The sequence below is a fragment of the Pseudophryne corroboree genome, chromosome 7 (genome assembly GCF_028390025.1).
Source record: "Pseudophryne corroboree isolate aPseCor3 chromosome 7, aPseCor3.hap2, whole genome shotgun sequence".
Classification (NCBI taxonomy): Eukaryota; Metazoa; Chordata; class Amphibia; order Anura; family Myobatrachidae; genus Pseudophryne; species Pseudophryne corroboree.
In genome coordinates this window covers 498,711,156-498,840,443 of record NC_086450.1, presented here as the reverse complement: position 1 = coordinate 498,840,443, position 129,288 = coordinate 498,711,156, and the positions used below count along the sequence as shown (strand labels likewise).

The window sequence follows — 129,288 nt, the reverse complement described above, 5'->3', positions numbered from 1 at the left end:
ACATATATATATATATATATATGTATGCATGTTTAATATGCTATGTGTATATGTGTATATATACATATATATATAGTATATATATGTGTAGATATGTATATGTGTGTAGATATGTATATGTAGATTACACTGGTTGTGACTTGAAGCTATTGTAGCTACTGGTAAGTTTACACACGCATATGAAATTGTGGTAGACCTGTGTATTTGAACTTGTTATCCAAATCCCTGAATCATAAGGTCGCATACTTATATGAACTTGCGTTCAGGCCTATGCATTTGAACTTGTTATTCAAGCACTTAACCATAAGGCTTAATCTAACTTTCACCTGTGTACCCCACCGGTGTGTAGTTTTTTCAAGTATCCAGAATACGTAATTGCCATTTCATTGATGCACTAACAGTATTTATCAAGCACTAGAGACATACCCCTGATGAAGTCTCAGAGTAAGACGAAACGCGTCGGGTTATTTGTTCATAAACATCAAATCTCCGAATTGTCAAAGGAGAAGGAGGAATCTATCAAAGTTATTTCAACTGGTCCTCTGTACTATATGGTGTTATCTGCAAGAAGAGATACTATACCGTTTTGTATCATTACTTTTATGTTGTAATACATTTTTACATGGAACATGTTAAATGTGGTTTTATGCTCACGAATTAGGAGTAAATATCTTAGGGAGACTGCTGTTTTCCCCCATTGAATATTGGGTGGAAAACAACCCAAGTGCGCCCATTCCTCTACTGGCACATATGTGTATATATATATATATCTATACACACACACTAGTTTTACGGACCCAGGATATACTGGGTCACCTCAGTCCCCACCCCCGTGCTTGGCTCCACCCAATTCTGTAAACCCCCCCCCCCCCCCCCCCCAAGGCAAATCCTGCTTTTGCTGCTGACAGGCGCCACATTCCAGCATGGAACAATCTATTGCGCTACCGTTATCACAGAATAAAAGCTGTTTAATAAACCGCACCCATCAGGCCTGATTCTAATAGTAGGGTTCAATCAGGTGCGAGTTTGGACCCGCGAGCCGAATTTACGGCAAATTCGCATTGCGTATTACTTTTGCAATTCGATTCCAAACTCGCACTGCTATCCCACAGTAAATTTGGCAGTTTCTGTCGGCACCCCCTGGGCAGGTGAAAAGGTAGGGAGAATCTTTACTTTAAGATGAAAATGTCAGTACTCCCCTAATAACTAATTAGGCATTTGGAAGTTTTCAATTTAGCTTAATTAGGTCAATAAATACATGTCATTATTGTGGTTAAAAAAAAAGTAATGGCCTCAAATTACCCCAAGATCAACTTTTTTTGTTGGTTTATGTACCCCAGATTTATACCCCTTTCACATCGCACAAATAACCCGGTACCGACACGGCATATTGCCGTGTCGAACCGGGTCAGTGTGCGATGTGAAAGCACACTGGGCGATTTAGCGGGTCGCCTGACCCGGTAAATCAACCCGGTAAAAAAGAAGGGTTTTACCCGGGTTGATTACCGGGTCAGGTGCGGTGTGAATGGGAGCCGTGTCGATGCGACACGGTTCCCATTCACAAGATAGGGAGAGGCGGCGCTGGAGATGAGCTCATCTCCCGACGCCGCCTCCACCCCCGCCCCTGCTGCGGCCTCCGTTGTCATGGCAACCGACCCGGTATATTGCCGGGTCGGGAAGCCTGCAACGGAGCGCAAATGCCGGATCCCACCCGGTAAGTACACGTTTGTCTTACCGGGTAGGACCCGGCATTTGCGGTGTGAATGCAGCATTACTTAAAGCATTTATTTCAATGAAAAATAATTGCTATTTATCATTTTCTTTTTTTTTAAATTAAATTAAATGGCCTCAAATTACCCCCAAATCACCTTTTATTTTATTTTTATCCTTTTTTAAATTTTTTTTTTTGCATTTTTACTTTTGTAATTAAACTAAGGGCTTTATTCAGACCTGGACGCAAAGAGTCCACGCATCGCAGCGGCTACAGTGCACGTGTGCTACCATTCACCGTGGATCACATCCCAGAAGGATGGTGATTGACAGGCATCCGGGGGCGGCGATGTGGTGTTGGAGGGAGGAGGGCAGGAAATGCAGACGTGTCATGGCAGTTTTCAGGATTCCCTATGCGTTTCCTGCGATAGGAAGCATGCAGCCATGCAATTGAATTGCGATCGCATTGCGGGACGGTGCCACACATGCTAGGCAGCCTTGCCTTGTGCTGGGTGGCCCCCAGCATGTGAGTAGGACATTAGAATTAACTTTTTGAATTGACCTTTTTTGGCTTGTCCGCCAGTCAAAAGAAGACACTTGCGTTACCTCAGATTCATTGAAAAATGATTCCTGGAACTTCACTATTAATGGTAGGAGAAAACCTGACTCATACTTTGAGCTTGCAAAATCAAGTCCCAATTTCTTCTCGTCTTCACTTAGTTGAAGTTCAGATTTGCTTTGGATCAAGCATGTAAGCAAGAAGATGGTTTTGAATTGAAGTAACCGTGGAGAGCAAAGCATGAGGAGTTCTGCCTGTTTAATGTATTGATGTTGTTAACTCTTTAAGATGAATAATGTAATGCCCTCTACCTTGGTCTCCCAGCAAAAGAATTGCAACGCTTACAGCTGGTGCAAAACACAGCTGCCAGGCTGTTAACCGACCAGCCCCGTTCTAGCCACATAACACCCATCCTCTACTCCCTTCACTGGCTGCCTGTAAGATGGCGAATCATCTTCCAGATTGGCTTACTGAGTTTCAAAGCATTACATGACCAGGGCCCAAGGTACCTGAAGCAGCTTCTGACCCCATACTGCCACTCGATTACTGCGATCTGCAGATGAAGGACTTTTAGCAGTACCTAGAATCTCCCGTAATTCATCTGGGGGTCGAGCTTTTAGTCATGTGGCTCCGACTCTATGGAACTCACTTCCCCGCACAGTGCGAGAGGCCCCAACTATAGAATCCTTCAAAAGTAGACTCAAGACTTTCCTGTTTACTCAAGTATTTCCATAATGTCCGTTTTAGTATCTTCATGCTTCTGTATTTTATGAAAATGTACTTCATTATTTTCTGTACTATATTATGCTATGTATCTGTTAAGCGCCTTGAGTCCTATTGGAGAAAGAGCGCTATATAAATAAAATTATTATTATTATTATAACTGTGTTTTTTTCCTGTCCTATGTGAATGTTGGGGGAGAAGCTTGATGCTAGGCAGATTTCGCAAATCTCTTACCTGGTTCACCTCCCTATATCTTTGTTGTGTGTGTAATTTATGGCATTGGTTCAGCTTACTTAAATGAAGACCACAAGCAACAAGAATGTGGAATAATACCAGGGATTCCCTTACAATAGGCTTTTTATAAGAGGTCACGGTGTTGTGCCTGTAGTCACAGCAAACCAAAAAAAAAAAAACCCAGTGTTTAAAAAAGAAAAATGTTTTTGTTTATACCAGCCAACCCTGATGGTCGCGATAGCAAAATCTGCGACCAACTCTGAATAACCCCCTAAATCGGTAAGCTTTTTACATTATTTTTTTAAATGCACAAATCAGCCATTAGACACCTTTTAAAAGTGCCCAGTACTTTCCTAAAAGCCCACTAACAGCCCTGTGTATTGTCCTGCTATCGATTGGGGTCCAGGAAGGGCTCCCCACTTTTTCATGCTCTTTTACTAGTTTGCTTTTTGGACACAACTTGCGCACCCCCCCTGCGAGTAGTAGGAATTGCATTATGACAATCTTGGGTGCGCGCATGAAGTGCAACTAGGCGAGTCGGCCTTCTGCAGCCTCGCACCTGACTGAATTCCCTGTGTTGTCGGGTGCAGCGGCATTCCGTGTTTGCCAGTTTTGCTGGTCACATGTCTGCTACACAGACGTGTGGATGCTGACGCCTACTATATTTTTAAAGCGGCAATTATTTACAAGGCAAAACCAGGCTGGTTTTGTCTTACAAGTTACAAGTGATTGCTGCTTTAAAAATACGCCCATTCGTAGCTGACATCCGCACCTCTGGCAAACTTGGCGCCACACATCTTCCTTACAGTCAATCCAGACTGAACCCGATATGGATGCACCCTTGTTACATAGGGGGACTATTTATCACTAATCGCATACTCAGTGCCATCTGGGCATATTAACACCCAGAATCACGTTGCACTGTGCGATTTTATCGGGCAAATGTATTGGAGCTTTTGGAGGCCCTGTCTCTGTGGGTGCTTGGAGGTCTAGCAGGACCCCTGCGCTTGCACACGGCCATAGCTGGGGTAGGGGAACCCACTGCCGGCTAATAAAGTGATGTGCGGCCCATAAGCTACAGCAGGCTTCCACTATCGGAGGTGGCAACGCTCGTGAATGCTTCGTTTTCCGGATCTTGGTAAATCTAGCTGCATCTCATTCCCTATAGAAACCTATGGGGGCTGCGGCTACCTGCGGGAATTTGCGAGATCACAGCAGTTGTCGGAGATATCTGCTGCAGTCCAGCTGTCATACATTAAGGTGATACAAATATTTATTTTCTGTGTTTTCGGGGAAGCTGCAAATATTTAATGATAAATGGACCCTTTAGATATATCCATATCTCACTGATCTCTCCCATCTAATCTCTATTCTGTTTCTTTCCACACACAGAGACACTACTAATCCTAAAAACACCTGTAAGTATAATAGTCTACCTCGGATATCCATTTCTATTCATATACCTGATCCACATTCTTCCTATGTACATCACTATTCCATGTAAACCTCATTCTTACTCCTAACTCTGACTGATCACAGGATCAGGCTATAAGAAGCCATATTACCATGTTATTTGGTGCCTTTTGTTTCTCCCTTGAGAAAACTTGATGGACTGGTGGCAAACGTTGCTGTGACCGGTTAACACAATTAGCAGCCACGAGCAGAGCAGGTACCTTAACCCGCACATTGGTTATTTATTCATATAGAAAAATCATATAAAGACCCCTACATAGTAGGTCAAAATCAATCCTTGTACCTGCTGTAACATATACATTTCATTATGATAAGATCAGCAGTATTAACTCTTCTTCTAATTGAGGTAATTAATCAACACCCATAAAATATGCAGAATTTCATGTCTATACACAACTTTCAGACACGGGCTGGCCCATCAGGGAAAGAAAGAGTAAATCCCTGATATGCCCTGACCATACAGTTTTTATGTTGTTAAACTATCTGCTACAATGTTACCAGCTACAGTAACACACCAGCGAGAGAGCCATGCACCCAAAGCGCTTATAGTGGGATTTCACCTAGCAATCAGTGCTAGGTGATTGTCCTGTGCACCTATTGTACTCTGAACTGACCTTGTTCTGCTCAAATCTTTTGCCTTTGATATATACAGCTTTTGATATTACTGTGTACTGCCTTCTGACCACACTTTGTACATCTCCATTTGCATCCTATAGAGTGTCAGCTTGCGTGCAGGGCCTTCCTACCTTTAGGACTGTTATTTCCCAGTTTTGTTTTATCACTGTTGTTCCAATTGTAAAGCGTAACGGAATTTGCTGCGCTATATCATTTTTAGAAACAGTTAATAGACAGATAAATAATATCGCTTTGGACTCACATTGTTATATCTCTTGCACAATGTTCCCCATAAACGGGGTACCAATTGCTGAACTGTTGTTATCAGTCTGTGACAGCATGAATACTATAATAGAGATGAGTATATATTAATATGGTTGCTCACCATATATTGCCATATTTCTAAGTGTCCTTGCAATCAGAATTCTCTTTAGTAAAAAACAAACAAACCATGATTGCCTATACCACCCAGGGACTAACTACACTACTAAATATCCCGCACCTGTCAGCACAGATTAGCCCCTCTGACATACAGACCAGGGCAAATGACTAAATGTAGAGGAGGCCTATTTATTAAATGTAGGTGTTACTGATATAATGTCGGGAGGTATGTCCCATGTAACCTATTTCAGCCATCAGCTGGTACACTGATGGTGTGTCCTGTGACGGAATGGCCAGAGTGCTGCATTGCCCTATACAGCTCCTGCTCCATGATGTGGACAGTCTGCTTAGAGTGATGTCATCAGTGGATGTCATCGGCGCATTTCGCAGAGTTCCTTCTCCCATAAGGGCAGCAGATGTAAGAGCTACTCTGTAGGCTAGAGCCCTCACCCACCGCAGCAGATGGGAACCATTGGAGTGTTGGGAGGGGGTACGAAGGGGGGGGGGGATTGGGTTACACGTTACAAGTGGAGAACGATGATCAGGAAACATATGATAAGGAGAGAGTAGAGAGATCTTATATCCTACATGGTCTTTCCTCTCTCCCAATGCCACTTAAGGTCCTGCACCAATTACATCTGGTCACAAATTAAGCAGTTTGGGGAAGGGGGGCATCAAATTCCCACTAAACTCATATCTTGCCACTGCCCCAGTTTACTGCAGACTGTAGATACATGATCCAGTTTCCGCAAGGCATCCATGTTGTTGCTATATCAAGTATACAGTGCATCCGGAAAGTATTCACAGCGCTTCACTTTTTCCACATTTTGTTATGTTACAGCCTTATTCCAAAATGGAATAAATTCATTGTTTCCCTCAACATTCTACACACAATACCCCATAATGACAACGTGAAAAAAGGTGTGCCAAGCTTGTGGCATTATATTCAAAAAGACTTGGGGCTGTAATTGCTGCCAAAGGTGCATCAACAAAGTATTGAGTAAAGGATGTGAATACTTATGTACATGTGATTTCTTACTTTTTTTTATTTTTTCATAAATTTTAAAAAATCTCAAAAACACTTTTTTTCACGTTGTCATTATGGGGTATTGTGTGCAGAATTTTGAGGGACACAATGAATTTATTGTGGAAAAAGTGAAGCGCTGTGAATACTTTCCGGATGCACTGTACATAAACTGCAGTGGAACTACATGTCTCAGCATGCCTGGGTAGTGGCTGTTGGAAAAGACATTTCAACTAGTTTTGGCTTCTGCGGACGATTTTCAGGAGCCTCACGGCCGATCCGGGACAGCAGGCGAGTGTGCGATGCGCCCACCCGCGGGTCGCTAGCGTCAGCCTCAGATCTTTTGTACATGCAAGAAGATATGGGGCTGTCGCTAGCGATGACATGCTGCCATATGCTCGTCGCTGCCGCCATTGGCAAGTGTGTATGCACTTGCTGATGCCGGGTCCCTTCGCTAACTATGTCACGCTGGGTACACATCGTCACGTGTGTACACATATTAACCATCAAAAACAGAATAAAAAGAAAAATGTATTTATTGTGTTTTTTCCATACATAGTGAATATAGGCCCTCATTCCGAGTTGTTCGCTCGGTAAAAATCTTCGCATCGCAGCGATTTTCCGCTTAATGCGCATGCGCAATGTCCGCACTGCGACTGCGCCAAGTAAATTTGCTATGCACTTAGTAATTTTACTCACGGCTTTTTCATCGGTCTGGCGATCGTAATGTGATTGACAGGAAATGGGTGTTACTGGGCGGAAATAGGCCGTTTTATGGGCGTGTGGGAAAAAACGCTACCGTTTCCGGAAAAAACGCAGGAGTGGCCGGAGAAACGGAGGAGTGTCTGGGCGAACGCTGGGAGTGTTTGTGACGTCAAACCAGGAACGACAAGCACTGAACTGATCGCAGATGCCGAGTAAGTCTGAAGCTACTCAGAAACTGCTACGAGGTGTGTAATCGCAATATTGCGAATACTTCGTTCGCAATTTTAAGATGCTAAGATTCACTCCCAGTAGGCGGCGGCTTAGCGTGAGCAACTCTGCTAAAATCGCCTTGCGAGCGACCAACTCGGAATGACCTCCATAAGCCTACACGGGTACACAGGTGTCATCACAACAGTACAAAGTCCACCCAGAACGTGTGTATGTGTATGACACTTTATGACAAGAGATAAACATTTTTTAAATGAACTTGAGAATTCCTGGAAATGATTTCAACAGAAGGGAGGAGCCAGTTGTTACAGTTGCTTTCACTATCCATGGTATGCAGCATTATAACTCATACTGTGTATGACAACGCAACTATCTTTTATCTTCCTGTAAATAAGACAGTTTCTGAGCACCAGGCGGCTTTATACGAATGCAGAACACAGAGAGGGAAAACCATATACAGGACATCCGACAAGTGTACGTGCACAACAGCTCTCAGCTGGAATATGAAACTTAACACCATATGTATGTTTATTTAGTAGTATCTGTCTGTCTTGTAGGAAAGTTCTGCAGAGCAACCGGAGACTAAGCAAGGGCTGCCAGCAGGCTATAACCCAGGAGGCCGTGCCAACTTGCTAAGGTGAAGTATAGGAAGAAGAGATGGTGAGGACAGCCCGGGACGCCCTAGTGACCGCCCTGGAAAACTTGGAGAAGAAGGGACTAAAGAAGTTCAGGAACAAGCTGAATGACTGGCCAATCAAAGATGGATTTAGCAAGATCCCAAGAGGCCAGCTAGAGGACAAATGCCCTGATGACGTTGCTAATAAGATCAGGGACTTCTACACGTTTCCCTATGGGATCCAGGTGGCCTTGGCTGTTCTAGAAGCTATAGACGAGAAGGAAGTGGCGTTGGGACTTTGTGCAGACCTGAGAAATGGTGAGAGACCAACCAACAAGACATGGGAGAATAGTAACAGTAGTAACGGCTTTGGGGATATAACACTCAGCAATGGCCGCAAAGTGCCCTCGTTCCAGCCGCTTCTGCGGCACCAACGTGGCAGATTTTTCCACGTAGCCATAGAGGTGCGCAGGAAAGTCTGTAATGTTGGGGTACAGTAATTATCAGTGATGTGGGTACTCTGACATCACAACCGCACTTCACCAATAAATGAATACCCACCATATGTTTAATTTCTGCAGATGTGACTAGACTTACAGTATTTTTACAACCTATGTAATACATAACATGAAGGGGGAAGTAAACGCTGATATAAATAATGGTAATTGTGCTGGCAGTGCAGACCTTATGGGCTGATTAGAGCTATTGAGTTATATTTGCTCTGTGGGGAGGAAAGGAAGTTTCCTTGTGTGATAATAACAACAGCTTGCAGCAGGAGAAAGAGAGAAGTTAGACAGTGTGCGTGACAAACTGCTGCAGATGAGGAGGGGAGCCCCCGGCTTGCAGAAATTCCTGTAGAACCAGAGGAAAACGCATTGTTGTCTTTAAAATCAGCTGAGAACTCACCAATCTCTGATATTACATGCTCTCACAAGTCCAATACTATGTGTGCATGATCATTGCAAAGGCTTTTCGAACAGTGTTATATGTTGCATACAAATACCTGTTACATGCAAGTACTCCCCAAGCAATAGCAGCTATTAGACATACGGGGTTCATGTGACTTACTGTAAGTTGTGAGGTCTTGGTACATACTTGCCTGCTCTCCTGGAATGCCCGGGAGGCTCCTGAAAATTGGGTAGCCCTCCCGGCCGCCCGGAAGAGTGGCCAAGTCCGCCGGATCCGGCCTCCACCTGCTTCCCAGCTGCCCACTTGCTGAGTGAGTCCCCCCCCACGATCCGATAATGCCCCAGACTCCCAGATTTGTGTACGCGGACATAGGAAAGTGAAAAAAAAAATCAGTGAGTCCGCAATTTCTCTCATGGACTCATGAGGGCCGAGCCTAATTTAATCGGCATCCGGTTGTCTTATAGCTGTTTGGGGATTTCTTGCCTTTAACCACTTGCCAGCTGATGCGACCACGCCAAGCTAGGCTTTCCCTGACACGGTCGCATTTGATAGGACCATATCAGATCACCCATCGTCTGCCGCTGGAAGGTAATCTTCTGACAGCCGCCGTGCTCAGCACACCCTGCCGGCCCCTTTTCCCTCTTAGGTCTCACCCCCCCCAGTCTCCTCATCCCAGCCTAGGCGTAGAGTGGCGATTCCATGAAGACTATCTTCCAGAACCCCAAGTTCAGGGCAGCTGCTGCCCCCATCCTTCTTTTCCCCTGGCAGGGGCAACAGTCGCCGGCTATGATTGGTGATACAACCAGGATCTCTGCCTCCCAGCCTCTCCCCCCTCGTCCAGGCAGCAGTGATGGGCGATCCTAACAGTATCTCTGTGCCCAGCCTCTCCCCTTCGTCCAGGCAATAGTGATGGGTGATGATCAGGAGCTCAGTAAACTCTAAAGTCATCCGCCGTGTGCAGCACAGACAGCATCTAGACGGGCTGAACTGTCACTATAGACACACATCTAGTAGCCCCCAGGTACATTGTGACGGTGAGCTGCTCCACTGTAGTGTGTCAGTCGGCCCTCACGCACCTTCGTAGTCGACATTCACCTCTCACATCAATGACACGTGGTGCTCCGCAGTTTCCACGTCGGTTATTCTCAATGGTGCCATTTGTCCAGTCACGGTGCACATTCACCGCAGCAGCACGCAGACAGGGCACACACTGCGCTGTCAGAAATACCACCACCTGTGGCCCAAAAAGCCGATAATCATCCGTTTCTGCAACTCGGAAAAAATCGCCCATTTTACTAATGACAGCAACGAGTGATATGTGTGCAGACGGCCTATCACACACCTTATATACCCACCAAGCCAGCGCACAACACGTGACGTACTTCATGGGCTACGCAATGCCGACGTCACATGTAGGAGGTGGTCATAATAATGTGACTCCACCGTGTAATATCTATTTAAACCTGATTCAGTATAATTTTATTACCAAATATGCAGGTTTATATAGCTAATGTTTACATCATTTGATAATCCTAAACATTTTACAATTTTGGGCACTTTTTGCGTGCAGGTTGGACCCAGGCAGAAAAACATAGAAATAATCATGTTAAACTTCAAACTGAATTGTTTAGATTTATTGCAGCATTGGCCAGGAGGGGGAGACCTTGGTGCAGATGATTTGCTTACCCAGTATTGCCCGCTTGTATCACAGAGGGGGTCAGTCCGAGTTGTTCGCTAGCAGATTTCGGTCGCTGCATAGCGATCAGACAAAAAATCGGCACTTCTGCGCATGCGGTGCAATGCGCACGCGCGTCATATTATTAGTTTTACACAAGCACTAGCGAAGATTTTCAGTCGCATTGCTGGCCGCAGAGTGATTGACAGGAAGTGGGCGTTTTTGGGTTTCAACTGACCGTTTTCAGGGAGTGTGTGGAAAAACGCAGGCGTGCCTGAAAAAACTCAGGCGTGGCTGGGGAAACGTAGACGTGGCTGGCCGAACGCAGGCCGTGTTTTTGACGTCAAAACAGGAACTGAACAGTCTGAAGTGAACGCAATCTAGGAGTAGGTCTGGAGCTACTCTGGAACTGCAAAAAATTATTTTGTAGCCGCTCTGCAATCCCTTCGTTCGCACTTCTGCTAAGCTAAAATATACTCCCAGTGGGAAGCGGCATAGCGTTGCACGGCTGCTAAAAGCAGCTAGCGAGCGAACAACTCGGAATGACCACCAGAGTACAGCCTGCAGTGGATAGAACAGCAGTGATAATGTGTATTTGCAGAGGGTCAAATTCTAATACTTACCTGGGAAATTAGGTGATTGCGTAACTCTTGAAGGATCACTATTCACAAGAGTATTTTTAACTAATTAAGCCAAATAAAGTGTAAAATATCCAGAAACATCTCAGGGATAACGGGTACACGTCAGGATCACTCAGGCAGAGCGCGCGCCTTACACCGTCCTTATTCTCACCAAGGGGCATATGTTAAATATTAAGCATCCCCATGATTTGAGGAGGGACTGCAGACACAGCATCCTTCATTGACTGCTGTGTTCTTAAATGCACGTTCTAGAGCCTGGCTCCGGCAGCTAGCGCCTGCTGATCGGTGCCGGAGCTGATGTCAGACACCCTCCCTGAAAATGCTTGGACACGCCTGCGTTTTGCCGGACACTCCCTGAAAATGGTCAGTTGCCACCCACAAACGGCCTCTTCCTGTCAATCACATTGCGAATGCCCATGCTAATGGATTCTTTGCACCATCCTGTTGCTTTCTGACGCGCCTGCGCATTGCGATGCATACGCATGCGCAGTTTGGACTTGATCGCCCGCTGTGCGAAAACGCAGCCTAGCGATCAGATCTGAATGACCCCTGATACCACTTTTACCTGCCAGGTGGAGCTGGGTTTTTCCATCATTGCGTTGTGATGTAGATTATATCAATATTTATAATCGCAGTCTCAGGGTGTGTACACACGGTGAGATCCTTGCTATGCCCGATTTTCACTTGCGATTTCCCTTGAACTCCCCAGAGCCCAGATAGCACAGATTTTGACTAACTTTTCTTGAGAAGGGTATTCAATTATCCGCAAATTCGCTGCAATTTTTCACCCGAAATTTTTTTTGCGACAATCGGCCGAAAATGGCTGCAAAAACGCTCCGTTTTTCTAACTATTTAATTCCAAACGCGTTTCACATGGAAATTCTTGCAGTGAAAAGTGCAGGTGAAAATGGCCTCTACCCCAAAAAATGGTAAACTAACATAGGAAAACAGAAGAGAAGTGTGTTAGAGATCACATTAGAGAGTTTTTGGGGACATAAATTGTGTGAAATGGCTGTTATATGCATTTTTTTAAAAATGTAAAAAAATGATAGAAAGCAAGTTTTTTCGAGCAAAATAAATGCTCTCATTAAATTTGGGGTACATGAAAATGGGTATAAGTATATATTTGGGTCATTTTAGGGTACTTTAAAAAAAAAAAGTGGAAACAGACCGATTACTCCCATCTGCAAGCCTAAAAACACCTGTCCCACTCATAAAGCACCCCAATATACCTGTCCCATACATTGAACCCCAATTTCCATAACTTTGTACTTTTTCACCCCAAAAATGACATGTCATTATTGGCCAATTAAAAATTATTAAAAACTTCAACGTGCCTAATTAGTCATTAAGGGGGGTGTCCTAGGAGTTCTGTTCCATATCCAAACATTTTTACCTTAAAATAGTGACTTTTCCCAACTTTTCACCTGCTTCAGAGTAGGTGAAGTGAAATTAGTGAAAAAATTATCACCGATAAATTTTCCTGGAAAATTGAATAGGCTGTAATTGTGTTTCGCGGGAAAAGTCCGGTTTTTCGTTATCACTGCTAATTGAATATACCCCTATGTGTGCTTACGATTTTGGCTTATGTGAGATTTTGGCTTATGTGAGATGTCATTGACATGTGAGATGAACTAGATAGTACACCGATCTAGCAAGGATTGACTTCCCTGCACAGATTATCTTTTCTTGTGATGCCGACCTGGCAGGACCGCGCATCGGGATCGAATCAGGATCGCTAGGTGACTTTCACCTTGCGATCTGCACTTACTTTTCTTGCGAGTTTGACTATATAGGCAAAATCGAAAGAAAATATCTCACCATGTGTACACCGTGTGTCAGCATGCTCACATATGTACAAAGCCATGTCTGACTGCTCCCTAGACACCAGGATAAAACAGAAGCATTTGCCGTGTGGACTAACTTTACATTTCTGCCTTTTAGTGGATGGCTTTGTGTTTGAACAGCAGCGCGAGGGAACTGATCCTGGAGCGACCTGTAAAGGTGAGCAGAGTCTAGGCTTCCTCTCTTATGTCTCAATGACAGGTCCATCATGCTAATTGTATACTATATAAAGGCAATCGGAAGACGCAAAAGGGACTTCTTCTGAGTCACAAGTGGCCGAAGTTGCAGGCAGGCGCGGAAGCCATATTACCTGCTAATGCCGCCCACTGATATTACCATAATGCCAAACCATCCTAATGTTGGCAGGACAGACCCACTTTTCGCACACTGTTCCGCTCACGGACCGCAGTGTTGACACTTAGTTGGCCACGCACAAGTCAGAGCGATCAGGTCGCCCAGTTCCCACCACAAAGCTCTTTTATTTCACAGAAAGTCACATCTGGGCAAGTTGCATCTGAATCAGAATAGGACAGACAGATTCTCCTCTGCACTCTGCATTCGCCATCTGCGTCTGAATCAGCCCCAAAATGTTAGTCACAGAGAGAGGATGGACAAAGCGCATAACTATAAAAATGACGGTGTGTGAATGGTATAAAGAGAAGGAAAACAAGAGAACGATGTGACAGAAGGATGTGTGGAGGGAAGATTGGGTAAAGGAATACATATATATATATAATAAGATTTTACTTACCGATAAATCTATTTCTCGTAGTCCGTAGTGGATGCTGGGGACTCCGTCAGGACCATGGGGATTAGCGGCTCCGCAGGAGACAGGGCACAAAACTAAAGCTTTAGGATCAGGTGGTGTGTACTGGCTCCTCCCCCTATGACCCTCCTCCAAGCCTCAGTTAGGATACTGTGCCCGGACGAGCGTACACAATAAGGAAGGATATTGAATCCCGGGTAAGACTCATACCAGCCACACCAATCACACCGTATAACTTGTGATCTAAACCCAGTTAACAGTATGACAAACGTAGGAGCCTCTGAACAGACGGCTCACAACAAATAACAACCCGATTTTTTTTTTTTTTGTAACAATAACTATGTACAAGTATTGCAGACAATCCGCACTTGGGATGGGCGCCCAGCATCCACTACGGACTACGAGAAATAGATTTATCGGTAAGTAAAATCTTATTTTCTCTGACGTCCTAAGTGGATGCTGGGGACTCCGTCAGGACCATGAGGATTATACCAAAGCTCCCAAACGGGCGGGAGAGTGCGGATGACTCTGCAGCACCGAATGAGAGAACTCCAGGTCCTCTTTAGCCAGGGTATCAAATTTGTAGAATTTTACAAACGTGTTCTCCCCCGACCACGTAGCTGCTCGGCAGAGTTGTAATGCCGAGACCCCTCGGGCAGCCGCCCAGGATGAGCCCACCTTCCTTGTGGAATGGGCCTTGACAGATTTAGGCTGTGGCAGGCCTGCCACAGAATGTGCAAGTTGAATTGTGCTACAAATCCAACGAGCAATCGTCTGCTTAGAAGCAGGAGCACCCAGCTTGTTGGGTGCATACAGTATAAACAGCGAGTCAGATTTTCTGACTCCAGCCGTCCTTGAAATGTATATTTTCAATGCCCTGACAACGTCCAGCAACTTGGAATCTTCCAAATCGCTAGTAGCCGCAGGCACCACAATAGGCTGGTTCAGGTGAAACGCTGACACCACCTTAGGCAGAAACTGAGGACGCGTCCGCAGTTCTGCACTGTCCGAATGGAAAATCAGATATGGGCTCTTATACGATAAAGCCGCCAATTCTGATACTCTCCTGGCTGAAGCCAGGGCCAGTAGCATGGTTACTTTCCATGTAAGATATTTCAAATCCACCGATTTGAGTGGCTCAAACCAATGGGATTTGAGAAAATCCAAAACTACATTCAGGTCCCACGGAGCCACTGGGGGCACAACCGGGGGCTGTACATGTAGTACTCCTTTTACAAAAGTCTGGACTTCAGGAACTGAAGCCAATTCTTTCTGGAAGAAAATCGACAGGGCCGAAATTTGAACCTTAATGGACCCCAATTTGAGGCCCATAGACAATCCTGTTTGCAGGAAATGTAGGAATCGACCCAGTTGAAATTCCTCCGTGGGGGCCTTCCTGGCCTCACACCACGCAACATATTTTCTCCAAATGCGGTGATAATGTTGTGCAGTCACCTCCTTCCTGGCTTTAACCAGTGTAGGAATGACCTCTTCTGGAATGCCTTTTTCCTTTAGAATTCGGCGTTCAACCGCCATGCCGTCAAACGCAGCCGCGGTAAGTCTTGGAATAGACACGGTCCCTGCTGAATCAGGTCCCGTCTTAGAGGTAGAGGCCACGGATTTTCCGTGAGCATCTCCTGAAGTTCCGGGTACCAAGTTCTTCTTGGCCAATCCGGAGCCACGAGTATCGTTCTTACTCCCCTTTGCCGTATAATTCTCAGTACTTTGGGTATGAGAGGCAGAGGAGGAAACACATACACTGATTGGTACACCCACGGTGTTACCAGAGCGTCCACAGCTATTGCCTGAGGGTCTCTTGACCTGGCGCAATACCTGTCCAGTTTTTTGTTGAGGCGAGACGCCATCATATCCACCTTTGGTTTTTCCCAACGGTTCACAATCATGTGGAAGACTTCTGGATGAAGTCCCCACTCTCCCGGGTGTAGATCGTGTCTGCTGACGAAGTCTGCTTCCCAGTTGTCTACTCCCGGAATGAACACTGCTGACAGTGCTATCACATGATCTTCCGCCCAGCGAAGAATCCTTGCAGCTTCTGCCATTGCTCTCCTGCTTCTTGTGCCGCCCTGTCTGTTTACGTGGGCGACTGCCGTGATGTTGTCCGACTGGATCAACACCGGCTGACCCTGAAGCAGGGGTTTTGCCAGGCTTAGAGCATTGTAAATTGCTCTTAGCTCCAGTATATTTATATGAAGAGACATCTCCAGGCTTGACCATACTCCCTGGAAGTTTCTTCCCTGTGTGACCGCTCCCCAGCCTCTCAGACTGGCATCCGTGGTCACCAGGACCCAGTCCTGTATGCCGAATCTGCGGCCCTCTAACAGATGAGCACTCTGCAACCACCACAGAAGAGACACCCTTGTCCGTGGCGATAAGGTTATCCGCTGATGCATCTGCAGATGCGATCCGGACCATTTGTCCAGCAGATCCCACTGAAAAGTTCGTGCGTGGAATCTGCCGAATGGAATTGCTTCGTAAGAAGCCACCATCTTTCCCAGGACTCTTGTGCATTGATGCACAGACACTTTTCCTGGTTTTAGGAGGTTCCTGACAAGTTCGGATAACTCCTTGGCTTTCTCCTCCGGAAGAAACACCTTTTTCTGAACCGTGTCCAGAATCATTCCCAGGAACAGCAGACGTGTTGTCGGGGTCAACTGAGATTTTGGAAAATTCAGAATCCACCCGTGTTGTTGCGGCACTACTTGGGTTAGTGCTACTCCGTCCTCCAGCTGTTCTCTGGACCTTGCCCTTATCAGGAGATCGTCCAAGTAAGGGATAATTAATACGCCTCTTCTTCGCAGAAGAATCATCATTTCGGCCATTACCTTGGTAAAGACCCGAGGTGCCGTGGACAATCCAAACGGCAGCGTCTGAAACTGATAATGACAGTTTTGCAGCACGAACCTGAGGTACCCTTGATGTGAAGGGCAAATTGGGACATGCAGGTAAGCATCCTTTATGTCCAGGGACACCATAAAGTCCCCTTCTTCCAGATTCGCTATCACTGCTCTGAGTGATTCTATCTTGAACTTGAATTTTTGTATGTACAGGTTCAAAGATTTCAGATTTAGAATAGGTCTTACCGAGCCGTCCGGCTTCGGTACCACAAATAGCGTGGAGTAATACCCCTTTCCCTGTTGTAGGAGGGGTACCTTGACTATCACCTGCTGAGAAAACAGCTTGTGAATGGCTTCCAATACCGTCGCCCTGTCTGAGGGAGACGTTGGCAAAGCAGACTTTAGGAACCGGCGAGGGGGAGACTTCTCGAATTCCAACCTGTAACCCTGAGATACTACCTGCAGGATCCAAGGGTCCACCTGTGAGCAAGCCCACTGTGCGCTGAAATTCCTGAGTCGACCCCCCACCGCTCCTGAGTCCGCTTGTACAGCCCCAGCGTCATGCTGAGGGCTTTGCAGAACCCTGGGAGGGCTTCTGTTCCTGGGCAGGGGCTGCTTGCTGCCCTCTCTTACCCCTTCCTCTGCCCCGGGGCAGATATGACTGTCCTTTTACCCTCTTGTTCTTATAGGACCGAAAGGACTGCGGCTGAAAAGACGGTGTCTTTTTCTGTTGGGAGGGGGTCTGAGGTAAAAAGGTGGATTTTCCGGCAGTTGCCGTGGCCACCAGATCCGATAGACCTACGCCAAATAATTCCTCCCCTTTATACGGCAATACTTCCATATGTGTCGTTTGGAATCCGCATCACCTGACCACTGTCGCGTCCATAAACTTCTTCTGGCAGATATGGACATTGCACTTACTCTCGATGCCAGAGTGCAAATATCCCTCTGAGCATCTCGCATATAAAGAAAAGCATCCTTTAATTGCTCTATAGTCAATAAAATACTGTCCCTATCCAGGGTATCAATATTTTCAGTCAGGGAATCCGACCTGACCACCCCAGCACTGCACATCCAGGCTGAGGCGATGGCTGGTCGCAGTATAACACCAGAATGTGTGTATATACTCTTTAGGGTAGTTTCCAGCCTCCTATCAGCTGGATCCTTGAGGGCGGCCGTATCAGGAGACGGTAACACCACTTGTTTTGATAAGCGTGTGAGCGCCTTATCCACCCTAGGGGGTGTTTCCCAGCGCGCCCTAACCTCTGGCGGGAAAGGGTATAATGCCAATAACTTTTTTGAAATTAGCACTTTTCTATCTGGGTTAACCCACGCTTCATCACATACATCATTCAATTCCTCTGATTCAGGAAAAACTACAGGTAGTTTTTTCACCCCCCACATAATACCCCTTTTTGTGGTACTTGCAGTATCAGAGATATGCAAAGCCTCCTTCATTGCCGTGATCATATAACGTGTGGCTCTACTTGAAAATACGTTTGTTTCTTCACCGTCGACACTAGATTCAGTGTCCGTGTCTGGGTCTGTGTCGACTGACTGAGGTAAAGGGCGTTTTACAGCCCCTGACGGTGTCTGAGACGCCTGGGCAGGTACCAACTGGTTTTCCGGCCGTCTCATGTCGTCAACTGATTTTTGTAATGTGCTGACATTATCACGTAATTCCATAAACAAAGCCATCCATTCCGGTGTCGACTCCCTGGGGGGTGACATCACCATTACCGGCAATTGCTCTGCCTCCACACCAACATCGTCCTCATACATGTCGACACACACGTACCGACACACAGCAGACACACAGGGAATGCTCTTATCGAAGACAGGACCCCACTAGCCCTTTGGGGAGACAGAGGGAGAGTTTGCCAGCACACACCCAAGCGCTATAATATATATGGGAACAACCTTATATAAGTGTTGTATCCTTATAGCAGCTTAAATATATAAAATATCGCCAAAAAAGTGCCCCCCCTCTCTGTTTTACCCTGTTTCTGTAGTGCAGTGCAGGGGAGAGTCCTGGGAGCCTTCCTCACAGCGGAGCTGAGCAGGAAAATGGCGCTGTGTGCTGAGGAGAATAAGCCCCGCCCCCTATTCCGGCGGGCTTTTCTCCCGTAGTTTGTAATATCTGGCAGGGGTTAAATACATCCATACAGCCTCAAGGGCTATATGTGATGTATTTTTTAGCCATAAAAGGTATTTACATTGCTGCCCAGGGCGCCCCCAGCAGCGCCCTGCACCCTCCGTGACCGTTGGTGAGAAGTGTGTGACAAACAATGGCGCACAGCTGCAGTGCTGTGCGCTACCTTCAAGAAGACTGAAGAGCCTTCTGCCGCCGGTTTCTGGACCTTCAATCTTCAGCATCTGCAAGGGGGGTCGGCGGCGCGGCTCCGGGACGAACCCCAGGGTGAGACCTGTGTTCCGACTCCCTCTGGAGCTAATGGTGTCCAGTAGCCTAAGAAGTCAATCCATCCTGCACGCAGGTGAGTTGAACTTCTCTCCCCTAAGTCCCTCGATGCAGTGAGCCTGTTGCCAGCAGGACTCACTGAAAATAAAAAACCTAAAAACTTTTTCTAAGCAGCTCCTTAAGAGAGCCACCTAGATTGCACCCTGCTCGGACGGGCACAAAAACCTAACTGAGGCTTGGAGGAGGGTCATAGGGGGAGGAGCCAGTACACACCACCTGATCCTAAAGCTTTAGTTTTGTGCCCTGTCTCCTGCGGAGCCGCTAATCCCCATGGTCCTGACGGAGTCCCCAGCATCCACTTAGGACGTCAGAGAAATATATATACTCACACATACAGGGTGATTCAAAAGTCGCCGTTCACCCTTTTGTTTCAAAAACTGTGCAGGAAATGGGGAAACTGAATTCTCCAGTAAGGTATGGGTGAGGTGGGCTATCTTTTAGTGTATGTACCGAACATGGGCGCCATCTTGTAATCGGCCATCTTGAATCTAACTCAGTTTTTTCAAATGGAAAGGGGGTCGTGTAACGTGTCAAACAACATCAGAATTTGCTGAAAGGATTATTGCTGCAAACAGATTTGTAATAACAGTTATGTGGGGGTCATTCCGAGATGATCGTTGCTGTGCTAAATTTAGCACAGCTACGATCATTCACACTGACATGCGGGGGGACGCCCAGCACAGGGCTATGCCGCCCTGCATGTCAGTGCCGCCCCGCCCCCCTCCCCCCCCGCAGAAGTGCAAAGGCATCGCACAGCGGCGATGCCTTTGCACTTCAAGAGTAGCTCCCGACCAGCGCAGCTTTAGCGTGCTGGCAGGAGCTACTCATCGCTCCCCGGCCTGCAGCGGCTGCGTTTGACGTCACGCAGCCGCTGCGGCCCGCCCCCACCCCAGTTCGGTTCATCCTCGCCTGCGTTGGCCGGACCGCGCCCACAAAATGGCGGCCAAACTCTGCCGTTCCGCCCCCCCGCCCAGCGACCGCCACTGTCTGTCAATCAGGCAGAGGCAATCGTAGCGACCCGACGGCCTTCGGCCGCCTGGCATGTGCCAGCTCACTGTGGCGCATGCTCGGTTCTGACCCGATCGCACCACTGCGATAAACTGCAGCGTGGGATCGGGTAAGAATGACCCCCATGGTTCAAAAGTTACAATACTTTTTGCTGCAGGTAATGAAGATGGCTTTGACAAAAGAGGAGAGAATTTAGTCATTTTTATGTCTGGAGAATGAAGTTTATGTGTTATAGCTGCAGATTTTAACAACCGGCACCCAGAAAGACCTCCAACTTCACATATCACATAGGTGCCTAATTTCCAAATTCCGTGAAACTGGGACTGCGGCTGACAAGTCACGGAGTGGTCGTCCAAAAAGTGCTACTGATGAGACAACCTCAACTATGGTTGAATTTATGTTGACCAAGAGGGACAACATGTTGAACACATTAAATGACTGTCCTTTACAGAGAACAGTTCAGCCTGCAATTCCTCCCAAAAAAGTGTTGTAACGTTTGAACCATAACTGCTATTTCAAATCTGGTTGCAGCAGTAAACTTTTGAGCAAATTCTGATGTTCTTTGACATGTTACACAACCCCCTTTCCCTTTGAAAAAAATGACTTAGATTCAAGATGGACGATTTCAAGATGGCGCCCATGTTCGGTACATACCCCAGAAGATAGCCCGCCTCATCCATTCCTTACTGGAGTATTCCGTTTTACCATTTCCTGCACTGTTTTTGAAACAAAAGGGTGTACTGCGACTTTTGAATCACCCTGTATAATACAGGGCGGGTAATGTATCATACATGAAAATGGAGAACGAAGGACAAATGTGTGAATACGCTGTTTTGTACTTACAGTTACTCCTCCTCTCCCTGAACCCACCAGGGAGCACTTTGTGATTGAACACCGGGGGGCTCTGATAAGCCGGATGTCCCTGGTGGATCCGGTCCTAGACACACTTCTGCAGAAGAAACTGCTGACAGATGAACAAAACGACGTTGTCCAAAACAAACCAACTAGTCAGGAGAAGATGCGAGAACTCTACAGACATGTCAGATCCTGGGGGGACACAGACAAGGACATCTTCTATGAAGCCCTGAAGAAACATAATGCTCCTCTCATTCGGGACCTGGAAAGGGCCTAAAGCTTTCCCCGAGTAATAGTAATGCAGCTACAGCGTTACCTCCTGAGACCAGCGTCCTGTATCTGCAGAGATGTGCGGCGTGTCCTATCACACTGTACATTGGTGCCCTCTGCGTCATACACAGACACAGCACCCGCCCAGAGATTCATTCATGTTCTTGATGTTTATCAAATACTCTAATAGCTGATATCACACAGCACATTCCTCCTACATGTCATAAACCTCACACGTCAGATGCATCCATGCGCCACTCAAGCACACTTATCTTATAAAATAAAGACACAACAACTGTAATTGGCGTGAAAGGGGTCAGCTTTTATTTTTCTGACTGATAGGGAGGCCTATTAAATACTAAAACTAAAATGCAGACTTCCCTATCTAACTAAGGTGGCGGGGAGAAGAACGGTTAAGCATGATAAACGTAACATGGGTGATCAATGTTATAATACAGAAAAACAAGCAATAAAAAACATATGTGTGAGGGAGCCTTCTGCCCCAGATGTTCCGGGATCGGCCTCCTGCCTCCATCCCAGACATCGAAAATCAAAAATCCAAGGACAGGGGTCGGCCTTCTGCCACTACCCCTGCCCCACCAACAGTTGCAGGGACGGAGGTACGCTCCGCCCCTACATGGTAAAAATTGGGCCACCGGCCCCACCATCCACATATGTTTATACCAGTTATATGGACCCACTTGGTAAAGCGATGCCCGTAAACTAATTATGAAACTATAAAATTTCCCTAAGAGTACACCCAAACTTACTAACCTTGAACTCATAATTAAAATTAAGTAACCGTTCAGAAACCGGCCACCAAAAGCCGACACAATGAACCTGACTGTAGAACAAATGAAATAAAAACAAAACCAAGTCCCCAGGGCGGGAGGGCGGGTCACGAGAAGAGCTGAAAAGAGGGAGGAAGTACCCTGTCAGCAGCCTATATGTATGACAGGCCAGCCCCTATACATGATCCAGCCAATCAGCCCCTCGGACACTCTGTCCACGTTCCTCCCACCACAAAACATTAACCCCTTCCAAGCCAAGGTGATGCACAGAGCGGCGCTGCGGAATCCCTGACGGTGCGTTTATGCTGCTGCGGTCACAGTATGTTCCCTACGCAGTCTTAAACCTCACACGTCAGATGCATCCATGCGCCACTCAAGCACACTTATCTTATAAAATAAAGACACAACAACTGTAATTGGCGTGAAAGGGGTCAGCTTTTATTTTTCTGACTGATAGGGAGGCCTATTAAATACTAAAACTAAAATGCAGACTTCCCTATCTAACTAAGGTGGCGGGGAGAAGAACGGTTAAGCATGATAAACGTAACATGGGTGATCAATGTTATAATACAGAAAAACAAGCAATAAAAAACATATGTGTGAGGGAGCCTTCTGCCCCAGATGTTCCGGGATCGGCCTCCTGCCTCCATCCCAGACATCGAAAATCAAAAATCCAAGGACAGGGGTCGGCCTTCTGCCACTACCCCTGCCCCACCAACAGTTGCAGGGACGGAGGTACGCTCCGCCCCTACATGGTAAAAATTGGGCCACCGGCCCCACCATCCACATATGTTTATACCAGTTATATGGACCCACTTGGTAAAGCGATGCCCGTAAACTAATTATGAAACTATAAAATTTCCCTAAGAGTACACCCAAACTTACTAACCTTGAACTCATAATTAAAATTAAGTAACCGTTCAGAAACCGGCCAACTGCCAGGTTACCAACCTGCCACCGCCACCTACTCCGAAAAGACTAACTAAAGGGATCTAAAAAGCAGAATGAAACTAACCAAAGAGACCTAAAAGTAGGACACGGACTAACGCAACGGAAACCCAAGAAAAAACTACCTAAAGGGGCCTAAAAATGTGAATAATGACCTCCAAGAAGATCAGCATACCAGCCGACGACAAGATGCACCCCGTCATACCAGTACTGTGACGGATCATGGAAGGAGATATCACCGAGGCCGCCATGCTGGAGGACAGTACGACCGACAACCCCATTGACCCGCCTCCGAACTAGGTCAGGCTCCACGCAAAGACCGCAGAGGGACGATGTCTTACCAGAGGATCAGGCAAAACGGCCAGTCAGCCCTCAGTTTCAACAGCTGACGTCTGATCTCGAGGCGAAGGTCGAGCCCAGTGCGCGCACCAGATCAATGCCACCTAGATGCAAGACCAGAAACCGCGGGTATCCAAATCGGCCAACTGCCGCCCGAAGCCAGTCCAGCAGGCCGTCCTCAGCGGAGGCCTCCACCAGCGCACATTGTGTTACAGGCCAGAGCAGACACGAACAGCCCGTAGATGTATGAATGGCCGTCAAATCATATAAAGTGCGGATCTAACCGCCGTCCTGCAATGGAAGGGTGTGACGCAGGTTAATAAACCAGCTAAAGATAAAATGAGTGGTAGATGGGCAACCTAACTGCTTCCCTAACGGGGAGGGGGTTTTGGGGGGAAGGGTCGCCCAATTTGACTTGAGGCAAAAACACAAAACTTCGTTAGCCGGCAAAAGCCGTAATTAAAACCAACGATAAAACAAAAATTCCTCAAGGCCCCCGCAATCGCAAAGTGCAACTGCGACGAGCGGCTAGTCCTCAAAGGGGCGCACTGGTAGGAAAGAGCCTGATATAGCATATCAGACCCCCAGCTACCCAGTGCCCGGACTTCGACTTCGGACCGACCCGCCGCAGCGGCTGCTGACGCAGCGCCGATGCGGAAAGAGTGAGTCCCAGTGTCGGCCGGAGATAGACCCAGGTACAAAAGACAACGATCCAAAACCGACCGGGAGAGATATCTGGACAACGGGGAACCGTCACGATGGACGAGCCACCCGGTTGGCGTTGGAGGCCGTAGGGACGAATAAGCCTGGGCCGCGGCACTGGACAAATGCCCCGCGCACGAGTCTGACCCACTCGAACCCACTGCCCCCTGCCGACTACGTCCGTCTTGGAGCGCTGAATCCGACACCACAAACCGACGGGGCATACGACGACGCGGGCCGCCAGCATGGGCGAGGCTGAAGTCCGAGAGACGGACCCCAGCTCACCCACCCCTGAGGGCACCGTGGAAGGCCATCGGAAAGGCCACCATGTAGAGGCGAACCTTGAATCCCCATATCGTATCCCCGTATCCTTGTATCGTGAGCGCTGAATCCAACACCCCAAACCTTCGGGGCGTACGTCGACGGCCGTTATTGACTGAAAGGAAGGCCTATTAAATCTAAACTCGAATGAAAATACTCCCTGTCCCACTAAGCCGAAAGCAGACAGCTCATGAAAATAAAATATCTCAGAATTATAATTTAAATAATATCCTAAATGTTGGAGGGCCGTCTGCCCCGATGTTCTGGGATCGGCCTCCTGCCACCATCCCTGAGGGCCTGCTACCCCGATGTTATGGGATCGGCCTTCTGCCACCATCCCTGAGGGCCTGCTACCCAGATGTTATGGGATCGGCCTTCTGCCACCATCCCTGAGGGCCTGCTACCCAGATGGTGTGGGATCGGCCTTCTGCCACCATCCCTGAGGGCCTGCTACCCAGATGTTATGGGATCGGCCTTCTGCCACCATCCCTGAGGGCCTGCTACCCAGATGTTGTGGGATCGGCCTTCTGCCACCATCCCTGAGGGCCTGCTACCCAGATGTTATGGGATCGGCCTTCTGCCACCATCCCTGAGGGCCTGCTACCCAGATGTTGTGGGATCGGCCTTCTGCCACCATCCCTGAGGGCCTGCTACCCAGATGTTATGGGATCGGCCTTCTGCCACCATCCCAGACATCCCGAATCCAATGCAACTATGGTCCAACTGTCCGTAAAAGTTGCAGGAACCAAAGACCTTTGGGCTAAATCGTCCAATCCGCACGCAGACGCAGGACGGAAATCCCCTTGGATTAGAGCTGCAGGAGCTAACTGCCTAAACCACTGCAAGTCGCCGCGCGAAAGGGTATCATCAAGTTTGTTGCGCTCGGCCGGGACATGCTTGTCTCGCAACGTAATGTTGGTCAACCAGCATAGCAACACTATCTCGCGAAGACCCGCAGTCCAGCAAGGATGTGGACCCCTGCCTAATGATGGCAAAAAACCAAGCCTAAATTGTCGCACCAGAAGACCACCTGTTTGTTACGCAGGGCATAGCGCCAAAGCGCCACTGCGCCCAGCATGGGAAAAATTTACAGCAACCGCAAGAATCGCAAGCAACAGAGGTGTCCGTGAAAAATTCCAAGAGGAGGTGAAACGAACTAGAAATCCGTCCCACCTACGTAAGCCCCTCGAGTGCTAAACTAAGAAAATGATGAGGGCGTATAATCCCAACTGTCGCCCGTTCCAATTTTCCAAAGAAAGACTCTACTCATTGGGATAACCTTCCAAACAAAAAGAAGCGGGCCCAAGAAGGATTGAGCCTGTTGTAGAGTAAGCTTGTCCGCGGCAAGCTCATAGAGGAAACCATCAGGAAGACGCAACACCTTGTCCCCAAGGAGCCTACAGAGACCATCATCTGAATCTCGAGGTAAACAAGGAGGCGGAGGGACCTGCCAATGGTCACCGCAGTAAGACGATGCAGCGAACAAAGCCAGGTGGGCCGAGCAAAAGAAAATCCCCCAAGTAGTGCGACATACCCCGCTCGCCCGTCGCCTGCTGCAGGCCCCAGCGGAGGAAAGAACTGCACCTTGCAAAGTCAGCACACGAGAGAGAAAAACCCCACAGGGAGGCAGCGATGGATGTATTAGCCATCATCCAGTTGAAAACCCATAAATCGAAAGGCGAAAGGGTGCAGCGGGAGGAGCAAAATGCTGACTCGATGTCCAATTCACACATCACCGCCCCCGGACCAAACGACCGAATGGCATCTATGGCCGAATCAAAACATACCGATAGGTAACCGACCCTACCTGATAATAGGGACAGCCTATAAACCGATGACCCGAGAGGACAGGAAAGATGGATGAGAAAGCCTATCATACCGGCCAACGACAATGCGGCAGCAACCTTCTGCCGGAGGACGTCCGGAAACTCCCGAGCCGAATGCAAGTTCGTACTAGCCCCGGGACCCGCCAGTCCATGTATTGGCAAGAGAAAACGAGGTGGTGCGCAAACCCGAGTGTAAGAATAGGGCGTCCACTGGCCGCGGGAAACCGTCGCGGCCCCCACCCCAAGTCTAATTGTGGTGGGGGCCGGAATTACCCCTGCGCCGTGTACTGGGGCAGTCCTTGATCCCGAGGCCTACACCACAGCTGATCAGGAGTGACGAATGTGACACCACCGCCCAGAACCGCATTGGGCAGGATTGAAAGTGAAGCATTAACCATGCCCCGTGCGCCATGAACCCCCTCCAAAGCCAGCAGAATGAGAGGCAGGTCGTGGAACCCGTCGTTCCTGCTGTACCGACTAAACCCTTCGGCAGCTACGAGCACAATACCACCAACTTCTAACCGAAGGTATAGATCTGCCGCCCATGCCGTTCGCGACGGAAGTCCTTGTAGTAACGCCGCCAAGGATGGTACCGCACATGTATATGGAATTGATGGCGCATGATGTTCATGTGTTCGTCCGGGCGCGTCTCTGATTAACACGCCGCAAAGATCGACATGATCTAACTCAAGTCGGGTAGAAGCGCAAAGCGTCCTCGCTGCCCCGGTCCTTTGCTTAGTTGAAAGCAAGGCTATACGATCATCGCTAGTAATGGCAAAATATACAGATAGGCCCTTACGGATCCAGTCTTGGACCCGGGGCCGGAGACCACTGTGCATTGCCATGTTGGCGCAGTAACGGAGTCCGACACTGCCAACACGTGCGAGGCGGAATGCCGTCGCTGCCGCCGTTTTTTGGCGCTTGACCCTGTCCCAACCATCGTCTTAGGAGGACACCCTCTGAGGACGTGGCGGCAAGGGAAGGGTCCGTGACCCGATGCCTGCGCCTATCGCGCCTGCCGTTACCCTTACGCGCTGCTATAGGAGCGGGACTGAGTACTAGCTTCCCCCCCCCCACTATGGGGGGAAAGTGCGCTCCCCTTGGACCAGTCAGGGTCCGAGGAAGACTCACCAGTACGAGGGGGAAATCATCCTTCCCAGCAGCTGACGTACGACTTGTGGATGCGCCGACTGACTACATTCCTGGCCCAACGTACGCGGCTGGGGAAGCAAAAGAGAGACAATGTTCCCCTGTTCCCTAATCGAACCAGCAGCCGCCGGGAGTGGGGTAGGCGGGGCGACCGACGAGCCAGGGGACAGGGGCGGGATAAGAGATTGCGCAATGCTATCCTCCAAAGAAGCGGTGGCCAGACACGGTCCCCCGGGTACGGAGGATAACAAGGGAGCCACCGCCGACACGACAAAGGCACAAATGGCTCGAAGATCAGACCCGGACGCGAGTCGCGCGCCCCACGGGATGATTGCAAACCTCCCATCGGGAGCAAGGACTCCGATGATCCCTCACTGTCAGGTACAATGGCACGTCCGCTCCGCTGTGATAACCCCCGATCGAAAAGCCCGCGCCGCGACCTCCTCCCATCCCGAGCAGTAGCCCCAGGAGGAGAAACCGGAGAATCGCCAGCACTAGAAAGAGGCATGTCCACGTCGGACTGAGGGCTATCCGTTGCAGCGACGGAAGCCGACAACCAGACGCGGGGCGGGACAGAACGCACGCCTCCCGCCGTCCCCGTATGAGACCGGTAGCGGCCACACGGTCACGGCTGGCGGTAGTACGAAGCGGCCTGCGCCAGGAGAGGCCAGGCAGCCCGTCACACCGCGGGCGGACGCGGCACGCCCCTGGGCGACAGATTGTTACAATGGCCGTCGCCAGCAGCAGGCCATCCGAAGCCGCAGAGCGTGTGTTGCGCCGCCCTGCCACAGGAGGGAGCCTGCCAGCGAGCGTGTCACCCGTGGCGCAGCAACAGGCCTCATATGGGTCCCTGTAGTCCCCGTGGAGGTAGTGGCACGCGCGCGCTGGCCAGACCCCTGGCGTCTGGCAGCCGCGCGGTCCCCCCTCCCTCCTGCTGAAACCATATATTGCCGCATGGGTCCCCCCTCGCTTACCACAACACCCCCCCCCCCCCCCCCGGGCAGCCGGAGCGCAGGGTGGGAGACTGTCTCCCGGCGCCCACGTGGCCAGCCCGTCCAGCAGCAGCCTCGAGCGGATCCAGGGACGGCAGGACACCGTCCCTGGCAGGCCGCATCAGACAGCCGCGGACCCCCGTCGCTCCGTCTAGCGCCGCAGCCAGCGGCGGTGACGGAGAGGAGAGTGAGGCCTCAGGGAGCGCGGGCGGGTGCCGTGCATCAGACAGCCGCGGACCCCCCGTCGCTCCGTCTAGCGCCGCAGCCAGCAGCGGTGACGGAGAGGAGAGTGAGGCCTCAGGGAGCGCGGGCGGGTGCCGTGCATCAGACAGCCGCGGACCCCCCGTCGCTCCGTCTAGCGCCGCAGCCAGCGGCGGTGACGGAGAGGAGAGTGAGGCCTCAGGGAGCGCGGGCGGGTGCCGTGCACAGCCGCGCGCGCCGGAGCTCCAGCACAGCAGGGCGCCCAGGTCTACCCCGTGACGGCCGGACACCATCAGCGTCCATAAGCCGTGCGGGGAGCCCTGCGCTGCGCCTTGAGAGGAATTCATGATGAGAAATGCAGGGGGGGTAGGGGAGCCTGAACATACAAGGACAGGGATAGAAGTAGGAGAAGGTGAGATAAAAGGAAAGCAGAGAGAGGGTAGAAGGAATAATATAGGGAGAAAAAGGAATAAAGTGAATGGAAAAGGAAAGACTTTTAGTAATTCACTTGATAACAAAAGAGGGTTACTTATCAGTGTCACGAGAAGAGCTGAAAAGAGGGAGGAAGTACCCTGTCAGCAGCCTATATGTATGACAGGCCAGCCCCTATACATGATCCAGCCAATCAGCCCCTCGGACACTCTGTCCACGTTCCTCCCACCACAAAACATTAACCCCTTCCAAGCCAAGGTGATGCACAGAGCGGCGCTGCGGAATCCCTGACGGTGCGTTTATGCTGCTGCGGTCACAGTATGTTCCCTACGCAGTCTTTCTACTTGGAAATACTTTAATAGCTGATACCACACAGCACATTCCTCCTACATGTCATTCCACCTGGTAATGCTCTAATGGCCCATACCACACAGCACATTCCCCCTACATGTCATTCCACCTGGAAATGCTCTAATGACCCATATCACACAGCACATTCCTCCTATATGTCATTCCACCTGGTAATGCTCTAATGGCCCATACCACACAGCACATTCCCCCTACATGTCATTCCACCTGGAAATGCTCTAAGGGCCGATATCACACAACACATTCCTCCTACATGTCATTCCACCTGGTAATGCTCTAATGGCCCATACCACACAGCACATTCCCCCTACATGTCATTCCACCTGGAAATGCTCTAATGGCCGATATCACACAGCACATTCCCTCCTACATGTCATTCTACCTGGAAATGCTCTAATGGCCCATACCACACAGCACATTCCCCCTACATGTCATTCCACCTGGAAATGCTCTAATGACCCATACCACACAGCACATTCCCCCTACATGTCATTCCACCTGGAAATGCTCTAATGACCGATATCACACAGCACATTCCTCCTACATGTCATTCCACCTGGTAATGCTCTAATGGCCCATACCACACAGCACAATCCCCCTACATGTCATTCCACCTGGTAATGCTCTAAGGGCCGATATCACACAGCACATTCCCTCCTACATGTCATTCCACCTGGTAATGCTCTAATGGCCAATACCACACAGCACATTCCCCCTACATGTAATTCCTCCTGGTAATGCTCTAAGGGCCGATATCACACAGCACATTCCCTCCTACATGTCATTCCACCTGGTAATGCTCTAATGGCCAATACCACACAGCACATTCCCCCTACATGTAATTCCTCCTGGTAATGCTCTAAGGGCCGATATCACACAGCACATTCCCCCTACATGTCATTCCACCTGGTAATGCTCTAATGGGCCATACCACACAGCACATTCCCTCCTACATGTCATTCTACCTGGAAATGCTCTAATTCTCGATATCACACAGCACATTCCTCCTACATGTCATTCTACCTGGAAATGCTCTAATGGCCCATACCACACAGCACATTCCCCCTACATGTCATTCCACCTGGAAATGCTCTAATGACCCATACCACACAGCACATTCCCCCTACATGTCATTCCACCTGGAAATGCTCTAAGGGCCGATATCACACAGCACATTCCCCCTACATGTCATTCCACCTGGAAATGCTCTAATGGCCGATATCACACAGCACATTCCCTCCTACGTGTCATTCCACCTGGAAATGCTCTAATGGCCCATACCACACAGCACATTCCCCCTACATGTCATTCCACCTGGTAATGCTCTAAGGGCCGATATCACACAGCACATTCCCTCCTACATGTCATTACACCTGGAAATGCTCTAATGGCCCATACCACACAGCACATTCCCCCTACATGTCATTCCACCTGTAATGCTCTAAGGGCCGATATCACACAGCACATTCCTCCTACATGTCATTCCACCTGGTAATGCTCTAAGGGCCGATATCACACAGCACATTCCCCCTACATGTCATTCTACCTGGAAATGATCTAAGGGCCGATATCACACAGCACATTCCCCCTACATGTCATTCCACCTGGAAATGCTCTAATGGCCGATATCACACAGCACATTCCCCCTACATGTCATTCCACCTGGAAATGCTCTAATGGCCGATATCACACAGCACATTCCTCCTACATGTCATTCCACCTGCAAATGCTCTGAGGGCCGATATCACACAGCATATTCCCTCCTACATGTCATTCCACCTGGAAATGCTCTAATGGCCGATATCACACAGCACATTCCCCCTACATGTCATTCCATCTGGAAATGCTCTAAGGGCCGATATCACACAGCACATTCCCCCTACATGTCATTCCACCTGGAAATGCTCTAATGGCCGATATCACACAGCACATTCTTCCTACATGTCATTCCACCTGGAAATGCTCTAATGGCCCATACTACACAGCACATTCCTCCTACGTGTCATTCCACCTGGAAATGCTCTAATGGCCGATATCACACAGCACATTCCTCCTACATGTCATTCCACCTGGAAATGCTCTAATGGCCGATATCACACAGCACATTCCTCCTACATGTCATTCCACCTGGAAATGCTCTAAGGGCCGATATCACACAGCACATTCCTCCTACATGTCATTACGGGGGGTCATTCCGAGTTGATTTGCTAGCTGCTGTTGTTCGCAGCCCAGCATTCAGGCTAAAAATCAGCAATTCTGCGCATACATATGGACCGCAAAGTGCATGCGCGATGTACGGTTACAAAGTTCTTTGTGGGTTTGCACAGGTTCTAGCAACGTTTTCATTCGCACTGGCGGCCGCAAGAAGATTGACAGGAAAGGGGCATTTCTGGGTGTCAACTGACTGTTTTCAGGAAGTGCTTAGAAAAACTCAGGCGTCGCAGGGAAAACGCAGGCGTGGCTGGGCGAACGCTGGGCGGGTGTGTGACGTCAAAAGCCAACCCACTAATGTTAGAATCAACGCACATGAAGAGTAAGCCCAGGGCTGGTCTTGTTTTGCACAAAATGTTTTTGCAGGCGCTCTGCTGCACAAGTGTTCACACTCCTGCAAAGCGAAAATACACTCCCCGGTGGGCGGCGACAATGCATTTGCACAGCTGCTAAAAACTGCTAGTGAGTGAACAACTCTGAATGACCACCCACATCTAGAAAAGCTCTAATGGCCGATATCACACAACACATTCCCCCTACATGTCATTCCACCTGGTAATGCTCTAAGGGCCGATATCACACAGCACATTCCCCCTACATGTCATTCCACCTGGTAATGCTCTAATGGCCCATACCACACAGCACATTCCCTCCTACATGTCATTCTACCTGGAAATGCTCTAATGGCCGATATCACACAGCACATTCCTCCTACATGTCATTCTACCTGGAAATGCTCTAATGGCCCATACCACACAGCACATTCCCCCTACATGTCATTCCACCTGGAAATGCTCTAATGACCCATACCACACAGCACATTCCCCCTACATGTCATTCCACCTGGAAATGCTCTAATGGCCCATACCACACAGCACATTCCTCCTACATGTCATTCCACCTGGTAATGCTCTAAGGGCCGATATCACACAGCACATTCCCCCTACATGTCATTCCACCTGGTAATGCTCTAATGGCCCATACCACACAGCACATTCCCTCCTACATGTCATTCTACCTGGAAATGCTCTAATGGCCGATATCACACAGCACATTCCTCCTACATGTCATTCTACCTGGAAATGCTCTAATGGCCCATACCACACAGCACATTCCCCCTACATGTCATTCCACCTGGAAATGCTCTAATGACCCATACCACACAGCACATTCCCCCTACATGTCATTCCACCTGGAAATGCTCTAATGGCCCATACCACACAGCACATTCCCACTACATGTCATTCCACCTGGAAATTCTCTAATGACCCATACCACACAGCACATTCCCCCTACATGTCATTCCACCTGGAAATGCTCTAAGGGCCGATATCACACAGCACATTCCCCCTACATGTCATTCCACCTGGAAATGCTCTAATGGCCGATATCACACAGCACATTCCCTCCTACGTGTCATTCCACCTGGAAATGCTCTAATGGCCCATACCACACAGCACATTCCCCCTACATGTCATTCCACCTGGTAATGCTCTAAGGGCCGATATCACACAGCACATTCCCTCCTACATGTCATTCCACCAGGAAATGCTCTAATGGCCCATACCACACAGCACATTCCCCCTACATGTCATTCCACCTGGTAATGCTCTAAGGGCCGATATCACACAGCACATTCCTCCTACATGTCATTCCACCTGGTAATGCTCTAAGGGCCGATATCACACAGCACATTCCCCCTACATGTCATTCTACCTGGAAATGATCTAAGGGCCGATATCACACAGCACATTCTTCCTACATGTCATTCCACCTGGAAATGCTCTAATGGCCGATATCACACAGCACATTCCTCCTACATGTCATTCCACCTGGAAATGCTCTAAGGGCCGATATCACACAGCACATTCCTCCTACATGTCATTCCACCTGGAAATGCTCTAATGGCCGATATCACACAGCACATTCCTCCTACATGTCATTCCACCTGGAAATGCTCTAAGGGCCGATATCACACAGCACATTCCTCCTACATGTCATTACGGGGGGTCATTCCGAGTTGATTGCTAGCTGCTGTTGTTCGCAGCCCAGCATTCAGGCTAAAAATCAGCAATTCTGCGCATACATATGGACCGCAAAGTGCATGCGCGATGTACGGTTACAAAGTTCTTTGTGGGTTTGCACAGGTTCTAGCAACGTTTTCATTCGCACTGGCGGCCGCAAGAAGATTGACAGGAAAGGGGCATTTCTGGGTGTCAACTGACTGTTTTCAGGAAGTGCTTAGAAAAACTCAGGCGTCGCAGGGAAAACGCAGGCGTGGCTGGGCGAACGCTGGGCGGGTGTGTGACGTCAAAAGCCAACCCACTAATGTTAGAATCAACGCACATGAAGAGTAAGCCCAGGGCTGGTCTTGTTTTGCACAAAATGTTTTTGCAGGCGCTCTGCTGCACAAGTGTTCACACTCCTGCAAAGCGAAAATACACTCCCCGGTGGGCGGCGACAATGCATTTGCACAGCTGCTAAAAACTGCTAGTGAGTGAACAACTCTGAATGACCACCCACATCTAGAAAAGCTCTAATGGCCGATATCACACAGCACATTCCCCCTACATGTCATTCCACCTGGAAATGCTCTAATGACCGATATCACACAGCACATTCCGCCTACATGTCATTCTACCTTGAAATGCTCTAATGACCGATATCACACAGCACATTCCTACTAAATGTCATTCTACCTGGAAATGCTCTAATGGCCGATACCACACAGCACATTCCTCATACATGTCATTACATCTGGAAATGCTCTAATGGCCGATATCACACAGCACATTCCGCCTACATGTCATTCTACCTGGAAATGCTCTAATGACCGATATCACACAGCACATTCCCCCTACATGTCATTCCACCTGGAAATGCTCTAATGACCGATATCACACTGCACATTCCTCCTACATGTCATTACATCTGGAAATGCTCTAATGGCCGATATCACACAGCACATTCCGCCTACATGTCATTCTACCTGGAAATGCTCTAATGGCCGATATCACACAGCACATTCCTCCTACGTGTCATTACATCTGGAAATGCTCTAATAGCCGATATCACACAGCACATTCCCCCTACATGTCATTCCACCTGGAAATGCTCTAATGGCCGATATCACACAGCACATTCCTCCTACATGTCATTCTACCTGGAAATGCTCTAATGGCCGATATCACACAGCACATTCCTCCTACATGTCATTCTACCTGGAAATTCTCTAATGGCCCATACCACACAGCACATTCCCCCTACATGTCATTCCACCTGCAAATGCTCTAATGGCCGATATCACACAGCACATTCCTCCTACATGTCATTCTACCTGGAAATGCTCTAATGGCCGATATCACACAGCACATTCCCCCTACATGTCATTCCATCTGGAAATGCTCTAAGGGCCGATATCACACAGCACATTCCTCCTACATGTCATTCTACCTGGAAATGCTCTAATGGCCGATATCACACAGCACATTCCGCCTACATGTCATTCTACCTGGAAATGCTCTAATGGCCGATATCACACAGCACATTCCTCCTACGTGTCATTACATCTGGAAATGCTCTAATAGCCGATATCACACAGCACATTCCTCCTACATGTCATTCTACCTGGAAATGCTCTAATGACCGATATCACACAGCACATTCCGCCTACATGTCATTCTACCTTGAAATTCTCTAATGACCGATATCACACAGCACATTCCTCCTACATGTCATTCCACCTGGAAATGCTCTAATGGCCGATATCACACAGCACATTCCCCCTACATGTCATTCTACATGGAAATGCTCTAATGGCCGATATCACACAGCACATTCCTCCTACGTGTCATTACATCTGGAAATGCTCTAATAGCCGATATTACACAGCACATTCCTCCTACGTGTCATTACATCTGGAAATGCTCTAATAGCCGATATTACACCGCAGATTCCTCCTACGTGTCATTACATCTGGAAATGCTCTAATGGCCGATATTACACAGCAGATTCCTCCTACATGTCATTACATCTGGAAATGCTCTAATAGCCGATATCACACAGCACATTCCCTCCTACGTGTCATTACATCTGGAAATGCTCTAATGGCCGATATCACATAGCACATTCCTCCTACGTGTCATTACATCTGGAAATGCTCTTCCCGGGTACGACCCAGCATTGGACCCTGAGAACTGGCTAACCAACCCGGCATATTGCCGGGCCAGGTTGCCATGGGGGGCAGGGACTGTGGCGTCATAGGGGGTGGGTGCGGAAGCGGCGCTTGGAGATGAGATTATCTCTGCGCCGCCGCTCCCTGTGCTGTGAACGGGTACCGGGTCGCATCGGCCCGGGAAACACGTTCACACAGCACCTGACCCGATAATAGCCCGGGAATAACACTTCTTTATTGAATTACCGGGTCAGGCAACCCAAGAATTCGGGACTGACACTTTCACACTTCACAGCGACCCGCCTCGACCACCGGACCGATACCGGGTTATTTGTGCGGTGTGGAAGGGGTACTAGATGAAGACCAGAAGCAACAAGAATGTTGACTAACACCAGGGATTCCCCTACAATAAGCTTTTTTTTATGAAGAGTGGTTAAAAAAAAATAAAAAACATTTGGTTTAGACCAGCCAACCCTGATGGTCGCAGATTTTGCTGCGATAGCAATATCTGCAACCAACTCTGAATAATACTCTATACTCCCTTTGATGGCACCAAATCCCTCGGTTTTCTGCCGCCCTGATACTTATGTCAGTGCTGTTTACTGACGCAGTTATGTTTATATACCCTGTACTTGTCCTATATTGTATTAAACTGTAAGTCACTGTCTTCACGTTTTGCTTATTTATTTACTCTGTAATTGGGCGCTGCCGATCCCATGTGGCGTCATATAAATAAATTACAATAACCCCCTAAATCGGTAAGCTTTTTACATTATATTTTGAATGCCAAATCAGCCATTAAACACTTTTTAAAAGTGCGCAGTACTTTCCTAAAGCCCACTAACAGCCCTGTGCATTGTCCTGCTATCGATTGGGGTCCAGGAAGGGCTCCCCACTTTTTTCATGCTCTTTTACTAGTTTGCTTTTTGGACACAACTTGCGCACCCCCCCTGCGAGTAGTAGGAATTGCATTGTGCCAATCTCGGGTGCGCGCATGAAGGCGAGTGTAACTAGGCGAGTTGGGCCTTCTGCAGCCTCGCACCTGACTGAATTCCCTGTGTTATCGGGTGCAGCGGCATTCCGTGTTTGCCAGTTTTGCTGGTCACACGTCTGCTACACAGACGCGTGGATGCTGACGCCCACTATATTTTTAAAGCGCCAATTATTTACAAGGCAAAACCAGGCTGGTTTTGCCTTGCAAGTGATTGCCGCTTTAAAAATACGCCCATTCTCGGCTGACATCCGCACCTCTGGCAAACTTGGCGCCACACATCTTCCTTACAGCCAATCCAGACAGAACCCGATATGGATGCACCCTTGTTACATAGGTGGTCTATTTATCACTAATCGCATACTCAGTGCCATACCCAGAATCACGTTGCAGTGTGCAATTTTACCGGGCAAATGTATTGGAGCTTTTGGAGGCCCTGTCTCTGCGGGTGCTTGGAGGTCTAGCAGGACACCTGCGCTTGCACACGGCCATAGCTGGGGAGTGTTCCGGGGGAACCCACTGCCGGCTAATAATGCGATGTGCGGCCCATAAGCGACAGCAGACTTCCACTATTGGAGGTGGCAACGCTCGTGAATGCTTCGTTTTCCGGATCTTGGTAAATCTAGTAGCATCTCATTCCCTATAGAAACCTATGGGGGCTGCGGCTACCGGCAGGAATGGAGAGATCACAGCAGTTGTCGGAAATATCTGCTGCAGTCCATCTGTCATACATTAAGGTGATACAAATATTTGTTTTCTGTGTTTTCGGGGAAGAAGCTGCAAATATTTAATGATAAATGGACCCTTTAGATATATCTATATCTCATTGATCTCTCCCATCTAATCTCTATCCTGTTTCTTTCCACACAGAGGCACTACTTATCCTAAAACCACCTGTAAGTTCAATAGTCTACCTCGGATATCCATTTCTATTCATATACATGATCCACATTCTTACTATGTACATCACTATTCCATGTAAACCTCATTCTTACTCCTAACTCTGACTGATCACAGGATCAGGCTATAGGAAGATATGTTACCATGTTATTTGGTGTCTTTTGTTTCTCCCTTGAGAAGACTTGATGGACTGGTGGCAAACGTTGCTGTGACCGGTTATCCCAGTCAGTAGCCACGAGCGGAGCAGGTATCTTAACCCGCACTATGGATATTTATTCATATAGAAACATCATATAAAGACCCCTGCATAGTAGGTGAAATTCAAGACTTGTACCTGCTGTAACATGTATACATTTCATTATGATAAGATCAGCAGTATTAAATCTTCTTCTAATTGAGGTAATTAATCAACACCCATAAAATATACAGAATTTCATGTCTATACACAACTTTCAGACACGGGCTGGCCCATCAGGGAAAGACTAAATCACTGATATGCCCTGCCCATACAGTTTACCTTTTATGTTGTTAAACTATCTGCTACAATGTTACCAGCTTCAGTAACACACCAGCGAGAGAGCCATGCACCCTAAGCGCTTATAAGCAAGGGCTGCCAGCAGGCCATAACACAGGAGGCCGTGCCAACTTGCTAAGGTGAAGTATAGGAAGAAGAGATGGTGAGGACCGCCTGGGATGCCCTAGTGACCGCCCTGGAAAACTTGGAGAAGAAGGGACTGAAGAAGTTCAGGAACAAGCTGAATGACTGGCCAATCAAAGAGGGATTTAGCAAGATCCCAAGAGGCCAGATAGAGGACAGATGCCCTGATGACGTTGCTAATAAGATCAGGGACTTCTACACGTTTCCCTATGGGATCGAGGTGGCCTTGGATGTTCTAGAAGCTATAGACGAGAAGGAAGTGGCGGCAGGACTCCGTGCAGACCTGAGAAATGGTAAGAGACCAACCAACGAGACATGGGAGAATAGTAACAGTTGTAACAGCTGGGGGCGTGTAACCATCAGCAATGGCCGCAAAGTGCCCTTGTTCCAGCCGCTTCTGCGGCACCAATGTGGCAGAGTTTTCCACATAGCCATAGAGGTGCGCAGGAAAGTCTGTAATGTTGGGGTACAGTAATTATCAGTGATGTGGGTACTCTGACATCACAACCGCACTTCACCAATAAATTAATACCCACCATATGTTTAATTTCTGCAGATGTGACTAGTCTTACAGTATTTTTACAACCTATGTAATACATAACATGAAGGGGGAAGTAAACGCTAATATAAATAATAGTAATTGTGCTGACAGCGCGGAGCTTATGGGCTGATTAGAGCTATTGAGTTATATTTGCTCTGTGGGGAGGAAAGCAAGTTTCCTTGTGTGATAATAACAACAGCTTGCAGCGGAAGAAAGGGAGAAGTTAGACAGTGTGCGTGACAAACTGCTGCAGATGAGGAGGGGAGCCCCCGGCTTGCAGAAATTCCTGTAGAACCAGAAGAAAACGCATTGTTGTCTTTAAAATCAGCTGAGAACTCACTGCTCCATTACATGCTCTCACAAGTCCAATACTATGTGTGCACGATCACTGCAAAGGCTTTTCGAACAGTTTTATATGTTGCAAACAAATACCTGTTACATGCAAGTACTCCCTAAGCAATAGCAGCTATTAGACATACGGGGTTCATGTGACTTACTGTAAGTTGTGAGGTCTTGGTACATACTTGCCTGCTCTCCTGGAATGCCCGGGAGGCTACTGAAAATTGGGTAGCCCTCCCGGCCGCCCGGAAGAGTGTCCAAGTCCGCCGGATCCGGCCTTCACCTGCTTACCAGCTGCCCACTGTTATGCACACCAGTGCCTGTATGAATGTACTGGTGTTTGAACTGTTATGCAAAACAAATGGACTCACAGACAGACTGGGGAATATGACATAACGTACACAGAAGGTGATAGGGTAACAAAATACACACAAAGTGAACAGAGAAGCCCAGAGGCTAAGGAACTGGGTATCTCCCTTGTATTAGAAATGCTCAGATGGGAAAAGCAAGATGTTGTGTTTTAATACGTAGAGAACCCGAAATGCTGTTGCTAAGGGCAACAGCAAAACCCTAAAGGGTTACCAACGGGTGTGGCAGTAAACTCCTTGGTCAGAGATGGAATGATAGACACAAGGAGAGTCTCCACAATCCTAATTCTCACTTGCAGTGCACAGGTTCAGCTTACTGCCACTAAACTGACCCCTGACACCTAGCACAGTGAGACAGGATTAGACAGGCAAGTCTTAGAATACAGCCGCAAACTTACTAAGTTCACAGAGTAGTAACAGAACCCCAGCAAGCTAAACGACTGACTCCAGTCTTACTGCTAGGTCTGTATTGGCAGAGTGTAATACCAAATCCCCAGGCCTATTTGCAGTAAGCAACAAACAAATACAAAGCTACACAGTACTGGTTAACTTTCAGGAACTGACTAACCAACAAAGATTCAGCAGCATCTGCTTACCCTGAGAAGAGGCCTTATAAAGTAGGTGCTGTCCACGCCCCACTCAGACCTCACAGACTGTGAGCACAAAAACCAGCACCGGATCCCCTGCCGTGCACAGAGCCTATAACCACTGCACAGCAAAAGACCCGAACCGGAGTATCAGCTGCGCTCAGGTTACTCCGCTAGCACTTGTCTCCCGGTTGCCATGACGACGTGGCAGCACAGGGCAGGAGACCCTAACACCCACTTGCTGAGTGAACCCCCCCCCCCCTCCCACGGTCCGATAATGCCCCAGACTCCCAGATTTGTGTACGCGGACATAGGAAAGTGAAAAAAAAAATCAGTGAGACCGCAATTTCTCTCATGGACTCATGAGGGCCGAGCCTAATTTAATCGGCATCCGGTTGTCTTATAGCTGTTTGGGGATTTCTTGCCTTTAACGACTTGCCAGCTGATGCGACCACGCCAAGCTAGGCTTTCCCTGACACGGTCGCATTTGATAGGACCATATCAGATCACCCATCATCTGCCGCTGGAAGGTAATCTTCTGACAGCCGCCGTGCTCAGCACACCCTGCCGGCCCCTTTTCCCTCTTAGGTCTCACCCCCCCCAGTCTCCTCATCCCAGCCTAGGCGTAGAGTGGCGATTCCATGAAGACTATCTTCCAGAACCCCAAGTTCAGGGCAGCTGCTTCCCCCATCCTTCTTTTCTCCTGGCAGGGGCAACAGTCACCAGCTATGATTGGTGATACAACCAGAATCTCTGCCTCCCAGCCTCTCCCCCCTCATCCAGGCAGCAGTGATGGGTGATGATCAGGAGCTCAGTAAACTCTAAAGTCACCCGCTGTGTGCAGCACAGACAGCATCTAGACGGGCTGAACTGTCACTATAGACACACATCTAGTAGCCCCCAGGTACATTGTGACGGTGAGCTGCTCCACTGTAGTGTGTCAGTCGGCCCTCACGCACCTTCGTAGTCGACATTCACCTCTCACATCAATGACACGTGGTGCTCCGCAGTTTCCACGTCGGTTATTCTCAATGGTGCCATTTGTCCAGTCACGGTGCACATTCACCGCAGCAGCACGCAGACAGGGCACACACTGCGCTGTCAGAAATACCACCACCTGTGGCCCAAAAAGCCGATAATCATCCGTTTCTGCAACTCGGAAAAAATCGCCCATTTTACTAATGACAGCAACGAGTGATATGTGTGCAGACGGCCTATCACACACCTTATATACCCACCAAGCCAGCGCACGCCATGTGACGTATTTCATGGGCTACGCAATGCCGACGTCACATGTAGGAGGTGGTCATAATAATGTGACTCCACCGTGTAATATCTATTTAAACCTGATTCAGTATAATTTTATTACCAAATATGCAGGTTTATATAGCTAATGTTTACATCATTTGATAGTCATAAAAAAGTTACAATTTTGGGGACTTTTTGCGTGCAGGTTGGACCCAGGCAGAAAAACATAGAAATAATCATGTTAAACTTCAGACTGAATTTTTTAGAGTTATTGCAGCATTGGGCAGGAGGGGGAGACCTTGGTGCAGATGGTTAGCTTACCCAGTATTGCACGCTTGTATCACAGAGGGGGTCAGTCCGAGTTGTTCGCTAGCAGATTTCGGTCGCTGCATAGCGATCAGGCAAAAAATCGGCACTACTGCGCATGCGGTGCAATGTGCACGCGCGTCGTATTATTAGTTTTACACAAGCACTAGCGAAGATTTTCAGTCGCATTGCTGGCCGCAGAGTGATTGATAGGAAAAGGGCGTTTTTGGGTTTCAACTGACCGTTTTCAGGGAGTGTGCGGAAAAACGCAGGCGTGCCAGAAAAAAACTCAGGCGTGGCTGGGGAAACGTAGGCGTGGCTGGCCGAACGCAGGGCGTGTTTTTGACGTCAAAACAGGAACTGAATAGTCTGAAGGGATCGCAATCTAGGAGTAGGTCTGGAGCTACTCTGGAACTGCAAAAAATTATTTTGTAGCCGCTCTGCAATCCCTTCGTTCGCACTTCTGCTAAGCTAAAATATACTCCCAGTGGGAAGCGGCCTAGTGTTGCACGGCTGCTAAAAGCAGCTAGCGAGCGAACAACTCGGAATGACCACCAGAGTACAGCCTGCAGTGGATAGAACAGCACTGATAATGTGTATTTGCAGAGTGTAGAGGGTCAAATTCTAATACTTACCTGGGAAATTAGGTGATTGCGTAACCCTGGCAGCACATCCAGGCATCCCGGCCTTGAAGGATCACTATTCACAAGACTATATTTACAAGACTATATTTAACTATTTAAGCCAAATCAAGTGTAAAATATCCAGAAACATCTCAGGGATGACGGGTACACGTCAGGATCACTCAGGCAGAGCGAGCGCCTTACACCGTCCTTATTCTCACCAAGGGGCATATGTTAAATATTAAGCATCCCCATGATTTGAGAAGGAGGGACTGCAGACACAGCATCCTTCATTGACTGCTGTGTTCTCAAATGTACGTTCTAGAGCCTGGGCCCCGGCAGCTAGCGCCTGCTGATCGGGGGCCGGAGCTGATGTCAGACACCCTCCCTGAAAATGCTTGGACACGCCTGCGTTTTGCCGGACACTCCCTGAAAATGGTCAGTTGCCACCCACAAACGGCCTCTTCCTGTCAATCACCTTGCGCATGCCCATGCTAATGGATTCTTTGCACCATCCTGTTGCTGTCCGACGCGCCTGCGCATTGCGGTGCATACGCATGCTCAGTTTGGACTTGATCGCCCGCTGTGCGAAAACGCAGCCTAGCGATCAGATGTGAATGACCCCTGAGACCACTTTTACATGCCAGGTGGATCTGCGTTTTTCCATCATTGCGTTGTGATGTAGATTATATCAATATTTATAATCGCAGTCTCAGGGCGTGTACACACGGTGAGATCCTTGCTATGCCCGATTTTCACTTGCGATTTCCCCTGAACTCCCCAGAGCCCAGACAGCACAGATTTTGACTAACTTTTCTTGAGATCTGTACTATGTGTGCTTACGATTTTGGCTTATGTGAGATTTTGGTTTATGTGAGATGTCATTGACATGTGAGATGAACTAGATAGTACACCGATCTAGCAAGGATTGACTTGCTTGCACAGTCTATCTTTTCTTGCAAAGCCGACCTGGCGGGACCGCGCATCGGGATCGAATCAGGATCGCAAGGTGACTTCCATCTTGCAATCTGCACTTACTTTTCTTGCGATTTTGACTATATAGTCAAAATCGAAAGAAAATATCTCACCGTATGTACACACCCTTAGGGTACAGCATGCTCACATATGTACAAAGCCATGTCTGCCTGCTCCCTAGACACCAGGATAAAACAGAAGCATTTGCCGTGTGGACTAACCTTACGTTTCTGCCTTTTAGTGGATGGCTTTGTGTTTGAACAGCAGCGCGAGGAAACTTATTCTGGAGTGACCTGTAAAGGTGAGCAGAGTCTAGGCTTCCTTTCATGTCTCAATGACAGGTCCATCATGCTAATTGTATACTATATAAAGGCAGCAGGAAGACACAAAAGGGGCTTCTTCTGAGTCACATGCAAAGTGGCTGAAGTTGCAGGCAGGCGCGGAAGCCATATTACCTGCTAATGCCGCCCACTGATATTACCATAATGCCAAACCATCCCAATTTTGGCAGGACAGCCCCACTTTTCGCACACTGTTCCGCTCACGGACCGCAGTGTTGGGGGGAGGAATGCTTCCAGAGTGAGTGGTGAAGAGATGCCCACGTCACTAAGTTGGCCACGCACAAGTCAGGGCGATCAGGTCGCCCAGTTCCCACCACAACGCTCTTTTATTTCACAGAAAGTCACATCTGGGCAAGTTGCATCTGAATCAGAATAGGACAGATTCTCCTCTGCACTCTGCAGTCGCCATCTGCGTCTGAATCAGCCCCAAAATGTTAGACACAGAGAGAGGATAACTATAAAAATGACGGCGTATGAATGGTATAAAGAGAAAAAAAATGAGAGAACGATGTGACAGAAGGATGTGTGGAGGGAAGATTGGGAAACTGAATTCTCCAGTAAGGTATGGGTGAGGTGGGCTATCTTTTAGGGTATGTTCCGAACATGGGCGCCATCTTGTAATCGGCCATCTTGAATCTAACTCAGTTTTTTCAAATGGAAAGGGGGTCGTGTAACGTGTCAAACAACATCAGAATTTGCTGAAAGGATTATTGCTGCAAACAGATTTGTAATAACAGTTATGTGGGAGTCATTCCGAGATGATCGTTGCTGTGCTAAATTTAGCACAGCTATGATCATTCACACTGACATGCGGGGGGATGCTCAGCACAGGGCTATGCCACCCTGCATGTCAGTGCCGCCCCGCCCCGCCCCCACGCAGAAGTGCAAAGGCATCGCACAGCGGCGATGCCTTTGCTCTTCAAGAGTAGCTCCCGACCAGCGCAGCTTTAGCGTGCTGGCAGGAGCTACTCATCGCTCCCCGGCCCGCAGCGGCTGCGTTTGACGTCACGCAGCCGCTGCGGCCCGCCCCCACCCCAGTTCGGTTCATCCACGCCTGCGTTGGCCGGACCGCGCCCACAAAATGGCAGCCAAACTCTGCCGTTCCGCCCCCCCGCCCAGCGACCGCCACTGTCTGTCAATCAGGCAGAGGCAATCGTAGCGACCCTACGGCCTTCGGCCGCCTGGCATGTGCCAGCTCACTGTGGCGCATGCTCGGTTCTGACCCGATCGCATCGCTGCTATAAACTGCAGCGTGGGATCGGGTAAGCATGACCCCCATGGTTCAAAAGTTACAATACTTTTTGCTGCAGGTAACTGAAGATGGCTTTGACAAAAGTGAGAGAATTTAGTCATTTTTATGTCTGGAGAATGAAGTTTACGTGTTATAGCTGCAGATTTTAACAACCGGCACCCAGAAAGACCTCCAACTTCACATATCACATAGGTGCCTAATTTCCAAATTCCGTGAAACTGGGACGGCGGCGACAAGTCACGGAGTGGTCGTCCAAAAAGTGCTACTGATGAGACAACCTCAACAATGGTTGAATTTATGTTGACCAAGAGGGACAACATGTTGAACACATTAAATGACTGTCCTTTACGGTGAACAGTTCAGCCTGTAATTCCTCCCAAAAAAGTGTTGTAACGTTTGAACCATAACTATTTCAAATCTGGTTGCAATTCTGATGTTGTTTGACATGTTACACAACCCCCTTTCCATTTGAAAAAACTGACTTAGATTCAAGATGGCCAATTTCAAGATGGCGCCCATGTTTGGTACATACCCTAAAAGATAGCCCACTTCATCCATACCTTACTGGAGTATTCAGTTTTCCCATTTCCTGCACAGTTTTTGAAACAAAAGGGTGAACTGCGACTTTTGAATCACCCTGTATAATACAGGGCGGGTAATGTATCATACATGAAAATGGAAAACGAAGGACAAATGTGTGAATACGCTGTTTTGTACTTACAGTTACTCCTCCTCTTCCTGAACCCACCAGGGAGCACTTTGTGATTGAACACCGGGAGGCTCTAATAAGCCGGATGTCCCAGGTGGAATCGTTCCTAGACACACTTCTGCAGAAGAAACTTCTGACATATGAACAATACGACGCTGTCTACAACAAACCAACTAGTCAGGAGACGATGCGAGAGCTCTACAGCCATGCCAGATCCTGGGGGGACACCGACAAGGACATCTTCTATGAAGCCCTAAAGAAACATAATGCTCCTCTCATTCGGGACCTGGAAAGGGCCTAAAGCTTTCCCCGAGTAATAGTAATGCAGCTACAGCGTTACCTCCTGAGACCAGCGTCCTGTATCTGCAGAGATGTGCGGCGTGTCCTATCACACTGTACATTGGTGCCCTCTGCGTCATACACAGACACAGCACCCGCCCAGAGATTCATTCATGTTCTTGATGTTTATCAAATATTTTTTTAATATGATTTTTACCATCATTTCTTAATGTAGAGATAGTTTTATCCATGTCTGCTCTTTAGTTTTTATCTTATTTTTTTATAATCAAGCATTTTATCAATTTATACAAAACTCTGGCCTCACCACACAGCACATTCCCCCTACATGTCATTCTACATGGAAATGCTGTAATGCCCGATATCACACAGCACATTCCTCCTACATGTCATACCACCTGGAAATGCCCTAATGGCCGATATCACACAGCACATTCCTCCTACATGTCATTCCACCTGGAAATGCTCTAATGGCCGATACCACACAGCACATTCCTCCTACGTGTCATTCTACATGGAAATGCTCAGCCCATACCACACAGCACATTCCCCCTACATGTCATTCCACCTGTAAAGGCTCTAATGGCAGATATCACACAGCACATTCCCCCTACATGTCATTCCACCTGGAAATGCTCTAATGGCAGATATCACACAGCACATTCCCCCTACATGTCATTCTACCTGGAAATGCTCTAATGGCCGATATCACACAGCACATTCCTCCTACATGTCATACCACCTGGAAATGCCCTAATGGCCGATATCACACAGCACATTCCTCCTACATGTCATTCTACCTGGAAATGCTCTAATGGCCGATATCACACAGCACATTCCTCCTACATGTCATACCACCTGGAAATGCTCTAATGGCAGATATCACACAGCACATTCCCCCTACATGTCATTCTACATGGAAATGCTGTAATGCCCTATATCACACAGCACATTCCTCCTACATGTCATACCACCTGGAAATGCTCTAATAGCCGATATCATACAGCACATTCCCCCTACATGTCATTCTACCTGGAAATGCTCTAATGGCCGATATCACACAGCACATTCCCCCTACATGTCATTCTACATGGAAATGCTCTAACGGCCGATATCACACAGCACATTCCTCCTACATGTCATACCACCTGGAAATGCTCTAATGGCCGATATCACACAGCACATTCCTCCTACATGTCATTCCACCTGGAAATGCTCTAATGGCCGATACCACACAGCACATTCCTCCTACATGTCATTCTACCTGGAAATGCTCTAATGACCCATACCACACAGCACATTCCCCCTACATGTCATTCCACCTGTAAAGGCTCTAATGGCAGATATCACACAGCACATTCCCCCTACATGTCATTCTACCTGGAAATGCTCTAATGACCCATACCACACAGCACATTCCCCCTACATGTCATTCCACCTGGAAATGCTCTAATGGCAGATATCACACAGCACATTCCCCCTACATGTCATTCCACCTGGAAATGCTCTAATGGCAGATATCACACAGCACATTCCTCCTACATGTCATTCTACCTGGAAATGCTCTAATGGCCGATATCACACAGCACATTCCCCCTACATGTCATTCCACCTGGAAATGCTCTAATGGCCGATATCACACAGCACATTCCCCCTACATGTCAGTCTACCTGGAAATGCTCTAATGGCCGATATCACACAGCACATTCCCCCTACATGTCATTCTACCTGGAAATGCTCTAATGGCCGATATCACACAGCACATTCCCCCTACATGTCAGTCTACCTGGAAATGCTCTAATGGCCGATACCACACAGCACATTCCCCCTACATGTCATTCTACATGGAAATGCTCTAATGGCCGATATCACACAGCACATTTCCTCCTACGTGTCATTCTACCTGGAAATTCTCTAATGGCAGATATCACACAGCACATTCCCCCTACATGTCTTTCTACATGGAAATGCTCTAATGGCCGATATCACACAGCACATTCCCCCTACATGTCATTCTACATGGAAATGCTCTAATGGCCGATATCACACAGCACATTCCCCTTACATGTCATTCTACCTGGAAATGCTCTAATGGCCGATATCACACAGCACAGTCCCCCTACATGTCATTCTACATGGAAATGCTCTAATGGCCGATATCACACAGCACATTCCTCCTACATGTCATTCTACCTGGAAATGCTCTAATGGCCGATATCACACAGCACATTCCTCCTACATGTCATTCTACCTGGAAATGCTCTAATGGCCGATATCACACAGCACATTCCCCCTACATGTCATTCCACCTGGAAATTCTCTAATGGCCAATATCACACAGCACATTCCCCCTACATGTCATTCTACCTGGAAATGCTCTAATGGCCGATATCACACAGCACATTCCCCCTACATGTCATTCCACCTGGAAATTCTCTAATGGCCCATACCACACAGCACATTCCCCCTACATGTCATTCCACCTGGAAATGCTCTAATGGCCGATATCACACAGCACATTCCTCCTACATGTCATTCCACCTGGAAATGCTCTAATGGCCGATATCACACAGCACATTCCTCCTACATGTCATACCACCTGGAAATGCTCTAATGGCCGATATCACACAGCACATTCCCTCCTACGTGTCATACCACCTGGAAATGCTCTAATGGCCGATACCACACAGCACATTCCTCCTACATGTCATTCCACCTGGAAATTCTCTAATGGCAGATACCACACAGCACATTCCCCCTACATGTCATTCTACCTGGAAATGCTCTAATGGCAGATATCACACAGCACATTCCCTCCTACATGTCAGTCTACCTGGAAATGCTCTAATGGCAGATATCACACAGCACATTCCTCCTACATGTCATTCTACCTGGAAATGCTCTAATGGGAGATATCACACAGCACATCCCTCCTACATGTCATTACGGGGGGTCATTCCGAGTTGATTGCTAGCTGCTGTTGTTCGCAGCGCAGCGATCAGGCTAAAAATCGGCATTTATGCGCATGCATATGGACCGCACTGTGCACGGGCGACGTACGGGTACAAAGTCCTTTGTGGTTCACAGGTTCTAGCGACGTTTTCATTCGCACTGGCGGCCGCAAGAAGATTGACAGGAAAGGGGCATTTCTGGGTGTCAGTTTTCAGGGAATGCTTAGAAAAACTCAGGTGTCCCAGGGAAAACGAAGGCGTGGCTGGGCGAACGCTGGATGGGTGTGTGACGTCAAAAGTCAACCCACCAACGTTAGAATCAACGCACACGAAGATTAAGTCCAGGGCTGGTCTTGTTTTGCACAAAATTATTTTGCAGGCGCTCTGCTGCACAGGCGTTCGTACTCCTGGGCGGCGACAATGCGTTTACGCGGCTGCTAAAAACTGCTAGCGAGCGATCAACTCGAAATGACCACCCAGATCTGGAAAAGCTCTAATGGCCGATATCACACAGCACATTCCCTCCTACGTGTCATTACATCTGTAAAGGCTAATCAACCCCGCATATTGCCGGGCAAGGTTACCATCGGGGGCAGGGACCGTGGCGTCATTGGAGGTGGGTGCGGAGGCGGCGCTTGGAGATGAGATTATCTCTGCGCCGCCGCTCCCTATGCTGTGAACGGGTACCGGGTTGCATTGGTCCGGAAAACACGTTCACACAGCACCTGACCCGATAATAGCCTGGGAATAACACTTCTTTATTGAATTACTGGGTCAGGCAACCTGAGAATTCGGGACTGACACTTTCACACTTCACAGCGACCCGCCTCGACCACCAGATCGATACCGGGTTATTTGTGCGGTGTGAAAGGGGTACTAGATGAAGACCAGAAGCAACAAGAATGTAGACTAATACCAGGGATTCCCCTACAATAGGCTTTTTTTATGAAGAGTGGTTAAAAAAAACCAAAAATATTTGGTTTAGACCAGCCAACCCTGATGGTCGCAGATTTTGCTGCGATAGCAATATCTGCAACCAACTCTGAATAATACTCTATACTCCCTTTGATGGCACCAAATCCCTCGGTTTTCTGCCGCCCTGATACTTCTGTCAGTGCTGTTTACTGACGCAGTTATGTTTATATACCCTGTACTTGTCCTATATTGTATTAAACTGTAAGTCACTGTCTTCACGTTTTGCTTATTTATTTACTCTGTAATTGGTCGCTGCCGATCCCATGTGGCGTCATATAAATAAATTACAATAATCCCCTAAATCGGTAAGCTTTTTACATTATATTTTGAATGCCAAATCAGCCATTAGACACTTTTTAAAAGTGCCCAGTACTTTCCTAAAGCCCACTAACAGCCCTGTGTATGGTCCTGCTATCGATTGGGGTCCAGGAAGGGCTCCCCACTTTTTTCATGCTCTTTTACTAGTATGCTTTTTGGATACAACTTGCGCACCCCCCGTGCGAGTAGTAGGAATTGCATTGTGCCAATCTTGGGTGCGCGCATGAAGGTGAGTGTAACTAGGCGAGTTGGCCTTCTACAGCCTCGCACCTGACTGAATTCCCTGTGTTGTCGGGTGCAGTGGTGTTCCGTGTTTGCCAGTTTTGCTGGTCACACGTCTGCTACACAGACGCGTGGATGCTGACGCCCACTGTATTTTTAAAGGGGCAATTATTTACAAGGGCCTTGCAAGTAATTGCCGCTTTAAAAATACGCCCATTCTCGGCTGACATCCGCACCTCTGGCAAACTTGGCGCCACACATCTTCCTTACAGTCAATCCAGACTGAACTCGATATGGATGCACCCTTGTTACATAGGGGGACTATTTATCACTAATCGCATACTCAGTGCCATCTGGGTGTAATATTGCGTTGCAGTGTGCGATTTTACCAGGCAAATGTATTGGGGCTTTTGGAGGCCCCGTCTCTGCGGGTGCTTGGAGGTCTAGCAGGACACCTGCGCTTGCACGCGTCCATAGCTGGGGAGTGTTCCGGTGGGAACCCACTGCCGGCTAATAATGCGATGTGCGGCCCATAAGCTACAGCAGACTTCTGCTATCGGAGGGGGCAACGCTCGTGAATGCTTCGTTTTCCGGATCTTGGTAAATCTAGCAGCATCTTATTCCCTATAGAAACCTATGGGGGCTGCAGCTACCGGCAGGAATGGAGAGATCGCAGCAGTTGTCAGAGATATCTGCTGCAGTCCATCTGTCATACATTAAGGTGATACAAATATTTGTTTTCTGTGTTTTCGGGGAAGAAGCTGCAAATATTTAATGATAAATGGACCCTTTAGATATATCCATATCTCACTGATCTCTCCCATATAATCTCTATCCTGTTTCTTTCCACACACAGACACTACTTATCCTAAAACCACCTGTAAGTTCAATAGTCTACCTCGGATATCCATTTCTATTCATGTACATGATCCACGTTCTTCCTATGTACATCACTATTCCATGTAAACCTTATTCTTACTCCTAACTCTGACTGATCACAGGATCAGGCTATAGGAAGATATATTACCATGTTATTTGGTGTCTTTTGTTTCTCCCTTGAGAAGACTTAATGGACTGGTGGCAAACGTTGCTGTGACCGGTTATCCCAGTCAGTAGCCACGAGCGGAGCAGGTATCTTAACCCGCACTATGGTTATTTATTCATATAGAAACATCATATAAAGACCCCTGCATAGTAGGTCACATTAAATCCTTGTACCTGCTGTAACATGTATACTATATATTTCATTATGATAAGATCAGCAGTATTAACTGTTCTTCTAATTGAAGTAATTAATCAACACCCATAAAATATGCAGAATTTCATGTCTATACACAACTTCCAGACGCGGGCTGGCCCATCAGGGAAAGACTACATCCCTGATATGCCCTGATCATACAGTTTACCTTTTATGTTGTTAAACTATCTGCTACAATGTTACCAGCTTCAGTAACACACCAGCGAGAGAGCCATGCACCCTAAGCGCTTATAGTGGGATTTCACCTAGCAATCAGTGCTAGGTGATTGTCCTGTGCACCTGAACCTTGTTATGCTTAAATCTTTTGCCTTTGATATATATTGCTTTTGATATTACTGTGTACTGCCTTCTGACCACACTAGGTACATCTCCATTTGACCACTTGATATTACTGCGTACCGAACTGATCTGTCTCCTGACCTTACCTTTTCCCATTGCCTTGTCTTCTTGCTATAATATACCGACTACTGGCCTGGCTATTATATTACTGTTTGATCCGACTGACTCCTGTTTGCTCTCAAGTGACCTCCTGTGTATCTCCTTTTTGCATCCCATAGATTGTAAGCTTGCGTGCAGGGCCTTCCTACCTTTAGGACTGTCTGTTATTACCCAATTTTGTTTTATCACTGTTGTTCCAATTTTAAAGCGCAACGGAATTTGCTGCCCTATATAATTTAAGAAACTGTTAATAATAGGATTTTAATACCTAACGGTAAATCCTTTTCTCTTAGTCCGTAGAGGATGTTGGGGTCACCATTAGAACCATGGGGTATAGACGGGATCCGCAGGAGACATGGCCACTTTAAGACTTTTAAAGGGTGTGAACTGGCTCCACACTCTATGCCTCTCCTCCAGACTCCAGTTTAAGGAACTGTGCCCAGGGAGACGGACATTTTGAGGAAAGGATTTATTGTTAAACCAAGGTGAGCATCTTACCAGATCACACCACCAGCATGCCGCAGAAAGTGGCATTCAACAGAACACCAGCCCCCGGCATGAACAATTTTGCAGCAACATGCTGACCAGAACCGTACACAACCTGTGTGTAACCACAATTTTTAACTGTAGACACAGTACGCACTGGGACGGGGGGGGCGCCCAGCATCCTCTACGGACTAAGACAATAGGATTTACTGGTAGGTATTAAAATCCTATTTTCTCATACGTCCTAGAGAATGCTGGGGTCACCATTAGAACCATGGGGTTATACCAAAGCTCTAGAACGAGCGGGAGAGTGCGGACGACTCTGCAGCACCGATTGACCAAACTTGAGGTCATCATCGGCCAAGGTATCAAACTTGTAAAACGTAGCAAAACTGTTTTACCCTGACCAAGTAGCTGCTCGGCAAAGTTGCAATGCCGAGACTCCCCGGGCAGCCGCCCAGGACGAGCCCACCATTTTAGTAGAATGGGCCTTCACCGATATCGGTAATGGTAATCCTGCCATAGAATGAGTCTGCTGAATCGTATTACAGATCCAGGGCGCAATGGTCTGCTTGGGAGCAGGACACCCAACCTTGTTGGGAGCATAGAGGACAAACAGAGACTCCGTTTTCCTAAGCTGAGCCGTTCTGGCAACATAAATTTTCAAAGCTCTGAGCACATCCAGAGACTTTGACTCAAAGAAGGCGTCAGTAGCAACTGGCACCACAATAGGATGGTAAATGTGGAAAGATGAAACCACTTTCGGCAGAAATTGTTGACGAGATCTCAACTCTGCTCTATCTTCATGGAAGATCAAATAAGGGCTCTTGTGAGACAAGGTCGCTAACTCAGACACCCGTCTCATGGATGCCAAGGCCAACAGAATGACCACATTCCAAGTGAGGAATTTCAATTCCACCTTTCGCAAAGGTTCAAACCAATGTGACTGAAGGAACTGCAACACCACGTTAAGGTCCCATGGTGCCACTAGGGGCACAAATGGAGGTTGGATGTGCAAGACACCCTTCACGCAGGTCTGAACTTCTGGAAGGGAGGCAAATTGTTTCTAAAAGAAAACCGATAAGGCTGAAATCTGAACCTTAATTGAGTCCAATGTTAGGCCCGCATCCACACCGGTTTGTAGAAAATGGAGAAAACGCCCTAGCTGAAACTCTTCCATAGGAGCCTTCTTGGATTCGCACCAAGAAACATACTTTCTCCAAATACGGTGGTAATGTTTAGACGTTACTCCTTTTCTGGCCTGAATAAGAGTGGGAATGACTTCACTGGGAATACCCTGTCGGGCTAGGATACAGCGTTCAACCACCCTGCCGTGAAACGTAGCCGCGGTAAGTCTTGATACACGCACGGCCCTTGCTGTAACAGTACCTCGCGGAGAGGAAGATGCCAGGGATCTCCTACAAGTAATTCCTGAAGATCCGGATACCAAGCCCTCCTTGGCCCGTCCGGGACAAAGAGGATCGCTTAAATCTTTGTTCTTCTTATGATCTTTAGAACTTTTGTGAGAGGAAGTGGAGGGAATACATACACCGACTGAAACACCCACGGTGTCACCAGTGCATCCACTGCCATTGCTTGAGGGTCCCTTGACCTGAAACAATATCTCTGAAGCTTCTTGTTGAGACGAGATGCCATCATGTCTATTTGAGGAATTCCCCACTGACATGTCACTGCTGTGAAGACCTCTTGATGGAGGCCCCACACTCCTGGATGGAGATCGTGTCTGCTGAGGAAGTCTGCTTCCCAGTTGTCCATTCCTAGAATGAAGATCGGCGACAGAGCGCTTGCATGTATTCCCGCCCAGCAGAGAATCCTTGTGGCTTCAGCCATTGCCGCTCTGCTTTTTGATCCGCCCTGGCGGGTTATGTCCGCTACTGCTGTTACATTGTCCAACTGGATCAGTACGGGCAGATTGCGAAGAAGACGTTCCGCTTGTAGAAGGCCGGTGTAAATGGGCCTTAACTCCAGAACGTTTATGTGGAGACAAGTTTCTTGACTTGACCATCTTCCTTGGAAGTTTTTTCCCCCCCATGTGACTGCACTCCAGCCTCGGAGACTTGCATCCGTGGTCACTAGAATCCATCCCTGGATCCCTAACCGGCGTCCCTCTAGGAGGTGAGAGCTGTGCAGCCTCCACAGGAGCGAGATTCTGGTCTTGGAAGACCGGATTATGCTTCGGTGCATGTGCAGGTGGGATCCGGACTAGTTGTCCAACAGGTCCCACAGAAACACTCTGGCATGGAACCTGCCAAATTGAACGACCTTGTAGGCCGCAACCACCTTCACCAGCAACCGAGAGCATTGATGGAACGATACTCTTGCTGGTTTCAGAATTTGTTTTACCAGGCTCTGACTCTCCAGAGCATTTTCCACTGGAAGAAAAACTCTCCGTAGTTCTGTATCCAGTATTTTTTTTCCCAAAAACGACAACTGCGTTGGCGGACTCAACTGTGAATTTGGCAAGTTTAGGAGCCAACCATGTTGTTGAAGAACCGTCAGGGAGAGTGCAATGTTTTGCACCAACTGGTCCCCTGATCTCGTTCTTATCAGGAGATTGCCCAAGTACAGGATAATTGTGACTCCTTTCTTGCAAAGGAGAACCATCATTTCCGCCATCACTTAGGTGAAAATCCTCATAGCCGTGGACAGACCAAACGGCAACGTCTGGAATTGGTAATGACAATCCTGAATTGTAAACCTCAGGTAAGTGCGGAGGATAAATGGGAACATGTAAGTAGGCATCCTTTATGTCTACTGAAAACATGAAATCTCCCTCCTCCAGACTGGAGATCACTGCCCTGAGAGATTCCATCTTGAATTTGAATTTCATCAGGTAGAAATTGAGAGATTTAAGGTTTAGGACTGGTCTGACCGAGCCGTCCGGCTTCGGGACCACGAAGAGGCTTGAATAAAAGCCTTCTCCCTGTTGTGACAGGGGAACTGTGATAATGACCTGGTTTCGACACAATTTTTGTATCGTATCGTATACAACCTCCCTGTTCGGAAGAGAAGCTGGTAAGTCCGATTTGAAAAATCGGTGAGGGGGACTGCCTTGAAAACTCTAGTTTGTACCCTTGGGACACTATGGCCCTCATGCCGAGTTGTTCGCTCGTTATTTTTTTTCGCTACGGAGCGATTAGTCGCAAACTGCACATGCGCAATGTTCGCAGTGCGCCTGCGCCAAGTAAATTTGCACAGAAGTTTGGAATTTTACTCACGGCATAACAAGGTTTTTTCATCGTTCTGCTGATCGTAGTGTAATTGACAGGAAGTGGGTGTTTCCGGGCGGAAACTGGCCGTTTTATGGGAGTGTGCGGAAAAACGCAGGCGTGCCAGGATAAAACGCGGGAGTGTCTGGAGAAATGGGGGAGTGGCTGGGCGAACGCTGGGTGTGTTTGTGACATCAAACCAGGAACGAAACTGACTGAACTGATCGCAGTGTAGGAGTAAGTCTCGAGCTACTCAGAAACTGCAAAGATATTTCTATTCGCAATTCTGCTAATCTTTCGTTTGCAATTCTGCAAAGCTAAGATACACTCCCAGTAGGCGGCGGCTTAGCGTGTGCAAAGCTGCTAAAAGCAGCTAACGAGCGAACAACTCGGAATGAGGGCCAATATGTACGACCCACGGGTCAAGGCCCAAACGCATCGAGGACTGACTGAAGAGTTTTAGACGTGGCCCCACCGGTGTGGGCTCCCGCAAGAGAGCCCCAGCGTCATGCGGTTGATTTGACCGAAGCAGAGGATTATTTCTGCTCCCGTGATCTTGAAGAGGCTGTGGACCTCTTCCCTCTTCTCCTTCCTCTACCTGCAAAAAAAGGGGAATCTGTATCTATTGGGCCGAAATGACGGCATCCGATAATGATGTGTTTTCATTCGTTGTGAGGGAACATAGAGCAAGAAGATAAACTTACTTGCGGCAGCTGCCGAGATCAAATTAACTAGGCCTCCACCAATCAGGCTTCCCTACATAGGGAAGAGACTCCATTTCTTCTTGGAATTCCATTGGCGAATGCACAATGACCTCCTAGCCGAGACCGCCATGGAATCGGCCTGTGAACCCAAGAGTCCTACTTCCCCTGCAGTGTCACGTAAGCATGCTGCAGCGTCCTTGATATGACCCAACGTAAGGAAGTATCTCATCTCCCTCCAGGGAATCTATTTCGGATGACAAGGTATCCCATAATTTTGAATACTACTACTCACCCATGCGCCTGCCATGGCAGGTCTAAGCAATGTACCCGTGGTTACATATATATATATATATGTAGTAGCGTCCTGCATACGATCCACTGGATTTGTGACATGGCCCCATGCAGAGCAGGGAGCAACTCCCACTTTATTCTGTCCGCAATACTAATCGGAATTTCAGGATTCTGTCTCAAACAGAGCGCTCAGCACATGAGAACAGTATATATCTGTACATACATACACATACTCATACATACGTATATACATAATACAAATATGAAGCCAGATATATATATAGACCCGCCGTCAGGAACAGCAGGGTTCTCAGTGACATTAATACGTCCTTAATTGTACTGCTCAATATTGGATATATATATACAATCAAGCACCTATTTGCTGCGCCCCCCCACCCCCCTGCCCCCTCTGTTTTGCACCCTGAACTTGTCAGCAGTGAAGGAAGGACCAGTGTCACCATGAGGAGAAAAAATGTCACTGAGCAGTGTGTGTGTGTGAGGTAAGGAAGAAGCCCCGCCACCGTAATGGTGCGCTTCTGACCTGCGTAAATAAATAATGAATGTATATTGGCGGGGGTTAGGACAGTGCCTCGGCACTAATGTCCCCTCATGCCAGGTAATATGATGAAGTAAATGCTGCCCAGGGCGCCCCCCCCAGCGCCCTGCAGTGCCATTAGTGTGTGGGAGCATAGCGCGCATAGTGCTTTTCCGCTGCGCGGTACCTCAGAATGCCGTCACTTAACAGAAGTCTTCTTTTCTTCTTCTACTCACCTGTCTTCTGACTTCTGGCTCTGAAAGGGGGTGACGGCAGGCTGCGGGAGCGAGCATCCGAGCGTACCCGGCGATCATCACCCTCAGGAGCTGAAGCATCCTGTCAGCCAGAAGCAGAGCCCTGGAACTCACAGAAGTGGGTCATACTTCTCTCCCCTAAGTCCCTAAGTCCCACACAGACTCCCTGAGGAAGACCTGGAAAGGTCGACACGCGTAGGAGATAACACAAGGACACCGTTTTATACAAACTTCAACAAGTATAATCAACACAGCAGAGCTCTCTATCCCTGGACACAAATACTACCCACGGTGCTGAAGACTGGTGAGGAACAGGAACAGGTCACGTGACCGTGAGGTATAGGAAAGTGAAAGTGAAACTGAACAAAAAGCTGCAAGACTGACAAGGAAGCAAGGTGACAGCGGAAGTCGGGAATCGAGCACAGAAGAACGAGGTAAGGGCTCTGTAAGTGGGGAGGTGCACTGCGGACAGTCCCGTTCCGGGCCTTGAAGTTAGTGACACTTCCCCCCCAGAGACACGACCGCACTCCTCAGATCAGGCCGGCGGCAGACACCTGTTCACACGGGCGCCTTCCACAGCCACAGACGGAGTTGAGAGCGGCGAGTCCAGAGCCACCAATTACCTATCTCCTGCAACTCATCCCTCCCGCATAGCCACCTGGGGTACCCCTGCATTGCCTGCATTGTCGGAAGATCACCACAAACCCTCCCCCCTCTCGAGAAAGGACCAAGCTGTGGAAACAGACTCATTTACCGTGACCCCCACAATACTGAGTGAGCTCCTTTGGGACTGTGTTTTTTACGCTTTTCCATACATTATGGTAGAAGTTTGAGTACAATTGAACGAGGTGGGACGCCACACTCTATCGTACTGGACTGCAGACCTAAATATACATATGTATAGATTCTTTTCATATACATATACATATATATATATATTTCTTTCATCTAATTTTCTATTTACTCACCAACTTTTTCCATATATTCTTTTTTTTTTTTTTTTTTTCTTTCTGCTATTTTGTTTTAGAATAAATAAATACACATATTTTTCATATATACAGTGTATACCTGGCATTTGTTATTTAGCATAACAATTATCAGCACTACATATTCAGGCGCAATTGTTTATCTTTATGATATATTAATATGGTTGCTCACCATATATTGCCATATTTCTAAAAGTGTCCTTGCAATCAGAATTTTCTTTAGTAAAAAACAAACAAACAAACAAACAAACAAACAAACAAACAAACAAACCATAATTGCCTATACCACCCAGGGACTAACCACTACTATATATCCCACACCTGTCAGCAGGGACCAGCCCCAATGTCAGTCAGACCAGGGCAGATGACTACATGAAGAGAAAGAGGCCTATTTATTAAATGTAGGTGTTACTGATATAATGTCGGGAGGTATGCCCCATGTAACCTATTTCAGAAACCAGCTCTTACACTGATGGTGTGTCCTGTGACGGAATGGCCAGAGTGCTGCATTGCCCTATACATCTCTTGCTGCTGCTCCATGATGTGGACAGTCTGCGTAGAGTGATGTCATCAGTGGAAGTCATTGGCGCGTTTCGCAGAGTTTCTTCTCACATAAAGGCAGCAGATGTAAGAGCTACTCTGTAGGCCAGAGCCCTCACCCACCGCAGCAGATGGGAACCATTGGAGTGTTGGGAGGGGGAGGTACGGAGGGGGGGGGGGGGGGATTGGGTTACACGTTACAAGTGGAGAACGATGATCAGGTAACATATGATAAGGAGAGAGTAGAGAGGGCTTATATCCTACATAGTCTTTCCTCTCTCCCAATGTCATTTAAGGTCCCGCGCCAGTTACATCTGGTCACAAATTAAGCAGTTTGGGGAAGGGGGGCATCAAATTCCCACTAAACTCATAACTTGCCACTGCCCCAGTTTACTGCAGACTGTAGATAGTACATGATCCAATTTCCGCAAGGCATCCATGTTATTTCTATATCAAGTATACAGTGCATCCGGAAAGTATTCACAGCGCTTCACTTTTTCCACATTTTGTTATGTTACAGCCTTATTCCAAAATTGAATAAATTCCTTGTTTCCCTCAGAATTCTACACACAATACCCCATAATGACAACATGAAAAAAGGTGTGCCAAGCTTGTGGCATCATATTCAAAAAGACTTGAGGCTGTAATTGCTGCCAAAGGTGCATCAACAAAGTATTGAGTAAAGGCCGTGAATACTTATGTACATGTGATTTCTTATTTTTTTATTTTTTCATAAATTTGCAAAAATCTGAAATACACTTTTTTTCACGTTGTCATTATGGGGTATTGTGTGTAGAATTTTGAGGGAAACAATTAATTTATTGTGGAAAAAGTGAAGCGCTTTCCGGATGCACTGTACATAAACTGCAGTGAAACTACCCAGCATGCCTTGGTAGTGGCTGTTGGTAAAGACATTTTAACTAGTCTCGTGGTCTGCGGACGATTTTCAGGAGCCTCACGGCCGAACCGGGAGAGTAGGCAAGTGTGCGATGCGCCCACCCGCGGGTCGCTAGCGTCAGCCTCAGATCTTTTGTACATGCAAGAAGATATGGGGCTGTCGCCTGCGATGACATGCTGCCATATGCTCATCGCTGCCGCCATTGGCAAGTGTGTATGCACTTGCCGATGCCAGCTCCCTTCGCTAACTATGTCACGCTGGGTACACATCGTCACGTGTTACACATATTAACCTCAAAAAGAGAATAAAAAGAAAAAAAAGAATGAAAAATTGATTTATTGTTTCTTTTCCATAGATAGTGAATATAAGCCTACACAGGAACACAGGTGTCATCACAACAGTACAAAGTCCACCCAGAACGTGTGAATGTGTATGACACTTTATGACAAGAGATAAACATTTTTGAAATGAACTTGAGAATTCCGTGAAATTATTTCAACAGAAGGGAGGAGCCAGTTGTTACAGTTGCTTTCACTATCCATGGTAAGCAGCATTATAACTCATACTGTGTATGACAACCAGCGGTGCAAGTGTGCGGGTACGGGTGGGTATGGCGTACCCTTAAGAATTTAGCCGTGGGTACGCCGTACCCACACCGACGGGCCGCCGCTCCTCGTCCCTCCCTCCCTCTGCTGCTCCCCACCGCTGATGTGAGGGGAGGAGAGCGCAGCCTGCGCCTCTCCTTCCTCTCAGTCTCCGGCGGGTGTGGGTGTCTTCGTTCAAGTCAGCGTCGCCCGTGAGCCAATCAGAGCTCATGGACCGGCAGCAAAGGCTGCCGGACCGCGAGCTTTGATTGGCCCATGAATCGGCGCTGAATTGAACTGAGACACCCGCCAGAGACTGAGGGGAAGGAGAGGAGCAGGTTGCGCTCTCCTCCCCTCACACAGACAGGCCAGCAGTGGCAGCAGCAGTGAGCAGCAGGGGACCTGGCAGTGGGGGCATATCTGGCACTGGGGGGGCATGTATACCTGGCAGTGGGGGCATATCTGGCACTGGGGGGGCATGTATACCTGGCACTGGGGGATATCTGGCACTGGGGGCATATCTGGCACTGGGGGGGCATGTATACCTGGCACTGGGGGATATCTGGCACTGGGGGCATATCTGGCACTGGGGGGGCATGTATACCTGGCACTGGGGGATATCTGGTACTGGGGGGGCATGTATACCTGGCACTGGGGGATATCTGGCACTGGGGGGCATGTATACCTGGCACTGGGGGATATCTGGCACTGGGGGGGGGGGCATGTATACCTGGCACTGGGGGATATCTGGCACTGGGGGGGGGGGGCATGTATACCTGGCACTGTGGGATATCTGGCACTGGGAGCATATCTGGTACTGGGGGCATATCTGACACTGGGGGGGCAAGTATACCTGGCACTGGGGGCATATCTGGCACTGGGAGGCATGTATACCTGGCACTGGGGGATATCTGGCACCGGGGGGGGGCATGCATACCTGGCACTGGGAGCATATCTGGCACTGGGAGGGCATATATACCTGGCACTGGGGGCATATCTGGCACTGGGGGGGGGGGGCATATATACCTGGCACTGGGGGATATCTGGCACTGGGGGGGGGCATGTATACCTGGCACTGGGAGCATATCTGGCACTGGGGGGGCATGTATACCTGGCACTGGGGGATATCTGGCACTGGGGGGCATGTATACCTGACACTGGGGGCATATCTGGCACTGGGGAGACATGTGTATCTGGCACTGGAGGCATATCTGGCACTGCGGGGACATGTGTATCTGGCACTGGGGGCATATCTGACACTGAGGGCATATCTGGCATTGGGGGGACATGTGTATCTGACACTGGGGGCATTTCTGTATCTGGCACTGGGGGCATATCTGGCACTGTGGGGGCATTTGTGTATCTGGCACTGGGGGCATATCTGGCACTGTGGGGGGCATTTGTGTATCTGGCACTGGGGGCATATCTGGCACTGTGGGGGGTATTTGTGTATCTGGCACTGGGGGCATATCTGGCACTGTGGGGGGCATTTGTGTATCTGGCACTGGGGGCATATCTGGCACTGTGGGGGGCATTTGTGTATCTGGCACTGGGGGCATATCTGGCACTGTGGGGGGCATTTGTGTATCTGGCACTGGGGGCATATCTGGCACTGTGGGGGGCATTTGTGTATCTGGCACTGGGGGCATATCTGGCACTGTGGGGGGCATTTGTGTATCTGGCACTCTGGGAGCATTTGTGTATCTGGCACAGTGAGGCAGTGTATATCTGGCACTGTGGGGCAATGTGTATCTGGCACTATTGGGGTCATATGTGTATCTTCCCCTCCCCCCATATGTGTATCACGCCCCCCATTCTCATTGGCTACGCCCCATGTGGCATTTGGCCACACCCATTTTTTGGTGCGCGCATGCAGTACCCGTAAGACATTTTTTTCTACTTGCACCGCTGATGACAACACAACTATCTCTTATCTTCCTGTAAATCGGACAATTTCTGAGCACCAGATGGCTTTATACAGCATATGCGCACAATTTTTTTTATGTGTATATGGGAACTGCACCTGTAACGCGGTTGCAGCTTCTCCCTCCATCCGAATCCTTAATCTGACACAGAATAGCAATGCTGCTGGCTGCCTGTAGGAGGAGCTGCAGCGACGACGTGCAGCTCCTCCCTTCAGTCAGAGCTGGGTGAGGGCAGGGAGTGGCTGTGGACCGCTGTCTCCACTCTCCAGAACTCAGTCAGTGATTTTGCAGCAGCCAGGTAGGGGAGGGAGGTAAGGGGGGGCCAGTAGGCTATAATAAATGATACTTGCTGGATGATCTACGTGGCATGCTGTCCTGATTACTGAAGCAGTTTGTGTCATCGATTAAATGGGGGGGGGGGAGAGGGGGGGGGCTGTGCTTTCTGTTAATGGTGTGTTTGCGTTCATGTATACTGTTTGTGTGTGTGTGTGTGTGTGTGTGTGTATGTATGTATGATGTGTGTGTGTGTGTATGATGTGTGTGTGTTTGTAAGTATGCTATTGTGCGTGTGTCTATGGATGGCACTTCTCTAACATACATGTACGGAACCCCCCCCCCCCCCCCCCCCCCCCCCCCCCCCCCCCCCCCCCCCCCCCCCCCCCCCCCCCCCTGAAAATCCTGCATTTGCCACTGCACAGAGATGGAAAACCGTACACAGGACATCCAACAACTGTACTTGCAGAACAGCTCTCAGCTGGAATATGAAACTTAACACCATACATATGTTTATTATTAATATTATCTGTCTGTCTTGTAGGAAAGTTCTGCAGAGCAACCGGAGACTGAGCAAGGGCTGCCAGCAGGCTATAACCCAGGAGGCCGTGCCAACTTGCTAGGGTGAAGGTCAAGTATAGGAAGAAGAGATGGTGAGGACAGCCCGGGACGCCCTAGTGACCGCCCTGGAAAACTTGGAGAAGAAGGAACTATAGACGTTCAGGAACAAGCTGTATGACTGGCCAAACAAAGAGGGAACTAGAAAGATCCAAGAGGCCAGCTAGAGGACAAATGCCCTGATGACGTTGTTAATAAGATCAGGGAATTCTACACGTTTCCCTATGGGATCCAGGTGGTCTTGGAAGTTCTAGAAGCTATAGCCGAGAAGGAAGTGGCGGCAAGACTCCCAGACCTGAGAAATGGTAAGAGACCAACCAACAAGACATGGGAGAATAGTAACAGTTGTAACGGGTGGGGGGGTGTAACAATCAGCAATGGCCGCAAAGTGCCCTCGTTCCAGCCGCTTCTGCGGCACCAACGTGGCAGATTTTTCCACGTAGCCATAGAGGTGCGCAGGAAAGTCTGTAATGTTGGGGTACAGTAATTATCAGTGATGTGGGTACTCTGACATCGCAACCGCACTTCACCAATAAATGAATACCCACCAAAGATTTAATTTCTTTAGGTGTGACTAGCAGGGGTTAAAGTGAGGGGGAACAAGGTGGAACTGTAATGGTAGGGGGAACTCAGTTCCACCACCTCCATTATCCTGCACAGTAATTCCAACAAAAAAACCTGTCCCATCACCTACATCAATAGATGATGCAGCCGGCGCTAGTATTACTGATGAGCTGCAGCCACCTCCTTCTTCCTCATGTCCTGGTAGCTCCATGGTCTTCCTAAATTTACAGCCCAACCCTCTTGGTACTCACACACGCTGTGTCTGTTGGACAGCATTCATCCCCTCATCAGGTCCAAGTGGCATCATTTTCCAGCACGGTGTATGTATGTCCTGCTGTCACTGCTTCTGAACTGAAGAGGAGCCATGAAGAGGAGCAGGCTCTGTGCATCTTGAAGACAAGATGAGAGGGGGCTGGAGAGAAAAGAGAGGTGGGAAAGCTGCTGGAGGGACACAGGCAGTGAGATGCTGTAAGTGACAGAGGCAGAGATGTGTATAAAGGGCACTACTGTGGGCAATATGTGTATAAGAGCTACTACTGTGGTCATTATGTGTAAGGGGCACTATAACTGTAGGCATTATGTGTAGAGGGCACTACTGCTGTGGGAATTGTGTATAAGGGGCACTACTGTGTGGCATAACATATATAGAGGGTACCATTGTGTAGTGCAATGTGAATAAAGGGCACTACTAAGTGATGTACCCTGAATAATGGGCATTACTATGTGGTGTAATATGAATCATGGGCACTACATGTGGTGTAATGTAGATAAGATTGTGCCACTGTGTGGTGTAATTTGAATTGAGGGTACTATTATGTAACCATGCTGTTTCTTTGTGAGATCAATGTCACTTTATAAAGTATGGGAAGTAGGGCACTACTGTAATTTACTGTTTGCAGGGGGGTGCCGAAAACACTAGCACTGGCTAATTGTGCTGGCAGCGCGGAGCTTATGGGCTGATTATAGCTATTGAGTTATATTTGCTCTGTGGGGAGGAAATGAAGTTTCTTTGGGTAATAATAATAACAACAACTTGCAGCAGGAGAAAGGGAGAAGTTAGTCAGTGTGCGTGACAAACTGCTGCAGATGAGGAGGGGAGCCCCCGGCTTGCAGAAAATCCTGTACAACCAGAGGAAAACGCATTGTTGTCTTTAAAATCAGCTGAGAACTCACCAATCTCTGACATTACATGCACTCACAAGTCCAATACTATGTGTGCACGATCACGCAAAGGTTTTTGGAACAGCGTTGAACGTTGCAAACAAATACCTGTTACATGCAAGTACTCCCCAAGCAATAGCAGCTATTAGACATACGGGGTTCATGTGACTTACTGTAAGTTGTGAGGGCTTGGTACATACTTGCCTGCTCTCCTGGAATGCCTGGGAGGCTCCTGAAAATAGTGTAGCCCTCCTGGCCGCCCGGAAGAGTGGCCAAGTCCGCCGGATCCGGCCTCCACCTGCATCCCAGCTGCCCACTTGCTGAGTGAGTCCCCCCCCCACGGTCCGATAATGCCCTGGACTTCCAGATTTGTGTACACGGACATAGGGAAGTGAAAAAAAAAATCAGTGAGTCCACAATTTCTCTCATGCACTCATGAGGGCCGAGCCTACTTGAATCGGCATCCGGTTGTCTAATAGCTGTTTGGTAATTTCTTGCCTTTAACCACTTGCCAGCTGATGCGACCACACCAAGCTAGGCTTTCCCTGACACGGTCGCATTTGATAGGACCATATCAGATCACCCATGGTCTGCCGCTGGAAGGTAATCTTCTGACAGCCGCCATGCTCAGCACACCCTGCTGGCCCCTTTTCCCTCTTAGGTCTCACCCCCCAGTCTCCTCAACACAACCTAGGTGTAGAGTGGCGATTCCATGAAGTCTATCTTCCAGAACCCCAAGTTCAGGGCAGCTGCTGCCCCCCATCCTTCTTTTTCCCCTGGCAGGGGCAACAGTCGCCGGCTGTGATTAGCGATGCAAACAGGATCTCTGCCTCCCAGTCTCTCCCCCTCGTCCAGGCAGCAGTGATGGGCGATCGTAACAGTATCTCTGTGCCCAGCCTCTCCCCCCCCCGTCCAGGCAGCAGTGATGGGTGATCCTAAGAGTATCTCTGTGCCCAGCCTCTACCCCCCGTCCAGGCAGCAGTGATGGGTGATCCTAAGAGTATCTCTGTGCCCAGCCTCTCCCCCTCGTCCAGGCAGCAGTGATGTGTGATCCTAACAGTATCTCTGTGCCCAGCCTCTCCCCCCCGTCCAGGCAGCAGTGATGGGTGATCCTAACAGTATCTCTGTGCCCAGCCTCTCCGCCTCGTCCAGGCAGCAGTGATGGGCGATCCTAACAGTATCTCTGTGCCCAGCCTCTCCCCCCCGTCCAGGCAGCAGTGATGTGTGATCCTAATAGTATCTCTGTGCCCAGCCTCTCCCCCCCGTCCAGGCAGCAGTGATGGGTGATCCTAACAGTATCTCTGTGCCCAGCCTCTCCCCCCCGTCCAGGCAGCAGTGATGGGCGATCCTAACAGTATCTCTGTGCCCAGCCTCTCCCCCTCGTCCAGGCAGCATTGATGGACGACCCTAACAGTATCTCTGTGCCCAGCCTCTCCCCCTCGTCCAGGCAGCAGTGATGGGCGATCGTAACAGTATCTCTGTGCCCAGCCTCTCCCCCCCCGTCCAGGCAGCAGTGATGGGTGATCCTAACAGTATCTCTGTGCCCAGCCTCTCCCCTTCGTCCAGGCAGCAGTGATGGGCGATCCTAACAGTATCTCTGTGCCCAGCCTCTCCCCCTCACCCAGGCAGCAGTGATGGGTGATCCTAACAGTATCTCTGTGCCCAGCCTCTCCCCCCCCGTCCAGGCAGCAGTGATGGGTGATCCTAACAGTATCTCTGTGCCCAGCCTCTCCCCTTCGTCCAGGCAGCAGTGATGGGCGATCCTAACAGTATCTCTGTGCCCAGCCTCTCCCCCTCACCCAGGCAGCAGTGATGGGTGATCCTAACAGTATCTCTGTGCCCAGCCTCTCCCCCTCACCCAGGCAGCAGTGATGGGTGATCCTAACAGTATCTCTGTGCCCAGCCTCTCCCCCTCACCCAGGCAGCAGTGATGGGTGATCCTAATAGTATCTCTGTGCCCAGCCTCTCCCCCCCGTCCAGGCAGCAGTGATGGGTGATCCTAACAGTATCTCTGTGCCCAGCCTCTCCCCCCCGTCCAGGCAGCAGTGATGGGCGATCCTAACAGTATCTCTGTGCCCAGCCTCTCCCCCTCGTCCAGGCAGCATTGATGGACGACCCTAACAGTATCTCTGTGCCCAGCCTCTCCCCCTCGTCCAGGCAGCAGTGATGGGCGATCGTAACAGTATCTCTGTGCCCAGCCTCTCCCCCCCCGTCCAGGCAGCAGTGATGGGTGATCCTAACAGTATCTCTGTGCCCAGCCTCTCCCCTTCGTCCAGGCAGCAGTGATGGGCGATCCTAACAGTATCTCTGTGCCCAGCCTCTCCCCCTCACCCAGGCAGCAGTGATGGGTGATCCTAACAGTATCTCTGTGCCCAGCCTCTCCCCCCCCGTCCAGGCAGCAGTGATGGGTGATCCTAACAGTATCTCTGTGCCCAGCCTCTCCCCTTCGTCCAGGCAGCAGTGATGGGCGATCCTAACAGTATCTCTGTGCCCAGCCTCTCCCCCTCGTCCAGGCAGCAGTGATGGGTGATCGTAACAGTATCTCTGTGCCCAGCCTCTCCCCCTCGTCCAGGCAGCAGTGATGGGTGATCCTAACAGTATCTCTGTGCCCAGCCTCTCCCCCTCACCCAGGCAGCAGTGATGGGTGATCCTAACAGTATCTCTGTGCCCAGCCTCTCCCCCTCACCCAGGCAGCAGTGATGGGTGATCCTAATAGTATCTCTGTGCCCAGCCTCTCCCCCCCGTCCAGGCAGCAGTGATGGGTGATCCTAACAGTATCTCTGTGCCCAGCCTCTCCCCCCCGTCCAGGCAGCAGTGATGGGCGATCCTAACAGTATCTCTGTGCCCAGCCTCTCCCCCTCGTCCAGGCAGCATTGATGGACGACCCTAACAGTATCTCTGTGCCCAGCCTCTCCCCCTCGTCCAGGCAGCAGTGATGGGCGATCGTAACAGTATCTCTGTGCCCAGCCTCTCCCCCCCCGTCCAGGCAGCAGTGATGGGTGATCCTAACAGTATCTCTGTGCCCAGCCTCTCCCCTTCGTCCAGGCAGCAGTGATGGGCGATCCTAACAGTATCTCTGTGCCCAGCCTCTCCCCCTCACCCAGGCAGCAGTGATGGGTGATCCTAACAGTATCTCTGTGCCCAGCCTCTCCCCCCCCGTCCAGGCAGCAGTGATGGGTGATCCTAACAGTATCTCTGTGCCCAGCCTCTCCCCTTCGTCCAGGCAGCAGTGATGGGCGATCCTAACAGTATCTCTGTGCCCAGCCTCTCCCCCTCGTCCAGGCAGCAGTGATGGGTGATCGTAACAGTATCTCTGTGCCCAGCCTCTCCCCCTCGTCCAGGCAGCAGTGATGGGTGATCCTAACAGTATCTCTGTGCCCAGCCTCTCCCCCTCGTCCAGGCAGCAGTGATGGGTGATCCTAACAGTATCTCTGTGCCCAGCCTCTCCCCCTCACCCAGGCAGCAGTGATGGGCGATCCTAACAGTATCTCTGTGCCCAGCCTCTACCCCCCGTCCAGGCAGCAGTGATGGGCGATCGTAACAGTATCTCTGTGCCCAGCCTCTCCCCCTCGTCCAGGCAGCAATGATGGGTGATCCTAACAGTATCTCTGTGCCCAGCCTCTCCCCCTCGTCCAGGCAGCAGTGATGGGTGATCCTAACAGTATCTCTGTGCCCAGCCTCTCCCCCTCGTCCAGGCAGCAGTGATGGGTGATCCTAACAGTATCTCTGTGCCCAGCCTCTCCCCCTCGTCCAGGCAGCAGTGATGGGCGATCCTAACAGTATCTCTGTGCCCAGCCTCTCCCCCTCGTCCAGGCAGCAGTGATGGGCGATCCTAACAGTATCTCTATGCCCAGCCTCTCCGCATCACCCAGGCAGCAGTGATGGGTGATCCTAACAGTATCTCTGTGCCCAGCCTCTCCCCCTCGTCCAGGCAGCAGTGATGGGTGATCCTAAGAGTATCTCTGTGCCCAGCCTCTTCCCCTCGTCCAGGCAGCAGTGATGGGTGATCCTAACAGTATCTCTGTGCCCAGCCTCTCCCCCTCGTCCAGGCAGCAGTGATGGGTGATCCTAAGAGTATCTCTGTGCCCAGCCTCTTCCCCTCGTCCAGGCAGCAGTGATGGGTGATCCTAAGAGTATCTCTGTGCCCAGCCTCTTCCCCTCGTCCAGGCAGCAGTGATGGGTGATCCTAAGAGTATCTCTGTGCCCAGCCTCTCCCCCCCCGTCCAGGCAGCAGTGATGGGCGATCCTAACAGTATCTCTGTGCCCAGCCTCTCCCCTTCGTCCAGGCAGCAGTGATGGGTGATGATCAGGAGCTCAGTAAACTCTAAAGTCATCCGCCGTGTGCAGCACAGACAGCATCTAGACGGGCTGAACTGTCACTATAGACACACATCTAGTAGCCCCCAGGTACATTGTGACGGTGAGCTGCTCCACTGTAGTGTGTCAGTCGGCCCTCACGCACCTTCGTAGTCGACATTCACCTCTCACATCAATGGCACGTGGTGCTCCGCAGTTTCCACGTCGGTTATTCTCAATGGCACCATTTGTCCAGTCACGGTACACATTCACCGCAGCAGCACGCAGACAGGGCACACACTGCGCTGTGTCAGAAATACCGCCACCCTTGGCTCAAAAGCCGATAATCATCCGTTTCTGCAACTCGGATAAATCGCCCCTTTCTCTTACGTCCTAGAGGATGCTGGGGACTCCGTAAGGACCATGGGGTATAGACGGGCTCCGCAGGAGACATGAGCACTCTAAGACTTTAGATGGGTGTGCACTGGCTCCTCTCTCTATGCCCCTCCACCAGACCTCAGTTAGATCCTGTGCCCAAGGAGACTGGATGCACTGCAGGGGAGCTCTACTGAGTTTCTCTGAAAAGACTTTTGTTAGGTTTTTATTTTCAGGGAGCACTGCTGGCAACAGGCTCCCTGCATCGTGGGACTGAGGGGAGAGAAGCAGACCCACTTTCCTGGACTGATGGGCTCTGCTTCTTAGGCTACTGAACACCGTTAGCTCCAAAGGGTCGGAACACAGGTGTCGTCACTGGCGTGCGCAGCAAATTTTATTTGGGGGTGCACCGTCGGAGGGGTGTGTCTAGCACCGCCTTTTGGGTGTGTCTTGCACCATCTATTGACATCTATTGATGGTCAATGCATATAAAATATCCACCCTTGTACCAATCCTAATAAAGCAGATACACTGTCAGATGTTGTGGTGTGCACCAAACAAACACCCCTGATGGCACTCACTGCAATTACACTGCTCCTCCTCAGCCTGGTCTGGCTCCCCCTCTCTTTCCCCTGCAAGCTGCAGCAGCTTACTTACAAGTCGGTAACTAAACTGACAATGACAGTCGCAGACTAGTTACTGCTGCTGCTGGAAAAACGAGTGACATGTCAATGCTGCTGCAGACCGCCTGCCAGTATTGAACTTGTCTTCCTAAGAGGAACGCTGGCTGCATGCTGCTCCTCATCAGTGGCTGGCGTTGGTATAGCATAGAAGCAGAGGTGGGCATGTGGCGGGTGTGACGGGTGGGTGTGCGAGCAGCATGACGTAATCACGTCACATCACACTGTTTTTGTATGTAGAGGCGGAGCCAGGAGTTTGAAAGCCGGTGGCAGTGGCACCCTTGATTAACCCAGGCGTCCGGTCAGTAATGCAGTCCTGACAGGGTGCAGCGCAGAGGGGACAGTAATCAGCCTGCTCGGCGATCGCTGCATCAGGCATGTGAGATCGGGGTGCTGGACATTAGGGGGTGCCTGTGCGCACCAGGCACCCCCCCTGCGCACACCTATGGGTGTCGTCCTCGCTGTTCGTCCCAGAGCCGCGCCGCCGTCCTCCTCACAGAGCTGGAAGATAGAAGCCGGGTAAGTGTAAGAAGCAAGAAGACTTCAAAGGCGGCAGAAGACTTCAGATCTTCATGAGGTACCGCGCAGCGGTCGCGCTGCGCGCCATTGCTCCCACAACACACAGGCACAGCACGGGTGTAGGGCGCAGGGGGGGCACCCTGGGCAGCAATTTTCACCTCAAATAAGTCTGGCACAGTTATATAGATACTGCAGAGGCAGTATATAATAAATCCCCAGCCAGTTTAAAGAAAAAGAGCGGGACCAAAGCCCGCCGTCGAAGGGGCGGAGCTTGATCCTCCAGCTAACCAGCGCCATTTTCTCCACAGCAAGCCGTAGAGAAGCTGCTCCCCGAACTCTCCCCTGCTGAACAAGTAACAGGGGGGCAAAAACGAGGGAGGGCACATTTGTTTGGTGCTAAATTGTGGACATAAAGCGCTTTACAGACTGGGACTTTGTTTTCTAGTGGCGCTGGGTGTGTACTGGCATAATCTCTCTCTGTCTCTCCAAAGGGCCTTATTGTGGGTCTGTCCCCATATTCAGATATCCCAGTGTGTGTGGGGGTGTCGACATGTCTGAAGCAGAAGGCTCGTCTAGGGAGGATGCAGAGCAGATGGTGGTGGTGTCTCCGTCGGCACAGCCGACACCTGATTGGTTGGACATGTGGAATGTTTTAAATGCTAATGTGACTTTATTACATAAGAGATTGGACATAGCAGAGTCCAAGGAAAAGCAGGGAGTCAATCCACGGCTTTGGCTGTGTCACAAGACCCTTCAGGGTCCCATAAACGTCCCTTCTCCCAGATAGCAGACACTGATACCGACACGGATTCTGACTCCAGGGTCGACTATGATGATGCGAGGTTGCACCCAAGAGTGGCCAAGAGTATTCAATATATGATTATTGCAATGAAAAATGTTTTGCATATGACAGAGGACCCCTCTGTCCCTGACACGAGGGTCTGCATGTTTAAGGAAAAGAAACCTGAGGTAACGTTTCCCCCATCTCATGAGCTGAACGCTTTATTTGAAAAGGCTTGGGAAACTCCAGACAAGAGACTGCAGGTTCCCAAGAGAATTATTATGGCGTATCCTTTCCCCTCAAAGGACAGGTTACGGTGGGAATCCTCGCCCACGGTGGACAAGGCCTTGACGCGCTTGTCCAAAAAGGTTGCGCTACCGTTCCCGGGTACGGCGGCACTAATGGATCCTGTGGATCGCGAACAGGAAACGACCTTAAAATCAATTTATGCAACTACGGGAGCCCTGCTCAGACCTGCAGTAGCGTCGGCATGGGTGGGTAGCGCAATTGCAGCGTGGGCAGATAACTTGTCATCTGACATTGACACCTTAGATAAATATAGTATTTTATTGACCTTGGGTCACATTAAGGACGCAGCGTTATATATGAGTAAGGCTGCGAGAGATATTGGGCTGTTGGGTTCAAGAGCCAATGCCATGGCAGTTTCTGCTAGAAGGTCCCTGTGGACCCGTCAATGGACAGGTGATGCTGACTCAAAGAGACATATGGAGGCTTTGCCTTACAAAGGTGAAGTTTTATTTGGGGAGGGCCTCGCGGACCTGGTTTCCACAGCTACCGCGGGTAAGTCTTCTTTTTTGCCTTATGTTCCCCCACAGCAAAAGAAAACACCTAAATACCAGATGCAGTCCTTTCGGTCGCATAAGTTCAGAAAGGGTCGGGCTCTTCCTTCCTCGCCAGAGGTAGAGGGAAAAGAACACCAGCTACGGCTAGTTCCCAGGAACAAAAATCCTCACTGGCCTCTACAAAATCCACCGCACGACGCTGGGGCTCCGCTGCGGGAGTCCGCACCGGTGGGGGCACGTCTTCGTCTCTTCAGCCAGGTCTGGGTTCAGTCAGATTTGGATCCTTGGGTGATCGAAATTGTATCCCAAGGCTACAAACTGGAGTTCAGAGATGTGCCTCCACACCGATTTTTCAAATCGGCCTTGCCAGCTTCTCCCCCAGATAGGGAAATAGTTTCAGCTGCCATACAAAACAACAGCAGGTGATTATCAAGGTTCCCCTAGGGCAACAGGGGAAAGGGTTTTATTCAACCCTATTTGTGGTCCTGAAGCCGGATGGCTCGGTCAGACCAATTCTGAATCTAAAATCCCTAAACCTATATTTGAAAAGGTTCAAATTCAAGATGGAATCTCTCCGGGCAGTGATCTCCAGCCTGGAAGGGGGGGATTTTATGGTGTCACTAAACATAAAGGATGCATACCTTCATGTCCCCATATATCCACCTCATCAGGCGTACCTGAGATTCGCTGTACAGGATTGTTATTACCAGTTTCAGACGTTGCCGTTTGGGATTTCCACGGCCCCGAGAATTTGCACCAAGGTAATGGCGGAAATGATGGTGCTCCTGCGCAAGCAGGGGGTCACAATTATCCCATACTTGGACGATCTCCTGATAAAGGGAAGATCGAGAGATCAGTTACTAAAAAGCGTATCTCTCTCCCTGAGAGTACTACAACAACACGGCTGGATTCTAAATCTACCAAAGTCGCAGTTGGTTCCGACAACTCGGCTGTCATTTTTGGGCATGGTTCTGGACACAGAAAAAAAGAGGGTTTTTCTCCCAATGGAAAAAGCCCAGGAACTCCAGAGCATGGTCAAGGACCTGCTGAAACCAAAAAGAGTGTCAGTTCATCAATGCACTCGAGTATTGGGAAAGATGGTGGCAGCCTACGAGGCCATTCCGTTTGGCAGGTTCCATGGGAGAACTTTTCAGTGGGACCTTCTGGACAAGTGGTCAGGGTCCCATCTACAGATGCATCGGAGGATAAGCCTGTCCCCCAGGGCCAGGGTCTCTCTCCTGTGGTGGCTCCAGAGTGCTCACCTTCTAGAGGGTCGTAGGTTCGGCATTCAAGATTGGGTTCTTGTGACCACGGACGCGAGCCTCTGAGGATGGGGAGCAATCAAACAAGGAAAAACTTTTCAGGGAATATGGTCAAGCCAGGAGGCTTGTCTACACATCAATGTGCTGGAATTAAGGGCCATATACAACGGCCTGCAACAGGCGGAGAGTCTTCTTCGCAACCTACCCGTTCTGATCCAATCAGACGTTATACCGGTGGCGCATGTAAATCGCCAGGGCGGGACAAGGAGCAGAGCAGCAATGGCAGAAGCCACCAGGATTCTTCACTGGGCAGAAAATCATGTAAGCGCTCTGTCAGCGGTCTTCATTCCGGGAGTAGACAACTGGGAAGCAGACTTCCTCAGCAGACACGATCTCCATCCAGGAGAGTGGGGACTTCATCAAGAGGTCTTTGCAGAGGTAACAAGTCGTTGGGGACTTCCTCAAATAGACATGATGGCGTCACGCCTCAACAGAAAGCTTTGGACATATTGTTCCAGGTCGAGGGACCCTCAGGCAGTGGCGGTGGACGCCCTGGTGACACCGTGGGTGTTTCAGTCGGTCTATGTGTTCCCTCCACTTCCACTTATCTCAAAAATACTGAGAATCATAAGACAAACAAGAGTACAGACAATACTCATTGTTCCGGATTGGCCTCGAAGGGCCTGGTATTCAGATCTTCAGGAAATGATCACAGAAGATCTGTGGCCTCTTCCTCTCAGGGAGGACCTGTTACAACAAGGGCCCTGTGTGTTCCAAAACTTACCGCGGTTACGTTTGACGGCATGGCGGTTGAACACCAAATCCTAGCTAGGAAGGGTATTCCGGGGGAAGTCATCCCTACTCTAATCAAAGCTAGGAAGGAGGTAATGGCGAAGCATTATCACCGTATCTGGAGGAAATATGTGTCTTGGTGTGAAGCCAAGAATGCTCCTATGGAAGAATTTCAGCTGGGTCGTTTTCTCCATTTTCTACAGACAGGAGTGTATATGGGCCTAAAGTTAGGCTCCATTAAGGTGCAGATTTCAGCCTTACCTATATTCTTTCAGAAGGAATTGGCTTCTCTCCCAGAAGTCCAGACTTTTGTAAAGGGAGTGCTGCACATTCAACCTCCTTTTGTGCCCCCAGTGGCACCATGGGACCTTAACGTGGTGTTACAGTTCCTTAAATCACAGTGGTTTGAACCTCTTCAAACAGCTGAATTAAAATTTCTCACTTGGAAGGTGTTCATGTTGTTGGCCTTGGCATCTGCGAGGCGGGTTTCCGAATTGGTGGCTTTGTCTTACAAGAGCCCCTATCTGATTTTCCATGTGGATCGAGCAGAGTTAAGAACTCGTCCTCAATTTCTGCCTAAGGTGGTTTCGTCGTTTCATATGAACTAACCTATTGTGGTGCCTGTGGCTACGGGTGACTGGGAGGATTCCAAGTCCCTGGATGTAGTCAGGGCCTTAAAAAATTATGTAGCCAGGATGGCTCGGGTTAGGAAAACAGAGGCAGTTTGTCCTGTATGCAGCCAACAAGGTTGGCGCTCCTGCTTCAAAGCAGACTAATGCTCGCTGGATCTGTACCACGATTCAGCAGGCTCATTCTACAGCTGGACTGCCGTTACCAAATTCGGTAAAGGCCCATTCCACTAGGAAGGTGGGTTCTTCTTGGGCGGCTGCCCGAGGCGTCTCGGCATTACAGCTTTGCCGAGCACCTACTTGGTCGGGTTCAAACACTTTTGCAAAATTCTACAAGTTTGATACCCTGGCTAAGGAGGACCTCGCGTTTGCTCAATCGGTGCTGCAGAGTCATCCGCACTCTCCCGCCCGGTCTGGAGCTTTGGTATAAACCCCATAGTCCTTACAGAGTCTCCAGCATCCTCTAGGACGTAAGAGAAAATAAGATTTTAAACCTACCGGTAAGTCTTTTTCTCCTAGTCCGTAGGGGATGCTGGGCGCCCGTCCCAATGCGCACTATTTCTGCAAGGCTTGTATATAGTTGTTGCTTACTTAAGGGTTATGTTACAGTTGAGATCAGTCTCTGGCTGATGCTGTTTTGTTCATGCTGTTAACTGGTTTAGTATATACCATGTTGTACGGTGTGTATAGTGTGGGCTGGTGTGTATCTCGCCCTTAGATTAACAAAAATCCTTTCCTTGTACTGTATGTCTCCTCTGGGCACAGTTCTATAACTGAGGTCTGGAGGAGAGGCATAGAGGGAGGAGCCAGTGCACACCCATCTAAAGTCTTAGAGCGCCCATGTCTCCTGCGGAGCCCGTCTATACCCCACGGTCCTTACGGAGTCCCCAGCATCTTCTACGGACTAGGAGAAAAAGATTTACCGGTAGGTTTAAAATCTTATTTTTACCCATGACAGCAATGAGTGATACAGGTTGAGTATCCTATATCCAAATATTTCGAAATACGGAATATTCCGAAATACGGACTATTTTGTGTGAGAGTGAGATAGTGAAACCTTTGTTTTTTAATTGCTCAATGTACACAAACTTTCTTTAATACACAAAGTTATTAAAAATATTGTATTAAATGACCTTCAGGCTGTGTGTATAAGGTGTATATGAAACATACATGAATTGTGTGAATGTACACACACTTTGTTTAATACACAAAGTTATAAAAAATATTGGCTAAAATGACCTTCAGGCTGTGTGTATAAGGTGTATATGTGACATAAATGCATTCTGTGCTTAGATTTAGGTCCCATCACCATGATATCTCATTATGGTATGCAATTATTCCAAAATACGGAAAAATCCCATATCCAAAATACCTCTGGTCCCAAGCATTTTGGATAAGGGATACTCAACCTGTATATGTGCAGACGGCCTACTACATACCTTATATACCCACCAAGCCAGCGCACGCCACGTGACGTGTTTCGTGTGCTACGCAATGCCGACGTCACATGTAGGAGGTGGTCATAATAATGTGACTCCACCGTGTAATATCTATTTAAACCTGATTCAGTATAATTTTATTACCAAATAAGCAGGTTTAAATAGCTATTCTTTACATAATTTTATAATCCTAAAAATTTTACAATTTTGGGGACTTTTTGCGCGCAGGTTGGACCCAGGCAGAAAAACATAGAAATAATCATGTTAAACTTCAGACTGAATTGTTTAGATTTATTGCAGCATTGGCCAGGAGGGGGAGACCTTGGTGCAGTTGGTTAGCTTACCCAGTATTGCCCGCTTGTAATACAGAGTACAGCCTGCAGTGGATAGAACAGCAGTGATAATTGCAGTGATAATACTTACCTGGGAAATTACGTGATTGCATTACCCTGGCAGCACATCCAGGCATCCCGGCCTTGAAGGATCACTATTCACAAGACTATATTTAACTATTTAAGCCAAATCAAGTGCAAAATATCCAGAAACATCTCAGGGATAACGGGTACACATCAGGATCAGTGGAGATGGTATATATAACAAGTATATATATGGGCGCTGTGATGAGTATGTCTTCCCTAGCAGCTGTATATATAAGGGGTAGTCAGCCCCTTGAAGTTACAAGAAGAAAAGAAAGAATATACAGCGCTGCTTGACACAATAGAGTTTATAAATGTATGTTTTAATGTAAAATATAAAAGATTTTTTATGAATAAAAATGCAAATACTTTAACACAATAAAAAACTAATACGTCTCTTAAATGACTACAGGTGGACTTAGGAATTTGTTTATGCTGACTTCCAAATGGTTTATGCACACACCAATATAGGCACAGTCATAGTAATGGACCAGATAGTAACAAGTTCATCCGATTGGATGTATTTACCAAGTCTGTGTTCCGTTTTGGGATGGATCCCGTTATGTGCAGTTCCGTATGGCAACGGTTATAGATGGGGTCCTGGTTCACAGTTAACTTGGAACTCCGTGTTCCGTCAAGTGGATCCTCCAGATATAATAGGCAATGCCAATAGGGGTCCTGGTTCACGGAGATGAGGATAAAAGCAGAGGTCCTGACTGCAAGTGGTGGCGTGATGGAAGTGTTGGTCAGCGTGTGTCCACTCTGGTCTTTGCCTAACGCGTTTCACTGCTCCAGGCAGCTTTGTCAAAGGTAATGTGGCATTGAGACTGATCACCCTTTTATAGGGGAAGTGATGTCATCATTGGAGACAGCTGATGTTTAATTGTTAATCTAGACATATTACCAAAAACGTTACAGAAATCGGTCTGGTGTTTATTATTATCATAAAACATCATTTCAGTTATGTGTTTGTTAGAAACGAAGCTGGAAACGAGAGGAATAGCTGGTTAGTTTATTATATCAAGTACAGTAATTCCGGTCATGTGATTTCGGATCGAAAATTGGCCAATAAGGACTTATCTATGAGTCATGTGATGGTGTCACATGATCTACTAGCTAGAGGGCGTTCGTATTAGATAGTCTTTTCCGGATTGTATATTTATTGCTGGAACGCATGGAGTTCCGGTCACGTGATCGGGTGTTTGCCGGTCACGTGACCTGGTCTAGTGTTAGAATGATGCTGCACCTATCTACACATGGTTTTTGTTTTAGGGAGTTAGTGTCACGTGGTCGGACTCGACTAGTCACGTGACTTGTAAACAGATTGGATTGATAAAGTTATATATTGAAGAAGTCAGCGTCACGTGATCGGACTAGTGCCGATCACGTGACCCGCTCCCTCGTTTCTGACTGGACATTAAATATTCATTCTTTGGAGCCTCCTAAACTGAATCGGTTGCTAGGCAACCGCTACATATTACTGACCAGTAGATATCCATTCTTTGGAACCTGTTTAAACTGAATCGGTTGCTGAGCAACCGTTAAATACAAATTATAGCCACTATGTGGCATAGAAATGTATTTGATTACAAGTAATAATGGGTTGGTTATATTTCATTATAACTTTTTAAAGAACACAAATGCGACACGGGAGTAACGAGGAACAAGCAGAACACTCGGATTTCACATGATTTTATATATGAGAGTCTCACAATAAGGCACTATGCAAATCAACATTAAATTGTATATCTAAATAATTCCACTTATATTTAGATGAGTGTTTATTAAAGTACTATTTATATTTTTATTCATATTTTTATTATTTTTATTTTTATTTTTATTTATATTTTTATTTTTATTTATATTGTTATTATTGATTTATCTGCATTCCTATTGGATTTTATATTAATTCCACGTCAGATGGTAAACAAATTTGATGGTTAGTGACGTGTGTTTATAAATATTAGGACCATAATTCTATTTATTCTAAATGTTAATTAAGGATAGATATTCCACTACTTAGTTTATCAAATCTATATTTTATTAATATAATGTATGTTAATTATTATATATAAGAATGCCTAAAACATCATGGTTCTATAGGTTAGGAGAGACTTATAATATGGTGTTAAGCTCTAGCGCTTCATTCAGGCCTTCGGGGTGTAGAGAGTTTAATTGAAAAGTCCAGTAGATCTCCTGTTTACAGAGATTTCCGAATCTGTCTCCTCCTCTCTTGGTAATGGGAATATGTTCAAGGCCAATAATTTTTAGGGTTTCCGGATTCCCCTGATGGTATTTAGAAAAATGTCTCGGAATACTATGGTTAGTTAATTTGTTGAGAATGTTTCTCCTATGTTCTGTAAAGCGGGTTTTAAGTGGCCTTGTGGTGCGACCTACATAGAGTAAGTTGCAACCACAGATAAGGACATATACCACCCAGCTTGTGTCACATGTCACAAAGCTGGTGATATTAATATCCTTATCAGTAATGGTTTTGGGTAATTTAGTAGTTTTATTTAATGCATATTTACAAGTAATGCATTTATTTTTGCCGCATTTATAGAATCCTATTTGTTTTGGAAACCAAGAACTTATTTGTCCTGGTTGTACTTTAGAAGGGGTTCTTTTTATCAGACTAGGGGCTAAATATGAACCCAAAGATCGATTTTTCCTGAATATGAACCGAGGTTTAGATGGTAGAAGGTCCTTCAGGGTGGTGTCATACCTAAGAATGTTATAATTTTTATTTATAATTTGTTTAATTTCATTAGAACAACTGTTGAATGTTGAGATAAAGGACAATTCATAATTTTGAGGTTTTTGTTTGGGCTTAGATTTTGTTAGTAAGAGTTGTTCCCTATCCATTTTGTTTACTTCCTCTAAAGCTCTATGTAATAGATCTTTTGGGTAGCCTCTATTTTCAAAGGCTGTCAACATGTCAGAGGCTTGTTTATAAAAAACAGAATCAGACGAACAATTTCTCCTTATGCGCATTAGTTGGCCCTTTGGGATGTTCAGTTTCCATGGAATATAATGAGCGCTTTCATAATGTAGGTATGTGTTACTTCCTACTTCTTTAATATGGTTGGAAGTTTGGATGAGTCCTTCAATAATATTAAGGGTCACATCCAAGAAGGAAATATGTGTAGGGTGATAGGAGTGAGTGAAAGTGAGGTTATAATCATTAGTATTAAGAAAATTGACAAATTTCAGTGCTGACTGTGCATCCCCATCCCAAACAAAAAATAGATCGTCTATGTAACGGCCATAGAAGACCAGGTGCGCGCCCTGGTCGCCCCCCCACACAAGGCGGTCTTCGACCGCTCCCATGTAGAGGTTGGCGTACCCGGGCGCGAACCTGGTTCCCATGGCCGTCCCCATGACTTGAAGATAAAAAGTGTCCGAAAAAAGAAAATAGTTGTGTTGAAGAATGAAAAGAATAGAGTCAGTGATAAATTGTCTATGTCTCTCTGTGAGGTCTCCATCCTGGTCTAATTTTTCTTTAATTATTTGGACGCCCAGAGTGTGCGGTATGTTAGAGTAAAGGCTCTGGACATCCAAAGTGAGGAAAGCATAAGTTGGTTTCCACTGAATTTTTTTAATTAATTGAAGAAAGTGTGTAGTATCTCGTATATGGGACCTCAACAGAGAGACCCGAGATTGAAGAAAGCTGTCAACATAAGCGGACAGATTGGAGGTGAGAGAATTAATACCGATCACGTGACCGGAACTCCATGCGTTCCAGCAATAAATATACAATCCGGAAAAGACTATCTAATACGAACGCCCTCTAGCTAGTAGATCATGTGACACCATCACATGACTCATAGATAAGTCCTTATTGGCCAATTTTCGATCCGAAATCACATGACCGGAATTACTGTACTTGATATAATAAACTAACCAGCTATTCCTCTCGTTTCCAGCTTCGTTTCTAACAAACACATAACTGAAATGATGTTTTATGATAATAATAAACACCAGACCGATTTCTGTAACGTTTTTGGTAATATGTCTAGATTAACAATTAAACATCAGCTGTCTCCAATGATGACATCACTTCCCCTATAAAAGGGTGATCAGTCTCAATGCCACATTACCTTTGACAAAGCTGCCTGGAGCAGTGAAACGCGTTAGGCAAAGACCAGAGTGGACACACGCTGACCAACACTTCCATCACGCCACCACTTGCAGTCAGGACCTCTGCTTTTATCCTCATCTCCGTGAACCAGGACCCCTATTGGCATTGCCATTGCCTATTATATCTGGAGGATCCACTTGACGGAACACGGAGTTCCAAGTTAACTGTGAACCAGGACCCCATCTATAACCGTTGCCATACGGAACTGCACATAACGGGATCCATCCCAAAACGGAACACAGACTTGGTAAATACATCCAATCGGATGAACTTGTTACTATCTGGTCCATTACTATGACTGTGCCTATATTGGTGTGTGCATAAACCATTTGGAAGTCAGCATAAACAAATTCCTAAGTCCACCTGTAGTCATTTAAGAGACGTATTAGTTTTTTATTGTGTTAAAGTATTTGCATTTTTATTCATAAAAAATCTTTTATATTTTACATTAAAACATACATTTATAAACTCTACACATCAGGATCACTCAGGCAGAGCGAGCTCCTTACACCGTCCTTATTCTCACCAAGGGGCATATGGTAAATATTAAGCATCCGCATGATTCGAGGAGGGACTGCAGACATAGCATCCTTCATTGACTGCTGTGTTCTTAAATGTACGTTCTGGAGCCTGGCCCCGGCAGCTAACACCATCTGAAGCCCATGGGCTGCACTATCGCTGAATTTACTGGAGAGGGATGATGTGACAGGACGGTTCCGTACGAAAGCACTCACCGCTTTCGCATCCTGTCCCCTGTGCACAGAATGAAAGGTCAGGTCACACGGGACCTGGCCACATAGGGGATTCCCGCTTACCGTCAGTAACCGCCTGTTACTGACTCCACCCACTGCGCTGTGGACGGGTTTATGCTGCCACCACCAAACTCCTAACCTGCCGTGGCGTTTGGAACCACGGTTCTGCTCTGTATGTGCCGACGCACTGCCTTACCACACCTGTGTGGTGTTGACGAATCCCCACTAGCCACTTGCTAGGCCTCTACCGGTAGCTGGCGGAAGGCGGAACTTGGAGACGTTAGGTGCTTCCCTGGACAGCCGGAGGACAGGGCTATGTTTGGCATAACCCTGTAGGTCACAAGATGAAGCAATCTTCTTGAGGCAGATGTTTATTTGCTAAATAATAGCCTTAAAAAAGACTCATCCCTATTGCTAGGGGCAACAGCATAATGCAAGATGTTCCAGCAGAATGAAGATGGTACAATACAATACAATCTGGAGGCACGCGGGCATCCTTTTTATGTCAATTTTCCACACAGTACAACAGGGGGTCATGTCCTCCCTGAGCCCTTTCTATCCAATCAGGATATTTTACAAAATACCAATAAATAAATTACATTTCAAAAGGAGATAAGTGCAATAAAACAATATCTTCCTTTCTGTCACCCAGACAACGTTTGGTATCAGATTAACATTCACTATTGATAAATGTATCACATAGCTTCAAAATACAAATGTTTCTGTCTCATTCACATCTCCAGGCAAACCCAGTGTTTGAGATTACAACAGGAAAGGCTACAATACAAACAAACAGTCTTCCTTCCTGTATCTGCCATTCAGGGTTCGTATATCAATTAAATCAGGTACATGAAACAGGTTCCAAGCCCATAGACCAGGGATTAGCATCTTTCTCTAAGGAACTTACACATCAAAAGGTTTTGTCCTTCACACCTCTCTGCTAGGACAGGGCCATTAGCATGCCACTTCCTACTGACAGGAGATGATTATTTAGACAACTATAGTAACTGCAGTTTTCCTTTAAATATACACTGAGCCTGTACCCTGCACAGGCTCCACATACCCAGGCACTTTAGTGCCTCATAGCACAATATATATATGATTACATTTAAAACAATGTTTTTGTTTCTCTAAATACTGTCCCCTAGCCCTGCAGCCTGGCTGCTAGGACTCTGCCTGTGCTGGAGGTATGGGGCTGGCTTCCCCCATCCTCCAGCCTGCCTGTAATGCCCGCCCCTGGGGTCCAGGGAGCTGGCTCTCCCTGTCCCCCCAGTGTGGCACTCACTCAGTGGCCTCCTCTCCCCCGGCATGCACACACAGTCCGGGACTGCGGCACACAATTCAAAAATACATTTTTAAATCACTCTCTACACACGGCGCCTAGCGCCCACAATATTTTAAACCTGGTGCCAAGCGCCCATTGTCCTTATAATGGCGCCGGGCACTAGGGGTTAACCCCTTCAGTGCCGCGGCGGCCATTGTCCACGTGGGCTGGGGGTCTCTCCGGCCACAGATGAGAAGGACATATGTGATCACTTTACCTTGTACTGATCACTGAGAAAACTGCTGTTGTAGACTCTGGCCCGTCGGCCTTCTGGTCAGGTTTATATAGGGCAATATGTCACCTCCAGCATTGTGCCCACTTTTCACTGTTAGGATTTGCTAGGTGATTGTCTGGAAGTCATTCTTATGGGTAGTGTCACATGACATCAGTAGAATGCTCCTATATTCCATTCGCCCTAAGACCACCTTTACCTGCCCGGTGGAGCTGGGTTTTCTATCAGTGCTCTGTGATGTAGAATATATCAATATTTATAATCGCAATCTAAGGGTACAGCATGCTGACATATGTACAAAGCCATGCCTGCCTGCTCCCTAGACACCAGGATAAACAGAAACAGTTGCCGTGTGGTGTGGACTAACCTTACATTTCTGCCTTTTAGTGGATGGCTTTGTGTTTAAACAGCAGCGCGAGGGAACTTATTCTGGAGCGACCTGTAAAGGTGAGCAGAGTCTAAGCTTCCTCTCTTATGTCTCAATGACAGGTCCATGCTAATTGTGATCGCTGTGCCACCACCAACCCTCCCCCCCCCCGGATTCTTTCACCGTGACTTCCCCCCTGTGTTGTGTCACTAAGTCAACCCCCAGTGTTGTTACCCTGTCACCTCCCATGTCCTGTCACCCCGTGTTCTGTCACCGTGACACCCCCCCACGTTCTGTCACTGTGTCACCCCCGTGTTCTGCCACTGAGTCAGCCCCCCTGTTTTCTCTCACCGTGTCACCCCCCTGTGTCACCCCCAGTGTTCTGTCACTGTGTAACCCCCCCATGTTCTGTCACTGTGTCACCCCCCCATGTTCTGTCACTGTGTGACCCCCGTGTTCTGCCACTGAGTCAGCCCCCCTGTGTTCTCTCATCGTGTCACCCCCCTGTGTCACCCCCAGTGTTCTGTCACTGTGTCACCCCCCCATGTTCTGTCACTGTGTCACCCCCCCATGTTCTGTCACTGTGTCACCCCCCCATGTTCTGTCACTGTGTCACCCCCGTGTTCTGCCACTGAGTCAGCCCCCCTGTGTTCTCTCATTGTGTCACCCCCGTGTTCTGTCACTGTGTCACCCCCCCGTGTTCTGTCACTGTGTCAACCCCCCGCGCCCCACCCCCGTGTTCTGTCAGTGTCAACTCCCCCCCCCCGTGTTCCATCACTGTGTCACCCCCCCCCCCCCCCCCCGTGTTCTGTCACTGTGTCACACCTTTCCCCAGGGGCCATAAGACACTGGATAATTTGCTTGCTGTGCAATGATTATCCCAAATAAAATGTTAATGTGTAAAAGGGGGCACTACCTGCCGTAATGTGTAAAAGAGAGCTCTACCTGCCGTAATGTGTAAAAGGGGGCTCTACCTGCCGTAATGTGTAAAAGGGGGCACTACCTGCCGTAATGTGTAAAAGAGAGCTCTACCTGCCGTAATGTGTAAAAGGGGGCTCTACCTGCCGTAATGTGTAAAAGGGGGCTCTACCTGCCGTAATGTGTAAAAGGGGGCTCTACCTGCTGTAATGTGTAAAAGAGAGCTCTACCTGCCGTAATGTGTAAAAGAGAGCTCTACCTGCCGTAATGTGTAAAAGGGGGCTCTACCTGCCGTAATGTGTAAAAGGGGGCTCTACCTGCCGTAATGTGTAAAAGGGGGCTCTACCTGCTGTAATGTGTAAAAGAGAGCTCTACCTGCCGTAATGTGTAAAAGAGAGCTCTACCTGCCGTAATGTGTAAAAGGGGGCTCTACCTGCCGTAATGTGTAAAAGGGGGCTCTACCTGCCGTAATGTGTAAAAGGGGGCTCTACCTGCCGTAATGTGTAAAAGGGGGCTCTACCTGCTGTAATGTGTAAAAGAGAGCTCTACCTGGCGTAATGTGTGACAGGGGCTCTACCTGGAGTAATGTGTGTAAGTGGCGTAATTTGAATAATGGAGACTATTGTGCAGCCTTATATGAACCTGTATTATTTTTTGGCCACACCCCTTCCCCATGAAGCCACGTCCCTATATTTTTGGCACGTGGGGGAGCTGCTATTTTGTGTGCGGCCCTCGAATACTGACAGGAAAGTGTCAAGTGGCCCCTCAGCTGAAATAATTGCCCACCCCTGATATAAAGGCAGCAGGAAGACACAAAAAGGGCTTCTTCTGAGTCACATGCAAAGTGGCTGAAGTTTGCTGTGCAATGATTATCCCAAATAAAATGTTAATGTGTAAAAGGGGGCACTACCTGCCGTAATGTGTAAAAGAGAGCTCTACCTGCCGTAATGTGTAAAAGGGGGCTCTACCTGCCGTAATGTGTAAAAGGGGGCACTACCTGCCGTAATGTGTAAAAGAGAGCTCTACCTGCCGTAATGTGTAAAAGGGGGCTCTACCTGCCGTAATGTGTAAAAGGGGGCTCTACCTGCTGTAATGTGTAAAAGAGAGCTCTACCTGCCGTAATGTGTAAAAGAGAGCTCTACCTGCCGTAATGTGTAAAAGGGGGCTCTACCTGCCGTAATGTGTAAAAGGGGGCTCTACCTGCCGTAATGTGTAAAAGGGGGCTCTACCTGCTGTAATGTGTAAAAGAGAGCTCTACCTGCTGTAATGTGTAAAAGAGAGCTCTACCTGCCGTAATGTGTAAAAGAGAGCTCTACCTGCCGTAATGTGTAAAAGGGGGCTCTACCTGCCGTAATGTGTAAAAGGGGGCTCTACCTGCCGTAATGTGTAAAAGGGGGCTCTACCTGCCGTAATGTGTAAAAGGGGGCTCTACCTGCTGTAATGTGTAAAAGAGAGCTCTACCTGACGTAATGTGTGACAGGGGCTCTACCTGGAGTAATGTGTGTAAGTGGCGTAATTTGAATAATGGAGACTATTGTGCAGCCTTATATGAACCTGTATTATTTTTTGGCCACACCCCTTCCCCATGAAGCCACGTCCCTATATTTTTGGCACGTGGGGGAGCTGCTATTTTGTGTGCGGCCCTCGAATACTGACAGGAAAGTGTCAAGTGGCCCCTCAGCTGAAATAATTGCCCACCCCTGATATAAAGGCAGCAGGAAGACACAAAAAGGGCTTCTTCTGAGTCACATGCAAAGTGGCTGAAGTTGCAGGCAGGCGCAGAAGCCATATTACCTGCTAATGCCTCCCACTGATATTTTCATAATGCCAAACCATCCCAATGTTGGCAGGACAGCCCCACTTTTTGCACACTGTTCCGCTCACGGACCGCAGTGTTGGGGGGAGGGGGGCTTTCCAGAGTGAATGGTGAAGAGATGCCCACGACACTTAGTTGGCTACCCACAAGTCAGAGCGATCAGGTCGCCCAGTTCCCACCACAAAGCTCTTTTATTTCACAGAAAGTCACATCTGGGCAAGTTGCGTCTGAATCAGAATAGGACAGATTCTCCTCTGCACTCTGCAGTCGCCATCTGCGTCTGAATCAGCCCCAAAGTGTTAGTCACAGAGAGAGGATAGCTATAAAAATGACGGCGTATGAATGGTATAAAGAGAAGGAAAACAAGAGAACGATGTGACAGAAGGATGTGCGGAGGGAAGATTGGGTAAAGGAATATATATATATATATATATATATATACATACACTCGCACATACAGGGTGATTCAAAAGTCACAGTTCACCCTTTTGTCTTAAAAACTGTACAGGAAATGGGGAAACTGAATACACCAATAAGGTATGGGTGAGGTGGGTTATCTTTTAGGGTATGTTCCGAACATGGGCGCCATCTTGAAATCTGCTATCTTGAATCTAAGTCAGTTTTTTCAAATGGAAAGGGGGTCGTGTAACATGTCAAACAACATCAGAATTTGCTGGGTGTACTGCGACTTTTGAATCACTCTGTATAATGGAGGGTGGGTAATGTATCATACATGAAAATGGAGAACGAAGGACAAATATGTGAATATGATGTTTTGTACTTACAGTTACTTCTCCTCTTCCTAAACCCACCAGAGAGCACTTTGTGATTGAACACCGGGGGGCTCTGATAAGCCGGATGTCCCTGGTGAGTCCGCTCCTAGACACACTTCTGCAGAAGAAACTGCTGACAGATGAACAATACGACGCTGTCCTCAGTAAGCCAACTAATCAGGAGAAGATGCGAGAACTCTACAGCCATGCCAGATCCTGGGGGAACACCGACAAGGACATCTTCTATGAAGCCCTGAAGAAACATAACGCTCCCCTCATCCGGGACCTGGAACGGTCCTAAAGCTTTCCCCGAGTAATAGTAATGCAGCTACAGCGTTACCTCCTGAGGCCAGCGTCCTGTATCTGCGGAGATGTGCGGCGTGTCCCATCACACTGTACATTGGTGCCACCTGTGTCATACACAGACACAGCATCCGCCCAGAGATTCATTCATGTGCTTGATGTTTATCAAATATTTATCTTACGTCCTAGAGGATGCTGGGGACATGGGCACCTAAAAGAACTTTTAGTATGGGTGTGCACTGGCTCCTCCCTCTATGCCCCGCCTCCAGACCTCAGTTAGATCTTGTGCCCAGAGGAGACTGGGTGCATTACAGGGAGCTCTCCTGAGTTTTCTGTAAAAATAATTTTGTTAGGTTTTTTATTTTCAGGGAGCTCTGCTGGCAACAGACTCCCTGCATCGTGGGACTGAGGAGAGAGAAGCAGACCCACTTCTTAAGAGTTTAAGGGCTCTGCTTCTTAGGCTACTGGACACCATTAGCTCCAGAGGGAGTCGGAACACAGGTCTCACCCTGGGGTTCGTCCCGGAGCCGCGCCGCCATCCTCCTCACAGATGCCGGAAAAAAGAAGCCAGGTGAGTATGAAAGACATAAAAAGACGTCAGAAGACTTCTGAACTTCATGAGGTAAGCGTGCAGCAGGAAGCTGCGCGCCATTGCTCCCACACTTACACACACACATGGCACTGATGGGTGCAGGGCGCTGGGGGGGCGCCCTGGGCAGAAATAAACCTTGTTTTGTGCATTAAAGCATGAAGTTAGGCTGCGGAGGCAGCAAACTACAGATCCCCGCCATTTTTTCAAATTTACGAGCGGGACCGAAGCCCGCCGCATGAGGGGGCGGAGCTTGATTCCTCAGCACTAACCAGCTCCATTTTCTCCACAGAGGCTGCAGAGAACGCTGGCTCCCCGGACTCTCCCCTGCTGAGCATCAGAGGGCTGAAAAAAAGAGAGGGGGGCACATATTTGGCGCAGTGAGTGGGGGAAATCTATATATATATATATATATATATATATATATATATAAAAGCGCTATCTGTTTTTTTTTCCCTGGGTCAGTTTGGCGCTGGTGTGTGCTGGCATACTCTCTCTCTCTGTCTCTCCAAAGGCCTGCTTTAGGGAATTGTCCCCTCATAGCTATATCCCTGTGTGTGTGGGGTGTCGGTACGTGTGTCGTCATGTCTAAAACGGAAGGCTTATCCAAAGAGGAGGTGGAACAGATGAGTGGTGTGTCTCAATTGGCGGTGGGAATCCTCTCCCACAGTGGACAAAGCCTTAACACGCCTTTCTAAGAAGGTGGCGCTACCGTCCCCTGACACAGCGGCCCTCAAGGATCCAAGAGACTACATTAAAGTCTATCTACACTCATACTGGTACTTTGCTTAGACCGGCAATTGCGTCGGCATGGGTATGTAGTGCAGTAGCAGCTTGGACAGATACACTATCAGCTGACCTTGATACCCTAGATAGGGATAACATTTTGTTAACATTAGCTCATATTTAGGACGCAGTCTTATATATGAGGGACGCTCAAAGAGACATTGGATTACTGGGTTCAAGAGCCAATGCTATGGCTATTTCGGTAAGAAGAGCCTTATGGATCCGCCAATGGATGGGGGATGCAGACTCAAAAAGGCATATGGAGGTTTTACCTTACAAGGGTGATGTATTGTTTGGGGACGGCCTTGCGGACCTGGTTTCTACAGCTACCGCGGGTAAGTCGACCTTTTTACCTTTTGACAGAGTCAAATATATCCTAAAAACAGTAAGCTATGTACTAATACCGTGAAGCCGTTATGGCCGCTAAACCACGTGCACGTGCTACGCACTTTGTACGCTATTTGCTTATAAAGACTTTGCACGTGATATGCAAATAACGTACACATGCTGCGCTGGGTGTACGGAATACACACAGCGAGCGCACACACAGTCAATAACCTTTTAAACCTTAAACACAGAATATGCTTATACTGTAAACCTTAGTACTGAGATACTGCAATGATGTAACACTGGTTAACCTTGTTATTAAGCAAGCTGTTTGAGCGATTGAGATGCTCAGAAACCCTTAGTAATAAATGGTGAAATACACAAAACTTGGTAAGGTTCCAACAAGATTCTTTTAGTATAAAAAGGGGAAAACAATTACAGCTTATACACTACAGTCCTAACATCAATATCTAAACAGAATAACGAGGAAAAACATAAACATTAGCAAAGCGATCGCAAATACAAGTACACAGATTGAGAATGAGTGGCATACACAAAAGGTAAAAATGGCTACATAGAATTTACACACGTGGGAATGATTCGCAAGTGCTTCTGGAACCAGCCTCCAGCCTTCAGTGTGAAAACCTTGCAGAGAGCGAATGACTGCCCCAGCAATGGTGGTCCTTATATTTACAGCATACATTCACAATACAATGGTCCCTACAATCTCATTGTTCATTGGACACAGGAATGTGTCTCCACATTATAGTAAAGGTCATGGGTGGGTTTAAACAGGTGGGCTGTGTCCTTCTCCAACTGCCCAGGTGGGAGGTATCCTCTGGATTCCCCCCGCATGTGTAATAAACTGCAAATACATTTAATGTTCCAAACATACTTTTGTGCATAACTATACGCAGTAGCGAACAATCTCTTCCTAACCACCGCCTTCCAACCTTTAACTGACCCTTCATATCATGCAAAGAGGAATCTTTCTGTCCACTAACCATTTAAACTAAACATTCTTGCTGACATTGTTAAGGGGAATATTATCTATAAAACACTCTATATAGGTTAAATATGTTACGATCGAGCCGCCCGCTACATGCTTACAAACTCTACCATAAATGCGCATACCACGCGCGTGATCGCCGGAGCGATCTTACGCAAAGTGCGGATATGCGCACGCACCGCAGACTGGGTGCACTTGTAGCGGGCATGTGCATGGGGTTAGTACAAGGCATTGTGGATCACGATATTTTTCGACTTTGACAGTCCACCCTTTGGCAGTCACCGATAACTGCCACTATCTAAACAATTTAAGAAGAAAAATATATATAATACCATAAACTATTTATGATTGGGAGTAGGGAAGAGAGGAGGAGGTGGGAAATGGATGACCTAGTGAGATAGTAAAAGCATGTGTGTATGGAATCCATGTCTGAGGGGCATGTATCATCGTGCCGTACATGTTTTAAATAAGCTTTGAGGTATTGCGAAGTATACATTGAATCCTTCTTATCCCGTATTAAGGGTCTGTGGATGAGCTGTCAAACTCTACCGAGCTCTTTTCGGCTTTTGGTTACAACAAATGGGGGAGCACATTTAGTGATGATACATGGGAGGGGGAACATATGTGGATGCTAATATGTGAGAGTCACCTGTCGACTATGTGTGGTACTACCTGGAGGTTGTAGATATGAAGATAAGAAACATGTATTATAAATGCAGTTCTGTGCTTATGTATGTGATCGTCCTTGGGCATCTGCTGAAGTCTTGTTGATGTCTTGTCCGGATTGCTGTATCTTTGCTGTATCTTTGCTGTAAGTAGCAAGCAAAGCTCTTCAAGTGTCCATAAAATGACAGTCTCTAAGGGTTCATCAATTGTCGGTATAATGGGTCATCAAAGGTTTGTAGAGATGTGCGTCAAAATCTTCTTCTAGGTGGGTGTCTTTTTTCCTTGGAGAAAAACAAAGGAGAAACGGGTGAAAGAAACGGTTCGTGGAGTCACGTCTTATCACAACATTGTCTCAATCGTTGGGTCATAAATCACTTCAGGCAACACTTTTCCAATGTAACACAATCCCTCTGAGTTTGGGGCAAGGAACCTGTACGCCTTCCTCCCACATATGAAATATGCATCATCGGGGAGGACATATGGGACAGAAAATGACATCACCATATTACAAACCTTCCAGGGGAAGAATCCTATCCCTCTCATTTGTCTAGTACACGTATCAGGTTGTATGATATATGCACAGTATCCTGGTGATACTTCTCCAACTCGCATGGTCCTACTTCCTGGAGTGTACCTATACCGGAAATATTTTCCACTGTCGGCTATTTGGCATATAAGTCCTGAGTCTACGGGCATTCCGTCGGCTCTGTGTGAAAATGTCATGGTTTGGTTGTTCCATGTCACCTCCCAATTTCCCGGCTTTCGGGGATTGGAAATGTTAAAACATATCAAGGACCTATCCACATGGTATTGGTGGAGCTTCAAACTAGGAGGCCTAGAAATATTAAATTTCTTGTCCACCGGTCTCCCATCCCTTAGTTCAAGTACCTCACCTATCGTTAAAGGGAATGGTACTAGTCCTGACTTACTATGACCTTGAGGTACTTGTAAGCACACCCAGCAGTCTGTCTGATTTAACACTTTACCCACTAATGAGTGATAGTCACTCAATGGATGCCTGTCAGGTCTCTGGGTTTGTCTGTCCCCGGCGGGGGCGCTAGTGGGTCAGTGTTGGTGCGATGTACAAAGCGGGGAGGCAATATGAAAGTCCGGCGCATAAGCGCTGATGTTTATTACACAGGGATCACAGAGTAGATGGTATAGCAGTGAATGACAAACTGAAACCAGGCAATAAAATAACAGTGATTGGTAATTGAATCCAAAACAACTGAAAAGTCTCTTGCAACAGAAATATTTAGTGACTTGATGCTGAATGTGAATGAAATAAACAGAACTCCGGTAAGACTTGAAAAACACACAGTCTCTGTATAACAAAGTCCTTATGGCCACACTAGGCCCAAGCAGGAGACAGTCTCTATGCAATGTGATGATATACTTGCAGAGATGCACAGATGGTATGCAATTAGCAGTGCACAGGTAATAATGAATGCAACACCTGAGGAGAGTCTCTTACTGCTGGATGAGCTGGTAACTGGCTGTGGATGAAGTCTGAAGAAAACAGGAGAGCTGAAGTGAGATGAGATGACAGGAGGTAACCACGGGGAATCGCTGGAAACAGGAACACAGGAGTCCGGAGAACAAGGCACACCGAATGTGACTCGTTGTCTGAGGCAATGTGAGTGAGCCACGGACTGGGAGTTATACCCATGGCTCTGCAGTGATTGGTCACTGAACTCTGGGTGGAGACACAGTGCTGGATTGCACACCCGGATCAGCTGAGTGCAGGAGTCATGGCAACGACCTCACAGGCAGGACGCCGACACACAGCAGAATGCACATAGGACCAGACTCAGGGGTACTCAGCAAGGTGGAAGATGACGCTTGCGGTCCATAAACACCTGCAGCCGCAACTGGGGCCATGACCTCCGGAGGCCCGCACACCAGCGCGCTGGTAGGTGAGACGTAGCAGAGCGCCGATTCCTGACAGTACCCCCTCCTTTATGGGTGGGCACCGAACACCCACAAGGCTTGGCAGGGAAGAGTCTGTGGAAGGCTTGGACCAACCGTGGAGCATGGACATCCGTGGCGTTAACCGAACTTCTCTCTTCAGGACCATATCCAGACCAGTCAATCAGGTATTGCAAATGACCATAACGATGTCGAGAGTCTAAGATCTTTGTCACCTCGTATTCCACGCCCCGATGAGTTTGTACCTTTGGAGCTGCTGGAAGCGTTCTCTGGAAACGATTGAGAATTAGTGGTCTGAGGAGAGAAATATGGAATGAGTTGGGAACTTTCAAAAAAGCAGGCAGTTTTAACTTATAAGCCACCGGATTAATAACACTTTCCACCGGGAATGGCCCAATAAACCGTGGAGCAAATTTCATTGATGGAACTCTGAGACGGAGATTTCGGGTAGATAACCAGACTTTGTCGCCCGGTTTTAAACTAGGAACTGCTCGTCTCTTTCGATCAGCAAACATTTTATACCGTTGAGAAACTTTTTTAAGAGATAAATGAATCTTCTTCCAAATTTGAGCGAACCGCTGAAGAGCAGAAGCAGCCGCAGGCACATCTATGACGGGTAACTCTTGGAAATCAGGTACTCTAGGATGCTGTCCATAAACTGCGAAAAAAGGAGTTGTATCTGTAGAAGTATGATAACGAAAATTATGAGCAAACTCTGCCCAGGGCAATAATTCTACCCAGTCATCCTGTGAAGAAGAGATATACAGTCTCAAATAGGTCTCAAGCTCTTGATTTACCCTCTCTGTCTGCCCATTTGTTTGAGGGTGATAGGCCGTAGAGAATTTCAGTTTTACTTGTAGCGCAGAACACAGAGCCCTCCAAAACTTGGCCACAAACTGTACACCTCGGTCAGATATCATTTCTGTTGGAAGTCCATGTAACCTAAATATTTCGTGACAAAACAACTGTGCCAATTTTGGAGCAGAGGGTAACCCCATGAGTGGAATGAAGTGCGCCATTTTTGAAAATCTATCGACTACTACCCAGATGGTGTCATACCCTTTAGATGGAGGGAGATCTGAAATAAAATCCATCGATAAGTGAGACCAAGGGCGCTTGGGAATGGAATTGGGTAACAATTGGCCTGCGGGAGCTTGACGAGAAACTTTATGCTGAGCACATTTGGGACATGAAGCTATAAATTCTTGAATATCTATTTTCATTTGAGGCCACCAATACGTTTGGGACAGGAACTTGAAAGTCTTGAGAACCCCAGGGTGACCATTAAATTTGGACGTATGAGCCCAGGACAGGAGATTTGAACGAAGCTCTGGAGAGACAAACATCTTGCCTGGAGGTGGAACTTGCGACACCCCTGTAGCTGCGAAAACCACAGGATTTAATACTGGTCGAGCAGCCTGTTCGGAAGATTCCTCATTTGAGCTCATAGAGCGAGACAAAGCATCTGCTTTAACGTTTTGTGAGCCAGGCCTAAACATTAACTTAAAGTCAAAACGGGAAAAGAATAGGGCCCACCTTGCTTGCCGAGGATTCAGGCACTGCGCAGCTTTCAGGAAAAGAAGGTTCTTGTGATCCGTGTAGATGGTAATAGGGAATCTCGTACCCTCCAGCAGATACCTCCATTCTTCAAGGGCCAATTTGATTGCCAACAGCTCCTGGTCACCGATGGTATAGTTAATTTCAGCGGGTGAGAACCTACGAGAGAAAAACCCACAGGGGTGAGTCTTACCATCAGCGCCCACCTGGGACAGGACTGCGCCCACGCCAACCGTTGAGGCATCTACTTCCAGGATGAAGGCTTTATTGACATCCGGCTGTTGTAACACAGGAGCTGAAATAAAAGCTTGTTTTATTTTATGAAAAGCAGACAGTGCAGCGTCAGACCATTGGGAAGGATTCCCTCCTTTCCGGGTAAGGCAGGTGATTGGAGCTATTAACGTGGAGAAGCCTTTAATAAACTTTCTGTAGTAATTAGCAAAGCCTATGAAACGTTGAACTGACTTGAGTGTTGTTGGAAGAGCCCAGCTCTCTATAGCTTCCAGTTTAGCTGGGTCCATTTGAAGGTCTGTTCCGGAAATAATGTATCCCAAGAAAGATATTGAAGAAGCTTCAAATGTGCATTTGGACAGCTTGCCATACAGATGATTCTGTCGAAGACGTCGAAGAACCTCTTTTACTTGTTGGCGATGAGAAACTAAATCACGAGAGAATATCAAGATGTCATCGAGGTAAACTACCACACATTTATACAGGAGATCTCTGAATACTTCGTTGACAAAGTTTTGAAACACGGCCGGGGCGTTACTCAAGCCGAAGGGCATCACTAGATATTCATAGTGGCCGTCACGAGTATTGAAGGCGGTTTTACACTCATCACCACTTCGAATCCTGATAAGATTATAAGCCCCGCGAAGATCCAGTTTCGTGAAGATGGACGCACCTCTAACTCTGTCGAACAACTCTGTGATGAGAGGTAACAGGTAGCTATTTTTAATCGTGATGTCATTTAAACCCCGATAATCGATACAGGGACGAAGTCCTCCATCTTTCTTCTTGACGAAGAAGAATCCAGCACCAGCTGGGGAAGAGGATGGACGGATGAACCCTTTCTGTAAATTTTCTTTAATGTATATACTCATTGCTTGGGTATGTACGCCCTCTAGGCGGCTTGCTCCCTGGAACCAAATCAATGGGACAATCCCACTCTCGATGGGGAGGCAAGACATCCGCTGCTTTCTCACTGAAGACGTCAGTGAATTCCTGATAGGCCTCCGGAAGGCCAGACTGAGACTTTACACTTGAAGACTTGATTGGAAGTACTTGAGCCAGACATGACTGATGACAAGGGGAACTCCATGCTGTTAACTGTAATGTAGACCAGTCAAATTGCGGATTGTGCAATTGAAGCCAAGGCATACCCAGTACGATCTCATAGCCAGCTTTAGGTATAACCAGGAACTCAATAAGCTCGGAATGCAGGAAGCCTACTCCCAGAACCACTGGCTTGGTTTGCTGAATGATGGAACCTTCAGGAATACGGCTTCCGTCCACGGCAGTGAGATATACTGGACGACACAGTTTAGACACTGGGAGATGAAGTCTATCCACTGCAGCTTGTGTGATAAAATTCCCAGCAGCACCACAATCCACTAAGGCGGACAGAGACTGGAGTCCATCTGGCATTTCCAAAGTGACAGGTAATGTAAGGTCTTGAAAAGAAGGAGCTTTATTCAAGGTCCCTAACTTGACTCCTCCTCTACAAGTTAGGACCTGGCGTTTTCCCGACCGAGCAGGACAGGAACCAATCAGATGACCAGCAGCAGCACAATAGAGACACAGTCTTTCCTTTAATCTTCTGGACCGCTCCTCAGGTGTTAAACGAAACTTGTTTACCTGCATGGGTTCATCAGCAATAATAGGTAGAGACTGTACAGGAGGCATAGCTCGGTGCTTGTGAAGATCACCTCGAGAGCGTTCACAGGCTCGCTCGCGTAAACGTAGATCCAACTTGACGCATAGGGAAATCAGGGCTTCCAGTTGCTCTGGTAAGTCTCGGGTAGTCAACTCATCCTTTATGCGGTCAGAGAGACCATGCCAGAAGGCGGCAACCAATGCCTGGTTGTTCCACTTCACCTCTGATGCCAATGTCTGGAACTGGATAACGTACTGACCCACAGTATGTGTTCCCTGGCGGATCTGAAGGAGGTCTGAAGAAGCAGAGGTCGTACGCCCAGGTTCGTCAAAGATGCGTCGGAATGTGGCAACAAACTCTGTATAGTTATTCAACAAAGCATCTGCTCGCTCCCACAGCGGAGAGACCCAGTTCAGGGCAGAGCCGGCTAAAAGGGAAACAATATAAGCAACCTTTGTTCTAGGTGTTGGAAAGTTCTGTGGTTGCAATTCAAAATGAACCTCGCATTGATTCAAAAATCCACGACACATCTTAGCATTACCATCAAATTTACTTGGAGTAGGTAGATGGATGCGAGACATTGGAACAGGAGCAACTGGAGAGTTAGAAACTGTGGAACTAGGAACAGGAGCAGAAACTGATGAGGACACTGAAGAGACTGAGGTTGGAAATGACTGTTGCAGAGTATCTAAGCGAGAAGACATTTCTTGCAGAAATTGTATAATCTGCTGCTGCGCAGCCTCTTGACCATCTAGTCGTGACACTAAGCCTTGGAGTGTCCCTGACCCCACACTCTGACCGCCGTCCGGGTCCATGGGCCTCAGACAAACTGTCAGGTCTCTGGGTTTGTCTGTCCCCGGCGGGGGCGCTAGTGGGTCAGTGTTGGTGCGATGTACAAAGCGGGGAGGCAATATGAAAGTCCGGCGCATAAGCGCTGATGTTTATTACACAGGGATCACAGAGTAGATGGTATAGCAGTGAATGACAAACTGAAACCAGGCAATAAAATAACAGTGATTGGTAATTGAATCCAAAACAACTGAAAAGTCTCTTGCAACAGAAATATATAGTGACTTGATGCTGAATGTGAATGAAATAAACAGAACTCCGGTAAGACTTGAAAAACACACAGTCTCTGTATAACAAAGTCCTTATGGCCACACTAGGCCCAAGCAGGAGACAGTCTCTATGCAATGTGATGATATACTTGCAGAGATGCACAGATGGTATGCAATTAGCAGTGCACAGGTAATAATGAATGCAACACCTGAGGAGAGTCTCTTACTGCTGGATGAGCTGGTAACTGGCTGTGGATGAAGTCTGAAGAAAACAGGAGAGCTGAAGTGAGATGAGATGACAGGAGGTAACCACGGGGAATCGCTGGAAACAGGAACACAGGAGTCCGGAGAACAAGGCACACCGAATGTGACTCGTTGTCTGAGGCAATGTGAGTGAGCCACGGACTGGGAGTTATACCCATGGCTCTGCAGTGATTGGTCACTGAACTCTGGGTGGAGACACAGTGCTGGATTGCACACCCGGATCAGCTGAGTGCAGGAGTCATGGCAACGACCTCACAGGCAGGACGCCGGCACACAGCAGAATGCACATAGGACCAGACTCAGGGGTACTCAGCAAGGTGGAAGATGACGCTTGCGGTCCATACACACCTGCAGCCGCAACTGGGGCCATGACCTCCGGAGGCCCGCACACCAGCGCGCTGGTAGGTGAGACGTAGCAGAGCGCCGATTCCTGACAATGCCGGTCCATGTTGATATTAAAACTGGACTGACATTTCTTGATGCAACCGTCCTCAACTATATTTTCACAGTTCCTACAGATGCAGTTCTCTTCCGCTAACAATCCTTCACAATGTCTATTAATGTCATGGCTACCAGATCGTTTTCTGATATTCGCCTTTGCTCGGTGATTGTGTTGCTCTTGGAATTCTACGAATCCATCCTTGTCATCAGAACCCATTCCAGATCCTTTTTCGACCTCACTGGTACTCTCACCGAAACAGACTGCTCTGGTCAACAACAGGGTCAACAGGAAAACACGGACTGCAGTCTCTTGGGGCGAGTCCATCTTACAGGAGGAAAAAGAGAAATTTGTAATGGGGGTACAGAAAATAATTGAAGGGAAAGAAAAAATGTTACGATGATTTTGTCCTCTAGTCTTGTTATTCTTCTTGCTCAGTTGTCATCTCAAAGGTGCTGTCTCTCAGTCTTTCCAAAACTAACACTCCGGTGATACAATATTCTTTCCGACTCAGCGATCTTTCTGTAAGGAGAATAAATCTTGCATTACCATTTGTCTAACTGTTGTGTGACATACCATCCGTAAAACATGAAAGAACAAAAAGAGAGAGAACAATAGAAAAAAACATTGTCAGATCTTCCGTTCACCATCAGGCTGTCACATCAACATGTCCATCGGTATCTCTGCACAGTCTCCCCCACCAGTATTTCCACTCTCCACCCTGACCAGCGCGCTGGTAGGTGAGACGTAGCAGAGCGCCGATTCCTGACAATGCCGGTCCATGTTGATATTAAAACTGGACTGACATTTCTTGATGCAACCGTCCTCAACTATATTTTCACAGTTCCTACAGATGCAGTTCTCTTCCGCTAACAATCCTTCACAATGTCTATTAATGTCATGGCTACCAGATCGTTTTCTGATATTCGCCTTTGCTCGGTGATTGTGTTGCTCTTGGAATTCTACGAATCCATCCTTGTCATCAGAACCCATTCCAGATCCTTTTTCGACCTCACTGGTACTCTCACCGAAACAGACTGCTCTGGTCAACAACAGGGTCAACAGGAAAACACGGACTGCAGTCTCTTGGGGCGAGTCCATCTTACAGGAGGAGAGAGAGAAATTTGTAATGGGGGTACAGAAAATAATTGAAGGGAAAGAAAAAATGTTACGATGATTTTGTCCTCTAGTCTTGTTATTCTTCTTGCTCAGTTGTCATCTCAAAGGTGCTGTCTCTCAGTCTTTCCAAAACTAACACTCCGGTGATACAATATTCTTTCCGACTCAACGATCTTTCTGTAAGGAGAATAAATCTTGCATTACCATTTGTCTAACTGTTGTGTGACATACCATCCGTAAAACATGAAAGAACAAAAAGAGAGAGAACAATAGAAAAAAACATTGTCAGATCTTCCGTTCACCATCAGGCTGTCACATCAACATGTCCATCGGTATCTCTGCACAGTCTCCCCCACCAGTATTTCCACTCTCCACCCTTTTGTGCTTGGCCAAGACACAACGATGCTGGTAAGATATACTGGGGTTGGGTAGACCTCTGAAAAGACCAAGTAGTCATGTGACGTTGGAGCTGTCGTGGTGAACGTCAGAGGTGAAAAAAAGAAACATTTAAAGATAAATTACAAAGTTTACCCGGCCGTCCCTGTGTCTACAAGGAATGAACTCCCAATCACATTGACTGTAACCTCAGGCTTACTATCAAGGCTAATGACCAACTTTATTGGCTGCAAATTATAAGTGTGGCCCAAAATTCTTCTTATATGATCCCTGATTACAATTACGTGCGTTATGTTGTTGGCTAGGGGGTTTATATACCTTATGTGGATCTTTAAACATACAATTCCGTGCATAATGCCCTTCCCTCTGGCAGTTATAACAAGTTACCACATTTGACTTACCCACAGGGGTCTGGGGCTTATGCTGAGGTGGCCTTGTTGTAAGGGCTTGTATGCTTACTGCCATCAGCTTATTGCCCTGTGACTCCCTGTGTCTGGTGATGTTCCGATCATGCCCAATAGCGGTCTCTCCCAAAGCAGCCACCGACATACCTCTCCAATCTGGTTGAGTGGTCTGTACCCTGGTTCTCAACGCTTCTTTTAAACCATCCATTAATACAAAATCCGCTACCTCTCTATCCTCTACAATGTGTCGTTCAATTGTTCGTGCATAACATACAATACCGTACTTACCTGTGGACACGACCTCACCTGACCCTCCGTAAGGGGGCTTGACTACTGCCTTTACCGATTGGGCCGTGCCCACCTGGGTGTCTCGTATGATGGCTGCTGGAAAAGGTGCCGACATCGTGCTGGGCTCACTTTCTGGCTTGTAATCCTGAGGGAAGTTTAACATGGGTGCAACTTGCACGGGTTAGAATTTGTATATTTATCAGTTTTCCTTCTATCATTATTACACTTATTACATTTACTACTATCATCATTAATACAGTTAATAAGTGCATTTTTATCATATACCAGTATGCCATTCTCTGTAGCCATTGTTTCTCCAGTTACCATGTTTTTCCTGCTAAGATGAGAACCAGCTGTGTAAGCTAATTCCCTTTGTATCTCACCTTCCTGTTGCCATAAATGTAAACAATTATAATGTCTAATCCGTTGCTTTCTGGATTTTATGAGGCATATCCTTCTCCTTAAATTTTGCAACACCTCAGGACTAAAACTGCCTACTCGTGGGAACTTCTCCCCGTCGTTCACAGTCATTCGTTCCCACTCATTGCATAAAACCTCTGCGTGTGATCCATATTTCTCACACATTATGTACCTCGCCGACCCGGCTGGGCGCGTAATAACATCAACCTGAACCTGTTGATCGCCCCTTACTTGAGCAACTGGCCCCCATTATTTGCAGGTATTGCCCTCTCAGCGAATCCTTACAAAAAAACAAATTGCCCGAGGTAAGGCGACGGTGAAAGTTCAACGAGTACCTTTACACACTCTCGCCCACGTTGGCCAATACACCCAAACACTGACTGCAGTGCTGCCGTATCCAACCTAGGGCCCCTGTGTAACCTTTATTTACTGGGGCGTGTGGGAGTAGGTTACCCTCCCCAGTAAGTATCGGTTGCTGGAGAATTCCTGAGTGATCAGCGAACCTCCCTTAAAATAAAAAAATAAAAACCTACACAAATCACGTTAGAATGTACAAATAGCGTTTATGATCCCACAAAGCGTACGCAAACTGTGTAATGGGAATCAAGGTAACAAACTAATGCACACAATTACATGCGGTACAGTCGCACTGCGTATAAGTAACTATTATTTACATGCTGCACGACCAACGGAATCGGTTGTTTAGGCTGCAAAACCTTCAGCCGGAGCTTCTCAAAACGGGCCTATATGGGTACTGCGCCAACCCCCGGGGCTGCGCCTCACTACCTCTGACCTTTCTTAAGTCAGGGTCTTCAAAACTTACTTTCAGCGGACCTCCTGGTCTGCTGTAACACTACTTGCTCTCTTTTACGTCGCCAACCCGGCTGGGCGCGGAATATACTGTTAACGTGAGATGCCTCCCACGCCACCACGTGATATCACTTCACGGGTGTACACACCTACGAGAACTCAATTTCCAAGGTTCACCCCAAAAAGAAGAAACTTTTGCATACACACGCTCTTTCACTTCATATACTCTTTGATTTTTCTGTACAGAAAATTTCTTTCATTCAGGTAACACAGGCTAATCCCAGAGGAGTTGCAACGAGAGAAGGATCTTTTAAACTCAAATTTTGGAAACTGAAATCAATTTGTGCTATTATCGCGTTGCTTCCGTATCGCCTACTAAAACAATGCTATCGTGTGATTTGTATTTAGTGGGCGTATCCGTACGCACATTTCGTAATTTACGCCACGTGTGTAGGCCTTTGCGTCGCGTACGCTGTCCCGCAGAGACACGTGTACCCAGGCCGGATATGTCCGCAGTAACACAAATAACACGCTTCTATAAATGTAAACGATATTTACCTATAATCATTTACCAGACACCACACAGATTCCACTGTATCAACCTTTAACTAGGCCAAGCTGTGTGCGTGCTTTACAATTACTCCCTTAAGTATTAATCTTACTTTTAACTAAAATAGCAACAAATTTTTCTCAGCACGTGACCAATGTATCTAATAATCAATGCTAATGGCAACAAGAGGGTAGATATGCGAAAATACACAGATAAAATACAATTCTAAATTAATCTAATAATCAATGCTTCATATTGGATAGCTATCTTGTAGAACATACATTGATATAAACACACACATATAATTATAATATTATATCTATGTACCATCCACTGGTTTCCTGAGACTCATTTACTTATTCAGTGCTTCTAATTTACATATGAATATGCTTTTGACTGTCTGTGAAGGTGATTTTTTTTCACTGCTAGCAAAAAAAACCAGTTACACAGGTTAATTTGCATTTCACTGGCCCATCTCACAACAAGCAGAGTTCAACAGAATCTTAGAGGTAAGGAGAGAGGAAAAAAACCAAAAAACAAAACTTTGTTTCTCTGTGTGTCGATCCTAAATCAAATATTCATTTTACTATTAACTTTCATTAAGGCCTATCTGAACTATTTATAATTGATTATGACATGGGTTAAATAAATGCATTGGAAACTCATAAATTGTGATTTCTTTTTGACAAAGGACGGCTGATTATTCCTGAGTCAACTGAAAATCAGCCATTTAGAAAAAAAAAAATGTTACCTTCCCAAAATGGCCGCTGCTCCTCCCCCTTCCACATCCATGAGGGTTACACAAAATGGAGGACAGACCATGCGGTTTCCTTTGTCACAAAAAAATCACCATGCAAGCCCCTAAAGTTATTATAGGCCTGGGTTAAAAATAAAACTATCAAGCTATGCAAACTTTTAAAAATACTTTTAAACCTACTTAAACTGATAAGCAATCCAATCTGAATCAAACACAATATGACTCATTTGAACCTTGTTTTGCAACAATATTATCAGATATGCAGAGTACAGGTGTGTGCGTGTGTTACGTGTCTTGCGTGCGCAGTTGGCACCAAACAGAAATTAAACAGATTAATAAAAAAAAACTTGACGTTCTTACCTTCTGGAACCGGATTCCACCAGCATCCCTACAAACCAAGCGGAGCAGATGCTCTATCTAATCAGCACTACTGTATCCCCAACCACCAAACGGATAACAGGGGATACTACCTTCCCGCCCTTTGCTGATAGATAAAGTCTGCCCGGTTTCGCTAGGTTTGCGGATATGATGAGGACTGGATGAGCCGCCAATTGACAGAGTCAAATATATCCTAAAAACAGTAAGCTATGTACTAATACCATGAAGCCGTTATGGCTGCTAAACCACGTGCACATGCTACGCACTTTGTACGCTATTTGCGTATAAAGACTTCGCACGTGATACGCAAGTAACGTACACACGCTGCACTGGGTGTACGGAATACACACAGCGAGCGCACACACAGTCAATAACCTTTTAAAACTTAAACACAGAATATGCTTATACTGTAAACCTTAGTACTGAGATACTGCAATGATGTAACACTGGTTAACCTTGTTATTAAGCAAGCTGTTTGAGCGATTGAGATGCTCAGAAACCCTTAGTAATAAATGGTGAAATACACAAAACTTGGTAAGGTTCCAACACCTTCATAGAAGATTCTTTTAGTATAAAAAGGGGAAAACAATTACAGCTTATACACTACAGTCCTAACATCAATATCTAAACAGAATAACGAGGAAAGACATAAACATTAGCAAAGCGATCGCAAATACAAGTACACAGATTGAGAATGAATGGCATACACAAAATGTAAAAATGGCTACAGAGAACTTACACACGTGGGAATGATTCGCAATTGCTTCTGGAACCAGCCTCCAGCCTTCAGTGTGAAAAACTTGCAGAGAGTGAGTGACTGCCCCAGCAATGGTGGTCCTTATATTTACAGCATAAATTCACAATACAATGGTCCCTACAATCTCATTGTTCATTGGACACAGGAATGTGTCTCCACATTATAGTAAAGGTCATAGGTGGGTTTAAACAGGTGGGCTGTGTCCTTCTCCAACTGCCCAGGTGGGAGGTATCCTCTGGATTCCCCCCGCATGTGTAATAAACTGCAAATACATTTAATGTTCCAAACATACTTTTGTGCATAACTATACGCAGCAGCGAACAATCTCTTCCTAACCAACACTGAAATGTTACTATTAAAATACTCTACAGCTGGATACTAAACACCACCTTCCAACCTTTAACTGACCCTTCATATCATGCAAAAAGGAATCTCTCTGTCCATGAACCATTTAAACTAAACATTCTTGCTGACATTGTTAAGGGGAATATTATCTACAAAACACACTATATAGGTTAAATATGTTATGATCGAGTCGCCCGCTACATGCTCACAAACTCTACCATAAATGCGCATACCACGCGCGTGATCGCCGGAGCGATCTTACGCAAAGTGCGGATATGCGCACGCACAGCAGACTGGGTGCACGTGTAGCGGGCATGTGCATGGGGTTAGTACAAGGCATTGTGGATCACAATATTTTTCGACTTTGACACTTTTGTTCCCCAACAGTAAAAGAAACCCCCACAATATCAGATGCAGTCCTTTCGGTCGCATAGATCCAGAAGAGGTCGGGGCTCCTCCTTCCTGCTGCGGCTGGTTCCCAAGAGCAGAAGTCCTCCCTGGCTTCCGCTAAGTCTACCGCATGACGCTGGGGCTCCCCTGCGGGAGTCCGCACAGGTGGGGGCACGCCTTCGTCTATTCAGCCAAGTCTGGGTTCAGTCAGACGTGGACCCTTGGGTAATAGAAATAGTCTCCCAGGGCTACAAGCTGGAATTCGAAGAGGTGCCCCCTCGCCGATTTTTCAAGTCGGCCTTACCAGCTTCTACCCCAGAGCGGGAAGTAGTGCTAGCTGCAATTCAAACGCTGTGTCAACAGCGAGTGATTATCAGGGTTCCCCTGAGCCAACAGGGAAAAGGGTATTATTCAACCCTATTTGTGGTTCCGAAGCCGGATGGTTCGGTCAGGCCCATTTTAGACCTAAAATCCCTGAACCTGTACCTGAAAAGATTCAAATTCAAGATGGAATCTCTCCGAGCGGTGATAGCCTGCCTGGAAGGGGGGGATTTTATGGTGTCACTGGACATAAAGGACGCTTACCTTCATGTCCCTATATATCCCTCTCATCAGGAGTTCCTGAGATTCGCGGTACAGGATTGTCATTATCAGTTTCAGACGTTGCCGTTTGGGCTGTCCACAGCCCTGAGGATTTTCACCAAGTTAATGGCGGAAATGATGGTAATCCTGCGCATGCAAGGAGTCACAATTATCCCATACTTGGACGATCTCCTGATAAAAGCGAGATCAAGAGAGCAATTACTGGGGAAAGTGTCACTCTCTCAGAGAGTGCTTCATCAACATGGGTGGATTCTCAATCTACCAAAGTCACAGTTGGTTCCGACAACTCGACTAGCGTTGGCATGATACTGGACACGGAACAAAAGAAAGTTTTCCTCCCGTTGGAAAAAGTCCAGGACCTCCAGAACATGGTCCGAGAACTACTAAAGCCAAAAAGAGTGTCAGCTCATCAATGCACTCGGGTTCTGGGGAAAATGGTGGCAACTTACGAGGCCATTCCCTTCGGCAGGTTCCATGCAAGGACGTTTCAATGGGATCTTCTGGACAAATGGTCCGGGTCCCATCTACAATTACATAAAAAAAGAACACTGTCCCCCAGGGCCAGGGTGTCTTTTCTATGGTGGCTGCAAAGTGCTCACCTTCTAGAGGGTCGCAGGTTCGGCATTCAGGACTGGATCCTGGTAACCACGGACGTGAGCCTCCGAGGATGGGGAGCAGTCACCCAAGGAAGAAATTTTCAGGGACTGTGGTCAGACCAGGAGTCCTGTCTACACATCAACGTGTTGGAGCTAAGGGCCATATACAACGGCCTTCGACAAGCAGAGAATCTACCGGTTCTGATTCAATCAGACAATGTCACAGCAGTAGCTCATGTGAACTGCCAAGGCGGGACAAGAAGCAGAGTCGCGATGGCGGAAGCCATAAGGATTCTTCGCTGGGCAGAAAAACACGTAAGCGCTCTGTCAGCTGTCTTCATTCCGGGAGTGGACAACTGGGAAGCAGACTTCCTCAGCAGACACGATCTCCATCCAGGAGAGTGGGGACTTCATCAAGAAGTCTTTGCAGAGATAACGGGTCTCTGGGGAGTTCCTCAAATAGACATGATGGCGTCACGCCTCAACAAGAAGCTTCGGAGGTATTGTGCCAGGTACCGGGACCCTCAGGCAATAGCAGTAGACGCTCTGGCAACGCCATGGGTGTTCCAGTCGGTCTATGTGTTTCCTCCTCTTCCTCTCATCACAAAAGTGTTGAGGATCATAAGACGAAAAAGAGTGCAGACAATACTCATTGTTCCAGACTGGCCTCGAAGGGCCTGGTACTCAGATCTTCAGGAGATGCTCACAGAAGATCCCTGGCCTCTTCCTCTAAGGGAAAACCTGTTACAACAGGGGCCCTGCATGTTCCAAGACTTACCACGGTTGCATTTGATGGCATGGCGGTTGAATGCCGGATCCTAGCGGAGAAGGGTATTCCAGAGGAGGTCATACCTACTCTAATAAAGGCTAGGAAGGAGGTGACGGCAAAACATTATCACCGTATCTGGCAGAAATATGTCTCTTGGTGTGAAACCAAGAATGCTCCTACGGAAGATTTCCATCTGGGTCGTTTTCTCCACTTCCTACAGACAGGAGTGGATATGGGCCTAAAGTTAGGCTCTGTTAAAGTACAGATTTCGGCATTGTCAATATTCTTTCAGAAGGAATTGGCTTCTCTCCCAGAAGTCCAGACGTTTGTAAAAGGAGTACTGCACATCCAGCCTCCTTTTGTGCCCCCAGTGGCACCATGGGACCTGAACGTGGTGTTGCAGTTCCTTAAATCACACTGGTTTGAGCCCCTTAAAACGGTGGAGTTGAAATTTCTCACCTGGAAGGTGGTCATGTTGTGTTAGCCTTGGCATCTGCGAGGCGTGTGTCAGAATTGGCGGCCTTATCTTACAAGAGCCCTTACTTGATTTTTCATGTGGATAGAGCGGAATTGAGGACTCAATTTTTACCTAAGGTGGTATCTTCGTTTCATATGAACCAGCCTATAGTGGTGCCTGTGGCTACGAGTGACTTGGAGGATTCCATGTCCCTGAATGTAGTCAGGGCCTTAAAGATTTATGTAGCCAGGACGGCTAGAATTAGGAAAACAGAGGCTCTGTTTGTCCTGTATGCTGCCAACAAGATAGGCGTGCCTGCTTCGAAGCAGACTATTGCTCGCCGGATCTGTAACACGATTCAGCAAGCTTATGTTACAGCTGGATTGCCATTACCACATTCAGTAAAGGCCCATTCCATTAGGAAGGTGGGCTCTTCTTGGGCGGCTGCCCGGGGCGTCTCTGCATTACAGCTTTGCCGAGCAGCAACTTGGTCGGGGTCAAACACTTTTGCTAAATTCTACAAGTTTGATACCCTGGCTGACGAGGAGCTAGCATTTGCTCAATCGGTGCTGCAGAGTCATCCGCACTCTCCCGCCTGATTGGGAGCTTTGGTTTAAACCCCATGGTCCTTACGGAGTCCCCAGCATCCTCTAGGACAGCCGTGGCCAACCTGTGGCTCTTGAGCCGCATGCAGCTCTTTCTTTATTCAAATGTGGCTCCCGACAATCAAAGTCACTTGACCACAACAGATCCTGAAAACTGGTGCACTCCAACCAGACACACAGCAGCACTACGGCGACTGAAATCTGAGAGAGCCAGATACTGGGCTGTAGTGACATATGAGGGTGGGCTGGAGTGACACAGAAGGATCCTGGTAAAAGAGACATAATGGGGGAGCTCGCTGGAGTTATACAGGAGGGTGCTGGCTGGAGTAACACAGGAGGGTGCTGGCAAGAATGACACAATGGGGAGCTGGCTGGAGTGACAAAGGAGAATGCTGGCAGGAGAGACACAATGGGGAGCTGACTGGAGTGACACAGGAGGGTGGTGGCTGGAGTGACACATGGGGGAGATGGCTGGAGTGACACAGGAGGGTTCTGGCTGGAGTGACACATGGAGGAGCTGAAGTGTATTATGTGAATATGGCTTTTTCAATATATTTTATGTGGAAGTGTCTTTTTCAATGTATTTTACGTTGATTCTGCCTTTAAAATGTATTTTATGTGGATCTGGCATTTTCACTGTATTTTATACCAGGGGTGTGACCTAGCAAGCACAAGGTCACACCCCATTTTTGCACACGCGCCTTTGGCTTGATGTCGGCTCTTTGATGTACCTAACAAGATTTGTTGGCTCTTTGTCTCTGACTGGTTGGCCGCCCCTGCTCTAGGACATAAGAGAAAATAAGATTTTAAACCTACCGGTAAATCTTTTTCTCCTAGTACGTAGAGGATGCTGGGCGCCCGTCCCAGTGCGGAGAATCTGCAAGACTTGTATATAGTTATTGCTTACATAAGGTTTATGTTACAGTTAGACTCGGTCTTGGACCGATACTGTTGTTTGTTCATACTGTTAACTGGTTATGTGTATTCCAGGTTATATGGTATGATTGGTGTGGGCTGGTATGAATCTTGCCCTTAGATTAACAAAATTCTTTCCTCGTATTGTCCATCTCCTCTGGGCACAGTTCTCTAACTGAGGTCTAGAGGAGGTGAATAGCGGGAGGAGCCAGTGCACACAATACTAGAAAGCTCATTTAGGTGCCCATGTCTCCTGCGGAGCCGGTCTATACCCCATGGTCCTTACGGAGTCCCCAGCATCCGCTATATAACCCAGGAATACACACTATAAAAGGTGATTACCCAATAGCTGCTTTATATGACTTTTGCGCCTAAATTTATGTGCCCCCCCTCTCTTTTTACCCTTCTTGTATCAGGATACTGCAGGGGAGAGCCTGGGGAGCGTCCTTCCAGCGGAGCTGTGAAGAGAAAATGGCGCTGGTTTGCTGAGGAAGAAGGTCCCGCTTTCTGTGAGAAAATATGGCGGGGGAATTTACATATATACAGTGCCCGACTGTATATATGTAGTTTATGCCAAAAGGTACTTCAATTGCTGCCCAGGGCGTCCCCCCCAAGGACCCTGCACCCTACAGTGACCAGAGTGTGTGGTGTGCTGTGGGAGCAATGGCGCGCAGCTGCGGTGCTGTGCGCTACCTTAAATGAAGACAGGAGTCTTCAGCCGCCGATTTCGCCGTCTTCATGCTTCTGCTCTTCTGGCTCTGCAAGGGGAGCGGCGGCGCGGCTCCGGGAACGGACGATCGAGGACAGGCGCCTGTGTTCGAACCCTCTGGAGCTAATGGTGTCCAGTAGCCTAAGAAGCGCAAGCTAGCTGTGAACAGGTACGTTTGCTTCTCTCCCCTCGGTCCCACGTAGCAGTGAGTCTGTTGCCAGCAGAAGCTCACTGAGAATAAAAAACCTAATAAATACTTTCTTTAACTAGTAAGCTCAGGAGAGCCCACTAGGAGCACCCAGCTCTGGCCGGGCACAGATTCTAACTGAGGTCTGGAGGAGGGGCATAGAGGGAGGAGCCAGTGCACACCAGATAGTACCTAATCTTTCTTTTAGAGTGCCCAGTCTCCTGCGGAGCCCGTCTATTCCCCATGGTCCTTATGGAGTCCCCAGCATCCACTAGGACGCTAGAGAAAAAGATTTACCGGTAGATTTTTACCATAATTTCTAAATGTAGAGATAGTTTTATCCATGTCTGCTCTTTAGTTTTTATTATATTTTTTATAATCAAGCATTTTATCAATTTACACAAAACTCTGGCCTCACCACACAGCACATTCCTCCCACATGTCATTCCACCTGGAAATGCTCTAATGACACATATCACACAGCACATTCCCCCTACATGTCATACCACCTTGAAATGCTCTAATGACCCATATCACACAGCACATTCCCCCTACATGTCATACCACCTGGAAATGCTCTAATGGCGGATATCACACAGCACATTCCTCCTACATGTCATTCCACCTGGACATGCTCTAATGGCCGATATCACACAGCACATTCCTCCTACATGTCATTCCACCTTGAAATGCTCTAATGGCCCATACCACACAGCACATTCCCCCTACATGTCATTCCACCTGCAAATGCTCTAATGGCCGATATCACACAGCACATTCCTCCTACATGTCATTACATCTGGAAATGCTCTAATGGCCGATATCACACAGCACATTCCTCCTACATGTCATTCCACCTGGAAATGCTCTAATGGGCGATATCACATAGCACATTCCTCCTACATGTCATTACATCTGGAAATGCTCTTCCCGGGTGCGACCCAGCATTGGACCCTGAGAACTGGCTAACTAACCCGGCATATTGCCGGGCCAGGTTGCCATCGGGGGCAGGGACCGTGGCGTCATAGGAGGTGGGTGTGGAGGCGGCGCTTGGAAATGAGATTATCTCTGCACCGCCGCTCCCTATGCTGTGAACGGGTACCGGGTTGCATCGGCCCGGGAAACACGTTCACACAGCACCTGACCCGGTAAGAGCCCTTGAATAACCCTTCTTTATTGAATTACCGGGTCAGGCAACCCGGGAATTCGGGACTGACACTTTAACACCGCACAGCGACCCGCCTCGACCACCGGACCGTTACCGGGTTATTTGTGCGATGTGAAAGGGGTACTAGATGAAGACCAGAAGCAACAAGAATGTAGACTAATACCAGGGATTCCCCTACAATAGGCTTTTTTTATGAGGTCACGGTCTTGTGCCTGTAGTCACAGCATAAAAAAAAGAGTGGTTTAAAAACAAACAAAAAACATTTGGTTTAGACCAGCCAACCCTGATGGTCGCAGATTTTGCTGCGATAGCAATATCTGCAACCAACTCTGAATAATACTCTATACTCCCTTTGATAGCACCAAATCCCTCGGTTTTCTGCCGCCCTGATACTTATGTCAGTGCTGTTTACTGACGCAGTTATGTTTATATACCCTGTACTTGTCCTATATTGTATTGAACTGTAAGTCACTGTCTTCACGTTTTTCTTATTTGGTTACTCTGTTATAGGGCGCTGCCGATCCCATATGGCGTCATATAAATAAATGATAATAATTAGAGATGAGCGGATTCGGTTTTACTCGGTTTTACTCGGTTCTCAAGACCGAATCTTATTGGCTATCCAAAACACGTGACATCCGTGAGCCAATTAGATGCCGTTTTGAGAACCGAGTAAAACCGAGTAAAACCGAACCCGCTCATCTCTAATAATAATCCCCTAAATTGGTAAGCTTTTTACATTATTTTTTTAAATGCACAAATCAGCCATTAGACACCTTTTAAAAGTGCCCAGTACTTTCCTAAAGCCCACTAACAGCCCTGTGTATGGTCCTGCTATCGATTGGGGTCCAGGAAGGGCTCCCCACTTTTTCATGCTCTTTTACTATACACAACTTCCAGACTCGGGCTGGCCCATCAGGGAAAGACTACATCCCTGATATGCCCTGATCATACAGTTTACCTTTTATGTTATTAAACTATCTGCTACAATGTTACCAGCTTCAGTAACACACCAGCGAGAGAGCCATGCACCCTAAGCGCTTATAGTGGGATTTCACCTAGCAATCAGTGCTAGGTGATTGTCCTGTGCACCTGAACCTTGTTATGCTTAAATCTTTTGCCTTTGATATATATTGCTTTTGATATTACTGTGTACTGCCTTCTGACCACACTAGGTACATCTCCATTTGACCACTTGATATTACTGCGTACCGAACTGATCTGTCTCCTGACCTTACCTTTTCCCATTGCCTTGTCTTCTTGCTATAATATACCGACTACTGGCCTGGCTATTATATTACTGTTTGCTCCGACTGACTCCTGTTTGCTCTCAAGTGACCTCCTGTGTATCTCCTTTTTGCATCCCATAGATTGTAAGCTTGCGTGCAGGGCCTTCCTACCTTTAGGACTGTCTGTTATTACCCAATTTTGTTTATCACTGTTGTTCCAATTGTAAAGCGCAACGGAATTTGCTGCCCTATATAATTTAAGAAACTGTTAATAAATAGATAAATAATATCGTTTTGGACTCACATTGTTATATCTCTTGCACAATGTGCCCCATAAACGGGGTACCAATTGCTGAACTGTTGTTATCAGTCTGTGACAGCATGAATACTATGATAGAGATGAGTATATATTAATATGGTTGTGATGGTGTAGGAGCTTCCGCAGTATAGCAAATATATTGATTTACGCTTTTTCGCAATGATTAAGATATTTACTGTTAATCACAAAATGTGTTCATGTATCCTTAAATATATTGTACAGATATTCAGAAAACTATATACTCTGAATATCTTGTTCAAAGCATGAATTGTTCAAGGACATGCAACGCCAGATGTGTCCAAGGCCAGTCGGGAAGAATGTTGAGGAATGTTTTGAGTTTATGTCCGAAAGACTGATAATCACAAAGCAATAAACCATATTCAAGAATGTTCTAATTGCTAATTAGAATCTTGTATGACAATTGATGTATTTCAGGTTCTGAGACATACATGGTGTATTCTGATTGGCTAAATGTATTGGCAAGCATGATTCCTTTTGTCTTTAAACTATAAAAATAAACCTGTAACGGCCCCTAAGCAAGTCAGCTATGATTTGCCTAGGTTACACATAATCCTGTGTGTCATCTTTTCATTCACTGACCTTCAACCGGTTGCTAAAGGAACAGAATTCTGACTGATTACTGAAGAGAGTTAATAGACCAGACCTGAACAGGTTAAAATACCCTAACAGTTGCTCACCATATATTGCCATATTTCTAAAAGTGTCCTTGCAATCAGAATTCTCTTTAGTAAAAAAACAAACCATAATTGCCTATACCACACAGGGACTAACTAAACTACTAAATATCCTGCACCTGTCAGCAGGGATCAGCCCCTCTGTCAGTCAGACTAGGGCAAATGACTACATGAAGAGAAGGAGGCCTATTTGTAAATATAGGTGTTACTGATATAATGTCGGGAGGTATGCCCCATGTAACCTATTTCAGAAACCAGCTCTTACACTGATGGTGTGTCCTGTGACGGAATGGCCAGAGTGCTGCATTGCCCTATACATCTCCTGCTGCTGCTCCATAATGTGGACAGTCTGCTTAGAGTGATGTTATCAGTGGAAGTCATCGGCGCGTTTCGCAGAGTTCCTTCTCACATAAGGGCAGCAGATGTAAGAGCTACTCTGTAGGCTAGAGCCCTCACCCACCGCAGCAGATGGGAACCATTGGAGTGTTGGGAGGGGGAGGTACGGAGGGGGGGGGGATTGGGTTACACGTTACAAGTGGAGAACGATGATCAGGTAACATATGATAAGGAGAGAGTAGAGAGGGCTTATATCCTACATGGTCTTTCCTCTCTCCCAATGTCACTATTACACTGTTAATTCCATCTGGTCACAAATTAAGCAGTTTGGGGAAGGGGGGCATTAAATTCCCACTAAACTCATAACTTGCCACTGCCCCAGTTTACTGCAGACTGTAGATACATGGGCCCTCATTCCGAGTTGATCGCTCGCAAAGCGATTTTAGCAGAGTTGCTCACGCTAAGCCGCCGCCTACTGGGAGTGTATCTTAGCATCTTAAAATTGCGAACGATGTATTCGCAATATTGCGATTACATACCTCGTAGCAGTTTCTGAGTAACTTCAACCTTACTCGGCATCTGCGATCAGTTCAGTGCTTGTCGTTCCTGGTTTGACGTCACAAACACACCCAGCGTTCGCCCAGACACTCCCCCGTTTCTCCGGCCACTCCTGCGTTTTTTCCGGAAACGGTAGCGTTTTCAACCACACGCCCATAAAACGCTGTGTTTCCGCCCAGTAACACCCATTTCCTGTCAATCACACTACGATCGCCGGAGCGATGAAAAAGCCGTGAGTAAAAATCCTATCTTCATAGCAAAATTACTTGGTGCAGTCGCAGTGCGAACATTGCGCATGCGTACTAAGCAGAAAAACGCTGTGATGCGAAGAAATTTACCGAGCGAACGACTCGGAATGAGGGCCATGATCCAGTTTCCGCAAGGCATCCATGTTATTGCTATATCAAGTATACAGTGCATCCGCAAAGTATTCACAGCGCTTCACTTTTTCCACATTTTTTTATGTAAATAGACCAGACCTGAACAGGTTAAAATACCCTAACATTTTTGGGAGCATCGTCCGGGGATTTTCCAGCCTCTCCTCCACTGGCAACAACTCCTCTGATCTTTCAGATTTAATGTGTAGATTTCTACCTGCTCACTTGACGCTTCTTGTAGGAATCTGGTGAAGTCCAGTTGGGAAGATCAGAGAATATCTTAAAGAGCCCAGTGTCAGTCAGAAGTAATTTTTTTAAGGTGCCATACATGTATGTCATATTGTTAAATTGTGGGTAAATATCTTCAGCTAATTTGTCACAAGTGTACAGGGGGAATTAATCAAATATCCAGGAAACTTTTACATTTTTAAAAGGTGGCGTATGGCCAAGGTGTATTCTAATGCTGATAAACAGTTTGAATTGATAAATAACCAAAGAGGTGTATGCAAATCTTGTACTTGTGTTGTTGTGTTAAGAAAATACAAAGGGTCCGTAGCACCGAGATTGGTGGCAATTACAAGCACTGAAGTCTCATTTGGTTATGTGGAAAATTATGATGAATTTTATTGTACAATAGGTTGTCATTTAAAAAGGGAATTGTTGGAACATTACATTGAGAATGATTGGTCTAACATCATAACCTATTGGCCTAGGAACCACATAATCCCAGGTCTAAGACCCATTTGCCCGTACAGCCTCAAACAGCTGCCGTGCACACAGATAAAGACATAGCAGTAAGAGGGTATCCAGAAGACAGAAAAACCAGATATAAGAGGTGGTCGAGAGTCTGTCAGATATAGCACTCATTGTCATCCTTGTTTTGGGATCCTTGCACTGTTGTATGTACTCTGTCAATATGCTTTTGAAAAGGTGGGGGGAGTCGGGTGTCTGCTAAACAACGGAACCAGTGAAGGTGGTAGGAATTCTACCAATCCAAGCAGTCCCCGGTGTATATTTTATATCAAAAACTCACCCTTGGGAAAACCTTACACTTTGTTAGGGTCTCCTGCCCTGTGCTGCCACATCGTCATGGCAACCGGGAGACAAGTGCTAGCTGAGTAACCTGAGCGCAGCTGATACTCCGGTTCGGGTCTTTTGCTGTGCAGTGGTTACAGGCTCTGTGCACGGCAGGGGATCCGGTGCTGGTTTTTGTGCTCACAGTCTGTGAGGACTGAGAGGGGCGTGGACAGCACCTGCTTTATAAACCCTCTTCTCAGGTTAAGCAGATGCTGCTGAATCTTTGTTGGTTAGTCAGTTCCTGAAAGTTAGCCAGTACTGTGTAGCTTTGTATTTGTTGTTGCTTACTGCAAATAGGCCTGGGGATTTAGTACTACACTCTGCCAATCCAGACCTAGCAGTAAGAATGGAGTCAGTCGTTTAACTTGCTGGGGTTCTTTTGCTACTCTGTGAACTTAGCAAGTTTGCGGCTGTATTCTCAGACTTGCCTGCCAAAATCCTTTCTCACTGTGCAAGGTGTTCAGGTGTCAGTTTAGTGGCAGTAAGCTGAACATGTGCACTGCAAGTGAGGACTAGGATTGTAGAGACTCTCCTTGTGTCTATTATTCCATCTCTGACCAAGGAGTTTACTGCCACACCCATTGGTAACCCTTTAGGGTTTTGCTGTTGCCATTAGCAACAGCATTTCGGGTTCTCTACATATTAAAACACAACATCTTGCTTTTTCCATCTGAGCATTCCTAATACTAGGGAGACACCCAGTTCCTTAGCCTCTGGGCTTCTCTGTTCACTTTGTGTTTATTTTGTTACCCTATCACCTTCTGTGTACGTAATGTCATATTCCCCAGTCTGTCTGTGAGTTCATTTGTTTTGCATCCCTCTCCGTTCAGACACCAGTACATTCCTGCAGGCACTGGTGTGCATAACAGTTCAGACACCAGTACATTCCTGCAGGCACTGGTGTGCATAACATATTGAGCAGCCTAATACTCCTGTTGAAATTTTGTGGGAATATGGAGCATATCCCTCAAAATACGTTGCAACAGGTGGTCGATCAGGTGCAGGTCCTGACTCGACAATTTAATGATTTGTCCATTAAAATGCACACCTCCCAGGCCGCTGGCGGAGCTCCCGCAGCAGCAGCACCTTCAGGGGTTAAGGAGCCGAAAGTAAATCTCCCGGATCGTTTTTCTGGAGATCGCTTGCAGTTCTTTTGTTTCAAGGAGAGCTGCAAGCTATACTTCCGGCTTAGGCCTCAGTCTTCTGGGTCGGAGATTCAGCGGGTGGGCATAGTGATTTCCTTGCTACAAGGAGACCCACAGGTCTGGGCATATGGGTTGCAGCCTGTCCGTCGCTTAAAAGTGTTGATGTTTTTTTTACGGCACTGGGCATGTTGTATGATGACCCTGACAAGACGGCCTCAGCCGAGGCTCAGATTTCGATCCTTAAGCAAGGGCGAAGGCCAGTTGAGGTTTACTGTACGGAGTTTCGGAGGTTGGCCCATGATACCCAGTGGAATGACCCAGCCCTGAGACACCAGTACCGAAGAGGTCTTTCTAACCAGATAAAAGACCAACTGGTACAATATCCGTTGCCTGATAGCTTGGATCAGCTCATGCAGTTATCCATCCGGGTGGATAGACGGCTGAGAGAGCGTAGGCTTGAAAGGGAGACCGAGGTTTCCTTCTTTCCCAAGGGAACCTCAGACTCTGAGGAATTTTCCGAGGAGCCTATGCAGATTGGGGCTACCCGCCTCTCCTCGCGTGAGAAGACGCGGAGGAGACAGCAGGGGTTGTACTGTGGGAATAAAGGTCATGTGGTAGTATCATGCCCAGAAAAGCCGGAAAACTTCAGGGCCTGAGGGTGATGGGAAATATCCTGTCAGGCCAGAAGTCAGAATTTCCCAAGAAGACTTTTATCATTCCGGTGACCTTGAAGATCCTCGGTCAAACTGTCAAGACTGAAGCCTTTGTGGACAGTGGGGCCGACGGGATTTTTTATGGACCGCCAATTCGCCCTGAAACACTCTGTTCCCTTAGTACCCTTGGCATTGGAAATTGAGATTTGTGGGTTAAACGGGGCACCATTATCCCAAGGTAAAATTACCTCTTGCAGTAGCCAGATTTCTTTGTTTATTGGAGCCACACACTCTGAAAAATTGTCCTTTTATGTGACTGTCTGTACTTTTGCCCCATTGGTGTTGAGGTTACCCTGGTTAAGGGCCCACAATCCTCAATTTGACTGGGTCTCTGGGGAGATTCTTAGTTGGGGTACTGATTGTTTCAGGAGTTGCTTGAGCCTTCCAGTCAGGCTCTCGCAGCTAAATTTGCCAGGATTGCCAGGGTGTTATGCAGATTTTGCGGACGTGTTCTCCAAAAAAGTTGCAGAGGTACTACCTCCCCATCGCCCCTATTACTGTGCCATTGATTTGTTGCCGAATGCTAAGCTTCCCAAGAGCAGGTTGTACTCCCTGTCACATCCTGAGACTCAGGCTATGGCATAGTACATTCAGGAGAACTTGGCTAAGGGATTTATCAGACCTTCACAGTCTCCAGTTGGGTCGGGGTTCTTCTTCGTGGGTAAAAAGGACGGTTCGTTGCGACCCTGCATCGACTTCAGGGAATTGAACCGTATCACGATTAAAAACTCATACCCACTGCCTCTCATTTCGGTCTTGTTTGACTAGCTTCGTACTGCCACCATTTTTTCTAAGATTGACCTACGCGGGGCGTACAATCTAATCCGAATAAGAGAGGGGGATGAATGGAAGACTGCCTTTAATACCCACTCAGGGCATTATGAATATTTGGTGATGCCTTTTGGGCTCTGTAATGCCCCGCCAGTCTTCCAGGATTTCATGAACGATGTGCTCAGGGAATATTTGGATAGATTCTTAGTTGTATACTTAGATGACATCCTAATCTTCTCCCATTCCCTGGAGGAACATCGGAAGCATGTACGCTTAGTCCTCCAGAAACTCAGAGACCACCGGCTTGGGGCGAAGCTGGAGAAGTGCGAATTTGAAGTTCAGCAAATCGCATTTCTAGGATATATTATCTCCCCAGAAGGTTTCCAAATGGAGGGTTCCAAGGTACAGGCAGTCCTGGATTGGGTGCAGCCCACTAGTTTGAAGGCGCTTCAGCGTTTCCTGGGCTTTGCAAATTTTTATAGACGATTTATCGCTGGATTTTCGTCCATAGTGGCGCCCTTGGTGGCACTCACTAAGAAAGGGGCGGATGTTGCTCACTGGTTTTGTGAGGCTAAAGCGGCTTTTGCCCGTCTCAAAAGGGCATTTGTCTCGGCCAAGGTGCTGCGACACCCAGATCCAGAGCGTCCTTTTGTGGTGGAGGTGGATGCCTCTGAGATGGGTATTGGGGCAGTGCTCTCTCAGATGGGAGTGTCTGATAATCGCCTTCATCCCTGTGCTTACTTTTCCCGTAAATGTTCGCCTGCCAAGATGAATTATGACGTGGGTAACCGGGAATTGTTGGCTATTAAGGATGCACTCGAGGAGTGGAGACACTGGCTTGAGGGGGCTAAGTTTGTGGTCTCATCACCGACCATAAGAATTTGGCATATTTAGAGTCAGCGAAGCGTCTCAATGCCAGGCAGGCACGATGGGCTTTGTTTTTTGCTCGCTTTAATTTTTTGATAACATATCGCCCTGGGTCAAAAAACATCAAGGCTGATGCGCTCTCGCTGAGTTTTGCTCCAATCCAGGAGACCACCGAGGAGCCGTTGCCCATTGTGTCCCCATCATGTATTAAAGTGGGCATTACCCAGGACCTCTTGTCCTTAGTCCTTAGAGCACAGGAGCAGGCTCCTCCAGACCTTCCGGTAGGTCTTTTGTTTGTGTCTCCTAGGTTAAGACAGCGAGTGTTCCTGGAATTCCATGCCAAGAAGTCGGCAGGTCACCCGGGTATTGCCAGAACTCGGGAGTTGCTATCTAGGGCGGTGTGGTGGCCCTCGGTAGCTAAGGATGTGGATCAGTGAGTTCGGGCATGTGACATCTGTGCCCGAAATAAGACTCCTAGAAGGGTTCCTGTTGGCCCATTACATCCACTCTCTATTCCATCTAAGCCATGGACCCACATTTCAATGGATTTTGTGGTGGACTTGCCCAAATCCTCTGGGATGACAGCCATCTGGGTTGTCGTTGACAGGTTTTCGAAGATGGCGCACTTCGTTCCACTGGTTGGACTGCCATCGGCCAGACGCCTGTCTGAATTATTTATGCTGCATGTTGTGCATCTCCACGGGTTGCCACTTGATGTGGTCTCTGACCGCGGATCCCAGTTTGTGGCCAAATTCTGGAGGGCATTTTGTTCCGATCTTCAGATTTCTGTCAGCTTGTCGTCAGGTTACCATCCGCAGTCTAGTGGGCAGACTGAAAGGGTGAACCAGTCCTTGGAGCAGTTCCTCAGGTGTTATGTCTCCAAGTGTCAGACTGACTGGGTTGCTTATCTGTCCATGGCGGAGTTTGCCTATAACAACGCAGCTCACTCTGCTACAGGGATCTCTCCCTTCCTTTGTGTGTATGGACATCATCCTAAGGCCAATTCTTTTGACCCCCTGGACTCCACGCCTGGTGGTTCCTCTGTGGTTTCGGTCCTTAGGGGTATTTGGAGGAAAATGAAGAAAGCCCTTTGTCTGTGTCATTAGTGACCAAAAGGGTTTTTGATAAGCGGAAAAGACCCTGCAGCTTTAAATTAGGAGACTTCGTCTGGTTGTCTACCAAGAATTTGAAGTTGAGACAGCCATCTCATAAGTTGGGCCCCCGGTTCATCGGCCCTTATAAGATCACCAGGGTTATCAATCCGGTGGCATTTCAGTTAGATCTGCCCCGTTCTTTGGGTATCAATAAAACATTTCATTGTTCCCTTTTAAAATGGGCGATTAGTAATCCTTCTTCCAGTGGAAGACCTTCCCCTCTTCTGATACGTGGCCAGAGGGAGTTTGTTGTTGAAAGGATTCTTGACTCCAAGATGGTTCGGGGTCGGCTGTCATTTTTGGTGCACTGGAAGGGGTATGGCCCGGAGGAGCGGTCGTGGGTGCGCAGTTGTGATCTTCATGCCCCCAGACTGATACACTCTTTCTTTTTGCAGTTCCCCGATAAACCCGGTGGTAGGGGTTCTTTGACCCCTCGTCAGAGGGGGGGTACTGTTAGGGTCTCCTGCCCTGTGCAGCCACGTCGTCATGGTAACTGGGAGACAAGTGCTAGCGGAGTAACCTGAGCGCAGCTGATACTCCGGTTCGGGTCTTTTGCTGTGCAGTGGTTACAGGCTCTGTGCACGGCAGGGGATCCGGTGCTGGTTTTTGTGCTCACAGTCTGTGAGTTCTGAGTGGGGCGTGGACAGCACCTGCTTTATAAACCCTCTTCTCAGGTTAAGCAGATGCTGCTGAATCTTTGTTGGTTAGTCAGTTCCTGAAAGTTAGCCAGTACTGTGTAGCTTTGTATTTGTTGTTGCTTACTGCAAATAGGCCTGGGGATTTGGTACTACACTCTGCCAATCCAGACCTAGCAGTAAGACTGGAGTCAGTCGTTTAACTTGCTGGGGTTCTTTTGCTACTCTGTGAACTTAGCAAGTTTGCGGCTGTATTCTCAGACTTGCCTGCCAAAATCCTTTCTCACTGTGCAAGGTGTTCAGGTGTCAGTTTAGTGGCAGTAAGCTGAACCTGTGCACTGCAAGTGAGGACTAGGATTGTGGAGACTCTCCTTGTGTCTATTATTCCATCTCTGACCAAGGAGTTTACTGCCACACCCATTGGTAACCCTTTAGGGTTTTGCTGTTGCCCTTAGCAACAGCATTTCGGGTTCTCTACGTATTAAAACACAACATCTTGCTTTTTCCATCTGAGCATTCCTAATACTAGGGAGACTCCCAGTTTCTTAGCCTCTGGGCTTCTCTGTTCACTTTGTGTTTATTTTGTTACCCTATCACCTTCTGTGTACGTAATGTCATATTCCCCAGTCTGTCTGTGAGTTCATTTGTTTTGCATCCCTCTCCGTTCAGACACCAGTACATTTCTGCAGGCACTGGTGTGCATAACAGTTCAGACACCAGTACATTCCTGCAGGCACTGGTGTGCATAACACACTTATAGTGGGAACGCATGTTGGCACCCCAGTTGAACAAGGGAGGCAAGGTAATTTGCATTTTCCTATTGTATGTCCCTATGCAAGACAGTTAAGGGGTAGGTTTGGGTCAGTAACAAAGAACAGCTACTGTCTGAAAGGAAACAAGGGATAAACTTAAATGGTAGACCCAATAACAATGAGACTCAGGTATGATTGCCCGAGGTGCACAGGACACATAATTCTCCAGACACAAGGTGAACGTATTCCAAGAATAGTGGGGAGTTTACCAAGAACACAAGGAACAACAGGGGTACTGGTACAAACAGGAGTCTTTATAGGCAGGGGGATAGACCCTTGGAGTGACTTAACAATAATATTAGGGACGCATCTCAGTGATCCAGAAGAAATAATCTATTATGCAGGTCTCACTCGGGGAGCAGTACTAATAGATTTTTCCACCAATACAGGGAGGAAGGGGCAACACTACAACCCCAGTCATTTGTCCACAGACGGATTTAAGGAGCTCTTTAGGTACAAGGATAGAAGAGATTCTTCAGAGTCAGCGTCTCACAAGGAGATTTTAAGTCCCTCATAAGGGGCTACTAAAATAAATTAGGAGGGGTTCCGCGCACACACACCCAGGCATGGGAGCGCGGTATGTAAAGATGTCAGGGCCCTACAAACCCGTGGATATTGTTAGTAACAGGGAGGGGAGGAAAGCTCTGAAAGGAACAAGTAAAATTTTCAAAAGAGCAGGTTTTCTGTCAGAAGGGACACTAGACTTAGAGAAATGGGAAAAATTTGCCTCCTGTAACAAGAGTTGGATAATTAAGCATAATTGTAGAGATCAAGTATCCATCTGGATCACTGTAGCAAAAGAATTAGAAGCAGAAAATAGAAGAGATGAGGAAAATGATTTCCCCATTGTACCAGAGTACACAATAGCACCACAACCAGCGTTAAACTCACTGCCTGTAATTTCAGCAACAGCACCTCCACACTATACCCCACCCCTATACCCAGACATGCATGCACACCAAGGTACCCATAGTATGAACAGAATGAAATCATCTGCAAGCTCACTAACAGTAAAATTGAAAAGAGATGAACCAGGAAAAGAGTGGCGAATAATCAGCCCTATCTTAAAAGGATCTGTGGTTGAAAATCTGAATGATTTACCTGAGCTATGTGTACAGAGTATTCCCCAGTGTCCTTATACTTTATCACAAGAAACCCCAATAAGATCAAACCAAAGAAACTGGCCTCCTAAGTCTCCCCTCATGTTTAAACGAGTGGTGGACACCTGGAATCAAGCTATGAGTCCAGTAAACAATAGTCCACAATCAGGAACTATAGGCGAAAGGGTGCAAATCAGGCGGAGAGGAGAAGCAAGGGGTCAAGACACAGCCTCTACAGCTTTTCATGCCCAGGTACATAATGTACAGAATAAATTGACATATTTTCCAGAAAGATTGTGTCCGGTATGTCAGTTTTGCGTTCCAGAAGGATATGAACACTGCCCAAATTGTGGAAACTGGATTTCACCCCATGAACCGCCATGCCAAGATATCTATGCGACTAGAAATACTGAAAGACGGTCATCATTGCCTGTTTCTCTGTATCCAGTACAAGTACAGAGAATACGCAACCCAGATGATGTAGCCAGGACGAACGAACCATATATCGTACAGAGTCAACACCACAAACCATGGTATGGCAACGACCTCGCAAGTATAGTTGCCAAGCCCCCAGATCCTAGAAAAAAATTCAGCAGCATTTTATGCCTATATGGAAAGAATTCAAACCATATGGACACCGGCATGGGTCGACTACCACCAGTTGTATGAGGCTATACTAGGACCAGGAACTACCCAAACAGTAAGCACCATGTTAAAAGCAGATGCAGTAGATGATTGCACAGCCATAGCGGACGCTCCGACAGAGGAAAATAGAACAACGTTTGAGAGTGGACAGATGTACATGACAAGACTTAAGAGATGGTGTCATGCACAGAAGCTCAGAGCACCAGCAGCCCCAGATTTGAAACAGGAAAAGACTGAGTCCATCAGAACTTACTATGATAAAGTAACTATACGACATACTGATGAAGGTTATGCAACGGATAACCCTCAATATAAAAGACTGTTAAAAACTAAATTCCTAAATGGGTTGTCAGAAACCTACAGAACTCAGTTGTTCCAGGTCAGGCCAGAAACCTCTTATATGGAACTTGACGCAATAGTTCAAGTGCTAGAAGGAATGGAGGAAAGGGAGAATGAAAAAATAAGAAAAGCCAAAGAAAAGAATGCAATACCGAAGGTGACAGTACACGTTGTACAGGAACAAAGCAAGTGGAAGACCAGAAGCCCATCACAAGGGGCCACCTGAAGGAACTCAAAAGAAAGAACCAAGCAAGATGACAGAAAGTGTTATTTCTGCAAGCAAGAAGGACATTTCAAAAAGAATTGCAGGAAATACAAAGAATGGTGTGAAAACCAGCAAGAAAAACCTAAAGCATGAAAAAGTGGCTTCCCGAGGTACCTCCCTGCCAAAACACTATCTGAACAAGAAAATGATCAAGTGACCCTTGTATTACCAACAGGTCAACAATATCAATGCATTATAGACTCTGGAGCAAGCCGAACTATTTTACAGCAACAGGAGGTACCAAGTGAATTAATGACCACTGAGACACTTCTAGCAACTGGTTTAGAAGGAACTACAGTGAAATTAAAGGAAAGTAAACCTATGGTATTAACCATTGAAGACGTTAAAACTCCCATTCCGGTCCAATTCCTCACCCCTAGTACTTGCCCAGTAAACTTATTAGGAGCAGATGTTCTAAAGTTGATTCAAGGCTGCATACAGTACACACCAAAAGGAATTACATTTTCCAGTAAATTACCAGAGAAGGTTCATCAACAGATGGAAGCAGCCATACAGATATATCATATAAGACAAGATTCCAACCCAGCACCAAAACAAGATCTGGCTGATGTACCTGACTGGTTAAAGGCAGTACCAGAAAAACTCTGGTCCAAAGGAAAGAATGATGTTGGACACATGTGGGTTCAGCCAGTACAGCTACAGCTGAAACCAGGAACGCAACCAGTATCAATCAGACAATATACTCTTACAGAAGCACAATCAAAAGCCATAACCCAGCAAGTGGAACAATACAAGAAGGTGGGGGTCATTAAAGAATGCAGATCCCCTTTTAATTTTCCATTGTTTCCCGTGAAAAAACGAACTAATACAAATGAAGTTCAATATAGGCTTGTGCATGATTTAAGAGAAATCAATAAAAGACTGATTGTCAATACTCCAATAGTACCTAATCCTCACACTTTGCTCAATCAGATTCCAACCGAAGCTGCATGGTTTTCGACAATCGATCTCGCAAACGCATTTTTTTCTGTCCCCATTACAGAAGAAAGCCAGAAGTTCCTAACATTCACTCACGAAGGTAAACAATACTGTTGGACACGATTACCCCAGGGGGGAGCAACCAGTCCATCAGATTTCTCAGAGGCAATGGCATTAATCCTGCAGAAATGGAGACCGCACTTTACAGACACCCAGTTAGTTCGATATGTCGATGATCTGCTTATTGCTGCAGAGACAGAAGAGAAGTGCAAAAAGGAAACAGTATCACTACTCATCTTTTTGGCAGAAGAAGATTGCAGAGTGTCAGAAAACAAACTACAGCTAGTACAGAAAAAAGTTGTCTTTTTAGGACACTGCATATCCCAAGTAACAAGGCATCTTACTGGTGAAAGAACAAAAGCAATAACTCAAGAAAAAAAACCAAGAACATTAAAAGAAATCAGAGCTTTCCTGGGCCTTATTGGATACTGCAGATAATGGATACCCTCAGCCTCATTACTGATGCAACCCCTATATGAATTAACAAAAAAGGAGGCGTCAGCAGGAAACAGGGACACCATTGAAGAAGCAGTAAGAAAACTAAAGCAAGCCATAATAACAGCCCCAGCATTTGGATTGCCTGATTACAAAAAGCCTTTTAACCTATTCTGCCATGAAAACAGCGGGCATTCTTTAGGGGTGCTCACCCAGAAATACGGAACAAAACAAAGACCAGTGGCATACTATGCAGCCCAGCTGGATCCAATTATCAGAGGAGCACCATCCTCTGTCCGAGCAGTGGCAGCAGCAGCAATACTCAAGGAAAAGGTGGCAGACATTGTGCTTGATCATCCACTGTGTATACAAGTACCTCACGCTGTAACAGAAATACTAAGTCAAGCAAAAACCAAGCATCTTTCTGCAGCCAGACTTACCAAATATGAAGTAGCACTATTAAGCGCCTCCCATGTCACCATCACAAGATGCACTGTACTAAACCCAGCTACACTCCTTCCCATCAACGATTCAAAAGAGGGGAGGAGAGGGGAAAATGGTAATGATGGTGAATCGTCAGATGAGGAAAATGCTGCTACAGATGCAGAAAATACAACACAAACATCTCCACATGATTGCCTAGCCCTCATGGAGTTAGAGACTTTACCTCTTCCTAATGTCCAAGATACACCACTGGACAATCCAGATATAAACCTGTTCGTCGATGGATAAAGATATTATGATAATGGATCCCCAAGGACAGGATATGCAATAACAACTGAAACTGAAGTCATAGATTCTGGATCATTGCCACCAAGCATGTCAGCACAAGAAGCAGAACTCATAGCAATGATCAAAGCCTGCGTACATGCTGAAAACATGACAGCTAACATCTACACAAATTCACGCTATGCTTGGGGGGTGTCCCAGGATTACGCTGTTATTTGGAAAAGTTTGGACTTCAAAGGTGCAAATGGAAAACCCATCAAACATGCCAGTTTGATTATGGAACTCTTCAGAGCATTGGAACTACCTAAAAGGATTGGCATAATCAAGGTACAAGCACATACTAAGAGCCAAACCATGGAAGCTAAAGGAAATGCATTTGCAGATGCAGAAGCCAAGAGAATTGCCTTACAATCAAAAGAACCTGAGCAGGTCTTAGTAGCTCAAGATGTGAAGCAAATGCCCAGTGAAGAAGAGTTGATCAAAATTCAACAACAAGCATCACAAGGAGAAAAGTAAAAATGGACACGATCGGGGGCAGAAGAAGATGAACATGGACTTTGGAAGTCAAGAGAATTGAAGTACTGTCTACCAGCAGCTCTATTTCCACCTATGTTACAAGTAGCTCATGGACAAGTACATCATTCAAAGGAAGCCATGGTGAATAGAGTACAAGAGCATTGGATAGCTCCAGGCTTCAATAAAGCTGCAACAAACTTTGTAGCAGGATGCTGGATCTGTGGAATCAGCAATCCAGGACAAAGAACCAAGACACCTCTAGGAACTATACCAAAGCCTCTTACCCAACGACTATATACAGTTGCAACGAAGCGGTCCATATGAATATGTACTAGTAGCAACGGCCATGTTTAGTCACTGGGCCGAAGCCTGGCCAGTAAGCAAAGCCACAGCAAAAACCACTGCAAAGAAACTGATAGCAGAAGTTGTATGTAGATTTGGGGTACCTGAGGTTATAGAATCAGATAGAGGTACACATTTCACAAGAGAAGTCATGCAGCATATAATGAAAGATTTGGGGGTACAGCAGGCCTTCCACGTGCCTTACCGCCCCCAGGCGTGTGGGAGGGTGGAACGTCTGAACTTTGACCTTAAGCTAAGCCTACAGAAAATGATGACAGAAACCAAAAGGACTTGGCCAGAATGCCTACCTATAGTCTTGTTCAATATTAGGACCACACCTATGAGACCTAGTAAGCTGACTCCATATGAAATATTGTTTGGTTCAGCTCCAAGAACAGGTTGTTATTATCCACAACAATTACATCATAATCATGGTGATTTAACAGGTTATGTACAGGAGGTCTGTAAAACATTGACTAACCTCCATTGCCGAGTGTTTTCTTCCATTCCAGACCCAGACGGATCAGCTACGCATAAACTAAATCCAGGAGATTGGGTCTGTTTAAAGAGACATGTGAGAAAGACCTTTGAACCAAGATATGATGGTCCATATCAAGTGCTGCTTACCACGCCTACCTCAATAAAGGTGAAAGTTCGTGATACCTGGGTACACGCCTCCCACTCGAAGAAGTTGACAGTGACTCTCCAACCAGAAGAATGAAGTTGCTTATCTTTTGGTTGTTGTTATGGGTAATCCCCAAGGCTTGGGCTATAAATCCAGGGGACTGGTTTACTGAAAGGGAGTGCCATAATGATGAGACAGTTAATAAGGGAAAACCAGATTCCTGCTGGTGGAGCTTTGATGACCAACAATGGAATTACTATAATCTAACTACACAACCCTGTCTGTTTTTACTTTTATAAAAAAGGTGGAGTTCTCACTTATGAGACACCAAAAAACAGGTCAGAGCAAGCTATAAAGAGATGGAGAGTATGTAAAGCTCTTAAGATTATATTATAAATGAAGGAAAAATGTATAAGAAAAGAATTGGTGCAGAAATACATCTTTTTCTATTGCCAAGTAACCGCACCACATTTACATTGTCCCGTGCTACCAGGATAAAAATGAAATGCTGTGTAGAGCCATTCACAAACCTAAAAAGAAATAAGGGGGTAGTTCAGGCCATATGAAGATGTATAAATGGCTCTAAGGAACTACCTTTTAATACTGAATTGTCCGCACAGGATCATTCAAGCACAGTAATTGTGTGTACTAACACATCTAGTTTTCCTTGTAATGCTACAGGACACAGATCAAAATTTAATATTTTGCAAAATAAGCCAGATATAAGAAATTACACTTTGATTAAAATACCAGCAACCTGTCAGAAGGTGGGAATAAATAAGAATTTACTCACCGGTAATTCTATTTCTCGTAGTCCGTAGTGGATGCTGGGGACTCCGTAAGGACCATGGGGAATAGACGGGCTCCGCAGGAGACTGGGCACTCTAAAAGAAATATTAGGTACTATCTGGTGTGCACTGGTTCCTCCCTCTATGCCCCTCCTCCAGACCTCAGTTAGGGAAACTGTGCCCGGAAGAGCTGACACTACAAGGAAAGGATTTGGAATCCAGGGTAAGACTCATACCAGCCACACCAATCACACCGTACAACTTGTGATAACCATACCCAGTTAACAGTATGAACAACAACTGAGCCTCACTCAACGGATGGCTCATAACAATAACCCTTTAGAAAGCAATAACTATATACACGTATTGCAGAGGAAGTCCGCACTTGGGATGGGTGCCCAGCATCCACTACGGACTACGAGAAATAGAATTACCGGTGAGTAAATTCTTATTTTCTCTGACATCCTAGTGGATGCTGGGGACTCCGTAAGGACCATGGGGATTATACCAAAGCTCCCAAACGGGCGGGAGAGTGCGGATGACTCTGCAGCACCGAATGAGCAAACTCACTGTCCTCCTCAGCCAGGGTATCAAACTTGTAGAATTTAGCAAATGTGTTTGAACCTGACCAAGTAGCAGCTCGGCAAAGCTGTAAAGCCGAGACCCCTCGGGCAGCCGCCCAAGAAGAGCCCACCTTCCTTGTG

General features: G+C 47.4%; 2 protein-coding genes and 1 long non-coding RNA gene across 3 annotated transcripts; all 3 read left to right on the top strand.

Moving 5' to 3' along the window:
- The first annotated feature begins 8,016 nt into the window (after window positions 1-8,016).
- LOC134945755 (apoptosis-associated speck-like protein containing a CARD) lies at window positions 8,017-22,031 on the top strand. Its single transcript, XM_063935223.1, has 4 exons — window positions 8,017-8,126; window positions 8,210-8,586; window positions 13,438-13,497; window positions 21,292-22,031. The coding sequence occupies exons 2-4, from the start codon at window positions 8,310-8,312 to the stop codon at window positions 21,576-21,578; spliced, it is 624 nt and encodes a 207-aa protein (XP_063791293.1). The 5' UTR covers window positions 8,017-8,126; window positions 8,210-8,309; the 3' UTR covers window positions 21,579-22,031.
- A 15,860-nt stretch (window positions 22,032-37,891) lies between these two features.
- On the top strand, window positions 37,892-46,313 carry LOC134944436 (apoptosis-associated speck-like protein containing a CARD). Its single transcript, XM_063933012.1, has 3 exons — window positions 37,892-39,030; window positions 43,804-43,863; window positions 45,879-46,313. Exons 1-3 carry the CDS (start codon window positions 38,592-38,594, stop codon window positions 46,163-46,165), a joined length of 786 nt encoding a protein of 261 aa, XP_063789082.1. The 5' UTR covers window positions 37,892-38,591; the 3' UTR covers window positions 46,166-46,313.
- An 11,950-nt stretch (window positions 46,314-58,263) lies between these two features.
- LOC134943929 (uncharacterized) lies at window positions 58,264-63,931 on the top strand. The gene is made up of 3 exons (XR_010181831.1): window positions 58,264-58,597; window positions 60,603-60,790; window positions 63,574-63,931. It is a non-coding gene; the product is annotated as an uncharacterized LOC134943929 (long non-coding RNA).
- The last annotated feature ends 65,357 nt before the right edge of the window (window positions 63,932-129,288 follow it).

What these genes read in the sequence shown, in the direction of transcription:
- LOC134945755 (XM_063935223.1), top strand. Translation starts at nt 8,310, where the DNA reads ATGGTGAGGACAGCCCGGGACGCCCTAGTGACCGCCCTGGAAAACTTG. An exon ending in TTGTGCAGACCTGAGAAATG is followed by an intron (nt 8,587 to 13,437) that starts GTGAGAGACCAA and finishes TCTGCCTTTTAG; the next exon opens with TGGATGGCTTTGTGTTTGAA. An exon ending in TCCTGGAGCGACCTGTAAAG is followed by an intron (nt 13,498 to 21,291) that starts GTGAGCAGAGTC and finishes TTGTACTTACAG; the next exon opens with TTACTCCTCCTCTCCCTGAA.
- LOC134944436 (XM_063933012.1), top strand. Translation starts at nt 38,592, where the DNA reads ATGGTGAGGACCGCCTGGGATGCCCTAGTGACCGCCCTGGAAAACTTG. An exon ending in AGAGGTGCGCAGGAAAGTCT is followed by an intron (nt 39,031 to 43,803) that starts GTAATGTTGGGG and finishes TCTGCCTTTTAG; the next exon opens with TGGATGGCTTTGTGTTTGAA. An exon ending in TTCTGGAGTGACCTGTAAAG is followed by an intron (nt 43,864 to 45,878) that starts GTGAGCAGAGTC and finishes TTGTACTTACAG; the next exon opens with TTACTCCTCCTCTTCCTGAA.